At 37.2% G+C, this 144179-nt stretch overlaps 6 protein-coding genes, 2 long non-coding RNA genes and 1 pseudogene across 9 annotated transcripts; 4 read left to right on the forward strand and 5 right to left on the reverse strand.

The window, feature by feature from the left end:
* Window positions 1–11452: 11452 nt before the first annotated feature.
* Window positions 11453–12454, reverse strand: LOC122025577 (MYB-like transcription factor 4). Its single transcript, XM_042584405.1, has 3 exons — window positions 12198–12454; window positions 11973–12102; window positions 11453–11888 (listed from the first exon to the last, which is right to left on the reverse strand). Exons 1-3 carry the CDS (start codon window positions 12328–12330, stop codon window positions 11582–11584), a joined length of 570 nt encoding a protein of 189 aa, XP_042440339.1. The 5' UTR covers window positions 12331–12454; the 3' UTR covers window positions 11453–11581.
* Window positions 12455–19561: 7107 nt separating this feature from the next.
* LOC122024182 (zinc finger protein STOP1 homolog) lies at window positions 19562–21984 on the reverse strand. The gene is made up of 2 exons (XM_042582740.1): window positions 21808–21984; window positions 19562–21234 (listed from the first exon to the last, which is right to left on the reverse strand). Exon 2 carries the CDS (start codon window positions 21216–21218, stop codon window positions 19848–19850), a length of 1371 nt encoding a protein of 456 aa, XP_042438674.1. The 5' UTR covers window positions 21219–21234; window positions 21808–21984; the 3' UTR covers window positions 19562–19847.
* Window positions 21985–22039: 55 nt separating this feature from the next.
* On the reverse strand, window positions 22040–24036 carry LOC122024180 (annotated as a pseudogene).
* A 3950-nt stretch (window positions 24037–27986) lies between these two features.
* LOC122024181 (histone-lysine N-methyltransferase ASHH1-like) lies at window positions 27987–36889 on the reverse strand. Its single transcript, XM_042582739.1, has 12 exons — window positions 36475–36889; window positions 36286–36367; window positions 35166–35203; window positions 34230–34294; window positions 33860–34016; window positions 32943–33029; window positions 32618–32702; window positions 32450–32543; window positions 31952–32150; window positions 31444–31478; window positions 30217–30691; window positions 27987–29181 (listed from the first exon to the last, which is right to left on the reverse strand). Exons 2-12 carry the CDS (start codon window positions 36290–36292, stop codon window positions 28915–28917), a joined length of 1509 nt encoding a protein of 502 aa, XP_042438673.1. The 5' UTR covers window positions 36293–36367; window positions 36475–36889; the 3' UTR covers window positions 27987–28914.
* An 8961-nt stretch (window positions 36890–45850) lies between these two features.
* Window positions 45851–51763, forward strand: LOC122023813 (transmembrane 9 superfamily member 1-like). Its single transcript, XM_042582177.1, has 12 exons — window positions 45851–46017; window positions 46929–47121; window positions 47246–47350; window positions 47521–47538; window positions 47632–47720; window positions 47818–47970; window positions 48415–48549; window positions 48680–48846; window positions 49740–49834; window positions 50036–50409; window positions 50856–51129; window positions 51248–51763. Exons 1-12 carry the CDS (start codon window positions 45913–45915, stop codon window positions 51313–51315), a joined length of 1776 nt encoding a protein of 591 aa, XP_042438111.1. The 5' UTR covers window positions 45851–45912; the 3' UTR covers window positions 51316–51763.
* A 1020-nt stretch (window positions 51764–52783) lies between these two features.
* LOC122024395 (probable L-ascorbate peroxidase 6, chloroplastic/mitochondrial) lies at window positions 52784–65765 on the reverse strand. Its single transcript, XM_042583019.1, has 11 exons — window positions 65502–65765; window positions 65283–65408; window positions 61651–61771; window positions 61481–61581; window positions 61267–61354; window positions 55194–55261; window positions 55026–55112; window positions 53720–53794; window positions 53569–53646; window positions 53391–53495; window positions 52784–52993 (listed from the first exon to the last, which is right to left on the reverse strand). The coding sequence occupies exons 1-11, from the start codon at window positions 65682–65684 to the stop codon at window positions 52919–52921; spliced, it is 1107 nt and encodes a 368-aa protein (XP_042438953.1). The 5' UTR covers window positions 65685–65765; the 3' UTR covers window positions 52784–52918.
* A 9149-nt stretch (window positions 65766–74914) lies between these two features.
* Window positions 74915–79034, forward strand: LOC122022800. Its single transcript, XM_042580916.1, has 3 exons — window positions 74915–74921; window positions 75200–75675; window positions 78812–79034. Exons 1-3 carry the CDS (start codon window positions 74915–74917, stop codon window positions 78902–78904), a joined length of 576 nt encoding a protein of 191 aa, XP_042436850.1. The 3' UTR covers window positions 78905–79034.
* Window positions 79035–116189: 37155 nt separating this feature from the next.
* On the forward strand, window positions 116190–118743 carry LOC122024343. Of its 2 annotated transcripts, none has more exons than XR_006123393.1 (3): window positions 116190–116771; window positions 116853–117064; window positions 118692–118743. It is a non-coding gene; the product is annotated as an uncharacterized LOC122024343 (long non-coding RNA). The 2 variants fall into 2 exon arrangements; XR_006123392.1 differs by lacking the exon at window positions 118692–118743 and adding an exon at window positions 117441–117506 and having other exon boundaries at window positions 116192–116771.
* A 5050-nt stretch (window positions 118744–123793) lies between these two features.
* On the forward strand, window positions 123794–125909 carry LOC122024907. Its single transcript, XR_006123526.1, has 3 exons — window positions 123794–123988; window positions 124070–124281; window positions 125858–125909. It is a non-coding gene; the product is annotated as an uncharacterized LOC122024907 (long non-coding RNA).
* The last annotated feature ends 18270 nt before the right edge of the window (window positions 125910–144179 follow it).

Genomic DNA, 144179 nt, shown 5'->3' on the forward strand with positions numbered 1-144179 from the left:
AAGAAATCAAGAAGTTGGCACATTTGAAGAAAGAGGAGAAGAAGTAGAGGAAGAATGGAGGCTCATGTCAAGGGGGAGCTCCAAAAGTAAACCCTAGTTTAAATTTGAAGTCAAATTTAAATTCCTCCATGTATACTAGGAAAAATAATGATAATAATTATGTAGCAATGAAAAATTTTAGATTTAGATATCATGATAGAAGTAGGGTTAATGTAGATCAAAACCCTAAGGTATCCATTCATGATAACTCTAGAAATGGTAGACCTAAGGAGACCCAAGACATTAATCCCAAGAAGGGGAGACATATGCCTAAAAAGGGTAGGTCTAGGAATGTCCATGGTGGACATGTTGACTCTAGGGTTAGGAACCTAGAAAGGGAAAATCAAGCTTGGAAGTCAAAGCTTGATAAGTTGGAGAAAACCCTAAAAAGATTCAAGGTTGGATCTAAGGGTTTAGGTATGGTGTTGGGTAGCCAAAGACCTAACAATGATAAATCGGGTCTAGGATACCGATCTAGTGTCTGTAATGCTAAGGGAAAGTCTTATGCTAGAGTTGCATATGACTATAATAAGGAAAAACCAATAAATGGTAAGGAAAAGTCATTTAATGGTAAGAAGAAATTAACCAAGGACAAGGTGTCCAAGGTTAAGTTTGTAGGCCAAGTGTCACCGGAGGTGCACCGATGTGACCTAGCAATTATAGATGAGTCACCTAGGGAGGTGACTAAGGTTAAGAGCTCTAAGGGGAGCTCAAAAAGTCAAATTGGGACCCATGGCCAATGGATCTCAAGTGTGTTTTGCTTGGGAGTCTAGGTTGGGTCATGGAATGTGCCAAGTGGTTTGGAGACAGACTTAAGTCTCAAACCTAGGGAATTGACACAATTGAGTTGTGTTTCATGCAAGGAAATATGACATTGGGGTCATATAGTATGATAATTAGTTTTGGATGAATAGATGTCATATAAACCAATGCTAAGGATGCATTGCGGGTTAGTATGAGCAAATACATCAAGAGGAAGCCAAAACTAGGACTTCAGGTCAAGATTCAATTGCACCATTTAGCTAGTTTTGAGTTTTGTATCAATCTTGAGATTGGTGATAGATACATTTTTGAATGTATTTTTCTCAAGTAGACATGGGTAAAGCAGACCTCTCCATAAAATTTGGAGTTTTTAGATATCTGTGGAATTATTGGCGTATTTCTGAAATTGGGTTCAAAATGTAGGATAGGCTGAAAACAGTGTGTCAGTCGACTGGTACAGTTACCAGTCGACTGGTAACAGTGAATATCGAACACAGAATGATTCTGTGTGTTGTTTTGATAAGGGCAGTCGACTGGTGCAGTCGATTGATACTAGTCTGATTTTGTTTTCAGCATTGGTTTGAGATCGGGTCAGCTCGTATAGGTATATGAGATCCATGAGGGATACATACATGAGTTTAGGGTCAATTTGGATGACAAGTTTTCAACAATTGAGATATTGTTGAAGAACTTTTTGGATGTTAGGCAAAGGGGGAGAAGTAAGATTTAGTTGGGAAAACCTGAAAATACCTTTGCGGTAATGAAAATATTAGCTCATTGGGGAGCTTAGGTGTAGGAGGAGCCCTGCAATAGGTTCTTAAATAGCCCTGTGGTAAAATCCTAGCTCATTGGGGAGAATAGGTGTAGGGGGAGCCTTGGGATATGTTCCAATGCATGTTGCATTGTTTTTCATTCGGCGGTGTAAGTCCAAGTGTGTAGCCTTGGCAACGTAAGTCAATTCGGCGGTGTAAGTCCAAATGTGTAGCCTTGGCAACGTAACTCCATTTGTTTTAGCATGTTTATTTACTATTATATTTTCCCTAACTTAAATGTATTATCAAACATCAAAAAGGGGGAGATTGTTGGAGCAATCCCAATGGTCCGTGCGACCATGTGTTTTGGTGTTTGTGCAAAGGGTTTAAGTTAGGTTCACCCTTGTTATTTGATATGTGTATATGAGTGTGCAGGTTTGCAGGATACACATGTGACTCAGGTTGATGGCTTCGGGTCCGGTGATTGATGGAGCATCCGAGGGACCGTGGACAAGACAGCGAGGACAAGGGCCGAGGGAAGCGACTTCGAGGCATACACGAAGGATGACATTGGGGACAAGCCGCGAGGTTGAATGCATCTGAGGGATGAGAGCCAAATGAAGTAGGCTTGAAGGCAAGAGGTCAAGGCTGCAAAGAAGCGTCAAGTGAATCGTAAGGGTGAGGGTCCGAGTGCTGAGTGAATGTAGTCGGGTACCAGTCGACTGGTGGTTTCATCAATCGACTGAGAGCAAACAAAATGCTTTTGTTCGCTTGGCTAATGTGGAGCAGTCGACTGGTACTTTTACCAGTCGACTGGTAAATACCCGTTGGGATGTAACGGTCAAATTTTTACAGAGGCTAGTCGACTGATGGTTTTGGCAGTCGACTGGTAGGCGGGATTTTTCAACCCGTAGCCTATATAACCAAAGCTTGGGACGAAATTGGACTTGGTTAAAGTCTAATTAGTAGTCTACCAGTGCTCAAGGTTTCCCTTATGTCCAAGAGGTCTTGGTGAGTTTGTGACGAGGTTTCTCCACCCACAAGGAGGTTTGAGCTAGCCGGAGTCTCTGAGGAGTAATCCTCTGATGGATAGGGATCGTCCACCTTACGGACAGCCGTGTAGGAGGAGCCTTATCTCCGAACCACGTAAATCTGCGTGTCGATTTGTTTGCATTTTTTCCTTTAGTATTTAGCTTACATATTTATATTTGTATTATTGTATTTCTGCTTGCGCAACTAACAAATACGTAGGAAACGATTATTTGGGGGTGCCATCTATCCAACCCCCCTTCAAGCTGACCACCGATCCCCAACAAATACTTCCTATTTTCAAAAATTGACACAAACTTGAAAACTTTTGAAAACTTCAATGTTTTCTTCTAGTTTGTGTCCAACTTTTCAATGATGATTACTATTAAAAGATAACCTTCACTGAGGTTTTCCAAAAGCATTTTGAAATCATTTTCAAAACCAATTTCTAACCATGTTCTTTGGGTTCAATGCATATGACTTGTACATTAGCTTTTCCAATGATTGGATCACATAACTATATGTTTTTAATGAAATCAAAACTCAAATAGATACAATAAATTAACGTCTTGAGTCTTGTTCATCATCCTAACATCTCACTTGTATCTAATATGTACTAAAATACATACAAGTCAAATTATAGTCTTTGTGAGATGTAGATTTTAGTTTTGCTCTAAACTAGGGATCATGCATATCTATCTAGGCATTTTAGGAATTATGAACATCCACCTGGATGTTACTTGTTAGTAAATGTCATTATCCTTAATTACAAGGAATTTAAATAATGCATGATGATTTTATGGTATACATCAAAATACGTAATTTTCAAAAGAAAATATACTATAGCTACATGATATATGTATGACATGACATGATATTTTTGTTTATTTTTCATAACAAACATGCATGTAAAATATGATGTCATGGCATATGATGGGCAAACAATCATGACAATTTATATAAATAAAATATACCTAGATAATCTATCTAAGTATCTTAAATCCTTAGATAAATGACAATTTAATCCTTGATTGCCCTCATTTTCTTAAGAAAAATACCAAAACCCAACTTAGCATTTCTTTTACCTTCCTACTTGTGCCAATTAAAATTAAGTCCACTTCCTCAAAGCTTGACATAATTTACTCTTCCAAAGAGTAATCATTTAATCCTTTTCATTTTCAAAGGATAACAAAAACCTTGAAAATACCTCCAAGTGTCAACTTTATCAAGGTTGGGTTAACCACCCTACCCATTTAGAGTTGACACTCTCTAAACCTATCTAGGGTATAGAGAATATGCTCCTCAGAACCCAAAATCTATTGGTGATCCTTGGATGCTCTAGATACTCATTAGGGATAACTTCCCTAGATACCTTCCTAGGCTTTTTAGAAGCCTTGGTCACTTTCTTTAAGTCAACCCTAGGGATAGCTTCCCTTGTAACCTTTTTGGTGACTTTCTTTGACTTCTTAGGAGTCTTAGTCATGTTGGTCTTAACAAAAATACTTCTAAGGATAACTTCCCTTGTATCTTTGACTTGACCCTTAGGCCTAGGGTTGATTCCATAGCTATATGGAACCTTATGATAAGATGTCACATCCTTCTTAGCCTTAGATTTGTACCTCAAACCTCTACGACCATTGGATGGATCTTGATGTCCTAAACCTAGACTTTTGTTCTTGAACCCTTGTTCTTCATGTGTGATTTTTCTAAGGGTTCTCTCTAATTTATCAAGTCTTGACCTCAAGACTTGATTTTCCTTCCATAACACCTCAACCTTAGACTTTTCATTAAAACCTTTATTTTTATTTCTCTTAGGCATGTGCCTAGAGTCCTTAGAATTATTGTCTAAGTTGTTTTCTACCTTCCTAGTCCTAGGTTGAGTTGTTTTAGCATGATAAGCCACATGATTTTCATTAATTCTATCATGCCTTCTATTTTCATGATAAATAATATTAAAGTGATATAAACTAAACCTAGCATGCTTTTAATCATGTGTCAAAGGAATTGGTTCAACAAATGATACATTGAGTTTCCTTTTAGAAGCTCCCCCTTGACTTGAGCTTCCTCCTTTGACTTTGAACGGTTTCTTCCTCTTAGGACATTGATTCCGGTAATGTCTTTTTTGATTGCACAAGAAGCACACTACGTGCTCTTTGCTCTTCTTTGTCAAAGGGGCGGTCTCTTTGGGCTTCTCCTTGTCCTTAGGTGTCACTTGACCCTTCTTCTTGACCAATTTGGGGTACTTACTCTTATAGTGCTCATGTTCCTTACACTCAAAATAAATGATATATTTTTTATTATTTAAAATTGAAATGATTATACCTTTGCCTGTAGGGGTGACACATGATTCTCCATTTATTTTTTCTTGACTTATGGAGGTGGCACTATATTCTTCTTCTTCATTTGACCCAGAGGTGGAAGCCTCTTCTTGCTTCGGTGTCAGTGAATGATGCTCCCCCTCAATCCTAGAAGTGGAGGTATCTTCATCTTCATCCTCTTGTACATAAAACAAAGAGTATGCTCCCTCTTTCCTCTTTTGGTTGCACTCCTTTGAGGATGAAGCTTCTTGGACGTCTTCTTCGGAAGTTGAGCATCTCTCAACTTCGGAGTCCTCTTCCTCTTGGTCTTGCTCCAATGAGTCACCCTCTTTGGATTTCTCTTGGTTTGGTGCAGTGGATGGTTCTTCATGAAGCTTGGCCAATTTGCTCCATAGTTCATTTGCATCATAGTATTCTCTAATTTTACAAATGATTGTGCTTGGCAATAGACTAACCAATAATTTGGTTATCTTATCATTCACCTCGCACCTCTGAATTTGCTCCTTGCTCAATTTATTTTTCTTGAGAATTTTGCCTTTCGAATTCTTTGGAGCTTCAAAGTCTTCCATGAGAGAAAACTATTACTCCATCTCCATTATGAAGAAATTTTTTATTATTGATTTCAAAGAATCGAAACTTGTCATTGTGAATGGTGGAGGCACCCTTGTGTCGTATCCAAGTCCATCTTAGAATTCTATTTGAAGTTGAGCCTTTGATGAAGTCTTTGAATTTATTGAACTCTGCTTCAACTTCTTCTCCCTCTAGCTCGTTGCCCTTTCCGACGATGATTCCGGTGAAGAGCGACCTCGCTCTAATACCACATGTTAGGGTTGATTTGTAGCTAGAGGGCGTTGGGGGGGGGGGTGAATAACTCGTCGTGCTTCGGTTGCTTGCTTTGATGATATTGTTGTAGCGGAAAACACTCAAGCAACTCTCACAACGCTAACACAAGGGATTTACTTGGTATTCACCTCAAGAAGAGGTGACTAATCCAAGGATTCATCTCTCACTCACTCATCCACTATGAAATAACTCTTTCTCGGTAACTAATGGAGGCGGAGAAGCCTCATACAAGCTCACACACAGAGATATACAAGAAGAAAGAAATAAAAGCTAATACAATATCAAATCTTACAAGATTTACAATGAAGAAACCCTAGCTTACTTTTCTTCTTACTTGAATACACCTCTTGACTTGCTTGGAAGTGCAACAATACTCCTCTCTAAGCATCCAAAATCCGGCGTGTGTCGGTGAGCTCAATGGAGAAGAGCACTATCGAGTCGGGGGAAGAGCTGGCCAAAAAAACTACCGAAGTAATCGCTCGCCAACGACTTTATCCTGCGCAACGACCATATTCCAATCGATCAACTGATCTATTGGGGAGGCTGAATCGATCGGTTGATTGATTCAGAGCACCTCTATGCTCACTAGAAAATGCCTAAATCGATTGACCGATCGATTTAGGCTTTCTCGCGATCGCACGAGAAGACCAGCCCCCAATCGATCGACCGATCAATTGGCGGTGCCCAATCGATTGACCGATCGATTGAGCTACATTATGTGCTCACGATTTAAGCTCCCAATCGATTGACTGATCAATCGAGCTGCTATTTATCGCAGGACTATGCCCAATCGATCAGTTGATCGATTGGTCTTGGTCCAATTTGATCACTTGATCAAATTGACCAACCCTAGCTTGCCCGAATCAAGTCTAGGGCTCCCAAACCCAACATCTAGTCAACCGTGACCTGTTGGGACTCCTCATGCCTAGCATCCAGTCAACCTTGACCTGCTGGGACTTTTTCACCAAGTGTTCAGTCAATCCTTTGACCCACTTGGACTTTTCTCCTCATGCCAAGTGTCCGGTCAACCTTGACCCACTCGTACTTACCGTCTCATTCCAAGTGTCCGATCCTCCATGATCCACTTAGACTTCCTAACATCAAGTGTCTAGTCAACCTTAACCCACCTAAATTTCCATGTGTCTAGCTTCACTCACTAGGACTTTCTTTCTGCCTAACTTCACTCACTAGGACTTTCAACTGCTTGACTTCATTCACTAGGACTTTCACCTAGCTTCACTCACTAGGAGTTTCACCTAGATTCACTCACCAGGATTTTTCCGCTGCCCGGTTTCACTCATCGGGACTTTCCGTCTGCTTAGCTTCACTCACTAAGACTTTCACGTAGCTTCACTCACTAGGATTTTCACCTGCCTTCACTCACCAGGATTTTCACCTGGCTTCACTCACCAGGATTTTCAACTACCTAGCTTCACTCACTAGGTCTTTCATCTGGCTTCACTCACCAAGATTTTCAACTACCTGGCTTCACTCACCAAGACTTCAACTTGCCTAACTTCCAGTTAGAACTTTTCCAGTTAAGTATCCGGTCAACCCTTTGACCTACTTGACTCTTCTTCACATCTAACTGGTCAGACCTTGACCAGAGGAGAATTGTACCAACAATCTTCCGAATCGAATGATTACATCTGCAATCTCCATATATTGTCAAACATCAAAATCCAAACATCAAGATTCAAACTTGAGCCAACTCAAGCTTAGTCAACCTGGTTAACCTTGACCTAGGGGATATTGCAGCAACAAAAGACTCACGTGCCGAGCGGCCATGTTATAAGTGAGCTTAGCCCTCACGCCAAGTGTTAAAGACTCACATGCCGAGCGGTCGCGTTGTAAGTGAGCGTAGCCCTCGCACCAAGTGTCAAAGACTCACGTGACAAGCGACTGCATTATAAGCGAGCTTAGCCCTTGCGCCAAGTGTCAATGACTCTCGACCCAAATGGGCGAGTTATAAGTGAGAGTTGCTCTTGCATCTGAAGATAATTAGTTACGGGGTCTAGACCGAGAGTGTCAAAGACTCTCGACCTGATCGGATGAGTTATAAGCGAGCATTGCTCTTGCACCTGAAGATAATTAACCGTGGGGTCTTGACTAGGCGTGTCAAAGACTTTTGACCCGATCGAGCGAGTTATAAGCAACGTTGCTCTCGCACCTGAAGGCAATCAGCCACGAGGTCCAGACCAGGTGTGGAAAAGACTCACGAACCTTTTGGTTGTTGAAAACTCTTGACTCGAGCGATGAGTTAAGCAGACCGCCATAGCCAAAAAACTTTATAGCGCTGAATAAGAACGCGGGGATTCATATTTAGAAGATTTTTACATACTACACTAACGAGGGGCCACAATATTATAGAACGGTAAATTGGATAGTCATAAAGCACTAAGCGGAGGCACACTTTTAGATTATATTTGATACATATTTGTAATATATTTGTTCAATGTTGATGGTGAAAAATATTATGTTGTAGTAAAATATTATAATATACACTTTTATCAATTAAAATTATATTATAGTAAAATATGATCAATTACTTCGACACTATTAATAAATGATGGAGTAATTCAACACAAAAGATTTCGATAAATTTAAATAGTGGCGTAGTTAAAGAAACTATTTACTTTACTACTGATTAAATTTATGAAGTAGTTCGTATAAATTACTTCGCTACATTGAATTTTTTTGTTGTAGTAAAATATGCTCTATTACTTCTATATTACGATAAAGCAATACAATAATAAATACTTCGACCAAGCCAAATTATGCAGAAGCAAAATTAAATATTTACTGCACTAAAATTCAAAAATTGTGAAGTCGTATACATATTTTACTTTGTCAAACAACGTTACCTATAAAGTAATACATCATCAACTAGTTCGGTATTTTTACTAGTCTTGATGAAGTAATAAAGCTTTTTTACTTCGAAAATGGTCCAATTTTAAATCGGTTTTGGACTAGTGATAGACTTTGATAATCGTGTGACAAAGTAAAAAATTGATCCTTTTACTTCACATACGTCTACTTCGGTAATTATTTACCTATTACTTTGGATAATTCGAAAGTCTATTGTTGATTTTAACATAGTGGTAGGCTCTGGTCTGGTTGACTTCTTGTGGTACTAAAACACTCAGCAAATGAAATTTTATCTTACTGTTTGTTATGAAGTCGGCTTGTTCTTTCTTGATCCACTAATATTCTTTTTTGTCGGCTCCTTGCTGATCCTTAGATGCTGCAAAACTATATTTCATTATTAACAATAATTCAAAATTAGTTTTGAAGAATATCTCCATCTTCTTTTTCCAAGTCACGAACTCTCGCTTGAACTTAGGCGGGTAGATACTGGGTCTGGCCATCATCTTGGTGCTTTAGTTGGTGGTTAGTTCTTCTGAGGCAGTTGAGCTCTGATACCAATTGTCGGTCTGCGTTAGGTTGGCTAGAGGGAGTGAATAACCCTGAAACCAAAGTTAAAATTTTCTCTTGCTTAAACTTAGCAAGAATACAAGTTAGTTAAGCATAAACAATCAACAATAAAAAGAAATAACAACTTAGGAAATGAGTAAGAGACACCAAAAATTACTTGGTTATAATCGGGGAGGTTGTTAATCCAAGATAGTTGAAAGCGTACTAAAATTCTCCTTTGTTGAAGATGGAGAAGCCTCTTATACTCTTTGATAGCTTAGAAAGTAATTAGAAAGTTAATACAAAAGTTGTTATTCAATTCCTAGCTTCGGGGACCTTTTTATAGCTCCTGGAAAATATTATCCGTTTCTTGTAGGCACCTTCAAGATGGTCAAAGGCGCCTTTAATAAGATAGATTTTATCCGTTGAAGATAAAACTTTATCTTTGGCTAACAACTATTGAAGGCACCTTCAACTGGTTTGAAGGCGCCTTCAACTGACTTGAAGGCGCCTTCCATAAGGCTTTAAGGTCATCTTCCATAAGCTATAGAAGACGTCTTCCACAAGGCAGATCAACCTCTAGCTAGTCTTCTTCACGTGGGTAAAGCTCCGATTATCCTCGAGCAAGTTTCCTCCCCGACTTCTAATCCCTCGGATATGTCGCACGTGTCTTTCTCGTTCACTGGTGTATTCTTCTACAGCTTCTCATCCCTCGGATGCACCGAACTTGTCGACTTGATTCCCGTGCTATCCTTTTCATCCGCTGCATTTTCCGCTCGACTTCTTGTACTCCTAAGTTCTTGCACATTTAGATATAAGATATCAAACATAACAGGACCTAACATAACCCAGTTCACCACATAAAAACTACCACGGGTTACTTACATTGGCTTCCTTGTGCGACTGCTTGTGAGCGTCTGGCATCTACGCACCATCGCTCGTGAACGGCTGGCATCCACGCACCGCCGCTCACAAGCGGCTAACGTCCCTACACGACCGCTCGTGAGTGGTTGTGTCCCTGCACGGGCGCTCATGAGCGACTCGCTTCCCTCAGTCCCTATGCTGCCACTCGCAAGGGGCGAGTATCCTTGTATGGCCACTCACAATGATCATTAGCGACGAACGCACAAGCGGCGACGACGAACATCCACGACAACAACGAGCACATGCGACAAGCGGAAAATGCCCGCAATGATCACGAGGGTAAGCGACGGGCAGCTCACGAGCATCCAGGCACAACTGCTTGCGACGATTACAAGTGACAGGACTGTCTTCTCCCGCACTCCCCTCTCCCTCTGCCTTCTCTTCTGTCTCCAAGAGATTCTTTTCTCTTCCTGTTTTTTTCCATGATGACATCCTTTCCCTCACTCATCCGCTCCTTCAAGTAAACAGACCATTAAGCCAGTTAAAAATCTCAAATATTGAGGCAATGAGTGAAACCACGAGGCACTGAAAACGACTAAACGAGTCCTCGTCTCATAATAAACAAACAAATAAATAAACAAATAAATAAAAATATCTATCAGCTGTCGATATATGTGGATAGGTATCAAACGAACTAATAGAGACAACCCATCAATGTTAGTGGAAACTCAAGCCTACCAAATCCATGTGGAACCAAATCCTGTCCCACTCACAAAGTTGCTAAGCCTTTTAGATCAACAATTATAGAAAGAAGAATGATTCGATCGAACTGGTTTATACTTTCTGGTTGAACCGGTCGGTTCGGTACGAGATTTATTTAATAAAAAAAAAAGAAAAAGAAAAAAACCACCGACTCCATTCAGCTGGAGCCAATGAAACAGGGGAATCCGGAAAAAAGAAAAAAAACAAAGCATAGCAGAACAGGAGCATCAGAGGCAACCAGCGCATTCATGAGTCCACGAGGTAGAGGACAGACGTGGGATGTCACTTGGTTACCAACCACCAACTACCACCGCCCAAGCTGTGTCGATCCCACAGTGGCTAGTAAAGCGATGAGGATGCACAAAGCTTGGATGCAATTGTTTTGTCCTCTTCGCTTTTTGGATGAGGATGTTGCAAAGCTCCACTCATTTGCTTCCGATCGAACTATCGAATTAGATTGTCGCTTGCGCCTGCAATCAATGTCTATCTACCAACAGCTAGCTGCAGTGTCGCCAAGATGAATTGCTAATTCCTTTTTCAGTTTTTACCAGATGAAAATTGTTGTTTGCATCGGCTCTGTCATCTTTTATTTGAGATTTTAAAGGAAGAAGACGCTCATCGTATCATTTCTGGAACAACATACAAGTTCAGCATAATTTACTCATCCCATTTGAGGACTGGAAACAAGATCGTTGATTAATTAAGTTACACATGTTAATCGGTTGAGAATGGCCTTGTGATGGCAGGCAGCACAGGCGAGCAAGCAGTGCGTGGCTGCTTGGGGGATTTTTTTTCTGATCAATTATAAGGGAGGCTGATAGTGAGATCGAGATTGAGGTCGAGGTAGAAGTGACGGCCCTTGTCCCTGCTCCCACTGCCGCCGCCCTCGTCGCCGGAGATGTTCCCCGTGACGCTCGACATCATGGCCTCCTGGGTCACCGATTGCTTTAGGGTGTCAAAGCGGCGATCGACATGGTCGGGCATCGGCGGGTGAGACTGCGGGTCGAGCCCTCGGCTGAGGAGCTTCCTCTTGATGTGCGTGTTCCAGTAGTTCTTGATTTCGTTGTCCGTTCTCCCCGGCAGTTGCGCCGCTATGAGAGACCATCTGGCAAATAAGATCGATTTTTGTTCTCAACTGCTGAAACTAAGCTAAGAGCAAGTAGCTAGAGTAGGGGGTTTAATCACACACTTGTTTCCGAGCAAGCCATGGAGCTTGATGATCAGCTCGTCTTCTTCGACAGTAAAATTGCCACGCTTGAGATCAGGTCGGAGGTAGTTTATCCACCTCAGCCGGCAGCTCTTGCCACATCGAAGCAAGCCTTCGACAACAGGGAACCAACCAAATTATCTCAGAGCATGAAACAAGAAACAAGAAATAATCAAACTGACACACAACAACAAAAAAGTTAAGTACCAGCAGCTTTAGGGAGTGATCTCCAGCAGCCTTCGCCATGAGCCTTGATGTAGGAGATCAGCTTCTCATCCTCCTCCTTGGTCCAAACTCCCTTGTTTGTGTGAGCCTTCTCACAACATGGAGACCTCCCCATGCCAACACAATCAATCAGATAACAAATTTGGATGGGAGAAGGGAGTAGACGGAAGGCATTTGATATATATGCTCGCCAGGAAGAGGAGGAGGTAAGTGTGCTGCAGTTAATGAGCTGCCAATTGTGTTCGCGGGGCTCACTCGAGTTACTGAGCTGCTTTGGCTGGATTTGGTAGGTGGGACTACTTTTAACCAATTCTTCTTCTTCTTTTCTCTATTTTTTTTTTTAAATTTTCTGGTTCTCTTTAAATTTGTCATTTTTGTTTCCAATCTCATATTTGTATAGGAGCTCACGACCGACCAGCTCTTAGAACCACCAACTCATGTAAAATATCAATGTTTTTGGTGAAAGTGCATCCGTTCATTTTGGGTGAACAATCTTTATTCATCCATTCAACTTGAATCATTGCCATCTTCTCATTATCCATTCATCACATTATATGTATAATCACTTTTTGCATGATTAACAATTGGTAGGTAGAGATACTCCATCAAAAAAGATCCAGCATCAAATAGAACTACATGAATTGCTTATTCTTACAATGAACTGATTGATCGAGTAAGCTAATTCGATGGCGATAAAGCAAACTATATGAAGGATGGAAAAGGCTACCCACCCACCACCAGCCGGTGTCCCGGGTGTCCTCGGCTCCCACAGTACGACGGCCATGTGTTCTTGGAATAAAGATGTGAGACACTGGCCATGTTAGTTCCACCTACACACTTGCTCCACATGACACACCTCTGCCCTTCTTCTATTTGTTCACGGCAATGATCTCTGGTCAGGCAGAAGAGGTAGGTAGGTGTATGTCATATATATGCATTGCGACATGGCCAGCATCAATGGCTCATGGACACTACATTAAATTCTAAAGCTAACGCACTGTGATAAGGTTCAATAAATGTAACATGGTCATATAAATGAATTTACAGGAGCCGTTTTGTATGAAGCTTCACCATCAGTACTATACTATACTTGTTTGGCAGAGTTTTGTTTCATAGCTTCTTGAGAAACAGACGAGAACAACTCTTCCTGTCATAGTTGTTTTATGGCGCTTTGTATGAAGCTCAGATCTTAGTTTTGATAGATGCTATCAAATTTTGTCAGTTTCATAGCTCCCTTAATTCTTTTAATGTGATTCCAAAAAAATAAAGTAACAAAAGTAAGATAATTAAGGAAAATAATTTAAGCAATGCTAAATTTAATTCCTTTAATGTGATTCAAAAACCCTCGAGCCTTATTCAATAAAGTAAGATGAGTCAGGTCTTAAAAAGCTACTATATATATTTTCTCTTATGAAAGGCATAAAAATCTTGTGCGAAAGCTTATGATAAAGATAAAAATAGTAAAGTGAAAAAGACTGGTATAAAATAGAGCTTACTCAATGCCAAATAAAATAAAAGACTAAATAAAATTAAAAGACAAATGAAACAGTGAAATTATAGGGAAAAAAATTAAACAGAAAGAGTAACGAATCATCCTAACACAATTATTTCACAACAATTCAATAAAAAAATCCTAGCTTTCATGGATGTAAATATTGACTAAAAATATAAAATTAGTTTATAATATTGAATCTATAAAATAGATAATTTATTACTAGACCTAGTCAAAAAGTAATATTTATCTTTTTAACATAAATATTTCTATAATGTTTTTTATAACAAGATCAATGCTTGTATAATTCTCTCCTTTAATTTTTACAGAATATTATAGCAAATTTAAATTATGTAATACCTTTTTCTTTCTTTTTTTTTTTTGTTGGGTAATCCTTATCATTCTAATTCGGATGCGACCGATTCGATCCTACAAAATTTTTTTATGAGTCATCAGGATAAATCTGAAAATTCAAATGATAGTTCACACAATGACTCAGCAGTTCTAATGATTCAAAGGTGAGAGACGAAGTTATTACTCTCCCTAGTTGTAAACATTGAGTGCATGGAGAGCCTTAAGGTATGCTTATTATTGGAGCAAAATGTGATATCGTTTATCCCAAATGGTTTAGTATCGTCGATTATACTGTAAGATACAGACATGTAAATCATGGGAAATATTGTAACCTACCATAGTGATTATTTGTATGAGAGAGGTCACACATCCAATAAGATATTTTGCACCTTCTGAGAATTGATCTCAAGATCTATTAGAATAAACATTCATATAGGTATTAACTACGCCAACCATAAGGGCTAAGGTATGCTTACTATTGGACCATAGTTCAACGGTTCTAATGCTCCTCTTATACTCTCAGTTGAAGCATGCGATTAGCTTTGATAATTGATCCTGTCTGAAAATCATGGAGATGACGAGCTAGGGATGTGGCTATTGTGTTGACTGGATGTGGACTCCACTCTGCTTTGCAATCACAAGAAATGTCAGTGCCGAGCCACAGAAGGGGTCCCCAGTATTGCCTCTCCGACGCTCAAGTCAGTCACCGGAAAGAGGAAAAAGACAGAGCAATAGTAGACACAGGCGTGAATAGTGAATAATACGTACCTCCGCCAGTGCATAGACCCCCCTTTATATAGTGCCCCAACGAGCGACGTACACACTCCTAGAGGCATGGGCACGTTCTCCAATTTGTCCTATGAAAGGACCTGCCAGGAAAGTGTCTCTGACACCATATCTTAACAGGGCATGCATATCCCTGACAAGACAGTAGAAGTTCCCGTCGTACGATCCGTTTGTTGACCATGTCTTGTATCAACGACACTATCTCCTAAAATGATTTTAAGAGATACATCAATGATCCCTCTGTTCGGTCGAGCGGGATAGCCGATCGACTAGGAACTCCTCCTCTTAGACGAACTCGGTTGCTCTTCCCTGCGATGACTCAACTCGGTAGTTTGTTTCCGCCTGATCGGACTAACGCTCCGATCGTCCCAACGTAACTCTGCTTCGTGATGAGCGCTTGATGATCTTGGTTATACGAGCATTTTGTTTACACCAGCCTTTGCCGGTTGAGCAATTCGTGTTGGATCGTGAAGAATGCTAGGGGGGTGAATAGCGATCGTCAAAAATAGAGACAGAATCAAAGGGCGCAGCGGAAGAGAAAAATGGAAACAACGCTAACAAACCAAGTTTTACTTGGTGTAGAGCCTTCGTCGACTCTTACTCCAAGGCCCGCATTCATCGAGTGCTTTCGTTGGGCAATCCACTAACAATTTGCAAATCTTTACAAGAGAAATACAATGAATCTATTGTTTAAGTGTAGAAATAAACAAGTATACCAACAACTTCTCAGAGATCTGGAAGGTTGTGCTTTCAGTTGTTGGAGTCGCATCACTTTGTCGTTAGAGTTGTGTTGCTCGGTCGTCAGAGCAGCGTCACTCAACCGTCGGAGTCGCATCGTGGAGTCACAGGAATGTCTTTGGAGCAGCGCGTAAGAAAGCGATCACAAAAGAATGTGTGTCATCTGTTCCTGGTGGAAGGTTGCTTATATAGGCAGTTCTGGGCGCTTGGATCCCCTCCGGCGCCTAGACCGTGATGCCAGCCAACCAATCAGCACACTCCAAGCTGGCGATAAGATAAGCTTCGGCCATTCCGGGCTCCCGGATCCCTTCCGGGCGCTCGGACCTCTTTTCCAGTAAATTATTTTCCTGCAAGAAAAGGTTAGTCCGAGGCAAATAAAAATTATACTATCATGCAAAACAAAATTAATACAACAACAAGTAGAGTAGTAATTAGATTCTATATCTTCGATATTAGAATCTAGTCAAGATCTCAACTTAGATTTCCAAAATGGATCTAAGTTAGATCGACGTCTACTGTTCCCTCAAACGAGGAACGTGTTCTCACCAAGTCACTCCCCTCCAGTGAGTTACCTTAACTTACCGCTTTGTCAGACATCCGGTCAACCCGTCGATCTGTCTGGACTTCGTGCCAGCTATCCGATCGGCTCGTTGACCTAGCTGGACTTCGTGACAGATATCTGATCAACCCGTCGACCTATCTGGACTTCGTACCAACTATCCGGTCAGCCCGTCGACCTAGCTGGATTTCTTGTCAGATATCCGGTTAGCTCGCCGACCTATCTGGACTTCTCCCACACACTTAGTTACATCGTTAGATCATAACAAACCTAACTTAACTTACTTTGTCATTCATCAAAACCTGAGTTAGACCGTTAATGCAACCTGCACCAACAGTTCGTTCCCGATCGACCATTGCAGGAGAGCTCTGCTCAACCCCCTTTAGCGAGCCCTTGACCTAAACCCGTTGGTTTTCTGATGTTGACCCTTTTAACTTTGACCTCCACATCGACTGCAATATCTATCTTTTGACCCGCACTTCATGAGTCCCATTATGACCACATCAATAATCATCATCAATATTTAAGGTAAACTTAAGATACTTTGAGCCTTGTATTTTGAAAAAGGAGGACAGGCATTAACAATATCAAAGGCGAAACTGTTCTACAAGATCAAGTCGACAAGAGCTAGGATAAGATAGGCCGAGAAAATTAATCTACAAAACCAAATAAAAATGAAATATCTCTACAATCCTCTACGGGATTAAGAAAAACATTATATTTTCCTTGCCATATTCCACACGGTACCAAGGAAGGATAACACACCCACATTCATTGAACTGGCACCAGAGTCAACTAGCAAACCCAGTGGACTTGTACCCTCTCCCCTCTGTGGGATAAAATAGCGCAAAATCTATGTCATTCACAGATCTGTGTGGGCCCACAATAACTCACACCGGTAGGCCTCCTCCCCGGGGAAAAGTGTGCGAAGTGCACAGTATCGTGGAGGGGCCACGACTATGGCTTGTGGGCGAGGACTTCAACTGCACTATCAGGTCCGAAGAGTGACAGAAATGTTCAGGTAACATAATGTATCCAAACTTGGAGCCAGGCTCAACGTTTGGTAGATCTACCTTTGCTCGGCCTGTCGACAATCATTTCACATGGTTTTTTCCTGTCTGTGAAGGGCTTTCTTGCGTGTCTAAGTTGGATAGCTTGTGTACCAATATTATCTTCACGGAGCAAAATTCTTAGGGTTGGAAGGCCCAATCGTTCTTGAATCTTGATGGTCTACCTAATCAATCCCCACACACTTTTAATTCTATGCTCCTGACACCGAATCCAGCACATGTTGATGGCATTGTTCAGGCTTGGAAGGGCCATTCACAGCTCGTTGCAATTGCATCTTCCAGCACTCTGTCCCTACTCCGCAGGAGGCGATCAAAGCTCATATAGAAAACGTAGAGGTGCCACTGAATTACTTGGACAAATTAGTACTACATTTCGACAGTGATCCAGCCGGGAAGTGAAGAGTTGTGGACATATTTTGATAGGAAACACTCGCGACTGTAAAAAAGTGAAATGGTTCGCCCCAACGCCTCCACCGTACCCAACCCAAGCCTATCACGAGAGAGGTAAATTACGGTAGTTGATAGGGTAAGTGGTGGGTGGGGTGAGGTACACAGAGTCAGAGATTTACATCCCAACATCCCTGTAGTTCGACCCCGCATTTTCAGCTACAAACGTAACCACCACTTACCATCTCGGATAATCCCGTGGGATTATAGGGAAACACTTGCAAAAAAATGTAGATTCACTACATTAACAATTCCCCTAGTGCTGACCCCACGGATATGGAGGGAGGTACATACGGGTACACAGGCGTCAGGCGCATGGTAGGATAAACCTCAGGTCGTTAGTTCCTGAGAATTGACCCCTGGTCATTACGTCAGAGATGTCATGCGCCCATCGTTTGTGCTACGCCCTTAGGGGAGAAACACTTGCAAACACCAACAAAAAGAGAAGGGAGAAAACTATCAGTAAGCAGGCCAGGAAAGTGTCCCTGATACAACTACTCCGACGATCAAATCAAGATCGAGAAAGAAGAAGAACAATGACGCAACGAGAGAAAGGCAATATACTTACATATATGTGTAAGCAGAGAAGAACCCCTTTTATAATTTCTCCGATAATCTTCGTATTTAATAAGGCATCATATGACTGTTTGATAATCTGTCTAATCGTCATGCTTCCACTATATCCTGCAGTCTCATTATACGTATGAGAGAGTATTACGTATCTATGCGAAGATATAATTTTCTAACTTTTGACAAACTCACATGCTATATTAAAGATGAAGCGGGCTTATGGATTAGAACTTAGAAGGTCTATTAGGCTGCTAGTCAAGAGATGAGTCACGGACAAGGACCAGTCTTTCATGCGGAGTGAATAGGCTATGATAGTGCCCTAGAGGGGGTTGGGCCCGTAGACAACTAGCAGATTGGGGAGTTGGGCCTTGAGAGTTTGTCCGATCAGCATTAGTCGATCGAGAGATGAGGGAAGCAAGGCCTCGTAGGCATCCGACATAATTGGAGTTGGCTCCTGAGAACTCGAAATTAGTCGATCAGGAGGTGAGGGGGAGCAAGGCCCTATAAGTGTCCGACAGAGTTGGGTAGCTGGCCCATGAGAGCTTGTCTAATTGGCATTAGCCGATCTAGAGGTGAGGGAGAGCAAGTCCCATTGGCATCCGATAGAGTAGGAAATGGACCCCTGAGAACTTATCCGATCGGCATTAGTCGATCAAGAGGTGAGGGAAAACAAGGTCTCATAGACGTTTGACAGAGTTAGAGAGCTAAATCCCTGGAAACTTACCGATCGACCTAGGCCGACCAGAATGATTAGATCTTATTGGATAGATTACTTATCCCATCTTAGACTTTGACCTTGGGACCCCTCCCGCTATTCGCCGTATTAGGCAGGAATCTCAGTGCATGTGAACTACAGATCTTGCTTTTATGGTCTTGAAAGCTGCTTTCGACTTCTCGAAGTGCATCATTAAAAAAATAAGAGACTTCCAATGTTCTCAAAGAGTTAGAATCAGATGTGTGGGTGCTTTGTTGTGAAGGGACGAAACAAACAGCTAGATTTCTGATCTTGCCTCCTCTCACCTAATCAAGATGAGAATTGTCCGATAAGTTGTCTGCACTTTGTAGACAAGGGACAGCAGACAGGAGCTGCAATTTCAAAATTAGGAAGGCAGTGGAAAAGAAATATTAAACTCCCAGGGATTCTTACCAAAACATAATGTTTTTTTAAAAAAAAATCTGAAGATGGACAGCCTTCTCAATGAACCAAATAAATGCACAAGAAGCATAGTCCCCAGTTCTTGTTTAGTTGTTCTATTTTGTCATGCAGAAATAAAAGTTCTGTACTGGATTATCATATTCGCACATATTTTCCTAAAGCAAGCCGAATTCATTGATTCAAGAAAGGAAGTATTATAACATTCTGATAAAATGAATTACTTGTAATACACATGACACAAAGTAGAAAAACAATGAACAAGCTATGAAATATATAGAACAAAGGAACTCATATAAGGAACATGGAAATGGTATCAGCATAGAGAATCAATGAAGGTGGCGAACTAATTTTGTACTGTGTCTATGACAATAACTGGATCATTTAATACTGAGACTGACTGACCAAGGTCCAGCACCATGAACAGGAAATGAACTATCAGATGCATCCAATGAATTGTAGGTTACTGAAAACCATCAATTCCACCAAAGTTGAAGGAGTCTATGTTCATAGAGAAAAAGCCATAATCATCTTCAGCATTTCCGAAGTCTGAAACATTAGTAACTCCAATTGCATTGTCAGAGAAGAGATCATTTGTTTCCTCCATTTTGGTAGTTACTTCGCAGCTATGCCCTTGATCTGAGGTTCCCTGACCTTTAATTTCATCCATGGGCAGTGCTGGTGTGTGACCCTGGAATAGTGCAATGTGCCCAAACAACTTGTCTTTCCTCGAGAATGTAGTTCCACAAGAACAAAGCCATTTGTCGCTACCACAGTGTTTCTCATGAGTTTTCAAATCTGCCATCACTGAAAACTTTTTGTTGTTGCACTTCCTGCAGATGTAGCTCTTGTCACAATGGCTTCTCTTGTAGTGGTTCTTCACACACAAAATTGTCTTAAGAGGCAGGAAATTCTTGTGCTCACGGTTTCTCTTGCAACCAACAAAAGGACATGAATATCTCTTTAGAAGCACAGGTTCAGAGCTTGCTTCTTTCTGCGGTTTGGAGAGGGCAGATGGACTCTTGTACTCATCTCCATGGCCTCTCATATGCATCCTTAGGTTAGCATCTCTTTTGAACCCCTTCCCGCAGATTGTGCAGAAGTGTGTGTGTGGTGCTAATATCTCCTCCTTTTCGAGTTGCAAAACCTCATATGATCCAGGAGGAAGGTTTTCTCCACTTACCCCATCTCCACTATCCTTCACATCATTGTCATCTGCGGGCATTGATTTGATTCCCTCATCGTCCCATTCACCCAGACCTTTGATAAGCTCTTCATATTCAGAAAGCTCAGTTCCCTCTGAAACAAGGTCAAGCTTTTGTTGCGAAGTGCCAACAAGTCCCAAGTCAGAGGCAGAATCTGGAATACTGGGGATTTGTCCAACAGAGCTGCCACCGTTTGCAAGAACATTTTTCATTGAGGGTAGAAGGGTTCCTGCTGTAGAGATCAACTGAATTATGATAGAAGTTAGATCTGTGTTTATGAGCTGCTGCTGCACAGCAAATTCATTCGATTGGGTTGAGATCCTGCCTTTGTTGTTAAGGGTGGAACGAACTATGTCCCGAATTTGATGGATCTTCTGCTCTAGAAAATCCAGGTTGTTAAGCATAGCTCTTGGATCCAAATTCATTTTGAATTGTGGGGTCTGATAAGACTGATCGGATGAGTTGTGATCCAAGTTTGATGAGAATTTGATCAAGGACTGCTCACTTCTAGCATCAAAACATATATCTATGGAGTTGGACACGTCGACTTGGTGGTTCTGATTAAGATTTCTTGATTGATCTCCCCCCGAAGAGGAAGCTTCAAAAATTGGCATCCGTTTAGAATCCATAAAGCCGTTTTACAACCTTCAGCCATTTTGAAAACCAAGAGTGAGAATCAGATGAGGAAAAAAAATGAAGTTGTGATTACATATTGGCAATAGAAATCAAGTTTAGGAAGGAGGCCACTGTGAGAACGATAAAGCTACCAAAGTTTCAAGAAACGCAAAGTCAATGGGGACGAAGGTCTAATCCATCATCAATCAATATAGCAGTTTAAGCCAGTAACTGTAAAAAAGTAAAGAAAAGACTCGTATGAAAACCAAAAGCAAAGATCATAATAAACATTAAAACGCTCTACTCCGATTTAACTTGTACTAAAAGATAAGTTTCACACAGTACTTACCAAACAAACAATTCCTCTATCAAGATTGCAGGACAAGAACATGAAATCACACCTACCTCACTTCCCTCTTATGAACAATCTAAAAGATAAAAGTCAAACATCACATGAACAAACAAAACGATAACCAGCTGAACAAAAACACGCAGATTTTTTTCAAAAAGCTTCAACCTTTCCTCGTGGATTCTGAAAGATCCAATCTCAACCACTTTCCCCGACTACCACGAAAGAATCAAAAAAGAGAGAAGTGGACTCACATAAGCAGATCCCTACGAGCTGAAGCAACGAAATGGAGAAGAGACTCGTCGCCTTCGCGGCGGCAGCTACCAACCGATAGCTCCTCCGATTGCAAAATCCAAGTCAACACACCGGCCCTCCTCTTCGCATCCGCATTCAGCTCGCCCGCCACCCCTCCCTCTGAGTCGACGAACCCACGTACTGAATTGACTACTACTTTGTCGTCTTCCACTCTTCGTCGTGCGAGTTGCATTAAAGTAGGGTTGTTAGAAAACTGCAGAGTAACGTGTACTGCACGAACTCTATGCGTAAACTGTTCCAGCGCTTCTTAATTGGCCGAAGGCCCCAAGGAAATGATGCACGACGACGTAACCCACAGCGCTGTAGCAGAAGCGAAAGAGAAATCGATAAAGATGAGTAAGGAAAGAAAGAAAAGGATCGGAGGGAGAACGATTTGAAATTGCAAATTATACAAAATCATATTCATTTTCTTTGGTTGGTTAATCTTGTGGAAGAAGGGAACAAATGGAAAAAAGCCAAAAAGATAATCTAAACATTCTGTGTGACGCCGGTAGCAGCGTGGGCCTGCTGCAGCTCCACGTCGTCGGAGAACCTCAGCAAGTGCCTGGCCACGTCGTACTTCTCGCCGTCGCCCCAGAGCGCGTAGGCCTCCTCGCCGTGCACCTCGTCGTCGCCGATCTGCATCTGCTCGTGGGACATGCGCAGCGGCATGACGAGGAGAATGAGGAGGCAGATGAGGGAAGTGACGACGGCGTTCCAGGCGACGATGAAGGCGGCACCGGCGAGCTGCTTGAGGAGCTGGACCCCGCCGACGCCGCCGTAGACGCCGCCGCGGGAGTTGGTGACGGGGAGGAAGAGGTTGCAGAGGACGGGCTCCGCGAAGAGGCCGGTGGCGGCGCCGCCGAGCAGGCCGGCGACGGCGTGGGTGTGGAAGACGCCGAGGGTGTCGTCGATGTTGCTGAGGAAGGACCACCGGCGGTGCAGCACCATCATGGTGAACCAGGGGATGCTGCCGGATAGGATGCCCATCAACATGGCCGCCCACCCTTGGACCAGTCCTGCCGGTTCGTTAATTTGGGGATTTAGGGTTTGCACCGGTTCGAGACACGATTACATATTTGGGCGGGTTTAGGTCTAGGGTTGGTACCTGCACCGGGAGTGATGCAGACGAGGCCGGTGATCATCCCTTGCACGGCGCCGATGACGGACGGCTTCTTGAAGAAGATCACGTCGAGCGTCGTCCACATAAGGAGGCTCATCGACGCGCAGATATGGGTGTTGAGCACCGCCATGGAAGAGTCGATGTTGGCCGCGTAGGGGTCGCCGCCGTTGAACCCCGTTCACCCGAGCCACAGCAGCCCAGCGCCGGCCAACACCAGCAGCACGTTGTTGGGCGGGAACCTCTCGCGGTCGCCCACCGATCTCGGCCCGACCTGTACCAATTACGGGCTCGGTGGTTTTAGGGTTCGGGCCCAAATCCCTAGTGAACATTACATTACTTGGGCAAAACGTAAACCCTAGCTCACCCAATATGCAGAGGTGAGGCCGGCGATGCCGGAGGACAAGTGGATGACGTATCCGCCGGAGTAGTCGATGACGCCCCACTGGAAGAGGAAGCCGCCGCCCCAGAGGGAGAAGGCGCCGACGGTGTAGGAGAAGGTGAGCCACAGGGGGACGAACAGCATCCACGCCTTGATGCTCATCCGCCCGAGGAGGGATCCGGCGAGGATGACGACGGTGATCCCCGCGAACACGCACTGGAAGTAGACCATGGAGGCCATGGGATAGTACGGCATGACCATAGGCGTCTCGACCTGGCCGGAGTGGTAGTAATGGGCGGTGGCCGGCAAAGCCGCCTGCTCGATGAGCAACTTCTGGCCGAGCGCCGGCTTGGCCTTCCCCCAGAAAGGCAGGAGCTTGTCGCCGAAGGACATGTTGTAGGCCCAGACGACCCAGCAGATCCACACGGCGGCGAAGGCGTACAGCGCCATGAATGCTGAGTTGACCGCCCACTTCTTCTTCACGATGCTGCCGTAGAGGATCACCAGCCCCGGCACGCTCTGCAGCCCCACCAGCGTCGCCGACACCATCTGCCACGCATTGTCCCCCTTGTTCAGCCAATCCTTCACCGCCGCCGACGTGTTTCCCTGGTAAGCTATCGGCACCGACGACGTCGACATGGCTAAAGCCCACTGAATCCGCACACCTGTCAGTTCTTCTGATCGTTTGACTTGGTATCTCGTTCTATTGTAACTGCAACATCAAATCAAATTAAATTAAATTAATTTTAATTTTATTTTCAATTTTCAAAGCATCACAAATCGTCGAGTAGAATAAATTAGCAGTTAGCTTGATGCTGACTTGCTGAAGTAAGCGAACCATCATCATCGTTATACACATATATTTTTTCAGTATGTATAATAATGACATTTTAGAAATCAAACAAATTTTAAACAATAAATATTTTATTATTATTATTTTTTTTTATCAATTTCATCTCACCCACATGTGAGTGGATTTATTTTATTGCGAAGTCTCAAGTTTGGACGAGTCGTTTTGTTTGTCTTGCCCTGGTAAGAAACGTCACCATGGTGAATAAATAAAGCTCAATGTGTCACCGCGTTAATTATATTATTCAGTAAAGAAAATTAGTTATGAATTATATGTAGTGTCTTTCTTTTCTTTTTTTAATAATGAATTGATGAACTGGAGACAATGAATATGGAAGATAAACAAGTATCCCTTGAATTATTATTGAAAAGAAAAATGCCAAAGTTGTTATCTCAAAGTATGAATCCGTTTGAACTTTGTGTAACAGCTTTTTCCCCCAAAGTGTTACGAGTACTACCGAAGTACCACTGAATGATTATTAAGTGCTATAAATTTAGAATACAAGAATTTTTATTTCCTAAATGGGTGATTCACTGTGATGGGATCTTAATATCATTTGGTGGAACCTAAGAAAACAAGATTAAATTTTTTTACAGTTTAGTGGCATCTTAATAATTATCTAGTAAAACTTATGTAATGCTACAATAGTAATAATTATGTAGCGTTTAGCTAGCATCTACAATTAAAAATTTTATATTGTAAATTGATGGCATTTTGATAACAATTTCATGGTAAAATTTATTTTAAATTTTAAATTTTTATATTATCAATTTTTATAGGTAATAATATTTCATGCCTAACACAACCACAATACTTATGTAAGGTCGGGCTATAACAAAGGAAAGAGATCAATTATAGGTAGGATTGTAAATTAGTCGTGCCGAACTAAGTTTTATGATGTTTAAGATTGTGTGCGGAGCTAGGTTTTATGATGTTTAAGATTATTTGATAAGATAATTAAGTCAAGCCAAGTTGAACCCAAAATGAACCAAGCTCTTAAAATGATTGCTCAAGCTTGATTTGGTTCATTTTTTACAAGTTTTAGTTTGGTTCAAATTTGGTTTGTTTAAATGTTATTGAACTCTAAATTCAAGCTTTTTTTTTTGTTACAAATTTTTATATTTTAAACTTATTTGATTGGTTAGTGAACTTGATAATATAAACTTGTTTATTCATTTTTAATTTTTTTTATTTAGCATGTTGACGTATGATGATTTGAGAGAGGGTGAATCATGAGTATTATATATATATATATATATATATATATATATATATATATATATATATAAACTTATCAAAATCGAGTGTGCAGTGGAAGAAAACCAACTAAGACAAAAGAGAGACACTATCGATTATTTTATTTGCAACCCTAACAACTACTACTCCAAGGAACTCCCCCCCCGGGACGTTTCGGGCGAGCAATTCACTAAGATTTTCTTCCGAAGAACTTTCAGACAAAGATGTTGAATATAAGGATGAATAAAGTGTAACACGCTACACTTTCCTATGCAAGTATAATAATAATCAACAATTAAATGTTTTATCGATAATAGGAGCTCGATGTCGGTATGGTCCTTGCTATAGAAGTTTACTCAATCATGAGTTCGGCGCAATAAGGTCGCAGCATAGCAGTTGCAAGGTGATTGCGTAGTAGAATCGAGTTGAAGCTTGTTTCAGAATTGATGTTATGCACTGTTTCAGTGAGCTTCTTTTACAAGGCATTGGGGGCGCCTTGATTCATCCAGGATGCCTCCATGCACGCTGATTCGATCCAATGACATCGGTATTTATCCAATTTCAAGCGCCTCTAGTGTCCCCGAGCGCCTCCAATGTGCTGACGTCTATCCTCGTAGCTTATCCAGCACGGGGCGCCTCAGTTCACCAGAGGCACCTCTAGTCACCCAAGACACCTCTGTTCACCCGAGACACCTCTATTCACCTAAGGCGCATCAAGTCACTTGAGGCACCTTTGTTAACTTGAGACGCCTATGTTCACCCGAGGCACCTCTATTCACCCGATACATCTCTAGTCACCCGAGATGTCTCTGTTCACCGGAGGTACCTCTATTCACTTGAGACACCTCCAACCAACTGAGACGCGTAGTATAGTATTCATTCTAGTTTGACTTTTCACTTCAAGCTTAACTTTTCACTTCAAACTTGACTTTTTCACTCCATTTATGCTGATCTGATCCAATGACATTGACGTTTATCTTATTCCAAACGCCTCCAGTATCCTCGGGGGCTCTGAAGTGCCAACGTCTATCCTCACATCTTATCCAGCGCAGGGCGCCTATGTTCACCCAAGGCGCCTCAGTCACCCGAGGTACCTCTGTTCACCCAAGGCACCTCTGTTCACTCGAGACACCTCCAGTCACCCAAGACGCCTCTATTTACCCAAAGTGCCTTTGTTCACCTGAGACACCTCCAGTCACCCAAGGTGCCTCTGTTCACTCGAGGTGCCTCCAACCAATTGAGGCGCTTGAAGTACTGTTCATTCCAACTTGACTTTTCACTCCATTCATGCTTATCTGATCCAATGATGTTAGCGTTTATCCTATTCTGGGCGCTTCCAATATCCTTGGGCACCTCCAAATTGATGACGTCTATCCTCGCAACTTATCCAACCCAGGGCGCCTCTGTTCATCCGAAGCGCCTCTAGTCACTCGAGATGCCTCTGTTCACCCGAGGTACCTTCAGTCATCCGAGGCACCCCTGTTCACCCGAGGTGCCTCCAGTCACCCGAGCCAACTCTGTTCATCCAAGGCACCTTTGTTCACCTAAAGCACCTCCAACCAATTGAGATGGTTGGAGTCCTATTCATTCCATCTTGACTTTTCATTTCAAGCTCCTATAAAACATGTTAGTCCAATAACAAAACTACTGTAAAATAGAGCCAGCACAAATGCATGAACAATTATATGTTTATAAATTAGATCATGTCTAACCAAGACCAGGATATAGTCTTGGTTTCAACTTAGATTTCTAAGTTGGACCAACGCCATGGTCCCATTAGACTCGTTCTCACTATAACTCTCTCTCTAATTTTTTACCTCCACTTACTATTTGTAGACTTATCTCCTTGACATTTGATCTTTTTATCTACTAGAACTTCTTGCTAGATATTCATTTGGACTTCAGCTAGTAATATGATCTTATTAACATGACTGAACTTTCTGTCAGATATCAAGTGCTCTCTGACCTATCTAAATTTTCTGCTAGTTATCCAATCCTCTTAACCTAACTAAACTTCTTATTTAGTGTTTAGTCCTCTAGACTTATTAATTCCTTCAGTCCGCACACTTAGAAAATATTAGATCATAACGGGATTTAACTTTGAACTTTTGGCAAAATCAAAATATACGTTTAATTTTGATGCTTCTTACACTAACAATTGATAAGAATTTTTTTGATACATAATTCACAAATATTATTTACGAATATATTTACGAACACTAACAAGTTGAATACTGTGCCCAACTTTATTTATTTAATTTAACAAGTTATTCAAATTTATTCATTTAATTAATCTGCGTGTATTGAACGAATATAAATAAACTCTTATCAAATCAAACACCAAATTTGTTCACAAACGTTTAATTCATTTATGGCCTAATTATGGGAAAAGAAAAAAATACAAAAAAAAAGTAAGCAAGATGAAGAATCCCTAGTCGGCTTGTCTAAGTCCTGATTGTGTATTCATATCCAAATGTACTTCAGGGTTGAAACAGACCCTCAAGCTCAAAAGAAAACCTTGAAACAATTCACTTACATTATTCAGACAAGCTAAGAATATGAAAAACCTTGAGAAACAATTCGCTTACAATATCCAAACGAGTACAGTAAGCACAAATTGTCTAACAATAAAAAGTCCTCGTTTGCTGAGTAATAAACCTAACCATGTTGACTAACTAAAGACTGGAAACTGCTTTGCTTGCTTCGATGACTCTGTAGAGAAATATCTCTCTAACGAGCTCACTCTAACCTACGGAATCACAGCATTCCCAGTAATTACTGGGTCATCAAAAGGATGCAAATAAGATAAATAGAATATTATAGAAATCGGTCCAGCACCAAAGTGAATCATCAGCCACATTTACAATGTACATACTAAAAAATAGACTCATGTCTTTCTGCACAAGATGGGAACATTGATAGGAGGCATGAGCATCACAAACATAAATGTTGCAACTTTTGGCAAAGTCCTACGTCATCATCAACTTGGTTTTTATCATGTTCTAAACTGCATTTAGCGAATACTACCAGGGACCAAACAACTGACCAATTTGTTTGAATGAAAAGACAAGATCATACCAACAAAAGGCCTTTTCTTGAAGGTCTGCCAATCATAACCATCCAACAATTTCCATTGGGACCTCAAAAGTATCAATTCCTTCATATTTCTCAAGCTTTTCAGGGACCAAACAACTGACCAATTTGTTTGAATGAAAAGATAAGATCATACCAACAAAAGACCTTTTCTTGAAGGTCTGCCAATCATAACCATCCAACAATTTCCATTGGGACCTCAAAAGTATCAATTCCTTCATATTTCTCAAGCTTTTCAGATTGATTGAATACGGCACAAACAAGGTATAACAGAAAGGTAGTTGAAGAAAGTGAGGATATGAAGCTACAGCAAAATGCAGAGTTAAGGATCAGTAATAATCTTTTGCCATGCTAACAATGTAATCTGAGCCACTATGTAAATAGTTTTAGTGGCCATTCTCCAGTAAGATAACCTCATCTACTGTATTATCTACTTGAGGGGCATCACACACTCGAGGTGTGATCGCAATGTTTTTGCAAATAGCATAGTGAAAGTCAAATTCCGCTTTTAGTTTGCAACAGCTGGCTTCAATCCATTTCTCAGCAACACTGGTAGAAACACTATCTTGGTTGTCCCTCTCATGCTCCTCAATAGCTGGTCTTATCTTATCATAAAGAGAATCCAGTCGAGCTGTAGCCTGCTTCTTTGTTTCCTGCATAAAGAGATCAAAAACTTCATAACTCATGTTCCTTGAAAAAGTAAGAACCAACCAATTATTATAACTTTTAATTCGTTAATTAAATATCTTTACTTCAACAGATTGTATGTTTTTGTGAAATAGACCAAGCAGTAGAATTTTTATCAGCCGCCAAACGCCAAATAACAGGGTTAGCAAGGAACTAGCTATTTAGCTCATAAGAAACAGATGTCTGTAAAAATTGACATGAACCACTTGAACCATTGCATTGTTAACTATGAATGGCGGAACCAATCATATTGGTGTCAGATAGTGTCTTCCAAAATGATCCAAGTCCTTGCATTCAGCGACCTGCCTTTTGAAAAGCAAAGAAAATTCATACACATTGGAGACCAACCCAAGATTGGATGGGAAGGATTGTCAAAAGTACCAAAGGACCCATCAAGCAAATAATAGATGAGCCCTGGGCAGAAGAGCATCTGCAGTGAGCTAATTAGTTGTATTTAAGCACCTTCAGTGGAAAATTATCCACTTTACCTTAGCCACAAGGTTATAACAGGCAAAATGTTGCAGAACAAAATTTAAAGTCTCATTCAAAACCAAGGACTCTGTCCCCAGCCAGAACTAGATGTGCCAATACAAGCTGGTGCAAGTGGATGGTGCCAATCCCATGGCTGTTCCTCTGAAGAGCCCTTACAGCAGCAGCAACAGTAGAGGAGGAAGAGAAGACAAACAAGTCTTGTGCAACAGAAGAGGATTAACGTGGTCGGTCAAGATGAAGAACAACTACCAGAGGAAAAATGCTTTTACAATTAATCTAAAATATATCACAGGACATTTATTATAACTATAAAAAATTACAAAAGGAACAAAGACAACTGTCTTTAAAGGTATTAGCAATTTTTTTCAACCGGTTCACTTGACTGCTGAACTTTAAACTGTAATGTTAATATTTAAACCATTCAAATGAAAAATAATACCTAAGGTTTTTGCGAAATTCAACTAAGACAATCTCCCCACCAAAGGAATTTATTTAGGAATTATTCTTACCTCACAAGCAAGAATTTCTTCACGTGCTTCAGACACTGCTAACCGCTCACAAATTAGTTTCACATCAATTTGTTTTCGCATTCCAATTTTAGATTTACCACCAGCATTTCGTGATGAGCTTTTTGACAATGGACTTGACTCTGTGTGATAATTGCGGCAAGCATGGTTACTCCGAATGCGTGAAATCATTGCACTTTTTTTAGCAGAATTTTGCTGAGTGCTCTCCAAGTATATGGTATCTTCCTCTGTTGTATCATATTTTGCTTCATCAATTTCCATAGGGGCAAAATTGATTGGTTCCACCACAATCGGCATTGATTGAGAAAATATTGGAGAATCAAAATCATCTGTATTTCTCAGTAATTCTTCATTATCCCTTTCAACAATCGGAATATATGGGATAATTGCGTTAAGAGACTTCGATGTTGGCTCATCATCATCAGAATCATACAAAGGAACATTCTCGACTGAGTATCTTCCATCACAAGAAACCATGTATGTCAAGTAAGCAACTATCCACAAACGTGGAGAAATTTACATGAACAGAAAGGTAACTACAGAAGGCTGTAAGCAATGCAACTAGTCATAACTGTAATCCTAAATAATTGGAGTTACAAGTAGAGAACCATATCTTTGTTTATCTTCACTTTTTTTACATTTTAATCTACAGCTTTATCCAACTGCAATGACTAATACTAATGTTTTAATTGGTAAAATGCATCAACTAAAAAAATGTACATAGTTATTGCCCCAGGACCAAAGTGAATCGCATCCAATTAGTTTAATGACAAAAGCTGCCTCATTTCACATGAAATAATGGAAGATTTAAGTTTCCAGCATACAACACCACAAGAAGCCATGAAGACATATTAGGTTTATAAGCCATTAAGAATTAAGTTTATACCGTTATAACTAGGAAAACTAAACATATAGTATTATTAGTGCAGTAGAATGATATGCATGGTATTCGCATGCACATAACCAAGCCAATATTCTAGTACATCGGCATAACACCATCAAAATTGCACCGAAATACTAGTGCACAAGAGTGATGTTTAATTACCACAACTAGCATAGCATGTGATGAATAGCTGAACATTACCAAGATGAAAATAAAACATATCAAGCTAGTAAGCTACCATCAAATGCTAGGTTATTTTGCATCAATAACCCATGAAGTGAGAGGGAAAACTGAACATTCTAACCATGGTAGAGAAGCAAGTTTACCTGTCATCGTTATCATCCCAGAGATAGGTGGCCTCCTACAAGATGATCATGGATAAGATAACAAGCAAAGTAATCAAAGAATTCATTTGTCAAAAAGATGAAAGCAAATACAGTTTTGAAAATAACATCAATCAAGCCACAGGACAGTGAGGATACAAGAATCAATCTAATTGAGAGAAACAAAAACTAACTTATCAAAGTGAACTATACCTCAGTGAGAAACAAGAATTTGCTAAAATAAATTAATGACTAGGACATGCCAATCTTGGAAAATAAAAAATACAGAGGATGCTCTAGAGCCTGTAAGTTTTCTGTAAATTGCATCTGAATTCTGAATAGAAATGATTTAGCACCTCAATTATAACATAAAAGATTTACTTGTCTACCTTCAGTATTTTTTTCCCAAAGTAAATTCAAGGGAACCATTATTAGGGATCAAATACTTGAGGTGTTCAAATAAAGTTAACCTCTAAAAGCAAACAAGTGGTGTTTGAGAATCATATTTCACCTGAAAACCACGGGATTTAGCTCCAAGAAATTCAGAACAGCAGGATGCACCACAAAGGCAGCGGACTATGGCACCACCATACCATTCAAAATTATAGTCATAAGCCAACTCTGTTCCAGCAGGAATATCTTGCATAGCAAAAATCCCAACTCTCACTTCTCCCAACACGTTCCATTTTCTTGTTTCACAATTTGGTTGACTACAAGCATTCAAATTTTAGATTCAAACAGTGTCTAACACCCTACTTTTGTCCATAAAAAATACATGGAAATTAATGGAAAAGAGATGGCACAAAAATGGAACCATGCATGATTCTCCTACTGGTACTAATCGTATATCAACAAAATAAAGAGGCTAGCCATGTGAATTAAACACTACTGCCAGGGAATAATGGAGTAGCCCTATCATAAGGCAAATGTCCACCGTGAAGACACACAATGCAAAGAAGAACATGTAAGGAGTCACTTCCATCGCATAATCCCATTCATAGATTCTTACCAAGAATGGTTGATGAACCTTGCTAAGCTTCCTTTGTGAGTGGCATCAATTGACTCATCTGCGTTGAGATAAATAATATATGCATCTTTCAATCCTGATGAAGGAAAAAAGAAATTCTGTGAATAGATAGTACAGGCACCACAATATTTCACAATTTTTTTAAAATACCTGCAGATTCATAAGCTTGAGATCGTTGCTTGGCTTCCTTCCATGATATTACTTCCCCACAGTACTCAATAACAAACTGTCCAACCTAATTTCCACACAGGTAGAAGTAGCCATAGGTTGAAAAAAAAGACATATGAAATGAAGGGGAATGGTTTCTTACATGCAAGAATAAATCAGACATATGAAATGCAGCACGAATAGTTTCTTACATGCAAGAATAAAATACAAAAAAAGGAGTTGTTTCACATCCCCATAGAACCATAATGAAGGGGAAAGAAGGAAATCATTAATGTATAATGCTCATAAAAGTTAGACTTCTAATTACCTTGATATTCTCACCAGATAATAGACCCCATCCTCGACCTTCAGTTTTGAATAACCTTGATGCAGCATATTCACACTTTTGAAATCTCTGTTATATAGATGAACAAAAAGTAAAAAACCAATAAAAGAGGTAGAGTAGTAAATGAAGAGTCTTCCAAGTGTAACAGTGCATAACACACACCAACAATCTTTTCATGTTTTTATCATTCACGTCTCCTTGGGACGGTCTAGTGGCTAGCACATGAGGTGTTGCCACCATGTTTTTATCATTCATCAAACACAAGGCAACAAAAACCAAAACAATTTACTTTGCAAGAGAAGAATACACAAATTACGCCAATATGATAAAATTGTTAAAGTTGATAGGTTAATTACTTATACCAAAAGCTCTAGTTGGTAGGAAAGAGACAGATTTATATATTTATTTCCTAATTATATTAACACATATTACCATCATAAACCTAATGTATTTCTATCTAGTAAAAACAAAAAATGTAGATGAAAGCTGGAAATGTTTTGAATTCAGCATGATATTTTCTACTCTTAGCTGAATTTCTAGTTACACGCTAAATGGTAATACTGAGTCAGGAAAAAAAATTTGCAAAGATGGTTAGAAATGAATGACAAATATGTTCAAAATTGGTTATAAAAAATAACCCTGATGCTGCATCTTTGCCATATGTGAAAAGTAAACATTTCAAAGTTTGAGAAACAGATATCTAGCATAAGTTATCTGGCATTCCAATACATGTGATAGAAACATAGATATTTTTGTTATGCTGTACTAGGCCTTGGATATAGAAGAAAATGTTCTAGCAACAAGCGTGCAATCATCTCTTGCACTATAATATAACATCCACCCTATTCGTGAACAGGTACATGCATCCTTTCACAAGTATATCAAAAGGAATCACCAACCTGATTTTTACAGTGACTGCCACAAGGACAATAACCAGGTGTGCATTCAGTGCTAGTCAACACATTCAAGCATCTGTCACCACATGCACTGTCTGGATTATTGGAATCGTATTGACATTCACAAATAGCAATATCTTCCTCTTTCTGTTTCTTATGTCTGAAAAAAGAAAACCAAAAAATGGTTAAATGGATAAAAGAAAGAGAGAAACACTTATGGTACAAATGATACATGCAAAACTGTAATAGTAATCCATATATTTTTCTAATGTATATTAGAAAGTTGGTTCAGTTGTATGAGTTACATATACTATGAATTATATTGCAAACGAAATTAGTTAGAAAAAAAAAATCCTTAATGAATGGTACATACTTCCTGTGCAAGAATTCATTCCTTTCAATAAGTTTATAAGGAGGTGGGGCTTCACCTTGTTGGCCCTACAAAGTACAAAGTTGTAAATAAGCATTATGATCATATATCCAGAGATGTAAAAAAAAGGAAATTTTGGATTATTAGTGTATTGAGTGGTTATTTTACTAATTGACAACTGAAAAAGTCAATATTAGAAAATTCATACTGACAAACCATAAAGCAAAAGGTAGCTGCTAGTTTCCTAGTAAGAGAATGAGATTTAGTTTCTTCAGATGGCAAAGGGGCCACGCAGAATTTTGAATTAGAAACAGAAAGCATTCTAAAGAGGGATCCAAGGCAGGATAAGCACCAAATAGGGCATGGACAATCTCAGGAGTTCCAGCTAAGGTCACCATCGAGAACAACCATAATAGGTTGTTTAGTCAACACAAAACCAATTAACTGGTGTCCAAATGCATACTCTGATAAATTATATCAGATTTCAGAACTTAACATAGAAATTATGTTAAATCTTTATGTTTTTCGAGATCTATCTTTCAAATTAAATTACGCAAAGAATATAGATAATAAAACAGTCATTACTAAGAGTATACCAGAAAAAAATCATCCATTCAGCTAATTGAGTATAGCTAGTTTGCTCTGAGTTATAAAGATAATCAAAAACACATTATACGATAAAGATTAACAAATTGATTTGCATAGAAATATTTATCATTAGTTTGTTTTCCCAAATACAAAGAAGAGAAAAGGCCAACAAAAGTATACGAAGAAAATAAAGCCTTTAGGGGAAAGAAAATAGTGGTTGATGCATTATGTGGATTAAAAGTCAACCCCAGTCCCCAACTAGACTCATAGTCACTAGAGTAGTTCTAATACTGTTCCATGTGACAAAGATGAGTCCGAGGAAGAAAAAAAATTAGTAAGAATTAATAATACCTCATTGTTCACACTAGTATCTTTTTGTTCCTCCAAACCTTAAACAAGCAAAAAAGATCATGTGAGTTCCATGGCCAGATGCAAATACATAGGATAACAAAATTAAAAAATGGATACATCAAAAGTGTGGATCTTTTTTTCATGACACCACAATTTTAAAGCTTGTAATTTCTCATTTGCAGAAAATGATACACCTGCTGCCAAAAAAATAATCCATAAGTTTGAAATCCACATATCTTTTTTTTTTTTTGAATAAGTATCAACACGTAGAAAACAATCTTTCAGATCTATCTTTATTACACTTGCACTGGATTACTCTCTTTTTTATTGCATAGTTGCACCTAATTTGTAACAGACAAAAATTGCTAAGTTCCAAAGGAAAATAATCATATGATTTCTACATTAGGATAGGAAGGTTTCACCTAAGAAATAGAAGAGTCCGATTAGTTTGCTAAAACCAATTTAATTGCTGTTATACGAAAGATAGTCCTTGTGTATTCATTTCATTATCCCTCAATTTTATCCATTTCTAATTATCTTCAGGTGCTTCCACAATGAGCTCCAAGTCTAAGTCAATGGAAAGATTTGAAATATTTCATTATCTTACTCTACCTAAACAACAATGTCTTAAAATAGTAATCTTGTACTTGACATTAGTCAGAAATACAATGATATGCAAAGAATGAAAAACAAGTAATCATAATATAAAAAAAAAGGTTGCACCAGCTAGAAAAGAAGGGAAGAGGCAAACAGCCTACCTAAGCACATGATACGATAACCCAGAAAACAAATGATAACCTTCTCTTATTGGTAGAAAATCCTTCATCCATCATTAGAAAAAGATCATAGTAGCTTGGAGTAAAGAAGAAACAGACGATAATACCAAAGGACAAATAAGGATTTAGCTAAACATACAAACAACCGGAGTCATCTTATCAAAAGATGTTTAAATCGGCTGAGAAATAGATAGTTGCCGAGTTAAAATTTCGCAGATGAGTGGATGGGAACACCACATTTGCATGACATAAGTAAGATAAATGATGATCAACCAAATAGGTAGGAAAACAAAGGCAACTAGTTTACTGATTGAGAAGGAACTAAGAAAACAGAAATAGAAAACCTTCCATCTCCGGACCTCGTTCCTTGTAACGACTTGGTCTTTGGCTTGCGTCTGAGCGCCAATTTGAATGCTGCTAGACAGCCTGTTGAGGGTAAAAGGGTTTAGGGTTTAGGATCATGAAGCTCCTGCCAATGTGATGGTATGGAAGATAAACAAATTTAAAAATAATAAGAATAAGAAAGTGATTTCCTAGGGCCTTGTGGTGAATGGGTACGCCACGAATGGACTTATGGTCTGCTGGAGCTTGCCCGGGATCTATTGGATGTGAGAGGAACTTGAGATGCGATCGCGTTGAGGCTGCAGGATAAATCCTCAATCGCGTGGGAAATCAGTGGCGCCCAACCAAGTCACAACTGCCCCCAAACTCTGCGAGCTCAGAGCTCACTGAGAATGCATATGGTCGAATTGAATGGTGGAGATCAAGAAGACGGTTGCATAGATCGGGGAAAATGCGTGGCGACGAGTTGATCCTGCCGATTCTGATCGATCTACGTTGGAGATGGCAGAGACGGCTGTGGAGAACGAGAATAGGGGGGTTGGAGCCGTGGAGAGCGCCGAGCGTGACCGGGAGAGGGCGACTCAATGGGACGTAGGGAATTTTTTTTCCAAAAAAAAAAAAAAGAAAAATAGGGCAATTTCTAAGAAAGTGTATTTATCTTTAATTAATGAGAATTTATAACATGAATTCCTAACTATTAAGGATAGAGGTTAAATGAATAAGTCGATAAATTAAATTCAAATTTTACAATACTCAACTTGTTAGCTCGTGAATATATTCATAAATAAATTTATTAATTAATTTTTAAATAAAAAATAATAATTTTAATATTAAATTTATAAATTTTACTTTTTATAATAAATATATTAAATTTATTTATTAAAATAAAATTATAAATTTTAATATGAATATTATAATTTTTAAATTTGACTCGGTTCAATTAAATTACATCCTGACGAAGAATAATTATTAGCACCCTCTCCTATCAATGGCCAAATAATCTTCAATTTACATTGAACGCTCATTGTAGTAAAAAAAAAATTTTTAAAAAAAAACGTAGTGCACGCTAACGATCTTTTTAACATATGATTATAAATAGTATATGTATTATGCTTGCATCTCCTGTTTAATTAACGGTCATATTTATTTTAATATTAACCCCTTATCAATGATATCATTCCCCTATCCATCTTTATTTTTATTTTAAATTAAATAAATAAATATATTTTAATTATATTTTTATCATTAACTCTAAATTGAATGTTGCTTAAGTATGTGTGAGTGGTATAGCTCATCTACGATGCTTAATTTTTAGATGAAATCTGTCAGTTAAAATAATTTTTTTAATAATTTTTAGGATTATTATTAAGGATAACCGAATAATATTATATTTTTATAAGTCAATTATATTTTCTCCATCTATTTTTCATATTAAAATTTTAAAAATAATATCTAATTAATTTTATTAATATTATTTAATTATTTTTTTAATTAATTTGATTATTTTTTTTAACTAAATAAATTTATTTTCTGATTAGAATTCTCATCATTAAAATTTATTATTTTCATTTACTCCCTCGTAGGATGATATATTTTTAAATAGTTCAGATCCTCTGTTCTGATAATTATGTATCCTCATGTTTTTTTATCTATCGAAGAATCATGATATTTTCAAGAAGTATAGGTTATCCTCATGATATATGATATATATTGTATCCGATCTCATAGATCTAACCGATGAGATAAGGAGACATATGATCGCTGCGATAAAGATCTGAACTCACTTTTAAGCCGTGCTTTTATTAGTATTTACTTAAAAGCAGACAATTTGATAATTTAGCTTGTGCACAGATTAGTTGTTAATTAATTCATCAAGCCATTATTACATTTAAGCAACAGGAATTAATTGGGATCTGTGAATATTGCAGGATGATCTAAATTTCGACGATGCCCACCATTAAACTAGTATCCGTTCACAATCACGGTTTACAATCACTGTTCACACAAATCCCACATAAGGTAAAAATTTTGATATCACAACCAACCCCAAGTAAATATTTAGACCTAAAACTTACATAATAAAAACAACTTGCATAATAGAAACATGAAACTTGAAACTTTGAAATTTGAAACCTGAAACTTGGTATCAAAGCCTAAACACTCTAAAAGGACCTAAGTACTTTATGAATAAAATATTTACTATGAAAAAATCATTAATTTCTCTCAACAATTTACTAAAACAAAAATACTGATTATTAAAACTCTGCTCTATTAAGTCAAAGAGATCAACTATTGAAACAACAAAATAATATCACATTAGCCCTACTAGACCCTTGAAAATCATATTAACAAAAAAATAATCAAATAAACAATCTAAAAGAAGCATTAGGAAATTTAAATAAAGATCTAAGTAAATTTTCTTTTGGAAGAATAATTCTCAGACAGTCATCTACTACTTATAAATTTCTCACATATACTATCCAAGTAAAAGATCTCTCTTCTAATGGATCTACGAACTCGAACACAAACAGAATCTTTCACAGGATCATGACAAACTTTAAGACAACCAAATAGAACTTTATCTATGATACCCAGGAGAATATCAACCAATAAAGTTACTTATCAACTAGAATAACTTATAGACATTGAACAAAAATTTAGACATTTTTTCAAATGAATAATTAAATACCCTAAACCCTATAAGAATATACAATCAAGGATTGTTATCTTTTTCGACAGTACTATATAGATATCGCATAACACTACCACTTCACCTACTAGATGGAGGTGAAGAACGTTTTACACTTATGACTAAAGAATCAGCAAGAACATTTCTACAATGTAAACAAAATTATATCCATTTAAGACTAATTGTATTTGACATTAGAGGACTTACTAGAAAAAACATCGGAGCTAAGGTATTTTTAGTCTTCTATGACTTATGATTCTTTGATAATGATAAGATTGTTATTGGACTCGTTGAAATCGATATGAATAGCAATTTGAGAATTACATATTTATGTCCAAATTTTAATATGACTATCCCAGACTTTATATAACATATTAAGATCTCAGTCCAAGCAAGAGACTAAGGAGATTTTCAACGATATAATATCCAAATACACATAATATTTCTAAGAAAATCCACGACTAATATTAATAATAGTTTAAAGTCTATATAAACAATATTATTGAAACGCTTACTACAAAAGGAATTTATTTTCTCAAACCTAAAGGTTTTTCATCCAATCTACTTGTCGGACTAGACTGGACCCTCAATCTAGAATTAAATAAAATAACCCAAACTTTACAACCAATGGAATCTATTATTTATCAAGATAGACAAGGTAGATCTATAGTAAGATTTCATAATTACAAACCTTCAACATCGCAAGAAGAGGAGCATGATGATAATCAAACTAATATGAACTTAATGAACATAGAATGTAACAATTATCTAGATCATACAAACCAAAATAATGAGGCTAGCTATTTATTTTATAAAGACTTAAATGAATATGTTTACCTCCCATTTGAAATAACCATTTGTTTTACTAAAGAAGATTTAACAGATTAGAAAAGTTTGACCTTTTACACCATAAATTAGAGCCTGACTGGATGTTATATTTTGATGAGGATCATAATATTATAGCTACAAAGAATAATTACTTCTCAAATGTTAACTTAATGAATCCAGCTGAATCCAATAGCACTAGCAATTTTAGACCACAACCTTTACAAGTAAGATCTCCTGAAAGTTCTATGTGAACTATGGATTATGGAGAAGGTCATCCTCTAAGAACAAAGATTACTCTATATTCCAATAATAATCCTTTGTTAAGAACAATAGGAAAACGAAGACCGCCTAAAATTACTTATTTTGGCAAAAACTCAATCTTACTAAATATTAGAGAATGCGATGATCCACAACTTTATGATACCTATTTAGAACAATGGATAGTCTCTGTTAAAAAAAATTACCAAGCCAAACATGAACTAGACATAGAATTTGGTGAAGCCATGGTATGGGTTGGAGAAAATTACCTAGGTGATGTTGCCAGAGCTGCATAGGAAGCTTACAAAGCCACTTATACAAAGGAGATAACAAGAATTGCTTCACAAGAAAATAACATACTTACTTTTTGTTATGCAATACATAGGTTATTTACAACTAGAGATACTAGCATAGGATTAGACATAAGACAAAGAGAAGCTATGAGAGACTTAGAACAATTACAACTCTTTAGTTAGAACTGGATTAAACCTTTTTTGTAATGACTTCTTAGCATTAACATCAGTTTCAAGAAACTATTGTAATCCAGAATTAGGAGAGAAAGTAGAGAGAAAAAGTAGTTTCAAGAGCACCCAAACATTCTGTACCAAACCATAAAAATGTAAGACTATGAGAGAAAAAGTAGAGAAAAGAAACCATATCTCAATAAAGATAAATATGTGAGAAAATTCAAACCAAAGAAAACTTAATGCTAATACTATTACTTGTTTTGCTTATAATGAACTTGGACATTTATCTTCTGCTTGTCCAAATAAAAAAATTTATATACAAGGGAAGTTAAATTAGTCACTTGTACCAATCTTGACTTAGTAGAAGTACAATCAGATGTCTCTGATACATTTTCAATGTAGTCTATTATTTCTGTAGATGAAGTGAAAGAAGTACCGCGTGCCTTCTTCTAATTACAACCTAGTGAATTCTTTCTTATATCCTTCTTACCCTCATAACCTTGAAACACAAGATTACTTGCCCTTAGATAATCTAGAAGAATTATGAGAAGAGTTCCCAAATAATACAAATTTAATGCTAAGACAACTTAGTGCTAAACCTACCGCAGAAATTAATTGTCTACATGATTGGATACTAAAAACCGGAATTGATAACATTCCATGTTTTTTTTGTAGAAACTTTTTACTTAAAACAAGGGTCTCTGATTAGAAACCTGTATAAATCAACTAGAAATAGAACCTGATTGCATGGATAAAAAAATAAACAACCTCCTTACTTCACCTGATACACAAGTCTTTGCTACAGGTAAAGGCTTGCAACTCTCCAATACACCACCAATTAGATACTGATCTAGTTTTTATCAAAGTCTCTAGTATTTATAACACAAGAAAAACTCTAGACATTAGAGTCAAATGTCTTGTAAGCATTCATGGCCATGAATTTATATTACATATCTTTTTAGATAGCAGGGCTACTAACTCTACCATAAATAAAACCACTTTTCTTTCAATATTACCAAAGACTTTTATAAAAACAACTTCACAATCATTAATCAGTACTTAGTTTGATGGCCAACAGTCAGCTTGTACATAATTTGCTACTAATATACATTTAAGATTTTACGATAATTGCGACCAATATATCACACTCCTTTTACTTTCTAAACTTTGGATTAAACACTTATTACATCCGAATATTCATTTAATATTAGGATTAAATTTTCTTTTGGCACCTGACAGAGCTTTTCTTCTAATAAAAGATTATGTTCTTTTCTTTTCCACACTCATAGTATCACTTATAGTATCAAATTATCCATCTATTATTCATCCTTTAACTAACAAATCAGTCTTAGAAATATTATCCCCTAATGATAATACTTCTTGTCAAGATTCTACTAAACATGCCAAGAAGTAACACATTTATATATAAATCAACTGCACCTGCCTGTGGAGTAAAACCATGGGCTTGTTGGAAAGGTGAACCCTTTAAAAAATGGTATTTAAAATAAGTTACCAAGAAACATTTTAATAAATAAATATAAACTGAAGTTATAATAGAAGTGACATAAAATTTTCTCATTTAGCATATTATCATAGAGATTTTCTTTTATTTTTTATACAAATTAAAAATAATATTAATTAAATAAAGAATAATAATTTAGTATATTTAGGATAGAAATAGAAAGAAATTGTATTACTTAATTTTTACTTCATAAAATAAAATTATTATTTTATTAAAATATAAAATGAAATTTTTTACTTAATTACAATTACATTAGTATTAATTTTTAAATTTGAACAAATAAGGCATTATAAAAGGTGAAATAAAAAAATAATAAATAATCAGAGATTAAACAAATTAGATAATTATAAAAAAATGTCTCTTATTTTCATCATCACAATTATCAAAACTAATTTTAGCCCAAGTCAATAATAAGATGGGATCCTTTGGTCCCTTATCCTAATTTATTCTTGGACCAAGATAAAAGGATTGATAGAAGATAATGACCCTTTATCTGTTAACAAATGATGATCATTATCTCCCACTAATATAAAAGTTAGATAAAAAATTGGTCCAGTCTTTACAGATCATAGTATCTGATCCCGTCAGTGGCGGCACAGCAAATTATAATGTATACCGGACTGATGAAAAAGACAAACCCCGACTGATCGACAAGTAGAGCTGTCAGACGGGCCAATCCGTGGTGGGGCGGGTCGGTTCGTGGTGGGTTAATCATTTGGCGGGGCGGGGCGGGCCAACACGCCAACTTGGCGGGTTGGGAAATTTCCAACCCAACCCATTCTAAGGCGGGTTGCGGGTTTGACGGATCAACCCGCGGGCCCATCAAAATTTTTTTAAAAAATTTAAAAATATTTCATATCTTCAACATTTTACTTCGAACAAGTTTTCTGCAATTAAATATATACATTAACATGTATTTTAAATATAAATGAACACAAACAAATAATTATGTTGGATGAAAAGTACTATTTTTATTTCAAAATTATAACAAAGAAAGATAATAAATTAGCCTAAAACTTAGTTTACATGTGTTTTTCAACCCGCGGGGCAACTGAAGTCCGAGCGGGTCGCAGGCCTAGGCGGATCGGCCCATGACGGACTTGGGTTGATAAAATTTCAACCCAACCTACTTAAATTATTTGACGGGATGGACTAACCTGACAGGTCCAACCCAAATTGACGGCTCTATCGACAAGTAGTTGCCATCTAGCATCTTCTTTCTTACACATTCTTCTTTTCTCGCAAATCCGAATTGTAAGCCACGTTCCGCAGTCCGAAGCTTGGCCAAAGTTATATACGTAATCAAAACTTTAAACCAAACTGTTCTAAGTAATTTTGATTAAAATTACTATTTAATCAGATTTATCAAATTTAATCAATTTTAATTAAATAATATTTTTAATCAATATTAAATTAATTTTAACTAAAATAATATATTATAAGAGTTTATTTGAAGCTATTATAATAATATTGAAATATTTTTATAAAAATAAAAAAATAGGATAAACATATTTTTAACACGGGTTCTTTGATAATCATACGAGTAAAGAGTATTTTTTTTTATTTTTATTTTCTAATAAAATACCTTTAGCACATGTGTGTTTTTATCCCGTAGTATTTTATCCTATATTTAAAAAATAACATTTAATCATTTTTTTTTTACCAAAAGTCAGATGTGAAAAATCTGGTAAAAAATAATTATATTTTTTATTTTTTATTATTTTCAATAATAATAAAAAAAAAAGAGCACATTGAATTGATTATTATATTCTTTAGTAAAAAACTTCACAAAATTTATATACACCACCATAAACAATAGAAAAGAAATAACTGTAAAAGGATAATCAATCCAAAATTCATTTCATCATCCTCACCAAATCTAAAAAGAACCAAAATTTTAAATTAATAAATTAAATGAAGATAAAATAAAGTTTATTATTAAAAATATCTCTCTCCTCATCAAATATGACATACAATGAGTATGAATGATTTTGGTTCATCAATTTATAATTTTATTTTTTTAATTTGGTGAGGGGTGGAATGAGTCTTTGACTATCTCTTTTAGAGTTACTAGTTTTCTATTGTTTATGTAGTTTCATATATGAATTTTATGAGGATATTTTATTAAAAGATATAATGGTCAATTTAATAGATTTTTTTTACCCTTTTGAAATTATTATAAAAAATAATAAAAAAAATATAATTGTCTTTCATTTATTGTCTGTCACATTGATAATGAGGAGGATATTTTAATGATGAACTTTATTTCATCTTCATTTGATTTTAGTTCATTAATTTAGAATTTTGATTTTTTTCATTTAGTGAGGACGATGAAATAAGTTTTTAGTTAGTTATCTATTTCAAAATTGTTGTTTTCCTATTGTTTAGGTAGATTTATGTATAAATTTTGTTAGATTTTTTTACTGAATAATATAATGTTCAATTTAATATATATATATATAAAAGATTATTATCTAAAAAATATTTAAAAAGGACACAATTATTTTTATAAAATTTCTCACCTATAATTTTTTGATAAAAAATGTTAAATGTTATTTTTTAAACGATAAAAAACTATTAGATATTTTGCCTTAAATTTTCATAGTGAATAGAATGAATAGCCGATGGACTTTTTTTAATCGACTAGCCTTACTCGGCAAGCGAAGGTCGGGTGGGTAGCACTCACGAGTCAACTTATAATTGTTAGGTAGGATCGTACATTCGTACTCAAGAGTGGAGCCCACAGTCCATATACCAATACACGAGTGTAATCGACAAGGTCTTAGGCTTTTGTCTGCATTAAATTATAAGCCATTATCTTTTTAAAAGTAAATCAAAGTATCATGATGTGACAACAGGATATAAGCATAACTATCCCTCAACCCTTTTTTAGCTTGGCTCCGTGAGGAGATCCTTTTGTGGTCCAGAGGATGTTCCCTTATCATGTATTGGTGGGGATATATGGTCTCCATATGTAAAATAGATGGGAACTATACATCCCCACCAATGGGTCCAGAGGATCTGGTCTACTTTGCTCCGATAGCTATCCATAAATCCTTTTTATTCCTTACAAAACTGAAAATACTAACTCATCTTCTACAAACCCAAGAGTCAAGAGATACCAATTTAATTAGTGAACCATATTCTCTGGTCCATAATCCATATAAACATTGGAAAAAACAGCCCTTGTCGATTCAGTTAAATCAGATAGTGATAATTTAATGAGAGTGATAATTTTATTACGATAAAATAAGAGATTAATTTTAAATAAAAATATATTTTTTAAGGAATTTTTTTTTTCATCTTCTGATTGTTGGATGATCAATTATAAGTTAACTTCATAATTTACTTTTTTTTATATAATCTGAGGATAAATTATGAGGTTCATAGTTGGGGTTCGAATCTCGAATGTCTAAGATAATAATCTGAATATCTTACCGTATCAGTATAGCCTGGGACAAGTAAAAGGTTAATGAGCTACTAGTTAATGAACTGCTAATTAGAAACGCTTCTCAATTTCTCCCCATCTAATATCTATACAAAATTTGGATTGAGTTAGTCATCCTCAAAATCAATAGCATAATTTAGATATACGTTTCCCAGGAACAGCTTCGATTTTTTGCTGCGAGGCGTTCGATACCATATCCAATTAGCAACATTAAACAATTAGGCGGATCCGGGTCTGGTTAACCAAGCTAGAGTAGACCTGATTCGAGACCATAACCGATTGATCAAACCCGACCCGATAGGCTGCTTTCCTAGCCCGGCGCTCATTAATAGAAGTAATCCTCTTCCTCAAATTAAAAAGACTTTAAACGGCCCTTCTTCTTCGTGTCCACCGCCGTCTCAGATCCAGCTTTCGGCGATGCCTCTCGCCGACCGATCTCTCCTCCCTCGCTTCAACTCATCCGCCTTCGTTCTCCTCTTCTTGATAGCCGCTACTGTTTCCGCCTCGGAGTCCGACCATAAGGTACGCCGTTTTCCTTACTGCTGGATTACCAGCCCGCCGTATCATGATTCAGATTTCTAGCACGTTTGGCGATATCTTTCGTTTATATTTTGTATCCACCATCATTTGATTTGAAAAACCTTTTCTGCGGTGATCGCGTATTTTGGTATCCGTTCGGTGTTGATTGTTCTTTTGGTCTACGTATGGATCTGAACCTGGATTGTTTACCGAGACTTCTTGATTAGGGCTCAATATGGCTTTGGGTTTATTTTTTTGTTTGGATTTAGCCTCGTTTTGGCGATCTATGGTGGTTTTTTCCAAGCTGTAGTAGTTCAGTCAGATACCAGTGGTGGTCTTCTACATGGGGGTCAATCTGAATGAAGTTTCAAGCAATGGAACCGAGGTGAAAAATTGGTACTCCATGAAGCTTTTATAAGTTCATAGTATCTGATTTCCTGAATTTGGAAAGAGTGGTTTTGTCTAATCAGTAAGTTTAAGATCCACTTCGTGGGGCAAGTTTGACTTTATCGATCACCTTCAACTCCGCATGTGCTTGCTTGTCTTACTTAAACCAGGACTGGATCTTAATTCACCAAATCAAATTAATTCCTTCCATAGCTCAATTGTATTCAATGTGAGATTACTAGCTTGAGGGGATAATGCATACAAATCACTTCTATTGCATAGACGGCACAACTCTGATTTCAATTTGTTTTTAGAACTGATTACATTTTTGTTTTGTCGATATTGTTTTTATACCATAGATATAAGAAATATTATTTTTTGTCATTGAGATTTCTTCAGTATTTTGCTATTGTTATCGATATTCTTTCAATAAGTATATATTGCCACTTTTTCTGCTAATTTAAGTATCTTTCAACAAGTCTTTATTTTTATTGCAATTTTCATATGCACCGCCAATTTATTTGCAGTACCAAGCAGAAGACCTAGTTACACTATGGGTAAACAAGGTTGGGCCATATAACAACCCCCAAGAGACATACAACTATTATACTCTTCCATTTTGCCATCCATCTGAGAACCCTGCTCATAAGTGGGGTGGGCTAGGAGAGGTCCTAGGCGGAAATGAACTAATAGACAGCCAGATCCCTATCAAGTTTGAAAGTATGTAGTTTTTCCACACAATCCCTTCCTCTTTTTTCAATTCATGATGGGGCTGAAAATACAGGTTATGAGATGGGGTGCAAAGTTAATGATTTATTTCTTCAATTTGAAAATTGATGTGCAGGAAATATTGGAAAGGGTACCATTTGTATGATTGAACTTGATGCCACAAAAGTTAAGAAATTCGCAGATGCTATAGAGAACTCTTATTGGTTTGAATTTTTCATAGGTATTGACACAGTTGGTTTCACCTATCTGGTACTTCAACAAATATGGGATACCATGTTTTATTTTCTTCCTGCGTGTTCATTTGTTCATCTGGAATTATTTTCTTTTTGTTTTGTTACTTATCCTTAATTTATTTCTTCTCTCTCATTCTCACTTGGAGCTGCATTCTAGATGACTTACCTTTTTGGGGTAAGCTCCTGTCAATTGTTAATGCATTTTATATGTTTTTTTTTAATTTTCATTAATCTTAATTTTCCTTGATATATAAATTTGTACTTTCAGGGTTTGTTGGAGAGACTGACAAGAATAATAAAGATAAACATTACCTGTACACACATAAAAACATTCTCATCCAACACAACACAAATCAAGTAAGTCAACCATCGGCTGTCTCTAAGAGATCAGTAAAAGTTTTTCTTCCTAAGAGACAAGTTTGGTTCCAATTTTTCATGGTCTTTTTTGTTGCAGATTATTCATGTTAATCTCACTCAAGAAAATCCTAAACTTTTGGAACCAGGGAAAAAGTTTGACATGACATATTCAGTCAAATGGGAGCCAATAAATGTAACATTTGCCCGCCGATTTGAGGTTTACTTGGATTACCCATTTTTTGAGCACCAGGTAATGTAGTTATTTGCTTGTCTATATATCATATATTCTTGTACTAGCTCACAATGTGTCTTTCCATATATCCATGTATAATATTAGAGAAAACATCTTAAGTCTCCTGGTGATCATGGTTTTGAAATCTGTTATGCAACCTTTATTGTTCAAGATTACCCATTTTTTTAGCACAAGGTAATTCAGTTATTGCTTGGTTATGTATCATATGCTCTTTTGCTACCTTACAAATGGATCTTTTCTGGACGTCAATGCATTATATTAGAGCCTCTTAAGTTTTCTGCTGATCATATTGAAAAGAATGTTATACAAGCTATCTTGTTCCAGTAATCTGACAGTATATATATTGCATTAAAGCCTTTTTAGTGATAACCATTGATATTTTTTATCCAAAAATTTGTGCCCTCTTTGAGTTGAGATAACAAAAAATTGCTGATTCCACAGATTCACTGGTTCTCTATCTTCAATTCTTTCATGATGGTTATTTTCCTCACTGGCCTCGTATCTATGATATTGATGAGAACTCTCAGAAATGATTATGCAAAATATGCTCGGGAAGATGATGATCTTGAAAGTCTGGTAAGGCTGTGTTTGTTTGACATGCAGATTTCAAATTAGCCGCTCTCATAGTCGATATTGTGATGGGTCGAAGTCATGGTTCTATAGCCAACTTGGATTTTTCTACGAATTGATTTTTGGTCACTCTCAGGAAAGAGACGTTAGTGAAGAATCTGGGTGGAAATTAGTTCATGGGGATGTCTTTCGGCCTACTCAGAATTTGGCTCTTATGTCTGCTCTTGTTGGTATTGGTGCCCAGTTGGCGACACTTGTTCTTCTAGTTATTTTGCTGGCCATTATTGGGACACTATATATTGGGTACACACGGTTTCATTGTTTTTTTATATGCTAAATGGAGTTAATGCAAAGAAAATGAGTAGCTTGATTGTGATTTTATTTCCATGGGATACTTAAAATAGCACTTCACCAGAGGTTATCTGAAGTTCAACTAGTTTATTTTGTTCTTTCATTCCTGTTTAATTCCATTTGACTTTAATTTATTCTTATCAATTAATATTTTATAAGAGAATGATAATTGATCTGATTTAACTCTTCTGTTAGTATGATTATATGGTTGTACTCATCATTCAGGTGACAGTTTTTTAGTGTTCAAGATTGGTGAGAATGGCTGTTTTGTGCCTTCTTTTTGGATTGTATTTCCTTTCTGTATGTCATGTTTGGTTATGTACACAATTCCATCATGACAACATGACAATTTACGGCCATTACATTTTTCTCAACTTTTCTTTGGCGGTGAATTTTGGAGCAAAGCAAGGTCGTTTACATTTCTTTTAAGATCAATATATTTGGAATATTGCTTACCAGTCAACTATGTATTGAAATACATGAAGTGTCATATTCCATTAACCTATAACTTCCAAGTTGATTATTCCTGACTCTGCTGATTCTGTTGGTTTATTGACCAGAATTGTGATAGTTTACTATATTAATATTAGATAGCTTATTGTATGTACATTGTTAATACTCTGACTGAAATAATTCGGACTAGGTTATTGGGTATGGATATTTTCTGAATTCTGTCTTTCATCAATGCGGATCAGTAATTCAGTATAAAATAGAATGATTATGGTTGCTCAATATGAGTTCTGGTTTTAATTTGATATTTACTGTGTTATTTTCTCCTCTAGTCTTTTGCATGTTAATTGTGATTATTTCATCCTACTCAAAAATGTTTTTTGAATTTAAACTAGGCGAGGTGCTATCATAACTACATTCATTGTGTGCTATGCCCTTACTTCATTCATCTCTGGCTATGTCAGTGGTGGACTTTACTCACGCAATGGTGGTACGATTTGCTTTGAAATCCTCTCCTTTTCTTTTGAATATGCATTTTTATGCCTATTAATAGGATTTATTCTGAGAAAAGTTACTACCATGTCATATTAACAAATCTAGACTTTCACAAACACATGGAAGCTACTCTCTTTAGAGAAAAGACTTTCACTATATAATTGTTTCTGAATATTACATCTGTTTCTTTTTGCAGGTAAACACTGGATAAAAGCAATGATTCTCACGGCATCATTGTTTCCCATCATATGCTTTGGGATTAGTTTTATACTTAACACAATTGCTATATTTTATGGATCGTTGGCAGCTATTCCATTTGGGACAATGGTGGTTGTGTTCATCCTATGGGCTTTCATTTCATTTCCTCTTGCACTTTTAGGCACTGTTGTTGGCAGAAACTGGAGTGGTTTGCCAAACAATCCATGCCGTGTGAAAACTATCCCACGTCCTATTCCTGAGAAGAAATGGTATCTAACGCCATCTGTCATCTCACTTATGGGAGGATTGCTTCCGTTTGGCAGTATCTTCATTGAGATGTATTTTGTTTTCACATCATTTTGGAATTATAAGGTAAAGTATGTATGTGCTTGTAACTTTACACAATAATGTTTAAAATTCCTCTCGTTTTAGTAGTTGAAATCATTATTATCGGTTAATGGCAATATTCCCCACTGGTATGTCAAGTAATATTTTGCCACAGGCAATATTTATTTTCATGTATTCCTAGTTTGAAATGTGAAGGGAAGCCTTGGTGCAACTATAAAGTTGTTGCCGTGTGACCTCTAGGTCACAAGTTCAGAGTCTCAAAAACAGCCTCTTGCAAAGTTCGGTAAGGTTGCATACAATAGATTCTTTTCCGGGATCTTGCATTGACGGGAGCTTCATGTGCTGGTTGCCCTTTATTCCTACTTTGAAATGTAAATTTGTAATTGGCATTTTGTCCAGTTCAGATACTTGACGAGACATACCAAATTCTTAGTCTTGGATTAATCATTTTGATTGCCTTGCTTGGACAGGTATATTATGTGTATGGATTCATGCTGCTAGTGTTCTTGATCCTTGTCATTGTTGCCATTTGTGTGACCATAGTGGGCACATATTTCTTGTTAAATGCTGAGAACTATCACTGGCAATGGACTTCTTTCTTTTCTGCTGCATCAACTGCCATCTACGTGTACCTTTACTCCATATACTACTACTACAAGAAGACCAAAATGTTTGGCTTTTTCCAGACTAGTTTCTACTTTGGCTATACTCTAATGTTCTGTTTGGGTTTAGGAATACTTTGTGGTGAGTTCCACCTATTTTCTAATCTTTGTAAACTCCATGATTTATATTCTGTTTCTGAGGAGGATCATCGAATCTATTTTCACAGCATTAAATTCTATTGACGACTTCCAAATTTCAGGTGCTGTGGGCTATCTTGGCTCCACTCTGTTTGTGCGAAGAATCTACAGAAACATTAAATGTGACTAGCTACATGCAGACAGATAGCATATACTATCCAAATTTTGAAATAGTGGAACTTCATGCTGAGTTCTGGATTGTTGACTACATGAAGAAGGATGTGCTAGTCTTTTTTTTTTTTTCCTTTATGTTTTTTTAGCTTACGAGTATAATATTGAAAATACAACTGACACATCTTCTTTACGTATATCAGTGTAATTATGTAAAAGAAGGGCCATCCAGTAGTAAAATCGCTACAAGTGTACCCACAGATGGCAGCTCCTAATTCTGGTACCATTCCGTCCACGTCGTAGAGTTCTTTTTCAACAAGTGCTTGTAATTTATAATGTCTTTTCAAGAAGGCTTGATCGGAACTGGAAAGCCAACCTATCACCTTGCGTATTAGTTCTAGTTACTACGTGATTTGAATGTTTCAATCTGGTTTTTCCTAAATGCCATTCAATCTTTTATCTATGAACTCTGTTTCATCTTTGTACTTAACATTCATTGCGAGCAATTCACGTGGTATATGAATCGGAAATCATTAGCGACAATGCTGGATTTTTTTTTAATGTTTCTGGAGTTATTAATGGTTGTGATGGATCCAAGAATTTAAGCATTAAGGAACAATCAAACGAAGCGTCATTTGATGTGTTTAAAAAAGAAAAAAAATAGTAGAAATGTATGAATAGGAGAATGTCAGAACGGAGGGTGATTTATGCGTAGAATAAGAACGGAGGGTGATTTATGCGTAGAATAAGAAGTGGTATCCTCCATCTATATTGATAGAATCACATAATATTAGGAGTTTACTATGCTATGATTTTTTATCATATAATAATCCTCATAATACTAGGAGTTTACTATGCTATGATTTTTTATCATATAATAATCCGGTAGTTATATAATTAGTTTAGTGTTTAATTTTTTTTAAGAAAAAATTAGTACAATTTATAAATACCAATATAATTCTAAAGAATTATACAATATATTTTGATATTCAATGAAGTTTTGATCGAAATTAAAATTTAGTCGAGTTTAAATAAAATTCTGAAAAAATGTATTTTGTTTTACTTAGGATATTTAAGAATTATATAACATATTTTAAAACTGTAAAAAAAGTGAGCATAAATTGACTAATAATAATTAATGTTTTTTTATTGTTAAAAAAAATAATGATATTGCTAAGCCTAAATGCCTGTGAATAATAATAAGGGTCTGATTTATATTAAATCAATTTAAAATTAATTTTGCATTTTAGTATTTTTAATATTTGTTAAGATAATTACCTTTCCGATAATTTGCACATCAACATTTTCATTTTAGGATTCAATTGAGTTTTGATATATTTGCATATCATTAACTTTAAATTGAATTTTTAATAAGATTCTAAATAATTAATAGAATGAATCATTTTTTAAAAATGATATTTTTTCGCTTCAACGTTTTCTTCATTGTTAGCCTGAGGCTGGAGCTATCAATAAAGATTATCCTGACGTGCGCAGAAAATATTAAATTACGCCAACGTTTCGGAAACTCATACATAATTCAGTTGGTGATCGAATGCAATTTATTTCTTCCAACAGTACTAGACGACTAAAAACTGATAATGAATTTTGCAGCTAAGCACCTATTATTCACTAGGAGAATGCTCCGTTGCAGCAAAAAGCTCTGGTGCTACATTTGAGTCATCGTTAATTATGATCCCCTGAAATGAAAGTTTATATAATTACAAGTGCTATATACATGTATATACATATACTGATCTACATTCACTCTGCATAATTATCACCTTGAATCTTAATTTAGTTGATCATTAAATTTCACTTTAAATGTTCCTGTAACTTTGATCTATGACTATACTTCGTTTTGATGTATTATATTTCTTTGTTACTTGAGGTGACCTGGGTTTGTCAAGAATAACGATATTCTAGGTGCACAACTAACTTAAAACAAATATAATCATCTGTTACGATTGATCTAATTTTAAATTGACGGAGATAGTGAAAATAACATAAATTATGGATTTAGGACACATGTAGTATGACATTTTATAGTGACAAGTGTGTATTTAGATGAAAACCTTTAATAGGGCAAAATGTTACCTCTGGAGGGTCAAATTTGGCACCTAAGTTGCTCAGTTTTGCATGGGCTGCAGCATAATCTTTGAAAAAAACATCTTGATCCTCTGCATAACTCTCAGCGTAGACCTGTGATTGTGTATAGTAAGGTTGGGTTGTTCTGGATCGTTTTAGAGTGGAAATAACATCTTAATTTGTTTACCTTAAACTGTGGGTCTTCAAATAGAGCAGCATCTGTGGGTAGGACCAACAGATCTTCATTTTTCCGTTTTTTGATGTCCTATAAGGATTTTCCAAGTAAAACTCTGTTTAATATCTTATAGCTACTAAGAAGGAATAGAAAATGAACTTACTTTGAAGTAACTATTGTCGAATTTTAACCACAGTACTGTCCATGATTGTCCACCAGGTGCACCAGGTCCAGCTTTCTGTTGTAAAAAATATGAAGACAATTACAGAAAAAATGCACTATCGATATACAAGTTGAGACAAGAACACTGTGCCTAAAAGATCTGTAAATTTTTAAACAAAATTAAACCAGAAATTTGAACATTTTCAAATTTGTAAAATTAGTGTCTTGGCAACATTACTTAGCGGCTGCATAGGAAGTCCAGTTGACACTATATATATCACATAGCAAGGCAAGAAATAAAGCTGGACTGTTTAGGAAAAAATTCTGAAAATTGTGCAATTAAATTTGGACACCTGAGATCAACAACAATTAAGTTTTATTCCACTAGATGGGTAGGCTACATGAATCCCTCTATGCCATTTAACTTTATCTACTACTATATCATTATCTATATTTAAATAAATTTTATCTTGTTTTATCATTATTAACGGATCCCTCTTTTTTATCTTACTATATATCTTATTTTAGAAAACTTAAAAAAAAAGAGAGAACACAACTAATTCAGATATTTTTTTTCAGAAAAATAGATAAGATACCAAGAACAGTTACAATCACATAAATTAAACTCAGCAAAAAAAAAAAAAAATTGAAAAGAGCATATACCATTTTTTATGTAAAAAAGAATGGGTCGATTAAAGAGCTTGAAGAAATTACAATGTATGTTTTCTTGCAAATTAATTACTTTTTCAAAAGAACAAGATAGCCTACAAGCTTAAACTAGAGAGTCAAGCCTTTGGTAATAAAAACAACACAACAAAGTGTACCTGACATTTTAAAATTTCCTCATACCATCTCAAATTCGCAAAAATAAGAGTTTCATAACACAAAGTTACATGATAAATTTTTTTTGACTAAGTTTGCAATTTTTGGAACTGCCTAGACAAAAATAGCCAATGAGTTGATATCAGGATGCTATGAAGACTAGCTTCAACACTCAGTTTTTTCTTTTCATTTCTCTTGATTAGTTAAAAAAACAGGGCAACAGGCAACTTGTTTATGCAAGATAATATATTTTTATTAGGTATCATAAAGTGATTTGAATTCCACGTAGTGGGAAAAAGCTTGGTTGTTGTTGTTGTTGTATCATAAAGTGATTTGAATTGAGAAAATGTTCAAATTCTCAACATTTATTAGCCTTATATATAGTTTAATTGGAGCTTGAGTTGGAAAAGAAAGGGTATTCTACTCTAGAAAATTTAATGTTTTATTTATATGGTTTAATGATATAAAACAAACAGATGACTTACTGTATACTTAGTTTCTGCTTTTCCCCAGCCACTGCGTTCTGGTCTGGATCTACCAAGCGTATGTGCACCAGACAAGGCAACAATCTCCTAAATCAAGGAAACAGAGGATTTTAGGCAAAGTTATATTAACTATGAAATCATATTTAGTTGAAAACATTATGACAAAACCTTATCATCCAAGCCCATTCTGTAGAATACACTCCGTAAATGATCAGCAGGTGAAGGAGGACCAGCATCTGATAAAAAAAATAGAAGTGGAATAAGTGAGAAAACAAATATCCAACAGGGACAGAGAAGGATTGTAATACAAATTTTCACAGACGAGGAGACATGCCAGTCTCATTTGAAAGCACCTATGGAAAATCAAATATGTTATTATCAATTTATGCAAAGTGATTGCGCTAAAAGAAAACTAATGATCTCACTCCAAGTGACCTCAGTTTAGAGGAGCCAACTCCTGGTTGGACCTACAACACTCAACTCTCCTTTCAATGGCAAAGCAATCGGCACCTTCAAGGGACATTAGCTAATGGAACCTTCGTGGGCAAGTGGCCCTTTGACCAACAAGATCCATGACTAGTGGGCACCCACTAAGGAGAGAGATCTCCTGGTGCAGAACACATAAATATGATGGACAACCTCACATTTAGTGTGATCTATTGAGTTACATCAAATGCCATGGCTAAACAAGGATGAAGTGGTGTTTCTTCACATGTCGTGCCATGAGACTTGCTATGCCAGCCATCCGAAGAGAGAGCAATGAAGCCAAACCATCAGATCCTATGAAAAAGCAAGCAAAATTCCAGTAGGTAATGTCTCTACTACACATGACTAAGATTCCTTACCTCCCTACATGGTTGACATTAACTATAGAATGCCATCATTAGGCCCTCACCCACAATTGATTTTGTGGGTAAAGAGGGAGTTGGATCACATCCTCTCAAATGCAATCCTTTCAATTGATTTGCAACTCAACTGAACTGCTTTCTCATCAAATTACTAAGACCAAACAAACCAAAACACTCCTCAAACTAAACCATTAACATTGGTGCTAGGAGAGTCTCACTGAGTCACTACTAATATAGAACCTAGTGAAGCAGAGGATGAACAATGAACGTATCATTCACAAATCATGAACAACCCTCGATGGCTAGGGCTTCAATAAAAATTATGTCCTACCCTCATAGAACTACCCTCTTATTTAATATGATCCACATTGTTGCATTAAATGCTCTTGTCAAAGGAGTGCAACGTTGTATCCCTACCTGTACACCAAGGTATGGGTTTGGCCACAACCTCTAAAGAGGAAGAAGTGGGGCCATATTCACTATAAGCAGCCAAGTAACATATCAAGCCAAAAGTAATGTCTCTAATACATGTCTAAGCTTTCTAGTCAGTTTCATTTGACCGCTGAGTGCTATCACTAGTTCCCTACCTACTATTGATTCTATAGGTCGAGTGGCAATCGAACCACATCACTTTAGTCTCAATACTTTAGTCAAGTGTGTTGAACAACTTGAGTGAACTAGTTTCTCAGTTGGTCATCAAAGCCTCATTTAATCACTAAGGCAAACCAAACCAAACCACCCCGAAACCTAGTACATCTAAACATCAACTATACGATTGGTGTTGTGTCTAAAGAATGTTTACATATCTCCACAATGACATGATATTGTCCACTCTAAGTCTAAGCCCTCATAATTTTGTTCTTGGGCTCTATCCAAAAGGCCTCATGCCAATGGAGATATCTTATATCCTTTTAAACCCATGATTCTTTCCAAACCTTTGATTGAATCCCAACAATCTTTCCCTCAAACGAAAGACCATCATTATTCTCATAGTCTGGACCTCCCCGCGAGCATCCGATCACTCTTGAGCTACTCCGGGCCTTCCCCGTAAGCATCCGATCACCATGACCCGCTCTGGGCCTCCCCACGAGCATCCGGTCACTCTTGACATGCTCCGGACCTCCCCGCGAGCATTCGGTCATTCTTGACTTGCTCCGGGCTCTCGCAACTTTGTTCAAGGCCACCCCACATGGCATTTGGTCTGGACCATGACTGATACCATTTGTTGTGTCCAAAAGATGTTCACATATCTCCACAATGACAAGATATTATCCACTCTAGACCTAAGCCCTCATGATTTTACTCTTGGGCTCTACGCAAAATGTCTCATGCCAATGGAGATATCTTACATCCTTTTAAATCCATGATCTTTTCCAAACCTTTCCAACGTGAGACTTTGATTGAGAGATGTGGTGTTTGATGAAAAGGAAATACTCAAGAAGAAGGAAAGGAAACACAACAAAACAACATGGAGAAAGATGTTGTGCAGGTGGAACTAGAGACTCATGACTCCAATGATTCTAACTCTCAGAGCACACGGAGCATCGCACTATAGCGGATGGTAGATCGAGATGAGTCGTAAAACCACCACCATATACGGATTCGAAGACTTGGTATCTTATGCGCTTATCACTAGTAGAGGAAACTCTACATCTTTCCAGGAAGCGATACGCATCTCTGAAAAAGACAAGTGGACGGGTGCTATGTCGGAGGAGAAATTTTGTTGAGAAGAATCAAACGTGGGATCTAGTAGAACTTCCTGAAGGAAAGAGAGCTATATATTCAAGAAGAAAGAAACAATGTGAGAGGGACAAGAATTCAAGGCTCAATTGGTAGCAAAGGGGTATTCACAGAGAAAGGGAATTGACTATGAAGAAATTTTCTCTCCAGTAGTAAGACATACATCAATTAGAGCGGTGTTGGCTTTGGTATTACATCATGATTTGCAGCTAGAGCAAATGGATGTGAAGACATTTCTTCATGAAAATTTTGAGGAGCAGATTTTTATGTTACAACATGAGGGATTTAGTCAGTCCGGACAAGAGCAGTTGGTTTGCAAGTTGAAGAAATAACTCTATGAATTGAAACAATCTCCTAGACAATAGCACAAATGTTTTGATTCATACATAATTCAAAACGGATATAGGAGATGTGAGTATGATTGCTGCATATATGTGAAGAGCTTTGAAGATGAACCACTGATTTTCTTACTACTATACGTAGATGACATGTTCATTATTGCGAAGAAGATGAAAGACGTCGATAAATTGAAGAAGCTACTGAGCAAGGAACTTGACATGAAAGATTTGGGAGAGGCCAAAAAGATTCTTGGAATGGAGATTCACAGCTGCAAGGAGATTATAGTTGTCTCAACGTAGCTATGTAGAGAAGGTGTTGAATAGGTTTAACATGAAAAATACAAAGTTAGTGAGTGCGCCAAGTTATTCAGTACATAATGTCCAAAGACGGATGACGAGATCCAAGAGATGTTAAAGGTTCCTTATGACGGTGCAGTTGGTTGTCTGATGCATGCCATGATTTACACAAGACCAGAGCAAATTTCTCTCAAATCCTAGTCAGCCACATTGAGATGCAATAAAGTGGATTTTAAGATACTTGAGAAATACAACTGATTATGACATCATGTTCAGTAGACAACCGGAAGATCCTTCAGTTGCTGGGTATGTAGCAGGAGATTTAGATGATAGGATATCTACTACAGGATACATGTTCACTATGACAAGAGGGCCTATCTGTTGGAAATCTATGACACAATCTATTGTTGCATTGCCTACTACGGAATCGGAGTACATGACAACAGCTGAGGCAGCGAAGGAAGCTTTATTTATGGCTTACAGGGTTGGTCAGAGAATTAGGCGTTCAGTAAGATGGAGTCAAGTTATTATGTGATAGTCAGAGTGATATCTATTTAGGGAAAAATCAGGTGTATTATGGGAGAACCAAGCATATTGATGTGAGGTTTCACAAGATCAAAGAGTTGATTGCTTTTGAGGAAATTCAACTTGAGTAGGTTCACACTGCAAACATGCTGACAAAGCCAGTGACCACAGAGAAGTTCAAGTATTGCTTGAACTTGATCCATATCTCTAGATGCTAAAGAAAGGAAGCCCAGACCCAGAGATCCAAGTGGAGTTTTGTTCAGATACTCGTGTTCTACAAAGGGATGAATATTCGCCAAGGTGGAGATTGTTGACGGGTGACTCATATTTAGATGAAGGCCAATGCAATGGTGTCATCAAAGAAAAATCTGTTAAGGTTTTTCCGTAATAAAATTCTGTTACAATTTTTCATAACAGAATTCTGTTGCGGTTTTTCATAACAAAATTCTGTTGCGGTTTTTCATAACAGAATTCTGTTGCGATTTTTCATAACAGAATTCTGCTGCGGTTTTTCATAACAAAATTTTGTTGCGATTTTTCATAACAGAATTCTGTTGCGATTTTTCATAACAGAATTTTGCTGCGGTTTTTCATAACAAAATTTTGTTGCGATTTTTCATAACAGAATTCTATTGCGTTTTTTTATAACAGAATTCCGTTACGATTTTATTTGGTCTGGGGTTAGGCACTGTTTATAGGGATCATTGTAAACCTATTGGATTATGAGAATCATTGAATATGATTCTCTTCTGTAGAAAGAATTCTAATAAAACTTCGGTTATTTTTTGGAGTAGGCACACCGTCAAACCACGGTAACTCTTCTTCTCTTCTTCTGCTTCCTTGTGTTTGCTCCTTTTTGTGCGTTTTTGTCTCATTGCTCCGCGTGATTTCTTTCTCTCTTTCTCATTTTTTGCGTTAGAGGTTGAGAGTTGTACCCCCCACTTTGTGCAACAATGGGTATCACAACCATGGTCCTAACCAGATGCCATGTGGGGCAGCCTTGAACGAAGTTGTGGGAGGCCTGGAGCAGATCAAGGTGACGGGATGCAGATATTTACGGGGAAGGCGTGGAGAGGGTCAGGGTGACCGGCTGCTTGTAAGAGGCCCGGAGTAAGTCAAGGGTAACCAAATGCTTGCAAGGAGGCCCGGAGCAAGTCAGGGTGACCGGATGCTCGCGGGGAGGAGGCCTGGAGCAGGTTAAGGTGACCGGATATTCATGGGGAGGACCGGAGCAGGTCAGGTTGATCAGATGCTGGCGAGGAGGCTCAGAGTAAGTCAGGGTGACCGGATGCTCACAGGAAGGCCCGAAGCATGTCAAGAGTAATCAGATGCTCGCGAGGAAGCCTTCAACGGGTCACCCGGTCAGGGTGACTGAATATTAAGGGGTGTGGAGTAGGTCAGGGTGACCGGATGCTTGCGGGGAAGGACTACAACAGGTCAATGCTCGCGGGAAACCCCGGAATGGGACAGGATGACCGGATGCTCTTGGGGAGGCTCGGAGCAAGTCAGGGTGATCGGATGCTCACGGGAAGACCCGGAGCGGGTCAGGGTGACCGGATGCTTGTGGGGAGGCCTGAAGCGGGTCAAGGTGATCAGATGATTACAGGAGGCTCGAAGCAAATCAAGAGTGACCGGATACTTGCGGGGAAGGCCCAGAGTAGATTAAGAGTGATCGGATGCTCGCGGGGAGGCCTAGATCATGAAAGTAATGATAATCCTTCGTTTGAGAGAAGGATTATTGTGATTCAATAAAAGTCCCACATCAGAAAGATTTGGAAAAAATCATGAATTTAAAATGATGTAAGATATCTTCATTGTCATGAGGCCTTTTAGATAGAGCCCAAAAGCAAAACCATGAGGGCTTAGGCCTAAAGTGGACAATATCATGTCATTGTAGAGATGTGTGAATATCCTTTTGACATAACAATTGATAATAAAACTCTAACTCTAACTGGTGTAGGTGTATGCCAATTTTTCAGAATTCATTAAAGAAAACACCAATATCATTTTAAACAAGCTAACATTCTTGTAATTTTGTATCCCACCCTTACATCGATCATTTCAATATGAATTTGAAATTTTTCTAAATCAATTCCAATTATTATCATTCCCTATAAATCTCCTTTGATAAAGTCAAATATTGCATATATAAAAACTTCTAAACACTTCAAAACATCAAATGTTCAAGAGTTCAATTCTATAGATGTTTTATCATAAGCAAACTCAGAGAATAATGTCATATATTGCATGAATAAAAAATGAAACATTTCAAAACATCTGAGACCTTATTTGTTTAAGAATATTTTCTCTTTTTTGTTGCTTTAGAACATGGGAGTGATAACTACTTTTGTGCATATGAACAAAAAAAACACATTTCAACACACAAAAAGAGGATAATATTTCACTCAAAATCTTGTCATGGTGAGTATTATATGCAAAGATCAATTGAGAAATAAGTTGCTTGCTATCAGCAAGTTTGCATGGGTCTCTAACCAGGAAGTCTTCCTTCGTCAGGGCATTGTTCAGGTCCAGAGACATCAACCCTTCCATACTTCATAGGGATATGAGGACCACCAGACTCCTGAGAATCAAAGAGTCAATCAATATTAGTTCTAATAGTTCTCCAGCAAAAAGTATAAAACACAAGTTGGTTGTAAAAGAATTCTAAGTTTTGGAGGAACTAAGTCAGAAAATAAAAAAGACCAACCTCAACGGCTGTAGCACTGGCTAATTGAAACAAATCTGCAAATGTAATGGCTAGATACTTTTCCTTGATAGGCTGAAGAAGCTTTAGAGCATTTACAAGACCTGCAGTACGAAGTCAGTAACCATCATATTCAACAAAGATCTAGAATTTTTGTTTAATAACTTCAGTACCAGCATTGGCAGAATGCTTCAACTCTATTTCAAACCGCAAGCTACCATTAGCCCCCCCACATTGTGGCCACTCCTCAATGTTCTTGTCATATGTGCCAGCATCATGCCATCCTAGACGTACCTGTAGACCATAAAATCATGGCATTGTACCTTGATTCAGCCTAATGCATCTACCATAATAAAGAGCAATGCACCATTGACGCATGAGGTTCTAACCACAGATACTATTAAAAACATTGTCACTAAAACCATTCAGTAACAAACCAGTGAAAAATGATTATTTTTACATGATGGAAAAATTTATCATAAAATGTTGACACTATTATATCATTTAGTGATTATACTAAATAGATTGTTATTAATGATAGAAAAGTGACTAATGTCACATTCAATAATGAATCAAATTAAAACTATCATTAATAGTTTTAGCCACAGGAGGTAGACCAACAAATCTAATAATAAAATTACTGTCATCAAAATTTCTAGTGCCAAATTCTTAAATATTGGGGGTTTCTTTTTATTAATACACACTTTTCTTGTAGTAATTTGTTGTTACATTTTCAGGCTAGCGTGCATTTGCCTACAGAAACACACAATATATTACCTTAAAAATTGTAAATTAGATGGAAAAGCAACTGTATTAGTATTGTTAATGAAAACTTTAATAATAAGAGAAATTGTTCACACATCTATCATATTTCATAGCACCAAGACTTCTTTCATATTTTCACAACATAAAGGAACCATCAAAACAAATGGAGGTGAAAGAAGAAAATATGATTTTTTAATTACAACTAGATTAGGAATTTATCTGAACTTATTTTTCAATGGGTCTTCAGAGGAGGCGCATACAGCTGAACTTATTTTTGAGTATGTTGACAAGTGTGTTGAATAAGTAGGAGCTCAGAATATTATTCAGATTGTAACAGACAATGCCACCAACAATATGGCTGCAGCTAAATTGATGAGAGAAAAACGACCCGGGATCTTTTGGAGTTCATGTGCAACTCACACTATTAATCTCATACTTGAAAGTATTGGCAAACTTCCACGATATAAAAAGGTGATTGAGCAATCCAAGGCTTTTACCATTTTCATCTATGCTCACCATAAGACTTTATCATTGATGAGAAGTTTCACGAAGAAGAGAGACATAGTCCGACCAGGAGTTACCAGGTTTGCATCAAATTTCCTCACATTGCAAAGTTTGATTGAAAAAAAAAGCTAGTTTAAGAGCCATGTTTACAAGTGATATGTGGGAGAAATGTAAATGGTCAAAAACAAACAAAGGAAAATTGGCTTACTCTACAGTGATGAGCATGAGTTTTTGGAATGGTGTGACACTTTGTTTGAAAATATTGGCTCCTTTGCTAAGAGTTCTTCGATTGGTAGATGGAGATAGAAAGCCATCGATGGGGTTTCTACATGGGGAGCTTCTTCAAGCTAAAGAAGATATCAAGGTGGCTCTGAATAACGTGGAATCAAATTATCAGCCTATCATAGTCATTATTGAGTCAAAAATGAAGGATAGACTTGATACATCATTGCATACCACTGCTTTTTTGTTGAATCTTTATTTTTACTACAAAGATAGTTCTATTGCTCTTTATGAGGAGGTCGCAATGGGGATTTTTGAATGCATGGAAACTTTGCATGCCAATGAGTTAGATCTACAAGATACAATTATTAACAAGGAATTTCCAAAATATAGAAATAAGACTGGGTTGTTTGGAAAAACATTGGCAGCAAAAGCATGTGAAAAAAATGATGATACATTTGATCCATGTGCATGGTGGAGTACATACGGTGCTCACACACCTAACTTGCTAAGGGTGGCATTGAGGATACTTTCATTAACTACAAGTTCATCTGGGTGTGAAAGAAATTGGAGTACATTTGAAGGAGTAAGTTTTAAACTTTTAGTCTACTCTTTAATTAAATTAGTTATAATTTTTAATGTCTACTCTATATTCAGGTACTAACTATAATATTTACTTTCTCTGTTTTTTTTTTAGATTCATACAAAAAAAAGAAATAGGTTGGATGCCAACATGTTGAACAATCTAGTATTTGTCCAATTTAATGCTAGATTGTTGAACAAACAAAAAAGAGAAAAAGAAAGAAATGTTGATGTCCTTCTTGCAAAAGATGCTTCAAATGCACAAGGTTGGATTGTGGACGGTGGGGAAGATGATGAAGTTGAACTAGGTTCTGGGCTCACTTGGCAAATGGTTGATGAAGCAAGTGGAGCGGATGAAAATCTACAACCCCGAAGAAGCTCTAGAGTGAGAGAACTTCATGAAGATGATTTTGAATCTGAAGAAGAAGACGAGGATCACAATAATGATATTGAGTTTGTGTCCGATGAAGAACAAGTTATTGAAAATTATGGAGAAGAGGAAGCAGAATAAATACGAGTTTATGAGATATTATTAGTTGTGTAATTTTGAACTCATTTTGTTAAGACATGATTTATGTTATTTAACAATTATATTTTGCTTAGTGGTTACTGGTTACTGATTCACAATGCATTGTAATCTTGAATTGAACTATTGCTACTATTTTCCAATGTTCTACTGTTTGCTATATGATTATGATAACTTACTGCATGTTCTATTGTTTAACTGTTTTTTTTAACTCATATTTACTAAGTCTAGTATATTTTCTTTGCACAAAACTATTAATTTTCTTTTATAGTTTTTCATTTTTTGGTATTGGAAAGTATGTATTTATTTCAGCATACATAGTTAGATCTCCATTGCTATGAAATTGTTTAAGACAACATTTAGATTTGTATATGACATTATCCACAGTCCACATGAAACAAGGAATACCGAGGAATCCGCCTAGCGCCGCCTAGTCCCCGCCTAGGCGGCCTAGGCGCTAGGCGCTGGTCCGCCGCCCGACTAGCGCCTAGCGAATTTTAGAACCTTGATAAATTTCAAGAGGATCGTTGATTACTAAAAGTTATGCTTCTAAGAATCCAATACTCCATGCCGTGGTAACTGTCATTTCTGCCTGACTGCATTTTATAATGACAAAAGTTTGAACTAAAGATTATTCTTTGCTTCAGTTTATATTAATGGGCCATCATTCTCAAGACACCAAAAGAACAGTTAGAACTAGTAATCTTAGACATGACCTGATAATACAATCCAACTCAACGCAAAACACGATTAACAAAGACAACCCAAAATGACACGACACAATCCAAATATATAAACAATTTATATGAATTAACTTGGTTGTGGATATAAATTATTTTAAAAAATATTAATAACTTTGTCATATAACTTAACTATACTAACATGATACAACAAATTGCCACTCCTAACCTCTAAGACAGTAACGTAGAGCCTCTAGATATTCTATTTTCCATCTGACATATGGATTCCGTCTTGCCTTCGGAAGTCTCTGTTTGCTCAGTGAACTATCTCAAGGATCCACTTCCTGGATTCCAACCTCACTTTGACTTCAGAAATTGCAACCTAATTCACGGGGCTTAATGGGTATGATCATGTTTTAATTTTATATTTAGGTGTTTAGCACTTATCTTCAAAACACATCGCAAAAACTTGGAAACCGGATCTAACAAACAATACAGAGTACTACAATATAACGAACTAGAATACCAGAATAGGATGACAAAAGGTTGTCTTGAGAAGCTCCTTAATGTCCTCCCTAGCGGCCCTCAGTTGATCCGGATATGAAGCCGCGCAAACGACCGACGTACCCCGGTGTGAGTTGATCGCTGACCTCTGGAAAATACATCAGATCGACGGCACATAACTCGAAAATCAAAACACCGTTCCTATTCCTTGCGATCGGAGCTCAGAAGTAAGAGAGCATACCTGAAAACGAAGTGGGGAATGAGCAGAACCGAGAAAGGGAGAGGATCGGAAGGAGGGGAAGGAGCGGCGGAGGCGAGGGGAGGGAAGGTTAGAAGCCGCGGCGGCGTAAGGCAGGGCCGCTCGCTGGGAATCGGCGGGGAAGAGGCCGAAGGAGGAAGAGGGAGCACAGAGCTGCTTCGCCATCGCCGGGATCCCAATCCAAATAGATCGATCACCGGAGCTCGAGGCTACTCTGGCGCTTCGGGTCGTGGGGAGAGAGGGCACACCAGTGTTGACCACCGTCTTATTTTATTTTTGAACTTGAGTGGGGCCGAGAGAAGGAGCAATTGGAGATCGCCACGCGTCATTCAACAAGGTCTTTGATTCCACTCCGACGGGCGTTTCACACTGCAGCCACTTACCTAGTGCCGTCGGGCGCAAGGAATGGTAAATGATAAGGGTGAAAATAGGGGTGGCAATTCGGTTCGGGTTCGGGTTCGGGTTGACAGGTTCGGATTGGTAGGTTGGCGGGTTGGCAAATGACAACCTGAACCCGACCTGATTATTAATTCGGGTCAAAATATTCAACTTGAACCTGATCTGTTTATTTGCACTTGACCCGAACCCGACCCGAACCCGACCCGTTTGACCTGTTTAACCCGTTTAACCCGTTTGACCTGTTTAACCCGTTCGACCTGTTTAACCCGTTTAACCTGTTTGACCCATTTGACCCGAATCTGACCTAAATTCATTAAATAAATTTTGTATATTAAATTAAAAATTAAAAATAACATTTATCTATACAAATTGAAAATTCATATTATAAATGATAAGTCATACCAACATTGAATCAATAGCATAGCATATCTCTATGTTTAGGGTTTTTAACTTTTTTAAATTTATAATTTTAGTTTAAATTTATAATTATTTATAAACGGGTTCGCGGGTTATAATTGGGTCATTTCAGGTTGACCCGAACCCGACCTGTTTATTAAATGGGTCAAATGGGTCGACCCGATTTCGATCCGAACCCGAAACTACCCAACCCTAACCTGATTTTTTCGTGTTCGATTCGGATCGTGTTTTCATGTCGGATCAAAAAATTGCCACCCCTAGGTGAAAAGGAGCAGGAAACAATTGGAACAAGACATGGGATTACAATACTTACAATTAAGATATTTTTTAAATTTAAATATTCTTTAAATAATAAATTTGATTAAAATAGATAAAGCAAGTAAGAGATATTATATTATTTAACATATATGACATATATGGATATATAGAAAAATTATAAAATATTTTTTAAAAAAATAAGGAAAATAAGTCTGGCAGATAATCATATACTATTACTACTATAATAACTACTAAATCTTATCTCATTAAATAGGATCGACTGTAAAGATCTTTTTATATTATTAGACTCTATCCCCTATTATATCTATCATCTATACTTAATAAATTTTATCTTATTTTATTATTATTAACTAAGGGGGTGTTTGGTTCTTTACTAAGAATAGGAATCGGAACGGAAATCATTGTATTGTGGAATGAGAATCGGTATGAGCATGGATATCACTCTTAAAAACAATGTTTGGTTAGTTGTATATTTTCTATCGGAATAAATCAAAATTTCTTTTTTTACCCTTAAAGGAAAATAAGAGAAAAAATTAGATGTGAGAGAAAAATGAATATGAGAGAAAAATATGATGAAAGAGAATGATGAGAGAGAAAGTGTGATGCGAAAAAATGAAGAGAGAGAAAGTGTGATGAGAGAAAATGAGAAAAAAAGTGTGATAGGAGAGAGCATGATGAGAGAAGATGAGAGAGAAAATATGATGTGAGAGAAAGTATGATGGGAAAGAATGAAGAGAGAGAAAATGTAATGAGAAAAAAATGAGGAGAGAGAAAGTGTGATGAGAAAAAAAAGAGAAAGTGAGTGTGATCGGAGAGATTGAGGAGAGAGAAAGTATGATGAGAGAGAAAGTGTGTTGAGGAAAAAAAAGAGGAAGTGTGACAAGAGAGATTGAGGAGAGAGAAAATGTGATGAGAAAAAAAAATAAAAAGAGAGTATGATGAGAGAGATTGAGGAGAGAGAAAGTATAATGAGAGAGAAAGTATGATGAGAAAAAAGAAGGAAGAGAGTGCGATGGAAGAGATTGAGGAGAGAGAAAATATGATGAGTGAGAAAGTGTAATGAGAAAAAAAAAGGAAAGAGAGTATGATAGGAGAGAGAAAGTGTGTGATAAAATGATGAGAGAGAAAATATGATGAGAGAAAACAAGGAGAGAGAAGTGATATGAAAGAGTAAATAAATAAATATATTTTGATATTTGATATTAAGGGAGAAAATTTTAGTTTTAAGTCAAGGGTATTTTTGGAATAAAGGAATATTTTGATTGATGAAAATAGGGTAATGACTCATTGAAGGGGAGGTACATAAGAATGAGTTATTACCCAATTTTAAGGATTCATTCCCTTATTTTTATTCTTATTCCTATAATCCAAACATTAACAATGACAATCAATGATTTTCATTTTCATTCTCCACTCCTATTCCCCTAAACCAAACGCCCCCTAAGTTTTTTTAGTCTTCCTTGTTTGATGTATGTTTGGCATAGTTTCCATCGTCTAACTAGAGTATTTATTGATCGTCTAAGCACATGTCCATACCATCTTAAATGAATCTCTTGGAGTTTTTCCTCAATAAATATAATTTTGACTTTCTCTCTAATGCTCTCATTTTTCATCCTGTCCTTTCTCAATATGTCCACACATTTATCTTAACATCATGATCTTTACAACTCTCATTTTCTACTCATGTGCACAAGTCATAAGCCAACATTCTGCTCTATATAACATAACCGGTCTAACTAAGATTTTGTAGAACTTTCGTTTAAGTCTTGAGGTACTTTACGATTACATAAAACACTCGATGTTCTCCTCCATTTCAACCATCTTGCTTGTATTCTATGTAAGACATCTCTCTCAATCCTTCCATTGTTTTAAAAAATGATCCTAAATATTTAAAGCTCTCAATTCTAGGCAACTTGTCATCTTCTAACTTAACAATTATCTCATTACATCTAATATTACTAAATTTAAATTCTATATATTTTATTTTTATTCTACTAAGCATAAAACAAGAAGGAGAGCCTTGGCGCAATAGTAAAGTTATTGTTTTATGACCAAAAGGTCACGGGTTTGAATCTTGGAAACATTCTCTTGCAAAAAGCAGGGTAAGGCTGCGTATAATGGATCCTTCCCCGGGACCTCGCATAGCGAGAGATTCGTGCACCGGGCTGCCTTTAAGCATAAAACATTTTGGAAAGTGTTTTTGGCCAAAATTTCAGTTTAGCATTTACTCCTTCATATATTTAATCTACCAAAATAATATTATCTACAAAAAATATAGACCATAGTATTGTATCTTGAAATGTGTGCAGTGAATTCGTCCATAATTAATGTTAAAAGATAAAGACTTGCATCCGATCCTTGATATAACCCTATCTTTATTGGAAATGCTTCAGTCACCCTGCCTGAAGTTTTTACACCGATTATTATATCCTCATACATATCTTTAATTAGTTCAAAATATGTTACGCTAATACTTCTTTTTTCTAGAATTCTCCATATAATTTCTTTTAGGATTCTATCATAAGCTTTTTCTAATTTAATAAATGTAATGTGTAAATTTTATTTTTTCTCCTGATATTTTTTAATTAGTTGTGTAGGAAGATGTATAACTTCTGTTATAGACCTTCCAGTATGAATCTAAATTGATTTTTAATTATTGATGTCTCATTTCATAATATTTTTTCTATTACTCTTTTCCAAAATTTCATGATATGACTCATTAGTTTAATATCCCTATAGTTTGCACAATTGTGTATGTTTCTCGTGTTATTATATAAAGAAATTAGAGTACTTACCCTCCATTGATCATATATATTTTTTATTTTTAATATCATGTTAAATAATTTTATAAATTATTTAATACTTTGTTTCCATGGACACTTTTATATCTCCATCGGAATATCATCTGGTTCAATAGATTTTCTACATCCCATTTAAAGCTTATCTACTTCTGAAATTTAAATTTTATAATAAAATTTTTAATTTCTATACTAATTTAATTTACTTAAATTACCTAAGTTAAGTTGGTCACCAAAACCTTTATTAAAAAGTTGATAAAAATACATCTCCCACTGCTCTTTTAATTTCCCAACATCTACTAGTACCATATTACATTTATCTTTAATATATTTTATTTGTATAAGAACTCTTATATCCATTTCTCTCACTTTAACTATTCTATAAATATCTCTTTCTGCTTCTTTTGTATCTAATTTTTGATATAATTGTTCAAAAGATTCATTATTTGCTTCATTCATCATTTTCTTAGTTTCTTTCTTGGATATTGTATATATTTTTTCTTCTATTTTATCTTCCTCTGGTTTTGAGATATTGTGCTATGAGATTGTTGGATATTATGTTTGTTGTAACTTGGTTCTATTTATTTTTGTTATTGTATTATTGCCTATTCGAACTTAGTTAGTTATTAGTCGTATATTGTATTGAAACTTGGTTGATGAAACATATTGTTTGTTAGTTGTATTTGGAGATATGAAACATGTTTGGATATATTTGTGATGATGAATATTTTGGTTTATGTTATTGTGTTCAATTTTGTTGTATTTGTGTTCAATTTTGTTGTATTTAATTTATATATATGGTACATACCGAAAAAGAAAAATTATTGGTAATTTTTTTTTACTTTTGTGATGAATTTTGCGATGAAAAATGATTTGTTACAAATCTATCGTAATATACTATTTTATCAAAATTTTGCAATAAAAATTAAAATTTGTCGCCATCTGTAATGATTCTGCAACGGATTTAGAATTTTCCTTAAATTTGTAATGAAATTCTAAGTTCGTCGCAATTTACAATGAATTAATTCAGAATGCATTGCAAATTGCGATGAATTTTGATATTTGTTGTAAATTGCAACGAATTCAAAATTTCGTTGCAAAAATTAGATTTTCGGTTGTGGAGTGGTTTGCGATGAAATTTTTTTTTTTCGCAAAATCAACGACAAATTTTGCAACAAATAAGATATTCGTTGCAAAATTTGCAACAAATAAGATATTCGTTGCAAAATTTGCAACAAATTTTTAGTTTTTCGTTGCAAAATTTAGGGACAACTGGTTTGTGACGAAATTTTTTTCGTCGTAAATTTTGCTACAAATGTATTTTGCAATGATTTTTTTTTTTAAATTCGTTACAAAATTTGTCCCTAAATGACTGATTTTTTGTATTTTTAGGAGAGTTTCAAAAATATTGAAAATGTGAATAAAAATAAAGAGGTGGATGATAAGAATTTCATTGTGTATGGAAATTTTAGTCACTCATTAAAAGTTTTATGGCAAGGTTGTTTGTTTATATTGTTCAACAAGTATATATGTTGTGAACAATTGAATAAGGAGAGGTTCTTTTTTCACACGTGGGTGCGTAGAGAGAGTAAATGCAAGGTTTAAATTTTATTGAATCAAGTTTACTAGTGTATAAATACAATTTACATGCATACTAGATCAACCTAATAGAAAGGGCCGGAAGCAATTGGAAGAAGGCATGGTAATACAATATTTATAATTAAGATCATTTTTTAAATTTAAATCTTCTTTAAATAATAAATTTGATTAAATTAGATAAAGGCAATGGAAGAGATATTATATTATTTGACATATATGGATATATAGAAAAATAATAAAATGCTTTCTAAAATCATGAAAACAAGTCTCTTAAATAATCATATAATACAAAATAATAAAAATGAGAATAAAATGACCAACATTTATTATTATATATCTTATTTCATTATTTTTAAAGATTTTAAGATAATTTAAGAATATTAAAAGAACTATATGCAAATTAAACTTTATTTCACCATTTAAAATCCATAACATAATTTATTCTCAATCTTGATAAAACGATCAACAGAAACAGTGACACACTTCAAGTCGACCTCGCACTAAACATCCTCCTCCTCTGCATTTGGTTCCACACCAAGTGTCGCAGGCACGATTGTCATCATCACCCTTGCAACCGGTTCGTGGGCTATCACCCCATTGGCCATAATCCCAACAGCAATTGATGGCATCGGAGACATCTTCAATTTAAGACAAAAATATATAAATATCAATATTAGTAAACATGATAAATAAAAGAAAATGTTAACTTTCTCGCAATTCATAATATTAGTAAACATGAACAAACAAAATAAATAAAAGATAATATTAACTTACTCGTAATGCACAAGGTAGTAAAAATAAGGAAGACACAGAGAATTACAACTCTTGACATGGTGTACTACTAATTTCTGTTTTATAATTTGTATGTAAATTTTGTGTTTAACTTCGGTGTGAGATGAATATTTATATTGGAAAAAAAGTGAAGAAAGGGAATAAATTTAAAAGAAAATGTAACAAATAAAGTAATCAATCATATAATTAAATAGCAAATGAGTCATATAATTTTTAAAAATAATATTATGTATCTACCTTTCAATTATGAATAGTCATATAAAGAAATAAATTTACAATTCTTCAAACTAAATCAGGCAAGTTTATATATCATGATTATATGTTTTTTTTTATTAGAATTCGAGTGAAGATAATTTATTTTACTTTAAATAGTGGGAAGGACTATTAATTATTTAAAAATTAATCGTTAGTAAGATTAGCTGCTTATTATTTTTGGTAATTTGATTTTGTTTAGTAACAATAAAATAAATTAATTCATAATATTTCTTAAAAATATTCTTTTGTCACTGCTACTGTAGATAATATTTAATTATCTCTTAAATAAATTGGTCATCAAGTATTAATAATAAATAATTCTTGTTGTTACTGATTGATACTGTAGGTATCTATATGAATGACTCATTGGATGCCTGACATCCCATATGTAAATGACTATTATACTAGGACAAATGCCTTCCGGAATTTTATCGTTCCTGAAAGTGTGAAGTTATCCAGAAAGGATTGCTAGGATGATGCCTCCACTCTATTGCTCGAATAATAATAATTCTAAAAAATAATTATTTAAGGTTTAACTAGAAATGAATGTTATTCTATAAGATATAATCATAAAAATTAAGGAAACCACAGAGAATTATAACCCTTGACATATTGTTTTGCTAATTTCTCCATTACAATTTGTATGTAATTTTGTCTTTAACTTGGGTGTAAGATGAATATTTATATTGGTAAGAAAAGTGAAGAAAGGGAATAAATTTAAAAGACAATGTAATAAATAAAATAATCAATCATATAATTAAGAGAAAATGACTCATATAATTTTTAAAAATAATATTATATATACCTTTCAATTATGAATAGTCATATAAAGAAATAAATTTACAATTCTCCAAAATAAATCAGGCAAGTTTATATATCATGATTATATGTTATTTTTTTATTAGAATTTGAGTGAAGATAATTTATTTTACTTTAAATAGTGGGAAGGACTATTAATTATTTAAACATTAATCAATAACATCCACAATATAATAGTTTAGTAAGATTAGCTGTTCATTATTTTTGATAATTTGATTTTGTTCAGTAACAGTAAAATAAATTAATTCATAATATTTCTTAAAAATATTCTTTTGTTAGTGCAACTGTAGATAATATTAATTATCTCTTAAATAAATTGGTCATCAAGTATCAATAATAAATAATTCTAGTCGTTACTGATTGATATAGTTGGTATCTATATTTGGTATCTATATAAATGATTACTCTAAAGGTGTGTTTGGTTCGGGATTATCCTTGATAACTTTGATTATCCATTCAAAAGTTATCAACAAAAATCTTGTTTGGTTTAGATAATCGATGATTCCCAAGTAGTGTTCCATGCCCGACACGTCAGCAAAAGGGGCATGCAACCCGGAATCGGAAAACCTCTGAAAATTGAGATTTTTCTTGATTCCGGGGTTAACGAAGTTTTTTTACCCAAAATATCCTCGAATAAAAGAAAAATGTGATAAAAAAAAAATTGTAAAGGAAAAAATAAAACAATAAAAAATATAATAAAATAAGATAAAAAAACTTTTTAAAAATAAAAAAATGTAAAAAATATTAAAAAATAGAAAAAACATTAAAAAATTTAAAAATAAAAAATAGAAAAAGTGTAAAATTTTTTTTAAAAAAATAAAAAAACGTAAAAAATAATTAAAAACATAAAAAAAAATTTTAAAAACATAAAAAAATTTAAAAAGTAAAAAAATTTTAAAAAATAAAAAACGGGAAAAAAATTAAAAAACGAAAATAAAACAAATAAAAAAAATACATAAAAATAAAGAAAAACATGATAAAGGAAAAATAAAAAAATTTATAATTTAAATAATAATAATAATAATAATATATCGTTAGTTTTGTAAAAGGTAATATAGTAAAATATTAAACTAGATTATTTATTAAAACCTTCAAACAAATAAGTTTTTGTTGCATTACATAGGTTAAACCAAACAACATTTGATTATATTTTATTCCCCATAATCTTATTTATATGATTATTTGGTAATCACATAACCAAAGTTATACATGATAACATGAACCAAATGCATCCTAATAGATTCTGAAGTCAATACTAAGCGAGTGTAAAATAACTCATTAGATACCTGGCCTTCCATATGTAAATGACTATTATATTGGGATAAATGTCTCCTATAATTTTACCCCTTCCTCAAAGTGTGAAGTTACCCCAAAAGGATTGCTAGGATCTCCATCTCTATTGCTCTAATAATAATAATAATTCTAAAAAAAATAATAAGGTTAACTTGAAAAATATTATTTTATAAGATATAATCATAAAAATTAAGGAAGCCACAGAGAAATTTGTATGTATATTTTTGTGTTTAACTTAGTTGTGAGATGAATATATATATATTGGTAAGAAAAGTGAAGAAAGGGGATAAAATTAAAAGAAAATGTAACAAATAAAATAATCAATCATATAATTAGAAGCAAATGACTCATATAATTTTTAAAAATAGCATTATATATATCTACCTTTCAATTATGAATATAGAAATAAATTTACAATTCTCCAAAATAAATCAGGCAAGTTTATATATCATGATTATATGTTATTTTTTTATTAGAATTCGAGTGAAGATAATTTATTTTACATTAAATAGTGGAAGGAACTATTAATTATTTTAAAAAATAATCGATAACATCCACAATACAATAGCTTGAGTAAGATTAGGTTTATTATTTTTGATAATTTAATTTTATTCTGTTAAAATAAAAAAATAATTCATAATATTATTTCTTAAAAACTTTCTTTTAACTCCTAAATAAATTTGGTCATCAAGTATCAATAATAAATAATTCTAGTCATGATGAATTGACATAATTTGTATCTATATGGACGGTTGCTAAATAATTCTAGTCCTTATGGATTGACACGATTTGTATACATATAGATGGTTGCTCTAAGTAGATTTTGAAATTAATACTCAGCAAGTGCAAAATTCTTCACTGGATGTCTAGCCTCCCACATGTAAATAGCTGCTACGTTAGGACAAATATTCCCTATAATTTTATCCTCTTCCAAAAAGTGTGAAGTCACCCTGAAATGATCACTAGGATGATAACATCACCTCTATTTTCTAATAATAATAATTCTAATTATTATATATATATACACAGAGGCGTTCCGCTGCGGAACGCCTCTTGCGGACTACTGCGGACCTGCCCTCGTGGCAGGTCCGCGTCAAATTTTTTGGCCCGCATCAAATTTTAATTTATCTTTCCACGTCAGTTTTTTCCCCAACCCTAATTCCTCCTTCGTCAACTTTTTTTCCGCTTCCTCCTTCGTCGCAACGCAGCCGCCGAAGAAACCTCCTTCCTCCTTCGTCGAAGAGTCCTCCTTCCTCCTTTGTCGCGACACACCCACCGCGAGGAAAACCCACAGGCGTCTTCCCTTGTCGTGCCCCCTGCGATTCCTCACCGCCGAGCCCGAAGCTAGGGTTCCGCCCCTTCCTCCTTCGTCGCCACGCAAACGCCAAAGAGGACAACCCACAGGCGCCTTCCTCCTTCGTTGCGGAACAGCTGGGGTTTCTTATCGGCAAGCTGAAGCTAGGGTTTTTCCGCACCTCACACCCCTTCATTTGTCCTCCTCGATGGTACACTACAATACCTGGTTATTTATGCCTTTTGTAATGTACAATATCAAAAAACAAAATAGTTGAAAAAACATGTGCAAACTGCAAACTCAAATACTTGATGAGCTTGGCATACAGAGGTTTGTCCTTGTGTACAAGCATCGTGTAGATATTTCAACTGCTTTGGAATGACTAATGGAATGACTAACTAGTTTAGCTTTGCAATGCAACAGAGATAGACAAATTGCTCATGCCTTGGGAGTTCAACAATTAGTTTACCCTTAGGCAGTTCTCGTTAAACCAATTAGTTTAGTTTTGCAATCCCTATCCCAAATCTTAAACGAACAGAATAGAAGAAATATAATAATTAAAATAACAAAATAATTGAAAAACGAGAGCACTGTGTTTAACTAAGAGGACATCTTTAGAGACTGATCTAGTTTTTAAGGGGGTTATTTATTTCTTCTTATTAAATTTAGTTGTTTTCTCTATTAATTGTTTGTAATTTTGACTTTATAAAAAATAACTAATATTTTTATTTATTTATTTATCTACTTATTTATTGTCAAATGTAATGCGAGGAGCTTCAGAAATAGAAGAAAATACAATTGATGATCAAGAATTCATTCCCTAAGTTGCAGATGATAGAAAGCCATAAATTGGAATGGAATTCTCATCACTAGAAGAGGCATATTCGTTTTATAATCAATATGCACGAGAAGCTGGATTTAGTTCAAGGATAAACACAAGCAAGAAAAATAAGATAACAAATGAAGTGACGTGGAAGTAAATTGTTTGCTTTAAAGAGGGTCATACAGATCTAATGCGGTGGAGTAAACATGCAAAAGTTGATCATGTATCAAGAGAAAGAGCACGTGGCACAGTTAGAACGGGTTGTAAGTCGAATATTGCATTTGTCAAGAAACAGGCCGGATCTAATTGGGTTGTCAGTAACTTCATAAAAGCCCATAATCATCCACTCTCGACTCCATCAAAGGTGCATTTGCTACGCTCACATCGTAATGTTTCAGCAGCAAAGAAAACATTGACAAAACAGTTTTTAGAGGCCAATGTACCAACTTGTCAACAAATGCGAATATTGGAGATAGAGTATGGAGGGCCTAAGGGAGTCGGTTGCACAGAAAGAGATATTAGAAATTTTGAGAAAAATTTAAGAGATGAACAAAAGGGTATCGATGCCGAAACACTGATAGAGTTTTTTACATCTAAGCAAGAGAAAAATTCAGCTTTCTTCTTTGATTATGAGACTGATTCAGATAACAAATTTAGCAGGTGTTTTTGGGCTGATCATGTATCAAGGAGGACATACAGTGTATTTGGTGATGTAGTTGTATTTGATACGACATATAACACCAACAAATATGGCTTGATTTTGGCACCATTTGTAGGGATTAATCATCATCATCAGACAATTCTTTTTGGTTGCGGGTTTCTTAGTGATGAGAAAGCTGAGTCTTTTGTTTGGTTGCTTACAAAGTTCTCAGAAGCCATGCCTAAACGAGCACCAAACATTATCATCACTGATCAGAATCCTGCCATGACAAAAGCAATTGCACAAGTTTTCCCTCAAACAGGGCATCGATATTGTTTGTGGCACATATTGAATAAATTCCCAGATAAATTGGACCCTTTGACTTTTCGAAACCACTATCACAGCTTAAAGAACGTCATTGTAAATTCTACAACACCTGATGATTTTGAGAAGTCATGGGAAGAAACTATCAAGGATGCTAACTTAGAGAAAAATGATTGGTTGTCCTTGATGTATGAATTGAGACACAAATGGGTGCCGACATATTTTAGTCATGTATTTTCTGCAGGAATGTCAAGTAGCCAAAGATCTGAAGGCTCACATGCATTTTTCAAGAAATATGTCTCAAATAAGAACTCATTAATGGATTTTATCACACGTTTTAATAGAGCATTGAGACATCAAAGACACAATGAGTTAGTTGCAGATCATATTGATATGAATGAGCAGCCCAGGGTTAATACAACATGACCAATGGAAACTCAAATGGTTAAGCTGTACACAAAAAAGAAATGACTGGAGTTTCAAAGTGAAATGACCGAGAGTCATAGTTATTATGTGCAACAAACATTTACAGGAGTTGCCTCAGCGGTTTACCACGTGATGAAATTTCAAAGTTCTTCTTCCTCAAAATCAAGAGTGCTCACGCATGACAAACAGAGGGATTACATATCGTGTAGCTGCTCAAAATTTGAGTTTGAGGGCATTCCATGCAGACATATGTTAGCTTTTTTTCGTATCAACCAAGTGTTTCATTTGCCTGATACGTATATACTCAAACGATGGACACGAAATGCAAGAGTTGAAGCAATATATGCTTTAGGGGAGCAAAATGTCATTGATGATCCAGATTCAGAAAGGTATTTGATGTCGAGGCATTCGAGGTTGTCCTATAAAGCTTCCGTGTTAGTTGATGATGCATCTTTAAGTAATGAAAGGACAACCTTCTTGGATGAACAATTCGATTGTATCTACAATAAAATTCAAAAGATGTCCATTAGTACAACATGCGATGATAGAAGTCAAAGAAAAAAATCCATTGATGAGAGCCTTGGTATTATTGATCCTTTTGTAGTAAGAACTAAGGGATGTGGGAAGAGATTAAAATCATCAAAGGAGAAATCTACATCAAATTATAGGCTTTGTCGTGGATGCGGACAACGAGGAGTATCACATGACAAGCGTAACTATCCCAATTTGCAACAAGGGTTTGTGTCGATTCATTTTTTCATTTTTATTATATTTATTTATTTTTATTATATTTTGTATATGACAATGGACAAATTATCAGATCAATTGAAGATAATAATCATATCAGTCTTGACGACACATATGAACTTGATTTGGGATCTATTGCGGGTAATATCAAAGTTTTAATTTGTTAAATTATAGTGGTTTATTGTTTATTGAGAAGATGATATTAATAAATCATCTTTATTGTTACAGGTTCTAGTAACATGCGCTAGGATGTAATTATCTATGGTTAATATTCATCTAGTTCCTTTATTTGTATGTTTAATTGGTTTAGTGTATTTTTTTTGTATTTAATGCATATTTCTAAAAAATTTGGTATAGAATGCATACTTCTAATGCATACTGTTTCAGGCTCTTTTTTGGAAGATTGCAGTTGCTTTGCCCGGGGTGGAAAACCTTTCTTCAGAAGCTGCCTTTTGGAAGAATGCTTGTGAGAGAGTTTAATCTGTGCAAGGTGGCATAGTGCTTGTGAGAGTTTATTATGTTTTAACATCTTCAGAAGCTGTGATTGAAACAGATACTATAAGCTGTGATTGAAACGGATACTATAAGCTGTGATTGAAACGGCTACTGGACTTTGATTTATGCTATCTCTTATTGCAAATCTATTGTAATTCCCAGCTGTGATTGAAACGGCTACTGTGATTGAAAAAATGTGCTTATTTGTTTCTCATTGTTTATTTCATTTTTTGACACTTACGTAGTGCAATTTTGTTCCCCATTTTCTATTTTGATGTACACCTGGTTTGTTGGTAAGTTATGCTATCTAGCATGATAGGACAGTGTTCCTGATTTCTCAAGAATTATAAATATAGGTGTCTGATTTCATTATATAGTGCTTGTGAAAATGAGCCTCTACAGGTTTACTTCATCTATGTATTTTGTCAAACTATCGTAATTGGATATATTGCCTTTGGTCTATTGTGTTTCCCTCTGAGGTTTTCTAATGATGCAGTTTAGCTGACACCCTCTTGAATTTAGAGTTTGGACTTTAGTTTATGCATTTAAATTCTGAGTGTTTATCTATTTAAGGTTTATCATCTCGTTGTGGAAGTGGAGAATATTTTGCAAGTTGTAGAGCAACCCTTGAGATTACTTCATACAACACCGATTTATCAGAAAGTAGTACTGAAGGGACATTTTTCTCATTATTTTCGAACAGTCTCCTCTAATTCTTTAGTTGCCACAACCCTTAACGTTATGCTCACATGTTGTATTGTGATGGACAAAGAACTAAGCATCAATTTCTGCATTTCACTTCCTATGCAGTCAACAGGTAAAAAGAACTCCAACACAAAGTATACATTTCTAGTATGAATACATCAGCGCTGAATAACAACTGCAGCCCTCAAGTTGGAAAACTTAGCATGGTGCGATAATGGATATTCAATCTTGCTAAAGTCTGTTATATTCTACGAGAAGCATGGATGATTTGTCATAAATGCTTTACCGACGATGCCTTGGCCTCTAAACAAGTGGTGCTCAGAGCACGCTTGCTGAAACTCCTTCATGTTAGGATCTTGCACATAGCAAGTATTATCGACAGTTGAAATACAATCCATGAAGGTTTCATCATAGTGCCAATTTTTGGCCTAATTCTTCTTCTACGATCGATTCAGCCTCTGATCAAAAGAACAGACTTATTCTATTTCATCTCTTCAACAAGTTTAGTAATAAGCAAAACACAAAATTAATATTCATTCATAAATAAAAAAAACAAATGTTGACATCATCCATAATTACATTTCTTTATCATATTACAACACTAGTACTATTTGACTAGGCCAACCAACAAACAAAACAAATATATAGCCAAAAGAATTAAGTTCACTATCACTAATATCCAGACCAAAAGCGGTATATTCCAATTTCCCATATTGTGTCTAGGATAAGTAATGTGTTCACTTCCCACCCTTGACTCCACTCTTGGCAACATCCTAAAATGTATATCATTAGTGTCTTCATTTAGTCCAATATCAGACCTCACCCACTTTAACCATCCATGATGCTTACATCCATAATATAGTCTTCCTGGGTTCTTGATCGATCTAGAGACTAGCACCAATGCTCTTAGTCCGCAGTCCCTGCATCGTACAATTTCATATTTGGTATGGTTGATACTGCTACTACTTGATGATGCCATTCAAGCGCAACCTAAAAAGTAAAATTTGAGAAAATTAAGCTAAACAATTGCAATTTACTTAAGTAATGGGAAAACACACAATTTTATGAAAAATTTGACCAATTTGCATTAAAAGGAGCCACAATTTGCATTAGAATACCTAAATTTCTCTAAGATGAATCCACATGGATATATTCATGAAACCAAAACTGTTGGTGCGGGAAGCATCCGACGATCGAACTCGTGTTTCGATAACGGCAAACAAATTCAAAGTTAAGATGTTTTTTAGTCTAACAAGTCTACTTGAGGATTTCAGGAAAGTCCTAGCTGAGGTTAGGCAAAGGGAAAACCCTAGGGGGCGGTAACCCTAGGTCATAGGGGGTGGTAACCCTATGCGGAAAGTCATGGCAGGTCGAGGGCTTCAGGCAAAAGTCCTAGGGGGTGGTAACCCTGGGTGAAAAGTCCTGGTGTCGCGAACCAGGTGAAAGACTGGACTAGCCGGGGAGGCGGATGTCCAGCAGAAAGTCCGGAAGCATCGGGTGCTGAGCAAAAGTCCAGTCGATCTGGAGGATCGGCTGGCAACAAGTAAATCTCCTGAGTGGAGTAGGTGAGGACGCGTTCCCCGCAGAGGGAACAATAGGCGTCGGGTCGACCTAGGGTTTCCGGCTGGAAATCCGAAGTCAGACTCGGACAGTCCGAAGACTGTCGTTTATTCCCTACTATATTTTATCATATTCTAACACTGTCTTGCAGGGTATTTTGCTCGGACTAACCTTTGTTTGCAGGTGAGGAACCTGCTGGAAAAAGGGTGTCCGGGCGCCCGGGACCAAAGTTTATCCCCTGCGCGACTTCGCCACGTGGAGCATCCAGGTTGGTTGGCCACGTCACACTCCAGGCGCCTGGAAGGGATCCAGGCGCCCGGAACCACATATAAAAGGAGGGTTGAGGTGCAGCTTCAGAGACAACTCTGAAAAGCGATCTTCTGCAACGTGCTGCGAATTCGACCATCCTGAAGTGCTGCAAGTACACCCCGACGACCCGGAGCTCAGTCTTTTCGATTCTACATTGTTGTTGGTATATTTTATTATTGTACTTGCAATCTGTAACTATTTAACGGATTTATAGTTGTAGCCCACCGAAAGCGATCAAGGATCGCGGGCCTTCGAGTAGGAGTCGCCTTAGGCTCCGAACGAAGTAACTCCTTCGTGTCTGTGTCTCTTAACTTAATTTCCGCTGCATTAACTCTTAAGTTTTACGATTCCGATAATCGAACGATTTTAGCCACGAGCGCTATTCACCCCCCCTCTAGCGCGGTCTCGATCCAACAATTGGTATCAGAGCGGGGTCGTTTTGAATTGGTGCAACCACCTTTCAAAACAAATTTTCCGTGGTATTTTATATTTTTCGGAGTCAATTAGAATCTAGCCTTATAGCTTTATTCTAATTCTTTTATCGAATCGGCTTTTGCTCGAAGTTGGTACAACACCACTCGAGTTCGTTATTATTACTATTCTTTATTCCCGCACTACTAATCCAAGACTTAGTCTTGGAACATATATTTTTGTTGCTCTTGTTGCATATTACAAATGACTCAACAAGAGGGGTTCAGTACTGTTCGTCCCCCACTGTTCTCCGGAGATGATTTCGGTTACTGGAAGGGAAGAATGGAGACGTATCTGAAGATCCAGTTCGAAACATGGATGATCATTAAGACGGGACTTCAGCTACCTTCCGATGACGACGGCAAACCAACTCCCTGCGAGAAGTGGGACGCCCCTCTAATCAAAAAGGTGGAAGCCGACGCCAAAGCTACCTGCACCCTCCAGTGCGGCCTTTCCAAAGAAGAACTCAACAGGGTCGGCCCGTTCTCTTCCGCAAAGGAGCTCTGGGAAAAGCTAATCGAACTCCACGAAGGCACTGACGACACCAAGGTAAGTAAAAGAGATCTTCTACTTAATAAGTTATATAATCTAAAGATGCAGGAAGGCGAGACGACAAGTTCTGTACATGCGAGAATCCAAGACATCCTCAACTCTCTTCACGGAATCGGGCAGAAGATAGAGAATCGGGACGTCATAAGGTATGCTTTAAACTCATTTCCAAGGAATACATTGTGGGCATCAATGGTAGATGCCTACAAAGTCTCTAAGGATTTGTCCTCATTAAAATTAGACGAATTATTTAGTGAGTTTGAACTCCATGAACAAACTAATGCACAGCCATCCGAGAAAGGGATTGCTTTGGTTGCAGGAATGAGTCGAACACGGGAATCAAGAGGACGGCGAAAAGTTGAATCGGAATCAGAAGACGAACCCGATTCAGAAGATTCAGAAGATGAACTGGCAAGCGAATTTGTGAATCTTGTAAAGAAACTCTATAAGAAGAAGAAGGGCTTCAACAAGAAAGATCTGAAGAAGGCAGTTCAATCCAAGGAGGCTCAACAGAACTCAAAGACAAAGTTCGAAGTCACTTGCTACGGGTGCAACCAAAAGGGGCATATAAAAGCTAACTGCCCCAATCAAAAGGAAGCCAAGAAGCAAAGAAGAAGGAAAGTCCTAAAGGCAACCTGGGACGAATCTTCTTCGGAGGATGAAGACGACGAACTCAACCAAACGAGTTTACTCGCATTGATGGCCTGGGACCAGATCAGCGAATCCGAGAGCGAGTCAGAAGCAGACTCCGGACAAAGCCACGGATCCGCATCCGTTTCCGAAGGGCCAGACTCCACTGTAAGTATTCCTAGGCTTAATAATTTAGTCAATTATTTACTTCGCAAATTAGCCAAGTCAAATTTGAAAATTAAGTCACTTTTAAAAGAGGTAACCATTCTTAAAGAAGGAACTAAATCAAAACCTCTAACTGAAGATTCAACTCAAGTACAACAACTTGAGAAAGAAAATTTAAATATGAAAAATCAGTTAAAAGATTTAAAAATTACTTTAGAAAAATTCTCTCTGGGCTCCAAGAATTTGGATCTAATTCTTGGGACACAAAGAGCCGTATACAATAGAACTGGGCTAGGATATAAAAAGAAATATAAATCCTATTTATCCTTAATAAACAAACAAAGTAGTAAATCAGTCCAAGCATGGGTTCCCAAGTCCAAATTGATCAATCAAATTGGACTTGGCCAATACTGGGTTCCGAAGGATCAAATATACTACCTCGACAGACCATATCGAGGCCGTGATCCAGGGAAAGCTAAAATGAAAACGATAATAATTTAAAAATTCGAAATTAAATTAAATTCATAATTTAAAAAATTCAAAAGCTAAAATTCAAAATCAAATTCATAATTTAAAAATTCGAAATTAAATTAAAAATCAAATTCATAATTTAAAATTTTGAAATTAAATTAAATTCATAATTTAAATTCGAAATTAAATTAAAAATCTAAAATTCATAATTTAAAAATTCGAAATTAAATTAAAAATCTAAAATTAAAAATCAAATTCATAATTTAAAAATTCAAAATTAAATTACAAATCTAAATTGTGAAAAGTAGATGGAGGATCCAAACTAGCTGGCACCTCCAACTGAACTACCCGACAGGGTAACTGAACCTAATTTACCCGGAATGGGTAAAACAAGAGTAGACTACCCGGTAGGGTAATTAAGGATAGATTAAAAAGGGTTAGATTTAACTTGAAAGACAGTACTGGTGAAATTTTTTGGATGATAGTACGTTAGGAAAACTTGGGCATCGCATGTCAAGGAAGATATGACTTTGACCTGGTGCATTTGGCCAAGTGGAACTGACCGAAGCTACCCTTAAAGGGATCCTAACTAGTTAGACCAAGGGTTAGTATTAAGTTCAGTGGGTAGGACTATTTGGGAAACCTCGAAGGCATGGTTACTTTAATGAGTTCCTTGTGACTCACCATAGCCCAGAAGTTTATCCAAAGAATGCCTACTTGTTAAACCCAAAGTTAAACCTGAATCTAACACAAAGTTAAACTAAACCTATAAATTGAACCTCAATTCATCTCACACCAATTATAGGGTTCCCTGATTGACAATATAGATCGGGTGAGATGACTAAGGAATAAAATTATCTTTTTAAAAACTAATTTCAAAATTATTTAAAATCTTTTCAAAATTATCTAAAAATCATTTCAAAATTAATTTCAAAATTACTTAAAATCTTTTCAAAATTATTTAAAATCTTTTCAAAATTATTTAAAAATCTTTTCAAAATTAATTTCAAAATTACTTTAAAATATTTTCAAAATTAATTTCAAAATTATTTAAAAATCTTTTCAAAAACCAATTTCAAAATTACTTAAAAATCATTTCAAAATTAATTTCAAAATTACTTTAAATCTTTTCAAAATTAATTTCAAAATTATTTAAAAATCTTTTCAAAATTAATTTCAAAATTACTTTAAAATCTTTTCAAAATTAATTTCAAAATTATTTAAAAATCTTTTCAAAATTAATTTCAAAATTACTTTAAAATCTTTTCAAAATTAATTTCAAAATTACTTTAAAATCATTTCAAAATTAATTTCAAAATTACTTTAAATCTTTTCAAAATTATTTAAAATTAATTTCAAAATTATTTAAAAATCTTTTCAAAATTAATTTCAAAATTATTTAAAAATCTTTTCAAAACTAATTTCATAATTACTTAAAAATCATTTCAAAATTAATTTCAAAATTACTTTAAATCTTTTCAAAATTAATTTCAAAATTACTTTAAAATTAATTTCAAAATTATTTAAAAATCTTTTCAAAATTAAGTTCAAAATTACTTTAAAATCTTTTCAAAATTAATTTCAAAATTACTTTAAAATCATTTCAAAATTACTTTAAATCTTTTCAAAATCTTTTCAAAATTATTTAAAATTAATTTCAAAATTACTTTAAAATCTTTTCAAAATTTTTTCAAAATTAATTTCAAAATTATTAAAAAATCTTTTCAAAATTAATTTCAAAATTATCTTAAAATCTTTTCAAAATTATTTAAAATCTTTTCAAAATTATTTAAAAATCTTTTCAAAATTAATTTTAAAATTATTTAAAAATCTTTTCAAAATTAATTTCAAAATTATTTAAAAATCTTTTCAAAATTAATTTCAAAATTACTTTAAAATCATTTCAAAATTAATTTCAAAATTACTTTAAATCTTTTCAAAATCTTTTCAAAATTATTTAAAATTAATTTCAAAATTACTTTAAAATATTTTCAAAATTAATTTCAAAATTATTTAAAAATCTTTTCAAAATCTTTACAAAAATCAATTTCAAAAACCTTTCAAAATGAATTTCAAAATTATTTGAATTAATTCTCAATTAAAGATGGTTAAGAATCAATTTTAGCATCTTTTAAGATTAATTAAAACTTTAAATTTTTTTTTTTTTTTAAACTTAAAGAAAACCACGGTCAAAAACCGGGGGCAGGCGCCCCCGGTATTCAGACCCCGGGCGCTCGCAGCGATCCCGAGCGCCCCGCCTCACACGACCCCGGGCGCCCGGAACCCCTTATATATAGGAGGCAGCAGGCGCCCCCTACCCTTGCACTCAAATCTTCCTCCTTAAGCTTCCTAGCTTATTTGCGAAGATTTTGAAAATTAAAATTTTCCGCGGTTGATCCGGAGTCGTAACTCAACCGAGGTCGTCAGTTCTAAAATTTATTACAATGGCTCCTCGGTAAAAGTTTTTTATCCCCTCCTAAACTTTCTCTCTTATAATTTTTTCTTCTTGGTGTAATGTTAGTTTAATATTTAGGAAGCGTACTAAATCTGGTGCTGGGCCCTCTACCCCTAGCATTGACCCTAGGTTTCCCACCGAAGAACTTAGGATTAAGTTTATGTCAACAAATTACATGGCCATTAGAACCAAATGTATAGACAGATCGTTCTTTTTACGCTCCTGTATTCCAGTCTCCGAGACTATAAACCACTATAGGCTGCGAAACCTAGTTGAGTGCGCCAGCGCAGTAAACATAAGTTTATGTGCCGAATTTTACAACAACCTAGTGAAAGTAGACGACTACTCCTATACCACTAGGGCAGCTGGCACGGATATCACATTATCTCCCACCATCATACGTGAGTTTCTAGGGTTACGAGAGTCACCATGCACCTTTTTATGCTACCCTCCTAGGGAGCTACCTTTTGGAGATCCCTACTCACATATTACCCTTGATACGATCTATATGTCCTTCTTTGAGGACCAGCGTGATCCCACTGAGACCCAGTTTAGGTCACTTAACCTTAGAATTCAGGACTACGCCCTTTATAGGGTTCTAGTACTTTGTATTCTACCGCTTACCACTCACGACATTGCGGTGATGCGTCCATTTCACTCCTTCCTGCTCTATGCCCTGTGTCAGAGGTTAGATATAGACATCAGTCTTCACATCTTTTCCACTATCATTTATGCAGCTGGATTCGTGACCAGCAGACGAGTACATATGTCTTATTGTCATATTCTGACAGCTTACATGGCCTCATTACACATTGACGTCACCAGAGGTGACATCCGCTACATGACCGAGTTTGACATCATAGGAGCTAGGAACTTTTCCCTAGCGAATATTCATATAGACGATGAGGGTACCATGTCCTGGCGTAGGGGGGCACAGCACCAGCAGGCGGAGGAGGCAGAGCATGATGAGTTCATGTTGGCACTATTTCCTGAGGAGGCTGCCCCACCACCTCCTCGAGCACCACACCCAGCTCCCCGCACTCTCGCTGATCGAGTCTCCGGACTAGAGAGGACTATGTCGAGTCTCCGGCACGAGAACTCCGAGTTTCATCAGTCCATGCGACGAGAGGTCTCTGATCTTCGACGAGAGGTCCGACAGGAGGTCTCCGACTTACGACGAGATGTACGACAGGAGCTCTCCGACTTGCGCCGAGATCTACGAGAGGACGACCGAGCTCGTCACACTGAGATCCTGACACTACTCCGGTCGCTGGGTTCCGGACCACCTCCCTCATCATCCCAGTAGTTCCTACTGTTGCTCTATTATGACTCTAGTACAGCTTGTAGCAGCTCTATTATAACTCTTGTATCTATATTGACTTTTTAGTCTAATGGACAGTTTCACTTTAGGCTTGAGTAACTATACCTTAATCTAATAAATTAGTTCTTTAGTCACATTCTTTTATAAATTCTAGGAGAAACAGTTTTCAAAACTCCAATTTTACTAGACTTTCAAAAATTGGGTTTAGTCTAGGATTTCCCCCTAGATATCATGTTCCCCTAGAATTAAGCCAGAGCATCTCACAAAACACCTAGGTTTACCTTGATTGTGATTGAAAAACATAGAATGGTGTGAGATGCATAGGGTATAGCCTGGACTCAAGAATGCTTATATCTGTGCATCAATATGAGTCTGGGCATTAAATATGCAATAAACATTAATCAAGTTAAAGTTCTCCAGCTCTAGTCAAGTCTATCTGGACCTAAATAACTTAACTTGACTAACCTGGTAAAAGCTATTGTCCTATAGACAATCAGCGAGTAGCTAAAGGTTAGACAGTTGGCAAAAGACACTCAATTTCTATGTTCAAGAATGCTTTGTTCTCTATGGCTCTGATACCTAACATATAAACATGACTTATGCTTGGACTTAAGGACCAACTAAACTTAAATGAATAAACCTGTCCACCTTAACCTCCAAACTCTGTTGAACATTGCTAACTTTAATGTACAACCCCTTACACATTGCCCATTTTTTTAATTATGGCAAAGGGGGAGAGTAGCAAAAATATAGTCAATATAAAATTCAAAGTTAAAAATATAAAAAGCAAAAATTAAGGGGGAGCAAAAGTTAAGGGGGAGCCAAAACTTAAGGGGGAGTATATAGGGCAAAATTTACTTTACCTTGTTCATCTATACTTAGCAAATTTTGCCTGTGTTTAAAATGACTATCTATTCGCTTGTTTACTTAACTTTGAATTTGTGTTGCCATAATCAAAAAGGGGGAGATTGTTGGTGCGGGAAGCATCCGACGATCGAACTCGTGTTTCGATAACGGAAAACAAATTCAAAGTTAAGATGTTTTTTAGTCTAACAAGTCTACTTGAGGATTTCAGGAAAGTCCTAGCTGAGGTTAGGCAAAAGGAAAACCCTAGGGGGCAGTAACCCTAGGTCATAGGGGGTGGTAACCCTATGCGGAAAGTCTTGGCGTGTCGAGGGCTTCGGAAAGTCCTAGGGGTGGTAACCTGGTGAAGTGAGTGTCGCGAACCAGGTGAAAGACTGACTAGCCGGGAAGCGGATGTCCAGCAGAAAGTCCGGAAGCATCGAGTAAAGTCGATCTGGAGGATCGGCTGGCAACAGGTAAATCTCCGAGTGGAGTAGGTGAGGACGCGTTCCCGCAGAGGGAACAGTAGGCGTGTCGACCTAGGGTTTCCGGTTGGAAATCAAGTCAGATCGTTCAAGACCGTCGTTTATTCCTTACTATATTTTATCATATTCTAACACTGTCGGGGTATTTTGCTCGGACTAACCTTTGTTTGCAGTGAGGAACCTGCTGGAAAAAGGTGTCCGGGCGCCCGGGATGGATCCGGGCGCCCGGAACAGGTCCGACCACGTGGAGCATCCAGGTTGGTTGGCCACGTCACACTCCAGGCGCCTGGAAGGGATCCAGGCGCCCGAAACCACATATAAAAGGAGGGTTGAGGTGCAGCTTCAGAGACAACTCTGAAAAGCGATCTTCTGCAACGTGCTGCGAATTCGACCATCCTGAAGTGCTGCAAGTACACCCCGACGACCCGGAGCTCAGTCTTTTCGATTCTACATTGTTGTTGGTATATTTTATTATTGTACTTGCAATCTGTAACTATTTAACGGATTTATAGTTGTAGCCCACCGAAAGCGATCAAGGATCGCGGGCCTTCGAGTAGGAGTCGCCTTAGGCTCCGAACGAAGTAACTCCTTCGTGTCTGTGTCTCTTAACTTAATTTCCGCTGCATTAACTCTTAAGTTTTACGATTCCGATAATCGAACGATTTTAGCCACGAGCGCTATTCACCCCCCCTCTAGCGCGGTCTCGATCCAACAAAAACTGTTTACAATGACAGTGGACTTGCAATCAGTGGTCCACTTGTAAAAGAGCACAGCTACTCATTTGATAAAAGAGCACAACAATCAGTGGTACACTGGTTTCCAGGGTATGAAAATACTACTCTGCTAAGCCTACTCGTTTGATCATGAGATGGTTTGTATATTCTTATTATTGAATTAAAAACTGATAATCTTGATTCCTTCTTGGACAAGTTCCTTCTGTAATAAGTCAGTCTGGTACCAAAGCAGTGGAAAGCTAAACTACTATGTTGCCAAAGCAGTGGAAAGCTAAACTACAGCTATACATGTTTCCAAAGCATTGCAAGGGTAAACTAGTTAGTCATTCTAAAGCAGTGGAAATATCTACACTACTATGTTGCTTGGGTTCTTTCTCCGCGCACGAGGCTGTACATTACAAAAGGCATAAATAACTAGGTATTGTAGTGTACCGTCGCTTTGCTGATCAGGAACCTCAGATGTTTCGCGACGAAGGAGGAAGGTGCCTGTGGGTTATCCTCTTCGGCGGGTGCATCACGACGAAGGAGGAAGGAGTGCTTCGCGACGAAGGAGGGAAGTTAGGGCTGGGAAAAAAATGATGCGGAAAGATAAATTAAAATTTGATGCGGGCCAAAAAATTTGACGTGGACCTGCGAGGGGCACGATGTCCTCTTCGGCGATTGCGTGGCGACAAAGGAGGAAGGGGCGGAACCCTAGCTTCGGGTTCGGCGGCGAGGAATCGCAGGGGGCACAACGAGGGAAGGCGCCTGTGGGTTTTCCTCGCGGCGGGTGCGTCGCGACAAAGGAGGAAGGAGGACTCTTCGACGAAGGAGGAAGGAGGTTTCTTCGGCGGCTGCGTTGCGACGAAGGAGGAAGCGGAAAAAAAAGTTGACGAAGGAGGAATTAGGGTTGGGGAAAAAACTGACGTGGAAAGTTAAATTAAAATTTGATGCGGGCCAAAAAATTTGACGCGGACCTGCCACGAGGGCAGGTCCGCAGCAGTCCGCAAGAGGCATTCCGCAGCGGAACGCCTCTGTATATATATATATATATATATATATATATATATATATGGGATAGGATGAGTGGACTAGAAGGTGACATGATGATCAAAGTCCAGATGATGGGACGGTCAAAGTCAATATGAGGTGACAGTCACTCTCTAGAAAGAGTGAAATCCTCTCATCTGGCTTTGATTAAACCACACAGTACTAAGCTTCTTAGATCCCACTAGATAGAGTTACAATTCGGTCGGATTAAGGTGTTCATCCCTTAAGCCGAGTGAACTAGGAAATCTAGTGTCTCAAGGGCAACCAGATCTTAAGGTGGTCAAGCTTAAGGCCGGCCAATCTTACATATCGGACGGGATGGCTGACTTCACAACATACCCATCATAAGTAATAGTGTGTATGAGCATCCGTCCAGCCCTAGAGTCGGATAAGTATACATATCCTGGCTATATAAAAATCTGGTCAGGCAATGACATGATGTAGTTCAGCTCAATATACCAATTGAACTTATTAGAACATAGTTCCGCCTCTCGGTAGCCCATTATAAGCCCAGACCAAAAAAAGGACGACCGAGCCTGTAGTACCTATCCTCATATTATCACCCGGGTGGGATTGCAGCAAAACATATATCAGAAGAACTTCTAAGGAGTATAAGGGACTATATTATTTCTTGAGAAGATTTTCAACATGACTAAGACATTATATCACTCTCAAATGAATGTCTCAGGACTGCACAAAATCTAATAGGAAGGTTGGCTTAAGGACTAGCCGGGTTATGCTCAACAGATAATATCAACCTAACAGGACAGCCGACATAAAGACTAGCCAAGTTATACCCAACAGATAACATCAGGCTAATAGGACGGTCAACTTAAGGGCCGACCGGGTTATGCTTAACAGATAACATCAGCCTAATATGACGACCAACTTAAGTATCGATCGGGTTATGCTCATCAGATGACATCATCCTAACAAAGTGGTCGACTTAAGGACCAGCCTGATTATATTCAGTTGATAGCATCATCTCAATAGGGCGGTCGGCTTAATGACTGACCGAGATATGTTCAGCAGACAACATCTTAACAACCTAGTATAATAATAATTATGTGCCAGAGAATATCCTTCTGGAACCTTTTTCAAGACCATCGTATCTCTCATTAGCAGACCAATTATAATAGCATATTCCTTAGGTGACTCCAGTGATAACAGAAACTATAAATGACAAAAGGGGTGTACATCTGGGTTAGTAGAAGATTCCTTGGATGACTGTGGTTGTACACTCTTTTTTACCTAACAACCTCTAACACATTTCATCATCTTATGATTGTGGAGGTTATGCGAGATGGTATATAATAGGGGAGTCCTCTCCGTAATGAAGGTATGCTCACTGACATCTACAACTTTACTCTCATGCAGATGTTTTGATTGTTCTTCATTCACTCGAATTGGGACTGACTTGAGTATCGGAGGACCTTCGCCAAGGACCCCCCTAATTTCAAGGCACTGATGTTTGGTTAGATCGTCTCCTTGTGTGCAAGATCAAAGGAGAAGCTTCTTTTGGAGAGGAAAGTCTTCGGACGGTGAATCATTCATCCACTCTGCCCAGTGCGTTATCCCTGCAGGTCTCAGACATGATCAAATTTGACACCGTCTGTGAGAATCTTTGCTTGAATCTAAGAATCGGAGATGGAAGAGGCTAGAAAACTCACTATCATTACTTTGACGCAAGGGGAACTAGATCTACTCATCAACACCAGCGTCCAAAGGACGCTGTAGAAGCAGCAACAACAACAACAAGGAGCCATCGGTGTTACTCTGCCACCACCCAATCTAGTTACATCTACAATGGATCATCACAGGGAGAGAGTGGCTAGGGAGGAAGGCCCAGTTCATTTGGAATGTGTGTCTCACTCACTGGCTCCCCGACATCGAGCTCTTTTTCGCACGCCGCTCGAGCATATGGACGAAGAGGAACCCCACTGAGAATCCTATGAGGAAGCACCTGTATAAGAAATACGAAGGGGAAAGGCTCTTGCATGATACGACTCCCCTAAAGAAGTTAACACCCCGTTTGCTCCAAAGGTGTTAGAAAATAAGCTATCAAAGCATTATCAAAACTTGGTCATAGGGGAATACTCAAGGTCGATTGACCATGAGGATCATCTTGTCAAATTTGAGCATGCTGACATCCTTCACCAATTTACCGATAAGGTGAAGTGTCGGATGTTCCTCATCACCTTTGGCAGTTCTGCACAAAGGTGGTTTAAGCGGTTGCCTATTGAATCTATTCGTCGTTTCAAAGATTTTCGCAAGGTTTTCGTTCACTACTTTGGAAGTATTCAATGCTACCAAAAGACTCCTCTGAGTCTTTTCTCATTGAAACAGGGGCCTAAGGAGTCACTGAGGTCCTATATTAAAAAAATTCAATCAAGTGGCTATGGACGTTCCTTCCGCCACTACCGAGATCTTGATGAACGCCTTCTCCCAAGGGCTTGTCAATAATGATTTCTTCGATTTTTTTGGTCAGGAGAACCTCAAGCAATTTCGATCATTTGCTGGATCGATCGAATATATCAATGTTGAAGAGACGTAAGCCGCCCGGAGGAAAGATGCCCCTGCACCAACACCGGTGCCAGCACCTGAGCGTCGAGCATTACCCGTGTAAGATGAAAATAGGGAGAGAGCAAGAAATAATATGAGAGCAATAAAATCTATTGTTCATTGATATTTACCCTAAGAATAATACAATATATAATGTTCAAAAAGTACTTGGTCAATTAACTAATTAATAAATAACAGAATTATTCTAAGAATAATTCTGAGAATAATTATAACAGAATTATTAGAATAATCCAAATACTAATATGATTTGATTTGGTAATTTGATTCGATTAATTTTGATAATTCTGTTTTATCTCTTTTACCCCTCGATAAACTCATTGGGAGATCTCTAATGTTGAGTTTGCTTGCTAACTTGTTGAAACGTTGTCTGGATAGTGGCTTAGTAAAGATGTCAGCAATTTGATCTTCAGCAGAAATATGAGAGACAGATAACTGCTGAGTTGCCACACGTTCACGAATAAAATGAAAATCAATTTCCACATGTTTTGTACGAGTATGAAAGATTGGATTTGTTGTAAGATATGTTGCTCCAATATTATCACACCAAATTTTTGGTGCAATATTTGATGCAAGATGAAGTTCAGAGAGAAGTGATTGAAGCCAAATAATTTCTGATGTTGTATTTGCTATAACTTTATATTCCGCCTCAGTGTTTGAACGAGATACCATAGGTTGCTTTTTCGAATTCCATGAGATAAGATTTCGTCCAAGAAATATTGCATATCCACTAGTAGAGCGTCTATCTTCAGGAGAACTTGCCTAATCCACATCACTATATGCATGTAAATCTCGAGACAATTGGTGATATAAAAGAAGATCATGTAAAATAGTACCTTTGAGATAATGAAGTATTCTTTTTACATTATCCCAATTTTGTTCAGTTGGAGTATGCATGAATTGACAAGCATGATTTACCGCAAAAGTAATATCAGGGCATGTGATAGTGACATATTGTAAGGTCCCAACAATACTTCGATAAATCTATGGATCAGATAGAGCAGGAGAGGATGAAGTTGGAGAGTTGTTTATAGCAATTGGTGTAGAGACTGGACGTGCTCCATCCATTTTGGCTCTTTGAAGAAGTCTAGTAATGTATTTGCTCTAAGAGAGAAGATAGTCATCCTCATGTGGAATAAGCTCAATACCAAGAAAAAAATGAGCAATACCCAAATCTCGAGTAGGAAATTCTTGATTGAGAATACTTAATAAAGTTGTGATACCCTTATGATCATTGTCGGTTATCAGAATGCCATCCACATAAATAAGAAAAAAATATCATATTTCCATTATTATATTTGTGAAATAGAGATGAGACAGTCTTTGATCCACAAAATCCTTGAGCTTGTAACCAATTAGATAGTCGATGAAACCATGCACGAGGAGCTTGTCGAAGACCATATAAGGATTTCTTGAGTTGACAAACATGAGATGAAAATTGTGGATGAATGAACCCAGGTGGTTGCTCTATAAATACAGTTTCCTCAAGATGACCATGGAGAAATGCATTTGAAATGTCCAATTGTCGTACAAGCCAATTAGAACTAACAACTATTGATAATAATAGTCTGACACATGTAATTTTGATGACTGGGCTAAAAGTGTCATTAAAATCAATACCTGGTTGTTGACTAAATCTTTTAGCTACAAGTTGAGCTTTGTATCTTTCAAGAGAACCATCAGTTTGATGCTTAAGACGGAATACCCATTTAGAGCCCACAACATTCATTGAGGGAGTGCGCGAGAGTAGAGTCCATGTTCCATTACGAAGAAGTGCATCAAATTCTGTAGCCATTGCACTACACCAGTTTGGATCCTTATTTGTTTGTGTAAAATAGGTTGGTTCAATAGATTTTGAAGAGACCACTAGAGCTCGTGTAAGGGGATATCGAGTTGCATTTGGTGGGCAACACTCATAAATATCACTAATGGGAAGTATGTGACGAGGACATTATCATCTGAATCACTTGTTGATGACGACGAGGAAGTAGACTGACATGGTGATGTAGATGACGGACTTGCATTATCCAAGGAATCAGAGAGCATATTATCTTCGATCGGCGATGCTTCTAAGACTGGAGCGGCAACCTGAGGTGATTCTGATGGTATATGAGAGTTATTAGAGAGCTCCGGAGCAGGACCTAGGATGCCATCACTTCTGATAATATTATGTGGCATTAAGAAGGTGCCACTTATATCTGGAGGAGAGATTGAAGAAACTATCGAAAAAGGGAATATAGACTTATCAAAAGTAACATGTCGTGAAATATAAATTCGTCCTGTTGGTATATGCAAGCAATGATAACCATGGTGCAAATTGCTATAACCAAGAAAAACACATTGTAGTGAACAAGAGTCAAGTTTGTGTTTAGAATAGGGGTGTAACCATGGATAACATCCGCAACCAAAAATTTGAAAGAAAGTGTAATCAGGGGTTTGATTATAAAGTTTTTCAAAAGGACATTTATGATTGAGCAATGGAGTAGGAAGTCAATTTATGAGATATACCACAGTGCTAACAACTTTATCCCAAAATTTGCGCGGAACCGATGCATGATGAAGAAGAGCTAAGGCAGTTTCAACTATATGTCTATGTTTTCTCTCAGCAGAGCCATTTTGTTCTGGAGTGTGAGGACAAGAAACTTGATGAACAATTTCACAAGAGACAAGATGACGATGGAGAGCTTGATATTCGTCTCCTCAATTAGAATGAAAAGAGAGTATTTTATGATTAAAAGATCATTCAACTTGAATTTAAAAATTACAGAATATATTAAATAAATCAGATTTCCTTCTCATAGGATAGAGCCAAGTATATTTACTAAAATGATCAATGAATGTAACATAATATTGGAAACCTTGATTAGACAAAATAAGTGCAGGGCTCCAAACATCAGAATGGATTATTTCAAGTGAAAAATTAGAAACATGATCAGATGAAGAGAAAGGTAGCTTATGACTTTTAGATTCCATGCAGGCCCTACATGAATGAGATGGAGAGGAGGTAATAGAAGTAGGTAAACCATACCTATTGATGATTAATTGAACAATACGAAGGGAAGGATGACCAAGTCAAGCATGCCAAGCTGGTTTATTTGTGCATTCACCAACAAAAGCTTTGATTGAAGAACTCTGAAGACAATAGAGGCCATTTTTTATTCTCCCATAAAACACAATAGCATTTGTTCCTCTATCCTTTATAAGATAATGATTATGATGAAACACAAAAATGACATTATTATCAAGACAAAATTGACGTGTAGAAAGTAAATTTTTAGTGATAGATGGAACATGAAAGACATTGCGCATGTGAAAAGTTCAATTAGATAAATGAACATATGTGTTTCCAAGATTAATAATTTGTAAACCTGAACCATCGCCTACTTGCACCGTATTTGAGCCATAATATGGCATTACGCCTGTAAGGATATTATAATCTGATGTGACATGATGAGTTGCTCCAGTGTCAATATACCAATCAGTAGATGAAAACTCTAGGGTTTTACCACAAGTAGGCACAGATGAAAGAACTTTAGGATATACTTGTGAAATAGATGGTTGTCTTGAGGCTATAGGACCACCAATGAAATTTGAGTCAAATGGACTATGTGAAAGGTCTCTGTGCAAGGTTTGTCTGTGTGCACAAGATTATAATGTTAGGATCGATGATCGCGGCTAGAGAGGGGGGTGTGAATAGCCGACCCCAAATCTTCGCGTTTCTTTCTACAAACTAGGGTTAGCGCAGCGGAAATAAATACAAGAAACGAAGACAAGAAATCAAACCTCAATACGCGTTGATGTAACGAGGTTCGAAGATGAAACTCCTACTCCTCGGCGTGTCCGTAAGGTGGACGAAGCCTATCAATCCGTCGGTGGATGAGTCCCCAGAGAACCGGCTAATATATACTCCTTGTGGGTGGAGAAACCTCGCCACAATACTTGTAACAACAAGAAAGGAGTACAACAGATACAAGAAAGCAAAAGACAATATGAAACACTTGCTTGCCTTTCTTGTTGACTGGAGTGATGAAGCAGCAACCTCACACCAGCAGCAGCTGACGAGAATCCAGTCGAGAAGCTCACTAAGCTTCAGCGAGGAGCTCAGAAAGCTCGATAGCGGTAAGACGGAATAGGGCTGCAGAAAGTTCTAAGAAAAAAAAAAGAAATTTCTTCACCTAGATTTATACCGAAGAACCCGCAACGAAGATGAAGACGAGAACCCAGCCGCTGTCACCACAACGGCTAGATCCGCATCGATCAGCTTCACCCGATCGGGGCTTCGACGGTCGTGGGGACCGATCAGGCCTGTCGATCGGTCCCCGCCGATCAGGCTTCGCAGAGTTGCCCAACTCTGTGGAATCTGATCGTCCCCGACCGATCCCACCTCGTGGTAGCGTCCCCTGATCGGTCCCGGACCGATCAGTGTCTGATGATCGGCTCACAGAGCTGCGCTTTGCCTTCGTTTGTTATCGATCGGTCACCGGATCGATCAAATGACCTAGCGGATCGCTGGATCGATCCAGAGCTTGGTTTTGCCCAAACCAAGTCCCAAACCTTCCAAACCAATATTCGGTCGACCTATTGGTACATCATGCTTAGCATCCGGCCACCCTTAACTTGCTAGATTTCCCCAAGTGTCCGGTCAATCCTTTGACCCACTTGGACTTTCCTCTTCGTGCCAATATCCGATCACTCCCTTGATCTACTTGGACTTCCCAACACCGATGTCCGATCACCCTTGATCCATCTGGATTTTCCTTGCCCGACTTAACTCACTGTGACTTTCACCTAGCTTCACTCACTAGGGTTTTCACCGCTTCACTCACCAGATTTCCAACCGGCTTCACTCACGGGACTTCAAACCGCCGGCTTCACTCACCAGACTTTCTCTCCGGCTTTACTCACCGGACTTTCTCTATGGCCCGACTTCACTCACCGGACTTTCACCTTCACCTAGCTTCACTCACTAGGATTTTCACCGCGCTTCACTCACCAGGCCTCGCTTCACTCACCGGGACTTCTCCGACCGCCTGGCTTCACTCACCGTGACTTTTCCCGTGCCAAACTCCTTGTTTGGACTTTCCCTGCCAAGTCTCCATACTTGGACTTTTCCGCCAAGCTACCCGCTTGGACTTTTCCCGAATCAGTCAACCAGTCAACCTTGACCTAAGGTTGCACCTACAATCTCTCAAACACCTATTCTTGTCAAACATCAAGAATACAACTCTCTTCTCGTCAAACATCAACATCAACACAACTGAGGTCAACTCGAGTCAGGTCAACCAGGTCAACCTTGACCTAAGGTTGCACCAACAATCTCCCCCTTTTTGATGTTTGACAAAATCCAAAATCAAGTTAGGTTAATCCGATAACCTAACTTAGGTTTTCCAATGTTCTTCCTTGAACATTCTTCCAAAACCTACACTCTCCCCCTTGGGACATCTCTCCCCCTTTTTGACACACATCAAAAAGAGGGAATCAAGGTCAAGAGTTTCTTCCTAATGAAAGTCCCATACCTTTCATTGAAACCCTTAATTTCCCCCTTGATACTAAACTCAACACTCAACTTAGTGACAATCCCATATCACTAATCCTCAAAAATCTTAAGGAGTAAAAACTCCCCCTAAAAGTCAACTCCCCCTTGACAATTAGTTAAGACTCCCCCTAAAGGTCAACTCCCCCTTGACCATTGCACCAACAATGTCTTGGAGAGTTTCAAACCTTTAGAGACCCGAAACTCAACTCCCACAGCTGAAATTTCAGACAAACAGTCTAAATTCAGCAAGTTGGCACGCCCTGATCGGTCACCGGACCGATCAGGCTTCCTCTGGATCGGTCCAGTGACCGATCCACACAGACCTGGACCGATCAGGGAACCTCCTGATCGGTCCACGACCTCTGATTTCTGATTTCTGAAATTTTCTTCTCCCGAAATTCAGAAACCTCTAGAAAATCACAGAAAATTTCAAAAATTATAAAATTTTGAGGATACATTCCTTATATCATATACTATCATGGAAAAATAATTTTCGATGAAAATAACTTCCATTTTTAAATCTTGATACAAAGTTCGAAAAACTTTGAGATAGTTCAAGTTTAACTCAACTTTGTATCAACTTTCTCAATGATGAATGCTATTACTAGAAAAGCTTCATCAAGGTTTTTCAAATCAATTTTAAAATGATTTTAAACCATTTAATTTAGGACCACAATCTTTGGGCTAAATGTACATGAATTGTACATAAGCTTTCCCTATGATCTCCAATTTTGAATTAGGCTCATCTAGGTACAAGAACCATGCACCTTGATCCTAACTCATCATCCTAATATCTCACATACATCTAAGGTGTATCAAACACATTCAAGTCAATTTTGATGTGAGATATGGGTTTAGGTTATCTTAGTCTAAGGTCTCATGCATTTTCTAAACATCAATTTGATCTCCATATCAAATTGTGTTTTTAACCTTAAATCAATTTCATTGATCCTAAATGCAAGAGAAGAGATGATGACATGACATATAATGATATCATAAATGAAAACATGTGCCAATGTCATGATGTCATAGCATAAAGTATGAAACTTAAATAGAGCATGACATTTGACTAACCTAAGCATTATCATGACATTTTAAATGATCATAAAATAAATATGATGTCATGACATGACATATGACAAACAATATATGACAAATATCACATAAAGGTATAGAAAATACCTAATTCTAGCCTTAATTGTCATTTTTGATAATTTTGATCATTTTGCCATAAATTCTATATTCCTAAGTGTAATAGACCTAAAATCAATTCCTCAAGACTTTTAGATCATTATGTGCTAATTAGATTGACCTAAGAGAACTCCTCAAATGTAGTTGGCACATTCTAATCACCTTAGGAATAATTCTTAATTTCATTTTCAAGGCTTGATCACACCTTGAAAATTCCTAAAGTGTCACCTTTTGCCATGATTAGGTTAACTACCTATTCAAGTAAGGTTGGCACACCCTAACTCATCTAGCGTGATGAAATCACGCTCCTAGGAACCCAATACCTATTAGAGCTCATTGGGTTCACTAAGTATTCACTAGGGATGACTTCCCTAGCAACCCTTCTAATGACCCTCCTAAGCTTTGAAGCCTTGGTCATTTGGGACTCATCAAGATCAACTCTAGGGGTGACTCCCCTTGTGACCTTGGTGATGGTCTTCCTAGCCCTAGATTTTGTTCCATAATCGAATGGAACATTATGATAAGTGGGCTTGACCACTTGGGACTTAGGTTTGTGACTCAAACCTTTCTTGTCCTTGGACATTGGTTTTTGACCCTTAAACCCTAGAGATGACTTCTCCAAGTTCTTAAGAGCCTTTTCCAAAGTATCAAGTCTTGACCTCAAGACTTGATTCTCCTTCTCTAATACCTCAATTTTTAATTTTTCATTTTTCTTTGAGGTATTCCTAGGCATGTGTCTAGTTGTTTTGGGATTTCTACCTAGATTATCCTTAACCTTAGATGAGTTGATCCTAGGGTTGGCTTTCCTAGTGTTATCCTTATCTAGGCTCACATGTTTGGCACCTAAGCATGTGTATCGATTTCTATTGTTATCATGCCTATCATTATTAGCAATTGCAATCAAACTACTAGCATGCATCTTACTAGTATTGCAATAATGAGCCTTAAAGGTTACCTTAGGGTTTGCCTTAGCTCCCCCTATCGATGTGCTTGGTTTCTTGTCCTTGTGAGGTTGCCTCCCCCTCGGACATTGGCTCCGATAATGTCCCCTTCGCTTGCATTGGAAGCACACCACGTGCTCCTTGCTCTTGCGTATTGGGACTCCGGCTTCCTTGATCTTTGGCGCCGGTGGAGTCTTCCTAACCCTCTTTGGACATTTACTCTTGTAGTGTCCAAATTCCCTACACTCAAAACACAATATGTGTAATTTATTTGAAATTGAAGTGCTTGAGTTACCTAGGGTTGAGGATGAATGTAGACTCTCTCCTTCATCCCTTCCGGAGGTAGATGCTTCTTCTTCTTGCTCCAATCTTGAAGAAGTGCTCTCATCCTCTTCTTCCTTAGATGTTGAGTAACCCTCAACTTCTAATTCCTCTCCTCCATGGTGTGAGCTACTTAGCTCACTTGACTCCTCTTCATGGCTTGAAGTGGAACCCTCCTCATGGAACTTGGCCAAGTTGTTCCACAACTCCTTGACATTGTTATAACCACCTATCTTACATAGAATGCCATTAGGTAATGAGAATTCAAATATTTTCATTACCTCGTCATTAATCGTGGATTGGTGGATTTGCTCCTTCGTCCACTTCTTCTTCTCTAATGGTTTTCCTTCCTTATCCATCGGAGGCTTAAAACCTAATTGAACACAAGTCCAATTTTCAAAGTTAGTCATAAGAAAATACCTCATTCTTACCTTCCAATACGCGAAGTCGTCGCGGTCGTAGAAGGGTGGAATGGTGATGTCTTCTCCGAGTTGATCCATCTCTAGCTTGTGCTCCCTCGGGTGTTAATCCGGCGAAGAGCGACCTCGCTCTGATACCACTTGTTAGGATCGATGATCGCGGCTAGAGAGGGGGGTGTGAATAGCCGACCCCAAATCTTCGCGTTTCTTTCTACAAACTAGGGTTAGCGCAGCGGAAATAAAAACAAGAAACGAAGACAAGAAATCAAACCTCAATACGCGTCGATGTAACGAGGTTCGGAGATGAAACTCCTACTCCTCGGCGTGTCCGTAAGGTGGACGAAGCCTATCAATCCGTCGGTGGATGAGTCCCCAGAGAACCGGCTAATATATACTCCTTGTGGGTGGAGAAACCTCGCCACAATACTTGTAACAACAAGAAAGGAGTACAACAGATACAAGAAAGCAAAAGACAATATGAAACACTTGCTTGCCTTTCTTGTTGACTGGAGTGATGAAGCAGCAACCTCACACCAGCAGCAGCTGACGAGAATCCAGTCGAGAAGCTCACGCGAAGCTTCAGAATGAGGAGCTCAAAGAAAGCTCGATAGCGGTAAGAGCGAAGCTCTAGAGCACCGAACGTAAATTCTAAGAAAAAGCACAGCAGCTAGCCTTTCACCTAGATTTATACCGCGAAGAACCCGCAACGGCGAAGACGAGAACCCAGCCGCTGTCACCACAACGACTAGATCCGCATCGATCAGCTTCACCTTGATCGGTCGGCTTGCCTCGATCGGTCGTGGGGACCGATCATCAGGCCGATCGGGTCCCCGCATCGATCGAAAAGGCTTCGCAGAGTTGCCCAACTCTCGTGGAATCTGATCGGTCTCCGGACCGATCCCACCTTAGGTGTCGTCCCGATCGGTCCCAGGACCGATCAGGCTCCATGTCGATCGGTCTCCGCACCGATCGGTAAGCCCACGTAACCATGATCGCCTTGTTTGTTATCCGATCGGTCACCGGACCGATCAGATACGTAGTATCATTGATCGGTCTGCAGATCGATCCAGAGCTTGGTTTTGCCCAAACCAAGTCCCAAACCTTCCAAACCAATATCCGTTCACCTTGACCTATTGTTACATCATACTTAGCATCCGATCACTCCCTGACCTGCTAAGATTCCCCACCAAGTGTCCGTCAATCCTTTGACCCACTTGACTTTCCTCTTCGTCAAGTATCCGATCACTCCTTGATCTACTTGGACTTCCCAACACCGGATGTCCGATCACCCTTGATCCATCTGGATTTTCCCTTGCGCTTAACTCACGGGACTTTCACCTAGCTTCACTCACTAGGGTTTTCACCGCTTCACTCACCAGATTTAATCGCTTCACTCACGGGACTTCCAAACCGCCGGCTTCACTCACCAGACTTTCCCTTGCCTGGCTTCACTCACAGGACTTTCTCGAATGCCCGGCTTCACTCACCGTGACTTTCACCTTCACCTAACTTCACTCACTAGGATTTTCACCGCGCTTCACTCACCAGGATTTCCCTTTCCTGGCCTCACTCACCAGGGTGCGACTTCACTCACCAGGACTTTTCCCCGTGCCAAACTCCCTGTTTGGACTTTCCCCGTGCCAAGTCTCCATACTTGGACTTTCCGCATGCCAAGCTACCTGCTTGGACTTTTCCCGAATTAGGTCAACCAGGTCAACCTTGACCTCAGGTTGCACCTACAATCTCCCAAACACCTATTCTTGTCAAACATCAAGAATACAACTCTCTTCTCGTCAAACATCGTCAAACATCAAAATACAACTCGAGTCAGGTCAACTCGAGTCAGGTCAACCAGGTCAACCTTGACCTAAGGTTGCACCAACATATAAGAGGAGAACATCCATTAGAGTTGGCTCGTGGAATCTTGAAGAGCTTTCCGATTTGTTCATGATTATTCTTCCGACAGCAAGTTATTCTTCGATATCTTCTCTGATCTTTTTCTTCGAGCATCATTGTGAGTTTTTCGTTTTGTAAGAAAAACGAAGATCAAGATCTACTATGGGAGATCACTGTAAGTTTTATAATTTTGTATTTATGTATTTTTCATGCTCTAGAACTATCAACAACCTCATCAGAATCATAAATTGAGGCTTATGCTGGAATTGCACAATGGCATGTCACCAAGAAAATGAAGATGAAGCAAGCTCATCCAAAATGAGCATCGATGAAGGAGCGACATCAGAAGAAAGCAGCACTTCAGGGGGAGCTTCAGATTGCAGGATCGACAAGGTAAGTCAGGTACAGTCTCTTCCTCATGACAAGTCATTTCAGTTTATAAAACTATTATCGAAAAATTGTTGTAAGTTAGAAAAAAGGAAATAAGGAGTTAAAATCAACCTTAGTTGGTTCTTATCGATTAGAAAATTTCGACAAAGTAAAAATAAAAATTAAAAATTAAAAATTGAAAAAGGAAATGGAAAATTTGAAAAGTTATGCATGCTCAACTTTTATTACTTCTAATTTTAAAAAATTTTCAGGACTTAACTAGTATCTTAAATATCATAAGGGTCAAATTAGGAAAATATCATAGAAATATATTCCTAAAAAATTCTTGATTAATCCTGTAGGAAGGAATCTATTGTGGGTCCTAAAATCATATTTAGATTGATTATTTTTTTTGAACTAAGGGCCTTTAGAGAGAAAATTAAATATTTAATTTCTTTAAAAGGCTTTATCTAGAAAGTGGTTGTTGTTCCAATAACCAAGAAGGTCTAATGCCTCGCCACAACCTGAAAATCAATTATTGAAATAAATATTTAATTAACTTACCGTGAAGCTTTTAACTAATGCTTTAAATTGTCTGTTAGAAAAAGTTAGATCATTAAAATTTATTTAAGTTATTTTTTTTGTGAAACTTTAATCTAAACAATTTTTTTTAAAATTTTTTTGTTAGAAAATTTTCTATGAACTAGTTATCAAAATGCAAATTTTTAAATTTTGCCTAAGACTCAACTTTTTGTGAAAATTTTCTATTTAACCCTTGTTAATTAAAAAAGAAAAAAAGAGAGGAATTTTGTTTGTAAAACCAAAGTTTTTAACTTAACCTTTCATATTTTTCCCCTTAGACTTTAAATTTAGCTTTTCCAAAGTCATATTAAAAGTACCCCAAGCCATGTTAGGTCCTATTAGTATTTGATCTCTGTGTCTAAGTGTGCAGGAGCTTAGGAGCATAAGAAGTCGAGCGGAAGATGCAGCTAGCAAGAAGGATAGCACGGGAAGAGAGTCGACGGGCTCGATGCATCCGAGGGATGAGGTGCTGCGGAAGAGTACACCGGTGGATGAGAAGGACGAGTGCGACAGTCTGAGGGACGAGAAGTCGAGGAGAAGGCCAGAAAATGGGTTTGGGTGAGCCCTATTTCGGTTGACCGAAATCATCCAAGCGATCGGAGCAGCAAGAGAGCCAAAAGGGAGCTGCGGAGCTACTGAAGGCGCTCTCAAAGGAGTTAAAGGCTCCTCCGTGCCTTTAACTGGGAAGGCGCCTTCAACCCACTATGGAAGGCGCCTTCGAACAGGCAAATATTACCGTTGCCAAAGGACAAACCTTTATCCTTTGGCACCTCGTTGGAGGCGCCTTCCAGCCCCAGATAAGATTTTCGAGGAGCTATAAAAAGACCCCTGTACCTAGGAAATAAATATCAACTCCAGTATTCATTTCCTAGCCAACTGTCTGAGCAATTAACGAGTGTAAGAGGCTTCTCTACCTTCACCGAAGGAGATCTTTTATAGATTTTTTGTTATCCTTTGATTAATAACCACCTAGGTTGTAACCAAGTAAATCTTGTGCCTTGTCTTTTTAGTTGTTAATTTAATTTACTATTATTGTTGCTTTTAATTAAAGTTGAAAGAATAGGAAAGGTGTTGTTTTTGTTGATAGGTATTTCACCCCTCTCTTGTCGGCCACCAACGGCCTAACAATTGGTATCAGAGCCTAACCATCTCAGAATGACTAACCGCCGACTAAAGCACCGAAACAATGGTCGGACCTACAATCTTCCCACCGAAGTTTGTGGGAGAATTTGTGTCATGGAAGAAACGTATGGAGGTATTTTTTAAAACTAATTTTGAAATTTTATTAATAATTAAATGTAGTTTTGTAGCTCCTAAAGACCCCCTAAGGAAATAAAAAAGAAGAGTACCAATGAACCAAGAAGGAGCAAGCAGATTTCGTAGCAAACGGACGAGCTGAGTTCCATCTACTCAGCATACTTCCACCCTAGGAAGTAAATCGGATCGGAGATTACGAATCAGCAAAGGAACTTTTGAAGAAGTTCCTAGAGTTACACGAAGGAACTTCCGAAGCAAAGCTCACGAGATGAGACCTACTCTGGAACCAACTAATGAACCTCTGGATGGAAGAAAGCGAAACAGTTGCACATCTGCACTCGAGGGTTAAAGAACTCATCACCAGACTCGCGAATCTCAGAGAAAAGGTAACGAATCGAGATTCATTAAGGTATACTTTAAACGCATTTCCTAGGACACCCGAGTGGACATCTATAGTCGATTCATTTTACATATCTAAAGACTTCGAAGTTAGTTAATTAGAAAGTTTTTTTTTCTACTTTTGAACTTCACGAATCAAGATGTGCAGACTTACAAAAGAAAGGAGAAAAGACAACCCACAACATAGCACTAAAAGTCAATCAAAAGGGCAAACCATATTCAGACTCTGAAACATCCATCGACACAAATAAAGCGGCACTATTGGTAAAGAAATTTAATAAATTTATTCAATTTAATAAATTTAAGTCGCAGACGAAAAGGGACTATCGGAATAAAAGGAAGGTCTGATGCTATAACTGCAATGAAGAAGGGCACATCAAGGATGATTGCCCCAAATTAAAGAAAAAGGAGAATGGCAAGGGCAACAGACCAAAGCACAATAATTTGAAGGTCACATGGGATGAATCGTCGTCCTCTAAGTCCAAGATCGAAGCTTACGCCAGACTAGCTCTACTGGCTGGCCGCCAAGAAGAAGACGAAAGTAGCTCAGAAATGAGCATTGATGAAGGGGGAGGATTATCAGAGGAAAGTTCCGATGAAGGGGGAGCATCAGTTCACGAGGTAAGTGATGTACGCGCTTTTTCACCCGAATAATCTTTTCAATTTATCAAAATATTTTCTAAAAATTTATGTAAATTAGAAAATGAAGATACTGATTTGAAAAGATAATTAGCCAAGGCATGCCCATTAGAATTATTTGATAATTTAAAGTTAGAAAATAAAAAATTAAAAGAAAAAATAAAATTACTCAAATAAAATTCTATATACACAAATACCTAAAATCATTGAAATGTTAGACCTATCAGTAGGCTAAACTAGTATTTATGATTTTACAGTGGTCAACTTAGAAAAATCTCCAGAAGTTATATACCCCCCAAATTTTTAATTAATCCAGTAGGAAGGAACCTATATTGGGTTCCAAAATCGTATTTGGATTGAATTTTCTTTTGATCTTTCAAAGTGAAAAAATAAATATTTAATTTTTTAAGAGACTTTGTCTAGAAAGTAGTTGTTGCTCCAATAATCAAAAAGGCCTAGTGTCTCACCACAGCCTAGAAGTCAATTAATGAAATGAATGTTTAATTAACTAACTGTTAAGCATTTAAATTAACTAATGCTTTCAATGTTTGTCAAAAATTCTATCAGAAATTATTTAGAAATTTTTTTACTATTTCATTACTTATATTTTTTTAACAGTTAGAAAATTTTTCAAAGTATTTTCTTTTGACTCAAATTTTTGGGCTTACACCTTAATATTTTTCTAAAATTTTTTCCTTAGACTTTTTAATGAACCCTTTTTTTATTTGATCAAAAGGGGGAGAAGTGAAGAACAAGTCTAGGGGGAGGGTACTTGCAAAGCTTAGAAAATTTTTACTTGTAAATTTTTTACATGCAAATTTTTACTTAGAAAATTTTTCTTACTTGCAAATTTTTACTTAGAAAAATTTTTGACTTGCAAATTTTTCTTTTACAAATATTAAAGCTATTTCTTTTTGTGGTTTACCCTAACTTAAGTTGGATTGAATCACATCAAAAAGGGAGAGATTGTTGGAACCTTGTGGTAGTTTTGATATGATCAACCAAGTTAGATTAGGTTCTGTTAGTGTTTGATCTCTGTGTCTATGTGTGCAGTAGCTTAGGAGCACAGGAAGTCGAGCGGAAGACGCAGCTAGCAAGAAGGATGACACGGAAAGTGAGTCGACAAACTCAGTGCATCCAAAGGACGAGGTGCTGCGGAAGAATACATCGGTGGATGAGAAGGGCGGGCGCGGTGGTCCGAGGGACGAGATGCTGAGGAGGAAATCTGCTCGAGAAGAAGACCAGAAAATGGGTTCGGGTGAGCCCTATTTTGGTTAGTCGAAATCACCCAAGCGATCGGAGCAGTAAGAGAGCCAAAAGGGAGCTACAAAGCTACTAGAGGCACCCTCAAAGGAGTTAAAGGGGCCTCCACACCTTTCAGTGGGAAGACACCTTCAACCCACCATAGAGGGCGCCTTCAACCACTTGAAGGCGCCTTCGACCAGATAAATATTGTCGTTGCCAAAGGATAAAGCTTCATCCTTTGGCGCCTCGCTAGAGGTGCCTTCCAGCCTATTGGAGGCGCCTTCCAGCCTCAAATAAGATTTTCTAGGGGCTATAAAAAGACCCCTGGACCTAGAAAATAAATATCAACTCCAGTATTCATTCCCTAGCCAACTGTCTGAGCAATTAACGAGTATAAGAGGCTACTCCGCCTTCACCAAAGGAGATCCTTTAGAGCTTTTTCATTGTCCTTAGATTAACAACCACCTAGGTTGTAACCAAGTAAATCTTGTGCCTCATCTTTATAGTTGTTAATTTAATTTACTATTATTGTTGCTTTTAATTAGAGTTGAAAGAATGGGAAGGGTATTGTTTTTGTTGATAGACATTTCACCCCTCTCTTGCCGGCCACCAGTGGTCCAACAACCTCCCATGTAGTAGTGACAAATGAAATATGTATACAATGTCACAAGGCTCCTCACAAGCTATCAACAGCTCACACGACTAGAACAAAAAGAACATAACCACGTAGTTGTATAATAAGCAGCTCACACAGCTGTACTAAAAACACAGTGGAAGACAAAAGCAAAACATACAAAATAACACAACTAACTGCGAGCCGACCCGACTTGGCACAACAAGTGCATAACCAAATAAAAGAACACCACAAGTCTAAAAATCCACATAGAGGATACATATTACAAGTATAAAAACAAAACCAATAATATGAGAGGAAGCAATAACAAAAGAAACTGCTCGAAGTGACATGGGGCTGGCAGACAGGATCTCCAGATGACTCCATAAATCCTCTACCTGATCCCTGGCAAAAGAAAAATCAGTTCACGAGGTGGTGAGTGCTAATGACTGAGCGGGTAATAGACGGATAATGCATGCACATAATATATAACTAGAGATCCAAAGGTATAGAGTCCTACAGGGGAAAATAATAAGATTTACAGTGATATTATAATAATATCCATACTTGAACTCATATATTAAGCAAGTAATAGATGTTAGGTGTAGTGAGGATATTTAATAATACTACTTATAACTACAAGGGTAACATGTGAGGTATATGCATACTACCAATAAGTAAGTCATAGTCGAAGCACATGCAATAGGTATATATCTCAAACATGTGTAAACATATCATGTTATATGGATACAATAAGAACAGCAACATACGCAAACATAATATCAAAAGCGTATGTACGGATGATTACTTTTGCCTACCCCTCTACACCACGACCCCTGTATGATTGAGAGACCGGGACCATGATAATTGTACAACACTCTAGCTGCCACTACTCTCAAGTGACCAAGTGGATAGTTTGCATAGTAGCTAACTAGCTACATAGCAAGGAGGTCTCTGCTACTTGCAACTTCAGCTATCACTACCCATGAGTGACCGAGTAGGAGCACAACAGGACGAGCGGCACGTACTCCAGCTACCACTTCCCATGAGTGACCGATTGTGCGGCTGTGGTCAACGACTCTCTCTACCACAAGGGAGAATTTGTCGTTGGCATGCATGCAATGACATGATGAGCAAGATGCAATAGTCATCACATATATAAATAACAATCAGTTATGCTACAATAAAACCAGCATGCTCAATAAAGTACATGAATAAGCAGCAATCAAAACAAGTAAACATGGTATCTAGTATCTGCTAAATATCATGGATGGCAGCGAGAGACTGTATAAACATGAATCCGATCATCTTAAAGATCAAGCAGGTAAGTATCAAGCTCAGAATAAATATGAGTAGAGTCAAGGTAAATACAATTACTATCCAAATATAGCCCAAGCACTTAGGTCAAAGAACTAAAGAATAAGGTAAGAAGTACCTACCTTTATCTGTCGATCGTGCTAAACAATCCCACATCAAAACACTCGTCTCGAAAATCAGAGTCCTGTAAATAGCATAATGTACAATTTAACTAATCACATACGCAACACTTAGTTAAATCGAAAACCCAATCCAATTAGGGGAAACCCTAATCGAACAATCATTAATTAATTTTAATTAATGATTAACTTCAATTACTCTCATTCATAAATCCTTTAATATTTCCAATCATATTCTACAATCCATTAATCATCGATCATATTCTACATTGCATTAAATAGCCCTAATCATTCCATAATCCAATAGTTTAAACTAAACATGATCAATGTCAACCACTCACCGGAGTTGATGGCTCAACCAATGACTCACAACTGGAATAACTCACTGTCGGAGAAGATAAAATCGTTGTCCCCTTTAATCAAACATACTAATCATAATCCCAATTAATTGTTAACCAACCTAGAATCAACATAATTCAAAACACATCTTACCCAAGTTCAGAATCCCAGCTGTTCAATGAAGAACTCGGATCAAGTAGTGAGGAAGTGGAGCTCCCCGCCCTCAGTGGTCAATCATTGCTCCAACAGCGGATCGATGGGTGATGGAGAACTAGCGGCAGTAGCTCATCAGATGAAGCAATGATTGAAGAGGGCCGCAACAACTGGGAGGTCGCATAGTAGGCCTTCTACTCAGACCAATGTCGAGGGAGAAGAAGGATTGACTGTGTTGTGAGGCACTGGTAGTGGATCTACAACTAGGGCATGCCCCAAGGGAAGATGGCGATAAGGAGATGAAACTTCTCGCTTGTGCTGAAGAAAGGTGGTCGCCGTTGCGTAGATGTAGTCACGACTAAGAGGTTGCGCGGTCGTGGTAGAGATGCCACTAGGTGACAGTATCGAGGGAGGTAAGGGGTGCGATGTTAATGGTTGTGGTCGGCCGATGAGTGTCCGGCAAGGGAGTACACACTCGCTAGTGCGGGTGGGGAGGTGTCAAGAGAGAAGGCTCTGTGGTTCTCATGTCGGTTGATGACTACTGCGTCGTCGGCTGATCTTCATGTTGTGCTCCGACCGTCGGTGCTAGAGCAGCCAACGTTGGCGATCAAGTGGTGGCAACGAAGGATCAAGAGGAGAAAAGATGAGTCGACGACGAAGAATCGAGAGAAAGGGTGAATAAACTTAGGTCTTGCTTTTATACCTAAGTTTAATTAAATCCACTTGGATTAATCAAGTTAATCAAGAGACTTTCTCAAGCCTAATTGATTTTGTTAGAATGTATACTAAAAGCCTAACTTTTGGTATAAAATATTTATCTAGAAATAAGAATCACATTGGTCAAATGTCTATATTTGTGATAAATGTAGTTGTTCAATTAATTTATATTGTAAATAACATGGTGTGTGGTGTCACACACAGAAGATCATGTTATCAGTACCTTATAAATTATAAACAGTAGCTCACGACCATGATGGAAAGGAACAAACCATTGGAAGGTCGTAGTGTAATTAGATGTTAGTTTATCTTAACTATATAATTACACTAGTACACTAATAGTGTATTGAGTAGGACCATTAGAGGTGTCACGCTCCCAGAGGGGTCCCTGTCCGAAAAATTTCGGCAGCATCCCCCCTGTACGGGTGACAATCTGAAACATTACTACACACAAAATATACATCAGCCACACTCGGCTGGGATATATATATCATAGAAAATGGAAACAACACAACCACGCAGTTTAATATACTCAGCCTACTCGGCTGGACAAAAAAAAAAAAAAAGCACAGCGGAAAGAAAACGAAGAGAAAACCCACAAATTGCAAAGTCATCAAAACATCACAAATACCAAGTCCACACAATAAGTATCAAAACATAGTTCCCACAACACCAAATCCAACGAATACGAAATGCAAGTAAAAAGAAACAGAACCAAAATCAATTTTCGAATATGACGCGGGACCCAGGACTGGCAGCCGGCATCTCTCCAAGCATCCATGACTCATCTACCTGTTACCTGGCGAAAGAAAACCATTTTGCGGGGTGGTGAGTATTGGAACTCAGCGGGTAAAGAAAAGATAGTGCATGAACATAATCAACCAATAAAGAATACCCAACAGGAATACAGTCTCATAAGAGAATAGCAGATACGAAACTAAAACCCTGTTAAAGGTTCATACCTGGAACCGTATCCTAGGCTAGATATAGAAAGTCAGATATGGTACTAATCTGCTACGGTACTGCTCATAACTACAGAGGTAATGTGTAAGACATAAACATTCCAATAAATAACCCAATGTCTAATCGCCTACAACGAGAGCATATCTCAACATAAGACAGCATATCAGCATAAGTGAACAACAGCAAGAAGCAACGTCAACATATATATACCACATCAGCATAAGGAAGCAATAATAACATACGTAAACAGCAGCAGCCAAAGCAGGCATAATAACAGCGTATGCACGGATGGTCACCCCGCCCACCGCTCTGCACCATGACCCCTGTATGGTCGAGAGGCCGGATCAATGACAACTGTACCACCCAAAGGCCGCCACTCCCACGAGTGACCGGATGGACAGATGCTGGGTAGCTAACTAGCTACACAGCGAAGGGGGTCCCTGCTGCTCGCAACTCCAGCTACCACCAACTGCAAGTGGCCGAGTGCGGCACGACAGGACAAGCAGCATCAACTCTAGCTACCACTCTCTCGAGTGGCCGAGGATGCGGCATGCATGCAATGACATGATACATACAATGCAACAGTAATCATATATACATAAGCAGAAATAGGTATGCTACATGGAGCCAGCATGCTCAATATCGTACATAAACAAACAACAGTTAAAACATACAAATATGATATCTAGTTTCTGCTACGAATCATGGACAACAAGAAGAGACTGTATGGATATAGAAACGAATTTCTCAAAGATTGCGTGGAAGTATCAAGCGCAGGGAAAAATAAGAGTGGAGTCAAGGTAAACAGTCCTTATCCAAAATAATTCATGCACTAAGGTCAAAGTACTAAAAGAAAACAAAGCAAGAAGTATCCGCCTTTATATGTAGATCGTGTCAACCGTCTTCAATCAACGTCCGGATCAGTCGGGGCACAACGCCAAGAGAGGAGGTCGGCGGCGCTGCGGCTTCAAGATTGCAAGGGCGTCGTCGGCTGAGGAGAAGAGGAAGGATGGAGGGGCCGGCGATTGAGGAGGCACTACAATAAATACTGTATTTTGGGACGAATTTTGGGACGAATTTATAAAAAAAATTCGTTGCAAAAGATTTGGGGACGAAATTTGGGACGAAAAAATTTTCGTTCCAAACAGGTTGATGCCAACTTTTGGAACAAATTTATGTTTGTTGCAAAATTGGCAACGAAATTGGGGACGAAAATAGGGACGAAAATAATTTTCGTCCCCAAATTCGTCGCAAAGTTACGGTAGAAGTTTATAGAATTTTGGGACGAAAAATTATTTTGTTGCAAACTTAGCAACGAATTTGGGGTCAAAACAATTTGTCGAAATTTTTTTTGTTGCAAATTTTGTCCCAAATTTTGTGTATGATTTTCCAACGAATATTAATTTTGTTGCAAAATCGGCAACGAATTTGGCAACAAAATTCAGCAACGAATTTTATTTTCGTTGCGAAAGCCGTCGCCAAATTTGCAACAAACTCCCTTATTTGTTGCAATATTCATATAATTTTGGGACGAAAAATTTTTTTGTTGCAAATTTAGCAACGAATTTGGGGTCAAAAAATTTTGTCGAATTTTTTTTTGTTGCAAATTTTGTCCCAAATTTTGCGTATGATTCCAACGAATAGTAATTTTGTTGCAAAATCAGGAACGAATTTGGCAACAAAATTTAGCAACGAATTTTATTTTCGTTACGAAAGCCGTCGCCAAATTTGCAACAAAAACCCTGATTTGTTGCAATATTTCATATAATTTTGGGACGAAAATTTTTTTTGTTGCAAACTTTGCAACGAATTTGGGGACAAATTAAGTGACGAATTAATTATTGTTGCTAAGTTAGTCCCTAATTTTGCAACGAATAAGATGTTTGTTTCAAATTTGGCAACGATTTTGGCAACAAAATTTGGCAACGAATTAGATTTTCGTTGCCAAATCCGTTGCTTTTATATGGGATTCTGGAAAATTACGATAGATTGGCAACAAAAATTATTTGTTGCCATTTTCGTTCCTAACATCAAAACTCCATTCCAGATCTACCTGTTTTCTACAATTCAATCCATACACATTCAACACATTCAAATAACACATCATAATTAACACAATAAATTCAAATAACACATTCAACACATCATAATTAACATCAACACATCTTAATTAATAATAACACATCTTAATTAATTCACATACATCTATTCATTCAAACTCAACAAGGCATACAATATCATAATTTGTTCTTTAAGCTAGTCAAAAATATTTCACAAATTCAACATACAAGTCAAGTTTCCATACAAGTCCATCAATCCAACAAGATACATCAAGTTATCTTCTCATTCCACAAAAGCTTTCATCCCCATCAAGTCTTCTTTTCCTACATAAAAACAAACAAATAAACTAGATCATATGTAACCAGAAAACTAATTAATTACTTAAAATGTAATAGTATCATAATTAGTTTGCTTGCATGGGAGTGTGACATCACAAACTTGGTTTGAGGCTTGGTGCTTGAGGATGTTATATAACTTGTATTGTTGGCATAAACCAGATCCAACCAGTAACCCTAGTATTTGAAGATGTCAAACACACATAAAAGATGTAGAGGGAGAAAGTATTAATCCGAATTATATTGAGTAGCACCTTTATACAAGTAATCAGAAATTCCTTGAACATTCAAAAAAAGGTCATATTTATCAACGGTATCAACTATCAATTTCATAGCAACGGTAAATTAAAATATAAGAAGTATCTTGAAGCTAGCTAACAGTTTCTTAAATATATAATACATCATATTTCACCATAGCAAATAAAAGCTACACATATCCTATTTCCATTTGGCATGACATGAGATGTATTCTTAAAAATCCTAACATATGAAAATATCTCAAATGAATAAAACACAAACTAGTTAATATCAAATTGGTTCCAAACACCTTCCTCATTGGTTAAAGACATCACTGAATTAGTTTGTTTCAAATATAATCAATCAAATGACCTCCAGAAGATATGGTTGACAAATCCGTCAATATATAATGCAGTAGTAGCAAATCCGTCTATATCAATCTAATTTGATAAAATTTTAAATGATTTCATTCTTTCTTCGTGCTGACCTAATTTTAATTGATTCCCTCCTATGTGAACTAATAATGCAGTAGTAGCAAATTTTAATAAATTATTAAAAAGAATGATACCCTTATTTAACTTTTCAAATGCAACTGAAAAATAAAAATAAATCAATAAAATTATATTACATAATACTTACTTTTTTCTCCAGCATACATTTCGTCTCACCAGCCCTGTTAAAAACAAATCAATCTTATTAATTAAAATAAAAATTAGAGAAGTTAAGAAACTATTAATTAATGTTGAAAACACTAATTAGGAGACATTTAATCAGCGTACATAATTAAAATCAGGAACAACCATCACCACCATCATCGTTATCATCATAGCCATCATCATCGTCGTCATTGGAAGGAACCTGACTTAGAGCGGAGTTCAACTGAAGGTGTCGCATGATAAATTCTTGCTGTCGGCGCAATGCTCTCATATCTTGCTCCATTTTTGCCCTTTCTTGGTCTCTTTGCACCCTTTCTTGGTCTCTTTGTGATATTATTTCCTTCAGATTGCTAACTTCATCAGTCAAGGTATTTACTTGGGTCCTAAGTGTTGTTGAGGAGGAAGATGATCCAACTATTCTTTGGGTTCTGCTCAAGGAACCCATTCCCAAAATCCTTCCCCCTTTTGGTCCTCCACTGTGAGATCTCGGAAAATTTAAATAAATAGGGTTATTTCAGAAATAGCCTTATAAAATTTTTCCGGAATTTTTAGAAATTTTCTGGGAATTTTTCGGAGCTCGTATGGACGGTTTTGAGGAGATCGATCGACGGGTTCGGATAAAGCCTGTTTGGGATATCCGTTTAAGGGAGAAAATGTTTTTATTATATAATTCTTTTTCTTTTATTTCCGCCCCAAATCGCCGTTTCCTCCAAACCACTGCCGATCCCGACCCTTCTCCCTCTCTGCCCCGATGCGATCCCGATCTCCCCTCTCTTCCTCCTCTCTCTCGCGGACGAAGCAAGCCAGAGCTCCGGTGATCTCCTTCTGCCGGCATCGACCAGTACGCTCAGATCCAGCCAAAGTCCCTTCTCCCGCCCGATCCTTTCTTTCCGCTCGCCTTCGATCGCTGCCGAAGCTTCACCATCCCGACTTTGCCGTCGACCTAGGGGAGCAGACGCTGGTACAGATCCGATCGTGGATGACCTTCTCCAGTCTTAGGTGAGAGCATCGATCTCTTTCTCCTCCCGATGTTGCCGGCGACGCCACCGATCCCGATCACCTACGAGCTTATCACAGCCCTAGGTCACCGACGCACCTTCTCTTCTTGGCGGCTGAATTAGGTCACGGATCGGAGGGGATCAGTGAGTTTGTTCTTGAGTTGTCGGGCAGAGTCTATGTTTGTAATTGATCAGTGATGATCTTCCGATTGGGTGATTTCTTCTGGAGACAACCTTTTGAGGTAAGTTTAGGTTGTTAATTAGGTTGGTGTTTGGATCCGTGATCCCCATGGCTTGATCTAATTACTTGCTATAATTTCCAGATCAGCTTCTTGCTGTGTTTGAGATATCGGTTGAAGTGGGAAGAGAATTCCAACAGGTGTTGTATTCTATGATCGGGAATTGAGTGTTGTGGATCAACAAGCGTAGCTGTGAAGTTTTGTTGTGTTGTGGTGTTCTTTAATCCTTTCTTGGTTCCGGCAGCACACCAACCAGCAGCCTCCTAGTTCCAACATCAACAATAGCTGGGATTGAGGTAAGGTGTAGTGATGTTGATACATGATTAGAGTGATTGATTAGTGTATGTAGGTTTTTGATTTTAGATGTAGATCATGGTTAGATTTGATTAATCTAGATGGTGATACATGTTGTAATTAGTTGTTGATTGTGTGTAGAATTAATCTAATGGAATGGTTAGGGTTAGGGTAATTAACCCTAGTCAACCATTGGATTCCTAATCTAATTGGTGATTAGAGATTAGGTAACTAATCCTAATTAACCATTAGATTTAATTACGTAGGTTGAGATTGTATGGATTAGGGTTTTTGCCCTAATTTAGTTCTAGGGGTTTTATTTAGCTATTCATTTGATTTAGCTAAATAAAATCTATATATATTGTTGGTTTGACACAGGACTCTGATTCGAGACGGCGTCTCGACGTCGACTTTGGATTGCGTGATTTGTACCTTCTATTTGAGGCGGGTACCCTCTGACTTATCTTTTGATAATGTCTTATGATATGTGTAGCTTATATATATTTACTAGTGGTAGATAGTAGATTATTCTCCCTCTTGGTCTTAGCTAGTTGATACCTATCACATGCTTCATCTGCTAGTTGCTTTACTTTAGGATTGGATACCTTTACCGCTTGCCATGTGTATATGTTCATAGAGATGTATATCTATAGTGCTCTACTCTACTGATTAGATGCGGTACATGTGTGATACATGCTCTTGGATTCATGATACTCATATCATTGTTATACGTGATGTCTTTGGATTTATGTTGTTTTATACCATGGTTATATATATGCGTTTACCTTTTGGGCACACATATATATGGAGGAGGCTATGTTCAGGTATGACATACTGTAGCCGCATGCACCATATTGCATGATTGCATCTTTGGGCGATTGACGACTCCATTATTGTTGAGCTCGTCGGTCGACTACATGGACCCACACAACGTGTTCACTGCGTGGGTAGTGGCAGGCACTCGGGGTGTGTAGGGTAGATTGCGGTAGTGCTCAGGGCGGCTCGTGGGTAGCGTGGCGGGGCGTGGTAGCTGCAGGGGTCCCTCCCGTCATCACGTCTTAGGGAGATGAGGCGTTCGCTCCCTCACTATGTTTGAGGCGGGAGGATAGGTGTACTCGACAGATCCCGTCCACTCGGTCACCATCGGGGTAGTGATGGCAGAGTGCACGGTTGTCACCTACCCACTCGGCCTCACCATTGTGTGTGAGGCAGTACGGCGATAGGGGTGACGGGACATGTCATTTGCATCGTATGCATTATTTATGATTGATGCATTTGGTGATTGCGTATGATTGACACATACTGTTATATGCTTTGCTCGACTATCTTTATACATGTATGTTTACGATCGGTTACACAAGCCTCGCGGTGAGTCTGATTTATTACGATTATCATTTTCTTGTTATTCTTGCTATATCGTACTTTACTATTCGTTACTACAGTTTATTTCGCCTGTCATCTCGTTATTAGAGACTATACCGTAGGTTGTATGGTTAGAGAACTGTACTCTTGATCCCATGGTTTAGGAGACTGTACCTTAGGCTATTACTGGTGGATATATATTGCTGTACATGTCTATTGGTTTACCTGCTGAGTTCTTGAACTCACCCCGTTGTTACTATTTTTCAGGTTGAGGCCGTCGGGAGATATTCCAGTCGCTAGCCCCATTATCGCGAGGATTTTCTTTGTCGGATTATATTTTGCTTTTGCATCTTATATACTTGTATTGTGGATTTGTATTGTGGACTTTATGTCGAACCTTTGAGTTTGCTGCTTTTGTTTTCCGCTGCAGATTTTCACACTACTTCGTGGATTGTTTTCTTCGTTGTAGTGGAGTAGGATGTGTACGTATATCTTTGTTGGTTTTATATCGTTCTTCCTTATTAAACTGCGTGGATTGATTATATGTTGAGCGGTGTGGAATATTGATATAAACTGCGTGGTTTGTTTCTTATTTGCATTGTATTGTTCCGGCCGAGTGTGGCCGAGGTATTGATAGATGTATACTGAGATGTTGAAATTTCTTCGGACAGGGACAACCTGGGGCGTGACAATTTATTTGGTATCAGAGCTAGGCTCCGATTCGGATTTTGCGTTCCGGAGTTTGTGAGTGTATCTGTATATTTTCGGATTGTAAGGATTTCCGTCGATTTTCTCGTTTCGGAATTCCGAGGCATTTTGACGAGGTTTTATTGGATCTATTTGGGGGCTATGCAGCGACAGGACATTTCCAGACGGCAATAGGTAAATCAGGTAATTTTATAGTTTTTATACCTGTAGTGATATCTGGATAACATTTTTTTTTTACATATATGATACGTGTTTCAGTACTTAAACGTGGTCGCACATGTATGAGGGCGATCGATTCTCTAGAGACAGAGTCTCCAGAGAGTTCTGTTAGGGTTGAGCCTGTCCGTCAGGGATAGACTCCTCAGGGTGTTGTGACCACGTTAGACTGTCAGATCCTGACGGTTCCGACTTCAGAGGTACCTACCTCGCCTGTACCGCCAGTAGTACCTACAGGGTACTCGGCACCTTCTCTAGCCGTGCCTACTGCGTACTCGGTACCACCACAGACATCTGTGTTGGTTACTACATACTCGGTACCTGCACCAGCAGTACCGGTTACATCGTACCCGGTATCGCCCATCGTACCTTTAGTCGTCCCTACTTATGCCTACTCTATAGTTCCACTAGTGGTTCCTACCCTGTTTATGTGGCAGCACTAGTGGTACCTCTTCCAACCTATCCATCAGTACCACCCATAAGATCAACTCCAGTGATTCTGCCCAGTACCGCAGCGATATCTACGAATATGGTTGTTGCACGAGCATGGATCCCAGCCTTAGCGACGTCGGTGAAAAGATCGATTTACGCTATTTCGCGTGGAGACTGATCCGAGCGTGGCTCAATCTTGGATAGAGTCTATGGAGCGGACATTCTTTTACATGGCTGCTCCGAGTGGGAGAAGGCTGAGCTGGTTACTTACTACTTACGAGATAGCAGCAGAGTAGTACTCAGACGGGTCAGGGTATTTCTGGGTCATCTGGCCGACCCCAGAAGTCAGGATGATCTTCATCAGGACGTTCCCGGTCTTCTCAGCAGAACCGGAAACTGTCCACCGATGATTCTCACTGCACCCGATGTGGGTCCTGAGATCACATCATCTCTGCATTCACCCTGGGATAGTCAGTTTGCTATTATTGTAAACTGCCTAGGCACGTGGGCCGAGACTGTTCGCTGCAGGCTTAGCATGTAGCTTCTGGGATTTCTGTTCCGGGAGGAAAGTTTGGCCAGTCCGGGACTCAGCGAGGAGGGCCGAGAGCCCAATCTTCGCATCGTCAGCAGAGGACAGCTCCTCCTGCAGCAGCTGCATATGGCATGCACGGTCAGGAGCATTCTGGTGTCCTTGTGGAGAACCCCACGGTATTCTGCCTTAGTGTTCTCCAGTACTATTCGTCAAGAAGAAGGATGGTACTCTGAGGTTGTGCATCGATTATGGGCAGTGCATTGACTATCGAAATAAGTACCCTTGCCACGGATTGAGGATTTATTCGATCATTTCGAGATACATCTGTATTCTAAGATTGATCATGCGACATCATCACCGTGAGAGTTAGAGATTACGATATTCAAGACAAGATTTCGCACCAGATACGGACATTATGAGTTTTTGGTAATGCCATTTGGGCTTACCAATGCTCCTGCAGTATTTAGGGATCTGATGAACCGTATCTTTCTAGAGTACCTAGATCAGTTTGTTATTGTGTTTATCGATAACATATTGATCTATTCGCGTTCCGAGGAGGAACATGCGCAGCACCTTCGCATAGTCTTGGAGACTCTTCGACGACATCATCTGTATGCGAAGTTCAGCAAGTGTGCATTTTGGCTTCCCTCAGTTGGTTTTCTAGATGATGGTTTCTGTAGATCTATTCAAGTTATCATCTAGAGGAGATTCTCATTCTATTGTATTTCTACAACCATGCTTGGGCTTGGTGGATATTATCTGTAATGGTACGACCTTTACCACGACCTGGAAAGGCGTGAAGTTCACGTGGTCAGAGGCTTGCGAGACCAGCTTCCAGGAGCTGAAGCGGAGATTAGTATCAGCACCGGTCTTGGTTTTACCTTCTGGTGATGACGGATTCATACTTTATACAGACGCATCTCTTCAGGGCTTGGGCGCTGTTTTGATGCAGCACGGTAGGGTAGTCTCCTATGCTTCTCGTCAGTTGAAGGAGCATGAGAAGAACTACCCAGTACATGATTTAGAGCTAGCCGCTATTATCTTTGCTTTGAAGATTTGGCGACATCATCTTTATGGTATTACTTTTGAGATTCTTACTGATCATAAGAGTCTCAAATATATTTTCACACAGAAGGAACTCAATCTCCGACAGAGGAGATGGATGGAGTTCCTAAAGGATTATGATTGTACTATTAGCTACCATCCGGGTAAAGCTAATGTGGTTGCTGATGCACTTAGCAGGAAGTCCAGAGGGACTTTAGCTTGTCACTGAGTTTTAGTCTCGAACTTGATTCAGGGATTCTCCGAGTTAGGCCTTGAGGAGCAGGGACGGACAGAGCAGGGTATTCTTGTTACCATGGTTGCTCAGTCGTCGATCAGGATGAGGATTCGAGAGGCCCAGGCCGGAGATCAGCATTTACAGTTCATTAGCAGCCAGATAGCTTCCGGACAGCAGACCGAGTTTACACGAGATGATGAGGGGATTGTTTATTTCCGAGGCAGATTGTGTGTGCCTCTGTCTCACCCGGTCATGGAGGAGTTACTTCAGGAGGCTCATCGTTCTAGATTTGCTATCCACCCAGGTGGGACTCGTATGTATCGCGATTTGAGACGTTCCTATTGGTGGAATGACATGAAGAAAGACATCGTAGATTTTGTAGCTAGATGTCTTGTCTGTCAGCAGGTGAAGGCTGAGCACCAGAGACCTGTTGGTTTACTTCAGAGGATCCCTATTCCAGAGTGGAAGTGGGAGCATATTACTATGGATTTTGTGGTAGGACTGCCTAGGACTCGACGAGGCCATGATGCGATTTGGTTAATCGTTGATCGATTAACCAAATCCGTACACTTTTTAGCGATCCGGAAGACTGATTCTCTGGATCGATTAGCAGAGTTATACTGTCATGAGATTATTAGATTACATGGTGTTCCTTTGAGCATCATATCAGATAGAGACCCACGGTTCACGTCCCGATTCTGGCAGAGTCTGCAGCAGGCCATGGGCACACAGCTTCGTTTCAGTACGGCATTCCATCCGCAGACAGATGGGCAGTCAGAGCGGACCATTCAGACTTTGTAGGACTTGCTGAGGTCTTGCGTTATGGATTTCGGAGGCAGTTGGGAGGACCATCTGCCATTGGTAGAGTTCGCGTACAACAACAGCTATCATTCGGCTATCCAGATGGCACCATTTGAGACGTTGTATGGTAGACCTTGTCGGACACCCACCCTATGGGAGGAGGTTGGGGAGGCACATCTGCTAAGACCTCAGAGGGCCCAGCAGGATGCAGAGTTAGTTCGTACTATCAGACAGAGGATGTCAGAGGCTCAGGACCGTCAGAAGAGTTATGCTGATCAGAGACGGAGACCCCTGGAGTTCTCCATTGGTGATCATGTATTTCTTAGAGTTTCACCCACGAAAGGGGTGAAGAGATTTAGTCTCCGAGGTAAGCTAGCTCCCCGATATATTGGACCATTCCAGATCTTGGAGAGGATTGGAGCAGTAGCTTACCGTCTGGCGATACCACCATCTCTAGCTGGCATTCACGATGTATTCCATGTATCTATGCTGAGGAGATACGTATCTGATCCGCCACATGTTCTGTCAGATATATCTGTTCCTATTCAGCCTGATGTCACTTACGAGGAGGTTCCGGTACGGATTCTGGACCACAGAGAGCGTCAGCTACGGAACAAGACTGTCCGGCTGGTTAAAGTCGGATGATAGTATCATTCTGACGAGGAGGCTACTTGGGAGTTGGAGGATACGATCCGAGCTCGATACCCTCATCTCTTTACTTGAGGTATGTGGGTTAGAGTTTCTTTCAGCATTTATATTGTTTGGTTATGTTATAGTGTTGGCTGTTGGTTATAGCGAAATTTGGGGACCAAATTATTATTAGTAGGGGAGGATGTGAGATCTCGGAAAATTTAAATAAATAGGGTTATTTCAGAAATAGCCTTATAAAATTTTTCCGGAATTTTTAGAAATTTTCTGGGAATTTTTCGGAGCTCGTATGGACGGTTTTGAGGAGATCGATCGACGGGTTCGGATAAAGCCTGTTTGGGATACCCGTTTAAGGGAGAAAATGTTTTTATTATATAATTCTTTTTCTTTTATTTCCGCCCCAAATCGCCGTTTCCTCCAAACCACTGCCGATCCCGACCCTTCTCCCTCTCTGCCCCGATGCGATCCCGATCTCCCCTCTCTTCCTCCTCTCTCTCGCGGACGAAGCAAGCCAGAGCTCCGGTGATCTCCTTCTGCCGGCATCGACCAGTACGCTCAGATCCAGCCAAAGTCCCTTCTCCCGCCCGATCCTTTCTTTCCGCTCGCCTTCGATCGCCGCCGAAGCTTCACCATCCCGACTTTGCCGTCGACCTAGGGGAGCAGACGTCGGTACAGATCCGATCGTGGATGACCTTCTCCGGTCTTAGGTGAGAGCATCGATCTCTTTCTCCTCCCGGTGTTGCCGGTGACGCCACCGATCCCGATCACCTACGAGCTTATCACAGCCCTAGGTCACCGACGCACCTTCTCTTCTTGGCGGCTGAATTAGGTCACGGATCGGAGGGGATCAGTGAGTTTGTTCTTGAGTTGTCGGGCAGAGTCTATGTTTGTAATTGATCAGTGATGATCTTCCGATTGGGTGATTTCTTCTGGAGACAACCTTTTGAGGTAAGTTTAGGTTGTTAATTAGGTTGGTGTTTGGATCCGTGATCCCCATGGCTTGATCTAATTACTTGCTATAATTTCCAGATCAGCTTCTTGCTGTGTTTGAGATATCGGTTGAAGTGGGAAGAGAATTCCAACAGGTGTTGTATTCTATGATCGGGAATTGAGTGTTGTGGATCAACAAGCGTAGCTGTGAAGTTTTGTTGTGTTGTGGTGTTCTTTAATCCTTTCTTGGTTCCGGCAGCACACCAACCAGCAGCCTCCTAGTTCCAACATCAACAATAGCTGGGATTGAGGTAAGGTGTAGTGATGTTGATACATGATTAGAGTGATTGATTAGTGTATGTAGGTTTTTGATTTTAGATGTAGATCATGGTTAGATTTGATTAATCTAGATGGTGATACATGTTGTAATTAGTTGTTGATTGTGTGTAGAATTAATCTAATGGAATGGTTAGGGTTAGGGTAATTAACCCTAGTCAACCATTGGATTCCTAATCTAATTGGTGATTAGAGATTAGGTAACTAATCCCAATTAACCATTAGATTTAATTACATAGGTTGAGATTGTATGGATTAGGGTTTTGCCCTAATTTAGTTCTAGGGGTTTTATTTAGCTATTCATTTGATTTAGCTAAATAAAATATATATATTGTTGGTTTGACACGGGACTCGATTCGAGACGGCGTCTCGACTTTGGATTACGTGGATTGTACCTTCTATTCGAGGCGGGTACCCTCGACTTATCTTTGATAATGTCTTATGATATGTGTAGCTTATATATATTTACTAGTGGTAGATAGTAGATTATTCTCCCTCTTGGTCTTAGCTAGTTGATACCTATCACATGCTTCATCCGCTAGTTGCTTTACTTTAGGATTGGATACCTTTACCGCTTGCCATGTGTATATGTTCATAGAGATGTATATCTATAGTGCTCTACTCTACTGATTAGATGCGGTACATGTGTGATACATGCTCTTGGATTCATGATACTCATATCATTGTTATACGTGATGTCTTTGGATTTATGTTGTTTTATACCATGGTTATATATATGCGTTTACCTTTTGGGCACACATATATATGGAGGAGGCTATGTTCAGGTATGACATACTGTAGCCGCATGCACCATATTGCATGATTGCATGCTGGGCGATTGACGACTCCATTATTATTGAGCTCGTCGGCCGGCTACATGGACCCACACACAACGTGTTCACTGCGTGGGTAGTGGCACAAGACTCGGGTGTGAGGGTAGATCGCCGCCAGGACGCCGGGTAGCGATGTGAGCGTGGTAGACACCGGGTCCCTCCCCGTCATCACAGGGAGATGAGGCGTTACGCTCCTCACTATGTTTGAGGCGGGAGGATAGGTGTACTCGACAAGATCCCGTCCACTCGGTCACCATCAGTAGTGATGCAGAGTGCACGGTTGTCACTCCACCTGGCCTCACCATTGTGTGGAGACTACCGAGCACGGCAAGGGGTGACCGTGATACGTCATTCGCATCATACGCATGATCGCATTATTTACGATTGATGCATTTTGTGATCGTATGATTGACACGCATACAGTTATACTTTTGCTCACTATCTTTATCATGTATGTTTAACTGACAAGCCTCGCAGTGAAGATTTATTACGATTATGCATTTTCTTGTTATTCTTGCTATAGACTTTACCTTATTGGTTACTACAGTTATTTCGCTATGCATATCTGTTATTCTATTAGGAGACTATACCGTAGGTTGTATGGTTAGAAACGTACTCTTGATCCCATGGTTTAGGAGACTGTACCTTAGGATATTACTGGTGGATATATATTGATGTACATAGTTCTTGAACTCACCCCGTTGTTACTATTTTTCAGGTTGAGGCCGTCGGGAGATATTCCAGTCGCTAGCCCCATTATCGCGAGGATTTTCTTTGTCGGATTATATTTTGCTTTTGCATCTTATATACTTGTATTGTGGATTTGTATTGTGGACTTTATGTCGAACCTTTGAGTTTGCTGCTTTTGTTTTCCGCTGCAGATTTTCACACTACTTCGTGGATTGTTTTCTTCGTTGTAGTGGAGTAGGATGTGTACGTATATCTTTGTTGGTTTTATATCGTTCTTCCTTATTAAACTGCGTGGATTGATTATATGTTGAGCGGTGTGGAATATTGATATAAACTGCGTGGTTTGTTTCTTATTTGCATTGTATTGTTCCGGCCGAGTGTGGCCGAGGTATTGATATATGTATACTGAGATTCATATTGTCCGCCGTACAGGGGAGATGTTGCCGAAATTTCTTCGGACAGGGACAACCTGGGGCGTGACATCCACTAGCCTCCAACCATAAACTCAAATTATTGCCAACAGACTCCTCAGACCCCTGATTATCGACACCAGCTTGTGAGCATGATTGGGCTAGCTCAAGTTCATCATATTTGTCCTATTTTTTAAAAAACATAAAAATATTGATTAGATATAATAGAAACACATATAATATTAAGACATCTACCTAGAGTACAATTAAGTAAATAAAAATTTATTCAAACCTTGACTGCTTTTGCTCTCGCCCCACTCCAAGTGTTATTTTTTTTTTTAAAAGTGCGGGTGAAAGTATCAATGAAAGTGGGCTCCTTCCCTAGCTCCTTGGTCTAAAAAAACATAATTACAAATAATGAAATAATTTGATATAAATAATTAATTTGTGGAAGAGTTAAAAAATTACCAATCTCCGTCTATGCTCATCTATATTAATGGAGCCTCCTGCATATATAGCAGATGAGTCACCAGAATTGTGAGATTGATTCATTCTATTCAGGTCACTCCTTTGCTTACTCTCCTCTGTTGCCCAAAACTGGGTGATCCTCTCCCAATTTTCTTCGGTGATGAAGTTTGGTTTTTTCCCCCGCTGCTTGGCGTGACTTAATACATGTCTGATGTGATCGCCACATTTTTTTTTAAATATTCTGCGGATCTCCATTTCGTCATTAGGGTCCCAATTATTTAGCCGCTGAAATGGAAATTTTTTTAATTATATATTAATTTTAAATTTGAATTAAATTCAAGAAAATATACCTGGAACTCGCTCCACCATAGTTGTTTTGTGGCTGGTGGGGTGCTTGAATATGTCATCGACTCTCCTCCCCAATGGTTATTCACAATTTTATTAATCTCGCGAACAACTTGTACAGGATTTTCAAATCTGCATTAAATTACAAATAAATTATGTTAAATTATTAAGATAAATAAAAAAAATAAAATATTTTATAGTACTTACGAATCTCCGATGGGGACTAAAAATTGTCTATCATTTCTAAACTCAGCAAATGAGCTTCTTGCAGAGTCAGGAAGATTTGTGGGGGCTGGTAAATGCGCTGGGGATGGTAATGGCGGCGGCGAATTTGAAACCGGTGGAGATGGCACATGTGATGGTCCTGCCTGATCAGGGGGTGGCATAGGTACACTGGCAGGTGATGAATTTGTTTGGTCCTGTGAGCTCCGTCTACGCCCACCACGTCGAAATATATGCTGAAAATTCCAACAATATAGGATAAAATAAATTATAGATATGATACATAAAAAAAGGACATTTAAAAACCTTACCATTTTTACGTAAAGCTTATAGAATAAGGAGGAAAAAATATGAGATAGTCACCTCTAAATGACCTGTAGGAACAAATACAATATATTAACAAATAAAATAAATAAAATTATAAATGAGACAATATAAAAAAAAATATGGTAAATTTCTTTAAATAATCTAACAAAACTTACCCATCATCAAAAATCAAAGTCATCATTATAGTTATCATCATCCTCCCCCCCCTCCTCCTCCTCCTCCGACTCCTCTTCCTCTTCTTCTTCCTCTTCCTCTTCCTCTTCCTCTTCCTCCTCCTCCTCCTCATCATCATCATCGTCAACATCATCAATTTCACTTCTATCCACGTTTATCACTACACCGCTGGGATCTCGTAAAGTTGGAATAATAAATTCCTCAGTCTGAAAGGTGTTTGCAACTTCCTCTTGTTGATATGCAATGTTTTCCCAACGTGCCTCAATTTTTTTTCGTGCTTTGGTTTTACAAACAGCCCACCAATCAATCTTATCACGTTTTAAACTCGGGTATGCAGAATAAAATACTTGGATTGCTTGTTGTGCCAATACAAATGGTTCATATCTCTTATAAAATCTCTTATGATTTATTTCAACCAAATTATAATGTGGATGCACCTTCATCCCTCTAACAGGGTCAAACCAGCGACACATAAATAATATAACTTGCATTTGTGGCCCTGGGTATTCTACTTCTATAATTTCATCCAACAAACCATAAAAATCATTGCTTGGACCTCCTTCATTAGATGACGATACACACACCCCACTATTCATGGTATTCTTTCCCATTCCATATTCTTGAGTATGAAAATTATATCCATTTATGAAATATGCTGGCCAAGTGCGTACGAATGATTTTGGACCCCATGACAGATGGAATAGCCATTCTTGCTCAAGGTGAGCTTGATTACCTTGAACCTAAGGTCAAAACACCAATTGTTAAACATATGCATATGATTCAACCAAATAGATATTATTTACTTACATATGATTTGAACCATGCAGCAAATTCTTCTTCGCAAAATCTATCGAACTCTTGTGGCGACAATTCAGAATATAAGTTTTGAAATATCCTACTTAAAAAAACATATTATTACACAACCAATTTACGGCATAAAAAGAATTAAAATATAAATATATACTTACTCGTAATACGACGATACTTCTGGACAATTTAGTAAAATATAGGTTTGGGCTGCCCGCCATTCTTTGCCAGTTAAATATCTTTGTTTACATGGTCCACTTGGTCGACCAAGGTAGTTAAAGATTGAAAATGAGTTGACATTTGGATCAATAGGACCCTCATCATTTCTGCCCGCTTTTCGCCTTTTGCTAGGGACATGAGATTCAAAATAATATGATGCAAAAGTTGTTACTTCCTCCACAATGTATGCATTAACAATAGAGGCTTCAACACGTGCTTTATTTTTCACTTTTTTCTTCAAATGATATAAGAATCTGTTGAAAATTTAATAAATTATGGTAACTATTAATACATAATCCAGCATAATTAGTAATTTTTTTCCATTCAAAGAGTTAAAGTATAGGAAAAAAGAAATTTTACCTTTCAAATGGATACATCCACCGAAAATGGACGGGTCCTCCAACTTTAGCCTCATATGGCAAGTGAACCAAAAGATGTTCCATGGAATCAAAAAAAGAGGGTGGAAATATCCTTTCCAAATTGCACAAAATGATTGGAATGTCTCTCTCTAACTTCTCCATGTGTGAACGTCGCAAAACTGTTGAGCAAATATCATGTAGGAAAATACTTAACTCCGTAATTGCTCCCCATACAAATTGTGGTAAGAGTTCCTTAAAAGCAATAGGAATCAATCTTTGCATTATTATATGACAATCATGACTTTTCAAGCCAAATAATTTGCATTCTTTGATATCAACACATCTTCCAAGATTAGAGACATACCCATCTGGAAATTTTAAAGACTTTAACCATTCACATAGGACACGTCGTTGATCCTTATTTAATGTATAAACTGCCTTTGGCTTTGGTCCCCTACTATTTTCATCAACATCAAGAGTGGGTCTTTTACAAATGAGTCGCATATCTTTTCTTGCATTGAGATTGTCTTTTGTTTTTCCATTGATATCCATCACTGTATTTATCAGATTATCAAAAACATTCTTCTCAATATGCATTACATCGAGATTATGATGTATCAAATGACTAAACCAATATGGCAAATCCCAAAATATACTCCGTTTAGTCCATTTATGTGTATGCCCATAATCATATGTTGTACCATGAGGGTTTTCAATAACAGATGGAAAGTGAAGCACTCTGTACCAAATATCTAGACCTGTCAATCTCAAAGGCGGAAGTGTTCGTTCAATCCTATTTTTAGTGAATTCATCTTTATTCCTTCTGAAATTATGATTTGTTGGTAAAAATTGCCTATGACAATCAAAATAACTCGGTTTCTTCCCATGTTTCAATCTGATTGACTTTGATCTCTCCATACATATGGGGCATCCCAAGATCCCAGCAGTACTCCAACCTGATAGCATACCGTAGGCTGGAAAGTCATTTATGGTCCAAAGAAGAGCAGCCTTCATTATAAACATCTGGTTAGAATTAACATCGTATGTAGGAACACCTTCATCCCATAGTTGTTTAAGTTCAGCTATCAGGGGTTGCATATAAATATCTATCAACTTCTTTGGATTTTGCAACCCAGGTACAACCAATGTTAAAAACATATAAGGTGTTTTCATGCACATCCCAGGTGGAAGATTATATGGCGTTAAGATAACTGGCCAACAAGAATAATTTCTTCCTGATTTACCAAATGGAGCAAATCCATCAGCACATAGACATAATCTAATGTTTCGAGTCTCCTTTGCAAAATTTGGATATGTTCTATCAAAATTTTTCCACGCATCTGCATCTGATGGATGGCACATGAGCCCCTCTTCTGTTTTATGAGTTGCATGCCAAGTCATGTGTTCTGCTGTTGCCTTTGATGCATACAGTCTTTGTAATCTAGGAGTTAAAGGTAAATAAAACAACTGGCTGTATGATTTACGTCGTTGTTGACTCCTTCTGGTTGTCTTATACCTATCTTGATTACAGAATTTACAAACATCTGCATATGCATCATCTCCCCAATATAACATACAACCATCTCTGCAAACATCAATTCTTTCAACCGGAAGACCTAAATCTTTCACCATTTTTTTCATACTGTAAAAATCAGGAGGCAAAATGTGATCACGTGGCAATGTATCATCAAAAGCTTGAACAATATCATTAAAACAATCTTCGGAGAGATTATGATCTGCCTTTATATTTAATAGTCTGGTGGTGAGAGATAATTTAGTTTGAGTATCACAATCAGCCCATAATGGTTCATTTGCGGCACTCAACACTTCATTAAATTTGTGATATATTTCATCAAGACCTGGTACATCGGGCTCCTCCAACGGTGATGTATTAGAAACAAACATTTGTTCACCTGTTGGGGGAAAACTAGAACTTGCACCAAGCGTATTGGGAATAAAATTCTGACATCTTGCATCAATTACCATCCTCTGATATGGATTTACTTGTTCATCATAACTCTGATCCCCACTAACAGAGGCTTGGAAATTCTGTTCATTATCCTCATTAGATATGAACGGTTCACCATGACATGTCCAATTATAATAATTGGGGGTAAAACCAAATCTACATAGATGTTCTTCAACTTTATCTGTGGGTAAAAATTTGCCATTGTGACACTTTCTACATGGACATCTTATCTTCTTGCCATCCATATACTTAACTTGACTAGATGCAAAATGCAAAAATTGTCTCAGACCAGTGATAAACTCATTAGTTAACCCTTGACGATTAGGTAAATTCTTATTATACATCCAACTTCTTTGATTCTGCATTTTACCTGTATGTAAATATTTAGTCAATCATTAATAAAAGTTACTACAAATTAAATCTTATCATTGAAGACTAAGCAACAAAGAACATCAGATCAAATTGAAGGAACACAATTAAACACCGAACTATAACCTAATTATTTAAAATTAACTTAATATACAGATAAGAAAATGTATATTAATGTACTTAGGAATACCGAAAAGAGGTGAACAAAAATGATTGTCCTGATCGTACACTGATATCACGGCAAATTGATCGAGACCTGCAAAAATTAACACAATGAATTATAAGAGCAACTTTCAAATTTTAAATAAAAATGTATACAATAATAATTTCCATGCTGCCGCGCTTAGCGGGGGCAGCCACGGCCATCCGGGGGCATCCACGGCCAGCATGGGCAGCCGCATTCCTATCGTCCGACAGCGGCCACAGTGGGCAGTCGCTGCCACCCTACATGTGCAGCAGCGGCCACGCCCCTTCACGGCCAGATTTGGCCAGTCACTGCCAAGGCCGGTCAAGCAGCCACCTGTGACCAAATGCTGCGACTCACCCACCCACAGCAGCCCGCGCCAGGATTCGTCGCCTCCCGCTTGCCAGCAGCCACGGCCAGTCAACGGCCAGGTGCGGCGACTCGCGGCTGCCGGCATCCACGGACATCTCACGAAGAGGCGCAGTGAGGCGCGCCGACTCAGCCAGGAGAGGCGACTAGGCCAGGCCACGCTCAGGCGCGACAACTCGGGCCTCTCCGCAGCCACCTGCGTCCACTCGCGCCTGCTGGCGCCCACTCGCGCTTGCCGGCAGCCACCCGCGGGTGACACCGTCCGCGCGGCCATAGAGGGGAAAGGGGAGATGCATGGGAGAGGCCGAGATAGAAGATGCATACCTACACTGGATTCCACCGTCGGAGATCAACGCCGCCGCCGGAGTACAAAGCTGTCGCCAAAATGAGCGCAGATCTGGGAAGGTCACAGTGGCAGAGACACGAAGGGGACGGGACAGAGACGATAAGAAACAAAGGAAACTAGAGGCAAACTTATTAGATCTAGGGTTTTTAGCATCAAAAAGGTTTTGTTGCCAATTTCGTCCCCGATTTTGGGACGAATCCTGGATTCGTCCCAAATTTTGGGACGAATCCTGGATTCGTCCCAAACTTTAAAAAAATATATATCAAATTGTAAGCCTTATATATCGACCTAAAGACATCAGAATTTTATGAAACAAGTTTCTATGCGTTCGTATCATTGTCCTGATCATAAATATATATTTATAAATATTTTTGACCAAATATATTGATTGTTTGAATTTTTTATCCTAATTTGATTTAAAAAATTGAATATCTCAAAATATTAATTAAAAATTATGGATGATGATATATTTACGTTCGGGACAAGAATACAAATCTATAGAAATTTATTTCATACAATTCCGATATCTCTAGGTCCAAATTTAATGTTTCCTTCACTTATCTACTAACAAGCGTTGCATAACAACTTTTAATTTAGTCATAAACTATATATTTTTTAAAAAACATCTACCTAGAGATATCAAAATTTTATGAAACAAGTTTCTATGCGTTCATATCATTATTCCGAGTGTAAATATATATGTATAAATATTTTTGACCAAATATATTGATTGTTTGAATTTTTTATCCTAATTTGACCTAATTTGATTTAAAAAATTGAATATCTCAAAATATTAATTAAAAATTATGGATGATGATATATTTATGTTCGGGACAAGAATACAAAACCATAGAAATTTATTTTATACAATTCCGATATCTCTAGAGACATCAGAATTTTATGAAATCGTAAGGCTTATATATCGACCTAGAGACATCAGAATTTTATGAAATAAGTTTCTATGCGTTCGTATCATTGTCCTAATCATAAATATATATTTATAAATATTTTTGACCAAATATATTGATTGTTTGAATTTTTTATCTTAATTTGACCTAATTTGATTTAAAAAATTGAATATCTCAAAATATTAATTAAAATTTATGGATGATTGTATATTTATGATCAGGACAATAATACGAATCCATAGAAATTTATTTCATACAATTCCGATGTCTCTAGGTCCAAATTTAATGTTTCCATCACATATCTACTAACAAGCGTTGCATAACAACTTTTAATTTAGTCGTAAAGTATATATGTTTTAAAAAAACATCTACCTAGAGATATCAAAATTTTATGAAACAAGTTTCTATGCGTTCGTATCATTGTCCTGATCATAAATATATATTTATAAATATTTTTGACCAAATATATTGATTGTTTGAATTTTTTATCTTAATTTGACCTAATTTGATTTAGAAAATTGAATATCTCAAAATATTAATTAAAATTTATGGATGATTGTATATTTATGATCAGGACAATAATACGAATCCATAGAAATTTATTTCATACAATTCCGATGTCTCTAGGTCAATATATAAGCCCTCCGTTTTTTTTTCCTTTTTTTTTTAATATTTCCCATTCTGGGACGAATCCTGGATTCGTCCCAGATTTGGGGACGAATCCTGGATTCGTCCCAGATTTTGGGACGAATCCAGGATTCGTCCCAAACTTTAAAAAAATATATATCAAATCGTAAGGCTTATATATCGACCTAGAGACATCAGAATTTTATGAAACAAGTTTCTATGCGTTCGTATCATTATCTTGATCATAAATATATATTTATAAATATTTTTGACCAAATATATTGATTGTTTGAATTTTTTATCTTAATTTGACCTAATTTGATTTAAAAAATTGAATCTCTCAAAATATTAATTAAAATTTATGGATGATTGTATATTTATGATCAGGACAATAATACGAATCCATAAAAATTTATTTCATGAAATTCTGATCTGTCTAGGTCAATATATAAGCCCTCCGTTTTTTTTTCCTTTTTTTTTTTAATATTTTCAATTCTGGGACGAATCCTGGATTCGTCCCAGATTTTGGGACGAATCGGGATTCGTCCCAAACTTTAAAAAAATATATATTAAATCGTAAGGCTTATATATCGACCTAGAGACATCAGAATTTTATGAAACAAGTTTCTATGCGTTCGTATCATTGTCCTAATCATAAATATATATTTATAAATATTTTTGACCAAATATATTGATTGTTTGAATTTTTTATCTTAATTTGACCTAATTTGATTTAAAAAATTGAATATCTCAAAATATTAATTAAAATTTATGGATGATTGTATATTTATGATCAGGACAATAATACGAATCCATAGAAATTTATTTCATACAATTCCGATGTCTCTAGGTCAATATATAAGCCCTCCGTTTTTTTTTCCTTTTTTTTTTAATATTTCCAATTCTGGGACGAATCCTGGATTCGTCCCAGATTTGGGGACGAATCCAGGATTCGTCCCAAACTTTAAAAAAAATATATATCAAATCGTAAGGCTTATATATCGACCTAGAGACATCAGAATTTTATGAAACAAGTTTCTATCGTTCGTATCATTATCCTGATCATAAATATATATTTATAAATATTTTTGACCAAATATATTGATTGTTTGAATTTTTTATCTTAATTTGACCTAATTTGATTTAAAAAATTGAATCTCTCAAAATATTAATTAAAATTTATGGATGATTGTATATTTATGATCAGGACAATAATACGAATCCATAAAAATTTATTTCATGAAATTCCGATCTGTCTAGGTCAATATATAAGCCCTCCGTTTTTTTTCCTTTTTTTTTTAATATTTTCAATTCTGGGACGAATCCTGGATTCGTCCCAGATTTGGGGACTAATCCGGGATTCGTCCCAGATTTGGGGACGAATCCAGGATTCGTCCCAAACTTTAAAAAAATATATATTAAATCGTAAGGCTTATATATCGACCTAGAGGCATCAGAATTTTATGAAACAAGTTTCTATGCGTTCGTATCATTGTCCTGATCATAAATATATATTTATAAATATTTTTGACCAAATATATTGATTGTTTGAATTTTTTATCTTAATTTGACCTAATTTGATTTAAAAAATTGAATATCTCAAAATATTAATTAAAATTTATGGATGATTGTATATTTATGATCAGGACAATAATACGAATCCATAGAAATTTATTTCATACAATTCCGATGTCTCTAGGTCAATATATAAGCCCTCCGTTTTTTTTTCCTTTTTTTTTTAATATTTCCAATTCTGGGACGAATCCTGGATTCGTCCCAGATTTGGGGACGAATCCTGGATTCGTCCCAGATTTTGGGACGAATCCAGGATTCGTCCCAAACTTTAAAAAAATATATATCAAATCGTAAGGCTTATATATCGACCTAGAGACATCAGAATTTTATGAAACAAATTTCTATGCGTTCGTATCATTATCCTGATCATAAATATATATTTATAAATATTTTTGACCAAATATATTGATTGTTTGAATTTTTTATCTTAATTTGACCTAATTTGATTTAAAAAATTGAATCTCTCAAAATATTAATTAAAATTTATGGATGATTGTATATTTATGATCAGGACAATAATACGAATCCATAAAAATTTATTTCATGAAATTCCGATGTGTCTAGGTCAATATATAAGCCCTCCGTTTTTTTTCCTTTTTTTTTTAATATTTTCAATTCGTCCCAGATTTGGGGACTAATCCGGGATTCGTCCCAGATTTGGGGACGAATCCAGGATTCGTCCCAAACTTTAAAAAAATATATATTAAATCGTAAGGCTTATATATCGACCTAGAGACATCAGAATTTTATGAAACAAGTTTCTATGCGTTCGTATCATTGTCCTGATCATAAATATATATTTATAAATATTTTTGACCAAATATATTGATTTTTTGAATTTTTTATCCTAATTTGACCTAATTTGATTTAAAAAATTGAATCTCTCAAAATATTAATTAAAAATTATGGATGACAATATATTTACATTCAGGACAATAATACAAATCTATAGAAATTTATTTCATGAAATTCCGATGTCTCTAGGTCCAAATTTAATTTTTCCATCACTTATCTACTAATAAGCGTTGCATAACAACTTTTAATTTTGTCGTAAAGTATATATGTTTTAAAAAACATCTACCTAGAGATATCAAAATTTTATGAAACAAGTTTCTATGAGTTCGTATCATTATTCCGAGCGTAAATATATATTTATAAATATTTTTGACCAAATATATTGATTGTTTGAATTTTTTATCATAATTTGACCTAATTTGATTTAAAAAATTGAATATCTCAAAATATTAATTAAAAATTATGGATGACGATATATTTACATTCAGGACAATAATACAAATCTATAGAAATTTATTTCATGAAATTCCGATGTCTCTAGGTCAATATATAAGCCCTCCGTTTTTTTTTTTTTTAATATTTTCAATTCTTGGACGAATCCTGGATTCGTCCCAGATTTGGGGACGAATCCTGGATTCGTCCCAGATTTTGGGACGAATCCAGGATTCGTCCCAAACTTTAAAAAAATATATATCAAATCGTAAGGCTTATATATCGACCTAGAGACATCAGAATTTTATGAAACAAGTTTCTATGCGTTCGTATCATTATCCTGATCATAAATATATATTTATAAATATTTTTGACCAAATATATTGATTGTTTGAATTTTTTATCTTAATTTGACCTAATTTGATTTAAAAAATTGAATCTCTCAAAATATTAATTAAAATTTTTGGATGATTGTATATTTATGATCAGGACAATAATACGAATCCATAGAAATTTATTTCATGAAATTCCGATGTCTCTAGGTCAATATATAAGCCCTCCGTTTTTTTTTCCTTTTTTTTTAATATTTTCAATTCTGGGACGAATCCTGGATTCGTCCCAGATTTGGGGACGAATCCTGGATTCGTCCCAGATTTTGGGACGAATCCAGGATTCGTCCCAGATTTTGGGACGAATCCAGGATTCGTCCCAAACTTTAAAAAAATATATATCAAATCGTAAGGCTTATATATCGACCTAGAGACATCAGAATTTTATGAAACAAGTTTCTATGCGTTCGTATCATTGTCCTGATCATAAATATATATTTATAAATATTTTTGAACAAATATATTGATTGTTTGAATTTTTTATCCTAATTTGACCTAATTTGATTTAAAAAATTGAATCTCTCAAAATATTAATTAAAAATTATGGATGACGATATATTTACATTCAGGACAATAATACAAATTTATAGAAATTTATTTCATGAAATTCCGTTGTCGCTAGGTCCAAATTTAATGTTTCCATCACTTATCTACTAACAAGCGTTGCATAACAACTTTTAATTTAGTCGTAAAGTATATATGTTTTAAAAAACATCTACCTAGAGATATCAAAATTTTATGAAACAAGTTTCTATGAGTTCGTATCATTATTCCGAGCGTAAATATATATTTATAAATATTTTTGACCAAATATATTGATTGTTTGAATTTTTTATCCTAATTTGACCTAATTTGATTTAAAAAATTGAATATCTCAAAATATTAATTAAAAATTTTGGATGACGATATATTTACGTTCAGGACAATAATACAAATCCATAGAAATTTATTTCATGAAATTCCAATGTCTCAAGGTCAATATATAAGCCCTCCATTTTTTTTTTCTTTTTTTTTTAATATTTTCAATTCTGGGACGAATCCTGGATTCGTCCCAGATTTGGGGACGAATCCTGGATTCGTCCCAGATTTTGGGACGAATCCTGGATTCGTCCCAGATTTTGGGACGAATCCTGGATTCGTCCCAGATTTTAAAAAAATATATATCAAATCGTAAGACTTATATTTCGACCTAAAGACATCAAAATTTTATGAAACAAGTTTCTATGCGTTCGTATCATTGTCCTGATCATAAATATATATTTATAAATATTTTTGACCAAATATATTGATTGTTTGAATTTTTTATCCTAATTGACCTAATTTGATTTAAAAAATTGAATATCTCAAAATATTAATTAAAAATTATGAATGATGATATATTTACGTTCGGGACAAGAATACAAATTCATAGAAATTTATTTCATACAATTCCGATATCTCTAGGTCCAAATTTAATGTTTCCATCACTTATATACTAACAAGCCTTGCATAACAACTTTTATTTTAGTCATAAACTATATATGTTTTAAAAAACATCTACCTAGAGATATCAAAATTTTATGAAACAAGTTTCTATGCGTTCGTATCATTATTCTGAGTGTAAATATATATTTATAAATATTTTTGACCAAATATATTGATTGTTTGAATTTTTTATCCTAATTTGACCTAATTTGATTTAAAAAATTGAATCTCTCAAAATATTAATTAAAAATTATGGATGATGATATATTTATGATCAGGATAATAATACGAATCCATAGAAATTTATTTCATGGAATTCTGATGTCTCTAGGTCAATATATAAGCCCTCCGTGTTTTTTTTCTTTTTTTTTAAATATTTTCAATTCTGGGACGAATCCTGGATTCGTCCCAGATTTTGGGTCGAATCCTGGATTTGTCCCAGATTTTGGGACGAATCTTGGATTCGTCCCTAAATTTGGGACGAATCTGTTATTTGTCCCTAAATTTGGGACGAATCTGTTATTCGTCCCAAATTTGGGGACGAATTTAGCAACGAAATATTTTTCTGTTGCTAACTTTAAACAAAATATTTTTGTTGCAAATTTCGTTGGAAATTTGGGTCGATATTTATTTTTGTTGCTAAATTTATCCCAATTTGGGGACGAATTATTTTTGTTCCAAAATTTTGTCCCTAAATTAGTGTTCTTTTGTAGTGAGGGAGCGGCGTCGGGCAGCGGTGAGGAGGAGAAGGATCTCGCTGGCTGCTGGTTCGGCAGAGAAGAGGAGATCGCCGGTTAGGTGAGGGCTCGAGAGAAGAAGCTCGGCGCTGGAGGGGGAAAAAGGAGGTGTCGGGTAGGTTATTAGGGTTGGAGGGATTTTATAACAAATACTTAGGTTTAGTGCAATTAAACCCTAAGTTGATTCTTTAATCAACTCCTACTTCCGGGTATTCCAAACAGACCTTTTCCAAAGCCTATAATTTCATCCCCTCAAAATACACCCTATGGCCTCCGATTAAATCCAGAAAAATTTCTAAAAATTCCACTAAAATTATTTATCAAATAACCTTATTTTTTTTTTAAACATTATTTGGGTGTCGTATTTTACAAGAGGTCGTTTCTTTTATACTGACTTTATAAAGGAACAAAGACCTCAGTTATTATGGAAGTGTGTGCTCTTAATCCTAATATAATAACAAGCACATATATTTGATATTTATTTCTTTAATTTATCAATGGGTGAGATTTAGTTCGATGAATCAATAAGCCCGATAAGTTGGGAAATGATATCACTTATAGTGTGTGTTGTTGATTATAGAAGGAAACTGTGTCCTAGTAATCTAGGTTGAGAATGTCCCCAAGAGGAGCTCATAAGGATTGTCATGTTAAACCCTGCAGGTGGACTTAGCCCGACATGATGATGAAGTTGAGTGGTACTACTCTTGGAGCTAGATATTAATTAAGTGAGTTGTCAGTAACTTACTTAATTAGTGGACATTTGTTATCTTAAACACAGGGAGACTAACACACTCATGATAAGAAGGAGCCCAAAATGTAATTTGGGATTGGTGCGGTAGTTCAATAATAGTTCTCTAGTGGAATGAATTATTATTGATAAAATTAAGTTGTGTGTTCGGGGCGAGCACGGGATGCTTAATTTTATCAGGAGACCAAAACCAATTCCTCCTCTCGGTCCCTATCGTAGCCTCTAGTATATAGAGATTTATACCCACCGCATACCCACCTTCTTACCCATCCAATGGGGCCGGCCAAGCTAGCTTGGAACCCAAGCTAGGGTCGGCCAAGACCAAGTGGATAAGCCATGTAGGTGGCCGGCCAAAGCTTGGGTCCCATGCTTAGGTGGCCGGGCACTAGAATATTAAAAAGGATTTTTATTAAAATTATTTCTTATGTGGATATCATGATTTTAAAAGAGAGTTTAAAAATTAAAAATTTCCTTTTATAGCTTTCTACAAAAGATTAAGAGAAGAGATTAATCTCTTTCCTTATTTGTAGTTTAAAAGGATGGTTTTAATTTTTGGTAAAAACTTTCCTAATTTGTAAATCATCTACATGTTTAAAAGAGAGTTTAAAATTTGAAATCTTTCCTTATTTGTTGATTAAAGGAGGATTTTAAATTTTAAGAAAACTTTCCTTTTTAATCATGTTCATGTTTTAAAAGAGAGTTTAAAATTAACTTTTCTCTTTTATAAGTTTCTACAAAAGATTAAGAAAAGATTTGATATCTTTTCTTATTTGTAGATTAAAAGAGATTTTAATTTATAGAGATAACTTTATTTTTATCCACATGTTTAAAAGAAAGATTTTAATTTATTAAATTTCCTTTTTATAAACCAATCATGAAGGGATAAAAATTATTGGACAAATTTTTTAATTTCCGGAAGCAAATAAGGAAGTTTTAATTTTTGTTTAAAATTTTATTTGCTTGGAGAATTTATGTGGTGGCCGGCCATTACAAATTGAAAATAAAAATTATTTTTAATTAAATAAATTTTCCTTTTCAATGGCAAAAGAATTAAGGAAGTTTTTATTCCTTATTTGCCAAGACCAAGGATTATAAAAGAGGGGTAGAGGAGGCTTCAAGGCTAAGGACTCTATTATATTTTTCTCCTTCTTTTCCTTGGTGTGGTGGCCGGCCCTTCCCTTTCTCTTCTCTCCTCTTGTTGTGGCCGAAATCTATCATCTCTTGGAGCTTGGAGGATGTGGCCGGATCAAGGAAGGAGAAGAAGGAGAGAAAGCATGCATCCCTTGGAGCTTGGTTGGTGGAAAATTCTTCATCCTTTGAAAGTTCTTGTGCTTGGCCGAAACTTGAAGGAAGAAGGAAGAAGGTGCCTAGGTGGTTCTCATCTCGGAAGATCGTTGCCCACACAATGTCCGAGGTTAGAAGAGGAATACGGTAGAAGATCAAGAGGTCTTTCTAAAAGGTATAACTAGTAATTTTTTCTTTCCGCATCATACTAGTTATTTTTGGAAATAATACTAAATACAAGAGGCATACGATTCTAGTGTTTCAAATTTATTTTCGATATAGTGTTCTTTTGTTTTTCTTTTCCTTGTGATTTGATTGTTCCTTTCGGTTAATCTAAAGTTATTTTGGGAAATTAAATATTAGCTTTCCATAAAAGGTTTTGTCTAGTCGGTGGTGGTTGCTCCCATATCCAAGAAGGTCATGTGCCTCGCCACGTTAGTACTGGGAACCAATTATGGAAATTAATATTTAATGGAATTAATAACTTAAGGTGATTTAGATCGAACGTGTTAAGTTCCGCAGGAGATCCAAGTCTAAACCTAAAAGAACAAATAGATTAAGTTTTGGATCAAACGTGTTAAGTTCTGCAGGCGATCCAAAATTTAATTTAAAAGAACACATGGTAGCTAGGAAAAGGTTCAGACCTTTGTACAGTGGAACCTCTAGGTTTTTCGAGTAACAACCAACAGATTTATCCCCTTAAATGTGTCATACAGACTTCGTTTAAATCCCAAATTTTTTTAAAATTCATAGAAAATTTTATAAGGTTATTTCTCCAATAAACATCAAATTGAGAGAAACATTAAGGTGTATGTTGATTATATTTTAACCATGTCTGTCCAATCTAAGGTCTTGATCTCAAATGTTGAGGAGACATGTCATATGTGTTGGAGTGTATACTAAAAGCCTAGCTTTTGGTATAAACATTTATCTAGAAATAAGAATCACATTGGTCAAATGTCTACATTTATGATAAATGTAGTTGTTCAAATTAATTTATATTGTAGATGACATGGTGTGTGGTGTCACACACAGAAGATCATGTTATCAGTACCTTATAAATTATAAACAGTAGCTCACGACCATGATGGAAAGGAACAAACCATTGGAAGGTCGTAGTGTAATTAGGTATTAGTTTATCTTGACTATATAATTACACTAGTATACTCAGAGTGTATTGAGTAGGACCATTTGAGGTCGTTTCTTTTATACTGACTTTATAAAGAAACAAAGACCTCGGTTATTATGGAAGTGTGTGCTCTTAATCCTAATGTAATAACAAGCACATATATTTGATATTTATTTCTTTAATTTATCAATGGGTGAGATTTAGTTCGTTGAATCAATAAACCCGATAAGTTGGGAAATGGTATCATTTATAGTGTGTGTTGTTGATTATAGAAGGAAACTGTGTCCTAGAGATACTAGGTTGATAATGTCCTCAAGAGGAGCTCATAAAGATTGTCATGTTAAACCCTGCAGGTGGACTTAGTCCGACATGATAATAAGGTTGAGTGGTACTACTCTTGGACTTAGATATTAATTAAATGAGTTATCAGTAACTCACTTAATTAGTGGACATTTGATATCTTAAACACAGGGAGACTAACACACTCATAATAAGAAGGAGCCCAAAAATGTAATTTGGGATTGGTGCGGTAGTTCAATGATAGTTCTCTAGTGGAATGAATTATCATTGATAAAATTAAGTTGTGTGTTCGGGGCGAACACGGGATGCTTAATTTTATCAGAAGACCAAAACCAATTCCTCCTCTCGGTCCCTATCGTAGCCTCTTATTTATAGAGTTCTATACCCACCTATACCCACCTTCTAAACCTACCCAATAGGGGTCGGCCAAGCTAGCTTGGGAACAAGCTAGGGCCGGCCTAGGTATAAAATTGGGTGGTCGGCCCTAGCTTGAACCCAAGCTAGTAGGGCCGGCCAAACTAAATTAAAAAAGAAATTTAATTTTAATTTTTATGTGGAAGATATAATTTAAAGAGAATTAAAATTAAAATATCTCTCTTGTAATAGATCTACAAAAGATTAAAGAAAAAGATTAGATCTCTTTCCTTATTTGTAGATTGGAGAGATGTTTTATTTTCTCTTTAAATATTATCCACATGTTGATAAAATTAAAATTATAGAAATTTCCTTTTATCAACCATGAAGGGATTTTGAAGAGAAATTAAATTTACAAGAACAAATAAGTAAATTTTTGTTGATTGGAAATTTTTTCTTCTCTTTAAATTGTGGCCGGCCATATGAATTTAATGGGGAGTTTTTATTTTATTAATTCCTCATTAATTCATATTAAGGAAAGCTATTGATATTATTTTTAATAAGTTTCCTTAATTGTCAAGGCCAAGGATTATAAAAGAGGGGGTTAAGGTGCCTTGAAGAGAGACAACATAATATTTTTCTCTCCCTCTTTTCTTCTTCTTGTGGCCGGCCCTAGCCTTTCTCCTTTCTTCTCTTTTGGTGGCCGAACCATACATCTCTTGGAGCTCTTGTTGGTGGCCGGACCTAGGAAGGAGAAGAAGAAAGAGGAGGAAGCCTCATCTTGAAGATCCTTTGGAGCATTGGTGGTGATCAAGTTCTTCTTCCTTGGAGGTGGTTCTTCTTGTGGCCGAACCTTGCTTGGAGAAGAAGAAGGTGCGTGGTGGTTTCTCGTCTCGGAAGATCGTTGCCCACACAACGTCCGAGGTTAGAAGAGGAATACGGTAGAAGATCAAGAGGTTTTTCTACAAGGTATAACTAGTAAATTTTATTTCCGCATCATGCTAGTTATTTATGGAAATAATACCAAATACAAGAGGCTT

Source organism: Zingiber officinale, chromosome 9B (genome assembly GCF_018446385.1).
Source record: "Zingiber officinale cultivar Zhangliang chromosome 9B, Zo_v1.1, whole genome shotgun sequence".
In the NCBI taxonomy this organism is placed as follows: Eukaryota; Viridiplantae; Streptophyta; class Magnoliopsida; order Zingiberales; family Zingiberaceae; genus Zingiber; species Zingiber officinale.

Bases quoted from the DNA above. Each gene is read 5' to 3' on its own strand.
- LOC122025577 (XM_042584405.1), bottom strand. From the start codon at position 12,330: ATGGGGAGGTCTCCATGTTGTGAGAAGGCTCACACAAACAAGGGAGTT. The intron at 12,103-12,197 runs GTACTTAACTTT...CTGTTGTCGAAG, and splicing joins ATCACTCCCTAAAGCTGCTG to GCTTGCTTCGATGTGGCAAG. The intron at 11,889-11,972 runs GTGTGTGATTAA...CTTATTTGCCAG, and splicing joins CATGGCTTGCTCGGAAACAA to ATGGTCTCTCATAGCGGCGC.
- LOC122024182 (XM_042582740.1), bottom strand. From the start codon at position 21,218: ATGGATTCTAAACGGATGCCAATTTTTGAAGCTTCCTCTTCGGGGGGA.
- LOC122024181 (XM_042582739.1), bottom strand. The intron at 32,151-32,449 runs GTAAGAATCTAT...GAATGCTTGTAG, and splicing joins AGGTTCATCAACCATTCTTG to TCAACCAAATTGTGAAACAA. The intron at 29,182-30,216 runs GTAAGAATAATT...CTCTTTATGCAG, and splicing joins AAGAAATTCTTGCTTGTGAG to GAAACAAAGAAGCAGGCTAC.
- LOC122023813 (XM_042582177.1), top strand. From the start codon at position 45,913: ATGCCTCTCGCCGACCGATCTCTCCTCCCTCGCTTCAACTCATCCGCC. The intron at 48,550-48,679 runs GTAAGGCTGTGT...GGTCACTCTCAG, and splicing joins ATGATGATCTTGAAAGTCTG to GAAAGAGACGTTAGTGAAGA. The intron at 48,847-49,739 runs GTACACACGGTT...AATTTAAACTAG, and splicing joins ATTGGGACACTATATATTGG to GCGAGGTGCTATCATAACTA.
- LOC122024395 (XM_042583019.1), bottom strand. From the start codon at position 65,684: ATGGCGAAGCAGCTCTGTGCTCCCTCTTCCTCCTTCGGCCTCTTCCCC. The intron at 61,772-65,282 runs GTATTCTAGTTC...TATGGTCTACAG, and splicing joins CCTTTTGTCATCCTATTCTG to GTACGTCTAGGATGGCATGA. The intron at 55,113-55,193 runs GTTTTGTCATAA...TCCTTGATTTAG, and splicing joins GAATGGGCTTGGATGATAAG to GAGATTGTTGCCTTGTCTGG.
- LOC122022800 (XM_042580916.1), top strand. The intron at 75,676-78,811 runs GTACACTACAAT...ATACTGTTTCAG, and splicing joins TTCATTTGTCCTCCTCGATG to GCTCTTTTTTGGAAGATTGC.